The sequence below is a fragment of the Cornus florida genome, unplaced genomic scaffold, assembly GCF_030987335.1.
Source record: "Cornus florida cultivar Cherokee Brave unplaced genomic scaffold, ASM3098733v1 CherokeeBrave_3.0.0_Hap2_Chr02, whole genome shotgun sequence".
Taxonomy (NCBI): Eukaryota; Viridiplantae; Streptophyta; class Magnoliopsida; order Cornales; family Cornaceae; genus Cornus; species Cornus florida.
The window spans coordinates 27,067,849-27,189,744 of record NW_026775572.1 but is presented as its reverse complement, the minus strand read 5'-3'; the positions used below and the strand labels follow the sequence as shown (position 1 = coordinate 27,189,744).

General features: G+C 36.0%; 6 protein-coding genes and 1 long non-coding RNA gene across 10 annotated transcripts; 2 read left to right on the top strand and 5 right to left on the bottom strand.

The window, feature by feature from the left end:
- The first annotated feature begins 384 nt into the window (after nt 1–384).
- On the top strand, nt 385–5,853 carry LOC132294424 (stromal 70 kDa heat shock-related protein, chloroplastic). The gene is made up of 8 exons (XM_059792270.1): nt 385–1,172; nt 2,007–2,259; nt 3,339–3,418; nt 3,514–3,656; nt 3,774–3,872; nt 4,052–4,241; nt 4,458–4,856; nt 5,093–5,853. The coding sequence occupies exons 1-8, from the start codon at nt 615–617 to the stop codon at nt 5,489–5,491; spliced, it is 2,121 nt and encodes a 706-aa protein (XP_059648253.1). The 5' UTR covers nt 385–614; the 3' UTR covers nt 5,492–5,853.
- Nucleotides 5,854–22,561: 16,708 nt separating this feature from the next.
- Nucleotides 22,562–25,421, bottom strand: LOC132294422 (uncharacterized). 2 transcript variants are annotated; one of them, XM_059792268.1, is made up of 2 exons: nt 24,812–25,421; nt 22,562–23,581 (listed from the first exon to the last, which is right to left on the bottom strand). In XM_059792268.1, the coding sequence occupies exons 1-2, from the start codon at nt 24,996–24,998 to the stop codon at nt 22,785–22,787; spliced, it is 984 nt and encodes a 327-aa protein (XP_059648251.1). In that variant the 5' UTR covers nt 24,999–25,421; the 3' UTR covers nt 22,562–22,784. The 2 variants fall into 2 exon arrangements, with proteins under 2 accessions (XP_059648251.1, XP_059648252.1); XM_059792269.1 differs by having other exon boundaries at nt 23,669–24,951.
- A 1,057-nt stretch (nt 25,422–26,478) lies between these two features.
- Nucleotides 26,479–35,311, bottom strand: LOC132294421 (coatomer subunit delta-like). Of its 2 annotated transcripts, none has more exons than XM_059792266.1 (12): nt 35,074–35,311; nt 34,807–34,859; nt 34,596–34,635; nt 33,042–33,280; nt 32,389–32,631; nt 32,107–32,284; nt 29,875–30,179; nt 28,935–29,127; nt 28,686–28,839; nt 27,735–27,797; nt 27,533–27,629; nt 26,479–26,814 (listed from the first exon to the last, which is right to left on the bottom strand). In XM_059792266.1, the coding sequence occupies exons 2-12, from the start codon at nt 34,807–34,809 to the stop codon at nt 26,725–26,727; spliced, it is 1,605 nt and encodes a 534-aa protein (XP_059648249.1). In that variant the 5' UTR covers nt 34,810–34,859; nt 35,074–35,311; the 3' UTR covers nt 26,479–26,724. The 2 variants fall into 2 exon arrangements, with proteins under 2 accessions (XP_059648249.1, XP_059648250.1); XM_059792267.1 differs by having other exon boundaries at nt 33,057–33,280.
- A 4,256-nt stretch (nt 35,312–39,567) lies between these two features.
- Nucleotides 39,568–41,188, top strand: LOC132294420 (uncharacterized). The gene is made up of 2 exons (XR_009478065.1): nt 39,568–39,872; nt 39,967–41,188. It is a non-coding gene; the product is annotated as an uncharacterized LOC132294420 (long non-coding RNA).
- Nucleotides 41,189–47,532: 6,344 nt separating this feature from the next.
- On the bottom strand, nt 47,533–52,574 carry LOC132294419 (uncharacterized). 2 transcript variants are annotated; one of them, XM_059792265.1, is made up of 4 exons: nt 52,432–52,569; nt 50,800–50,885; nt 48,522–48,951; nt 47,533–47,769 (listed from the first exon to the last, which is right to left on the bottom strand). In XM_059792265.1, exons 3-4 carry the CDS (start codon nt 48,810–48,812, stop codon nt 47,626–47,628), a joined length of 435 nt encoding a protein of 144 aa, XP_059648248.1. In that variant the 5' UTR covers nt 48,813–48,951; nt 50,800–50,885; nt 52,432–52,569; the 3' UTR covers nt 47,533–47,625. The 2 variants fall into 2 exon arrangements, 1 of the variants encoding a protein (XP_059648248.1); XR_009478064.1 differs by lacking the exon at nt 47,533–47,769 and adding an exon at nt 51,721–51,855 and having other exon boundaries at nt 48,813–48,951; nt 52,432–52,574.
- A 1,515-nt stretch (nt 52,575–54,089) lies between these two features.
- LOC132294418 (large ribosomal subunit protein uL3y) lies at nt 54,090–59,487 on the bottom strand. The gene is made up of 6 exons (XM_059792264.1): nt 59,402–59,487; nt 57,801–57,910; nt 56,726–56,836; nt 55,682–55,986; nt 55,081–55,490; nt 54,090–54,622 (listed from the first exon to the last, which is right to left on the bottom strand). The coding sequence occupies exons 2-6, from the start codon at nt 57,883–57,885 to the stop codon at nt 54,364–54,366; spliced, it is 1,170 nt and encodes a 389-aa protein (XP_059648247.1). The 5' UTR covers nt 57,886–57,910; nt 59,402–59,487; the 3' UTR covers nt 54,090–54,363.
- An 8,066-nt stretch (nt 59,488–67,553) lies between these two features.
- LOC132294417 (protein DMP3-like) lies at nt 67,554–68,649 on the bottom strand. Its single transcript, XM_059792263.1, has one exon. It carries the CDS (start codon nt 68,363–68,365, stop codon nt 67,682–67,684), a length of 684 nt encoding a protein of 227 aa, XP_059648246.1. The 5' UTR covers nt 68,366–68,649; the 3' UTR covers nt 67,554–67,681.
- Nucleotides 68,650–121,896: the final 53,247 nt, after the last annotated feature.

Here is a 121,896-nt window from a genome sequence, read left to right as displayed (position 1 = left end):
GAGACAAAGCTAGGAGTAAACAAGTGAGGCGTCGTAAAGGATATTCGGTGTGTGCACCCCACAATCAGATTGTGCACGGACCACTCAGAAGTTAAGATTCAGAGGAGCAACTACTCCTAAAGAGGAGTTTAGCATATTAAAGTAAGATTCACCGAATTACATTGTCAAGCCCAATAGGCCCATAAGACAAACAAGTTTTTGACATATTTCTCAGCCTGTTTGGATCTATGAGGCCATTCTCTGGTCCTACTAAACCAATTCTCTTTACAAAATTGGCCCAATCTGCGTCCATCCAAAACTCCAGAACCTCCTCGAACTTCCCTCCAGGGCAGCCCGAGATTTCAATCTGACGGCCAAAAATGCTGCCCGTTTGACCTAAACCGGACAGAAAGAAATGCTCCTTTCTTCTAGTATGATCACCTAACTTCTCCTCTCTGTTCCAACCCCCTCTCTATCTTCTTCCCATCCTCGAAACAGCAGACCTCAAAATTCCACTACTCAACTATCAACTTTCTAGGTCTAGGACTAGGGTTTCATACTAAAAAAATTCTCTCTTTCTGAAATTAACTGATTCATTTTCTAGGGTTTGGGTTTGGAAATTTTGATAGAAGAAAATGGCCTCTTCAACGGCTCAGATTCACGTTCTCGGAGGCATTCCTTTTGCATCGTCTTCCAAGCGTTCGAATGGTAAATGTTCAAGAACAGTCTTCTTCGGACAGAGACTGAACAGTGCGACACCGTTTGGTCTACCCAAGTCATCGTTCTTGAGGCTGAACCAGAGTCATAGTGCAAGGAGAGTTGGGCCCCTCAGGGTAGTGGCGGAGAAGGTGGTGGGGATTGACCTGGGGACGACGAACTCGGCTGTGGCGGCGATGGAGGGAGGGAAGCCGACGATTGTGACCAACATCGAGGGGCAGCGGACGACGCCGTCGGTGGTGGCGTACACGAAGAACGGTGACCGGCTTGTAGGGCAGATAGCGAAACGGCAGGCGGTGGTAAATCCGGAGAACACCTTCTTTTCCGTGAAGAGATTTATTGGGAGGAAGATGTCCGAGGTGGATGAGGAGTCCAAGCAGGTCTCTTACCGGGTTGTTCGCGACGAGAACGGCAATGTCAAGCTCGACTGCCCCGCCATTGGCAAGCAGTTCGCTGCCGAAGAAATTTCGGCTCAGGTAATCAATTATTTCCTTCAATGGGTGTTGCTTTAATTGGCGTGCATGCATGTGTGTGTATCTCTATGTCTGTGTAGTGTGTATGTGTATTGTCATGTGAGAAAATTTGTATTCAATTGTGTTTTTGATGTAATTTCAGTTATACTGGTTAAAATGGTTCCAAATCTATTATATGATTTATAAGCATGTCTGTACTATTCTATGGTTAACTCACATTGAAAGAAGACACAGAATGTGAATTTAGTGTGGTTTAATGTTTAATATGTGGAGAGAAGGTTATGATATCATTGTGGATGCAAATGTCTCTTGTAGGATTTATGGGCAGTGTTTCAGGTGGTTCTGAATAACTTGGGGTTCTTTAAATTAACATGATTAGTTTGGATTTCATATGTCAATGAAAAAGTGAATGATAAGTGCCATTTAATGTTATTTCACCAAGCAATCTTTTTTCCTCAGCAGGCGTTTTATAACAAACCAAAAAATCAAGAAAAGGGAGGCAAAATCAAGCCTCACTAATACAACATAATTAAGAAAGCCCATTTCCAGAAGTTGGCATTCAAAAATAAGAAAGAAAAAAAAAAAAAAAAAAAACCTGTAAAATGATTAGCAGAACAAAATGATAACACAAAAAACTCCCCTGCAGGACAACTCCTCCTGCAACTATAGATATCACCAAACCAGAATTCAAATGATGAACAGTCCCATCAATTCCTGCAGCTGAATGCCCAAGAAAAGCTGTGGACGATGCATTAATTAGTAAATGTTGTGGTTTTCTAGGATTTGGTTCTCTTCTTCAAATGGTCTGTAAATAACATCTACTACTTTCTGATATAGGTTTTGAGAAAGCTTGTGGACGATGCTTCAAAATTTTTGAATGACAAAGTTACTAAGGCTGTGGTCACTGTGCCTGCTTACTTCAATGATTCTCAAAGGACAGCAACGAAGGATGCTGGCCGTATTGCTGGCCTAGAAGTTCTACGGATAATCAATGAACCCACTGCTGCTTCATTGGCATATGGTTTTGAAAAGAAGAACAACGAAACCATTCTGGTTTTTGACCTTGGAGGTGGTACTTTTGATGTTTCAGGTATGAGTGCAGGACATCTTTGTGATGTTTTGTTTCTTTCTACTGAAATGTCTTTGTAAATCCTGTAATTTTTTTGTCTGGTGTCATATTTGACAAATTTATCTCCATTAATCAAATTGGTATACCTCATTGAGGTTTGGGGTTTTTTCCTCTCCAAAGGGTTAGTTTTGGTTCACTTACCTGATTTATACAATTCTGTGTGTGTGATCTTTTTAATGTTCATTTTCTCAAAATTTGAAATTGATGCTATTCTTATCGCGTGCTTAATTTGGATTATGATAATGTTTTCAGTATGTATATTCTGGTTATTACTCTGTTTTTCTTTCTGTCATAGAATCATATGAATTAGAATGCATGGTCTGCTGAGCACAGTTTCAGCAACTTATGTTGCCTTGCTTGGTTATTAAAATAGTTTCTGGTCCTGCAGTTGGTAAAAGCAGTCAACACTTTCTATCATAGTTTATGTCCCACCGATAAATCTATCTTTTAATTGCTTCTTTGATAGGCAATTATCTTGTTTCCCCCCTTTCTAATTTTAGGAAAATAATTTTTTTATTTTTATTTATATTTATTTTTTATTAGAAGTTTCAACTCTTGGACCCCACAGAACCTTCCTCCACCCCCCAATTTTACTTTTAATTTTATTTTTCCTTAATTATATACATGTTCTCTTGCCCCATGTTATCTCTGACCTTGTTAGTGGCCTTATTCTTGCATTTGACAGATTTATCACTATCACATGAAGAGTTATAGGAATGATTGCTTTTTATGCATTGTCTCTATAGCAACTGAAAATTATCCTGCTGCAGTGTTGCTACTTTTAAGAGAGTGAGAAGCTAATTTATATTAACATAACCTTGTATTGTTTCTTATATGCTCGCTGTCGTATTGTACAATTAAATCCAAAGTAACAAAATTAGAGATCTATCTTGTTCTGAAGTTCAATTTTGTGTCATCGCAATTATATTTTAGTGTCTGATGTTGGTCCTTTCTTCTGATGTTGGTCCTTTCATTTTTGAAAGGAATTGCCTAGAAACTTTGCATTCACTATCTTTGTTTTGTTTTTTCCTTCATCGCAGTTCTTGAGGTCGGTGATGGAGTGTTCGAGGTACTTTCTACTTCTGGTGATACACATTTGGGTGGTGACGATTTTGATAAGGTTGGTATCTTTTGTCTCTCTCTCCCATGTTACTTCATTCTATGTGTGGTCTTTTAATGCTGAAGAGAATGTTATGTCTCATACTCTCCATGCAGAGAATTGTAGATTGGCTTGCTGCAGAGTTTAAGAGATATGAAGGCATAGATCTTTTGAAGGACAAACAAGCACTGCAGCGTCTCACCGAGACAGCAGAGAAAGCAAAAATGGACTTGTCATCTTTGACACAAACGAATATTAGGTATATGCATAGCTTAGTGCTTCAAGTTGGGGTGTTCCTTTGTGTGTGTGTAACGTGTGTTATGTATTTATCCTCCTAGTTTATTGATAAATAATTAGTAATTTTCTGTACATCCAGTTTGCCTTTCATTACAGCTACTGCAGATGGGCCCAAACACATAGAAACTTCCCTTACAAGGGCACAATTTGAGGAATTATGTTCTGATCTACTTGACAGGTACCTCATACTACTTTTATCAAGTTCTTTTAAGATTCACAAGTGCATATGATGTAACTGCATGATGCTAGAAAGTGCTTCTCAACATGTGCTCCCTCTGTTTTGTGTTGAGAACTTAGGTGGTTTTCTGAAGCTGGGTGAAGGCACTTGTATTCTAAATTTTATGTTATTTTTTCTAGGCTTAAAACCCCAGTTGAAAATGCCTTGAGGGATGGAAAACTCTCTTTCAAAGATCTAGATGAAGTCATCCTTGTTGGCGGATCAACACGTATTCCAGCTGTTCAGGAGCTTGTTAAGAAACTGACTGGAAAGGATCCCAATGTGACAGTCAATCCGGATGAAGTTGTTGCCCTTGGAGCTGCAGTTCAGGTGAATCTTTCTCCTGTTACTGCTGTATCATATTTTTTACATTATTTGTAAAATCCTTTAAGGGTGACAAAACCCTTTGATGGAAGACTATGGTAACTGGGTGTTCAAGAATCATTTATGGTTACTTTTTTGGTATATTTTCTTTGGTGTCAACTCTTATTCAAGCAGTTGGTGTTAAACTAGACATCTTATTTGCTGCTGTTCATTTTCTTTTAGGCTGGTGTTTTGTCTGGAGATGTCAGTGACATTGTCCTTTTGGATGTGTCACCTTTATCTCTGGGTCTAGAAACTCTTGGTGGTGTTATGACAAAAATTATACCAAGAAACACTACTTTGCCCACCTCAAAATCAGAGGTATTTTCAACTGCTGCTGATGGACAGACTAGTGTGGAGATTAATGTCCTTCAAGGCGAGAGAGAGTTTGTCAGGGACAACAAATCTCTTGGTAGCTTCCGTCTGGATGGAATCCCGCCTGCGCCTCGTGGAGTTCCTCAAATTGAAGTCAAATTTGACATTGATGCAAATGGCATTCTCTCAGTCTCTGCTGTTGATAAAGGCACCGGGAAGAAGCAAGATATCACCATTACTGGTGCTAGTACCTTGCCTAGTGATGAGGTATGTTCTCCTAAACAATACTTTATTAGACATATGATGCATGCAGCGCTACATTTGCAAGTAGTTTATGGGCTTTTGGCTCATAATGGGTTACTCTTGAGCTTTTGGTCTCTGTGATTGTTGAGGCATAACGTAAAAGCTTTCATAAAACTTCATATTTGCAATACTTCCAAACCATTTACTCCTATTTAATAGAATTTTGTTAGGAAGCAAACTAATAACTTGAATATATGCAGGTAGAGAAGATGGTTAAAGAAGCTGATAAGTTTGCAAAGGAAGACAAGGAAAAGAGAGATGCCATCGACACAAAGAACCAGGCAGATTCTGTTGTGTACCAGACGGAGAAGCAACTGAAGGAACTGGGAGACAAGGTACCAGGCCCAGTAAAAGAGAAGGTTGAGGCAAAACTCGAAGAGCTCAAGGAAGGAATCTCTAGGGGCTCGACGCAGGCCATAAAGGATGCCATGGCTGCCTTAAATCAGGAGGTTATGCAGCTTGGCCAATCCCTCTATAACCAGCCAGGTGCTGCACCTGGTGCTGGCCCTACACCTGGCAGTGGGGCTGGGCCTTCAGATTCGGCCGGCAAGGGACCTGAAGGAGACGTCATTGATGCAGATTTCACCGACAGCAAATGATGATACAAGAGCAGTAGATTAAGACAGTGTAAGCTGATTATTCCTCTTTTGGTTTTTTTATCTTTTCTTCTGGATGTGCATACAGGGACAATGATGTGAAGAGTTTGGCTTGATTTTAGGGGGTTGTTTTTTTGGTCAGGGAAAAAAGGTTGATTAGGTTTCTCGGAAGTGTGAATGTCTTGATGTAACCCATAATAGTGAATAACTTTTGTTCCAAGTTCCAATTGTATTTGTTAAGACGTTGGATGCACATAAATGAGTGGACAATTGAAAAAAGGGAATGTGTGGAAAAATTAATTATTAGTCAAAATTCAAAAAATGTGTAAATGAGACTAATAAAGAAATAAGATTATGGTATCAAACAGGGACTAAACGAGACCAATGGATGGATTAGGAAAAAAAAATAATAATGAGACAGTAATGCCCCTCTCAAGTACAAAAAAGTACAAGCAGCAAAATTCAAATAACTAGGAGTAAAAGGTAAATAATGTTGCACTGCTCATTGTTAATTTTGATTGTTACGTTGTCGGGATTATTTCCTCCCCCTTCCCCCTATCAGTTGAAGACATGGTGAGAACTAACTTTGAGTTCTCTCATCGCACCCTATATATATATATATATATAAATAAAAGTGTCAATTGAAGACGTAGTGATAAGCTCTCTACTTTGTTAAAGAGTCAGATAAATATATTCCCAATCATAATAACAATTGAGTAATACATTATAACAAGTACTTATCATAATTAAATTAATTTTTAATTTATTTGGTAACAATTTTTTTAAATACTTCTATTGGTGATTTTTTAATAATATTAAGGAATGGATGTAATTGTTTTTATAAAAAATAAAATATACAAAATTGTCTAAGAAAAAAGAGTTATCTAAAATATTCAATCTCTATTCAGAATGCATTTTTATAAGCTCAAAATTTTAGTTTTATTTAAATAATCTACTGAATTAAATTTGATAACTATTAAAAGCTCTTATAATGACTAACAAACACATCTAAACGTAATAAAATTTCTATAATTGTCTCACAAATCATTTTAAAACTTTGCTTATGGATGGACTCGTTTACTAACGTTTTCACTTTTACTTTCTCAAAAAGTAAAATCATGATTTTCATTTCTGAAGTTGAAATATAAAGTAGAATTATGTTTATTAATTTTGTATGCTTTCAATATTTTCAAAACAAGAAATTAAAAAGCAAGTTTAATAATTATAATTTTGATTTTGTTTTCTAAATTGATAATCACTGTTCTATACTCTCTGTATATAATATATATATATATGCAGCATTGATGATATATATATATATATATCATCAATGCTGCACTTCCGCTCTCCAATCTCGCCTCAACTTGCCCTCTCTCTCTCTCTCTCTCTGTGTGTATTACAAGAATCAGAAGCTCAAAATCCATACACGTGTGTTTTTAATAGATTCCAACCTCCCCGTATTGAGAAGCCTGCTTGCATCTCCTACGCTATTTCCTTTTGCTTTTTAGCATTACTGTGGAAGCACCCATTTTCACACTAATTTTAAAGATTTTGAGCTTTAAAAAGAACCCATCAAACATCAAACATCTATATATCTCTTTCTCTCTCTATATATATATACATACATTTGAATACAGGTGCCAAATTGGGTCTCCCTCTCTAAAAAAAATAAAAAAGGGTTTAATCTGGGTTTGACTACAGTGATTACACAGAGAGATGAAAGTGAGTTTTAGAGAGAGAAAACCCAACAAAAGACCCAGAAAACCCAAACTCAAACAAAGCCCCAACAAACTATTGCAAACACAATGGACTGCGATTCAAAGACTTACAGTGGTTGAGTGAAAGAGAAAGACTCCGAGTTATAGTGGTTTAGAGAAAGAGAAAAACTCCAATTTCGGTGGTGAAATTCGTCAGCATCGTATTGTCTTCGTCCAGATATAGAGAGAGAGAGAGCAGTACTGATAGAAAGTCCGGTAGGTGGTGTCTTCCGTTGTAGCCGGAGGGAGGTGTCTTCTGTTGTCGCCGGTGGGTGGTTTGAGAAGATGATGATAGAGAAGGAAGTGGATGATGGTCGGGTGAGACTGGGTGACACAAGGCGGCTGATGGGTCAATGAATGCTATTTTCCGTGCACAGTGTAGGAAGCTGAGAAAGTAACAAATTCTCACTTACGCGTTCTTTGTCAAATGTAAAAGTAGTTTCTAAAAGAATGAAAGTAAAATTATATTAATAAACATAATTTTTATTTTTTTTTTTTACATTTTAGGAATTGCTAGTGAAAAACAGGAATAATAATTTATAAACGAGACCTATCTATTCTATTCTCAGTTCTCTTGTTGTCCCATCTCCGCGAATTTAGATTTTTCCTCTAATCTTTTATTGAGAGGTAAAGGATTAAATCCTTTTAACAAATAAAGTTTTTGATTGCAATATGAATTAAACCAAAGGACCCCTTAACTATTAAGGGGTTAATAGAACGAATGACACTTTTACCACCAAACTATACCTGCTACAATCTGATTATTGTATACAAGTGGACTTTTTGTCTAACAAGGAAACAAAGAAATTTTGTTCTTCCCCACATCTCTTCCTTACAAAACATAAAGGGTTTTTTCGCAACAATTCTTTTTTAAAATTTTCAATTTGATGTGAAAAAAACCAATTATTTTTTTGTGGTGTGAATTGTTTCCAAACAAAAATATGTTGGATAAATTACACAAAGGGTAGGTCAAATATCACTTCTTTCTTCTTAAAAAAGTGAAATGTCATTTATGCCCTCACTTATTTAATATGTTCTAATAGAAAATATTAAATTTCTTAAAAGACAAGAGTGAAAGTGCCCCTAATTATTTCAACAAACATCTCTTACTTCTCTCTCCTTATTTTTGGACCAAAAAACCGTCATTACAACCTGCCACCTCATTAAATTATGGGTATTTATGTAATTTAGAAAAACCATCCTCTTCAAATATGATGATCAGGGCCGGCCATGGGCCCAGGCTGTTGCCTAGCGCCTACAAATTTGGCCCAACCTATATAGTTATGCAGCCCATATCAGAAATAAAAAGTTTGGGTTTATGGGCCCTTCGGCTGTAAAGCCACTAAATTTCTTAACCTATTTAAAGAAAAAATAAAAAGAAAAACGAATTGTGTTCTTGGTCTCCTGTCGCTCCTCGAAGGCTCGAAGTCGAAGGATAAGATTTGGGTTTGTGTTTGGCAGATTAGCTTCAGTTTCATCAGTAGCAGCGCCGAAAAGATTACAAGTAACTAACTCATCCAATAATTCCAATTTATGGTACTGGGCTCCTTTTTCGCCTTTTCCAATCTGAAATTGATCCCTTTTTTTTTTTTTTTTCCTTGATTCCGCGTGTTTATGGAATCTTTTATCTCCTTTTGATCAATTTGTATCTAATTTCATTGGTTTGATTATTGAATTTTGAAAATTTATGGCATGCTGGAAATAGAAGATTTACCCCTTCTTAGAACAAAAAAGGCAGGATAAATTGGATAATATAGCTGGCCACTTGTTACTCCACATAGTTTATTGCTTGAAATCATGCATGTTACAAGGCAATCATTCTGGCTTCATTTATATTAATTCTTTCTTTTCAAGGAATGTTGATTGAACCTTGCCTTGGACTTAAATGATTTTGCAGAGAAAACTGAGAAAGGGCTATTATATATATATATATATATTTAAACACTAATATATGAATCTATGAATGCTCACGCATCTTCCATGTTCTATCTCCAAAATCCCCGCTCCCGGATTTGGATATGCATATTTTGAATTTTAGAGGATAGGATTGAAAATTCCGTATATAAATATATCTACATATTTTATATATATATAAAGCAGCGCAGCCCTAATTACATTGGGGATTATCCTTTCTATGGTCTCTCGGCAGAAAGGACGAAACGATGGACGAAATGATGGAGGAGGATATCACTTTCCTGTCATTAGTAATCGAATCGTAGGAGGAGGATATCAGTTTCGAGACATCAGTACTTCTGGTAGTGATTTGCTGTGCGTTAACTGTGGTCCTAATGCTTTGGGAGATTGTATTCATTATAGAACTTGTACAAGCTTTCTTTAAAGACCCTCCTCGAAGCACAGGCTCTCTCACTGCCGGTTGTATTCTTGCATTTGTTTTAATTCTTATTGGTCTCCTAACTACCTACCCGTATTGCAAAGAATTTGTTGTGTTTGCACCAAAGTGCATCAGAAGGTTAAATGGTCTCCGTCATCACCACGAAGAGGACGCGACCACCAAAAAATTGCCCGAAGAAGAAGCTGACAAAGTATAAAAGTACGTGGGATAAATGTTTTTAATTATATGATCCTGTGTTGGCAATCAATCATTTTATCTCTATTAGGATTATTATTATTATTTTGTTTAAGTGACCTTTTATGGAACTTTTTCGGTTAGTTATTCTAACTTCACTTGAATTTCAATTTATATATGTATTTTTGTGACAAGTGGATAAATTAGTGTATTCCTTTTTTATTTTTTATTTATTTCAGGGGTTGCAAATAGCCCCCACAAACCTAATTAACCACATTTGTGTTTAAGCAGGCTTGTTGGTACATAGATCAAATATGTAAAGACGGCCTAGAGGACAGAAAAGTCACATATGAAACAAATAGAGCAGAGCAATCATCAATGGCACAAGCATAGGCTGTGATGTGTCCGACTCAGATTTTTTTATTTTTTAGCCATGTCCGTGCTTTCTAAATTACCATGGGCATGGGATAGTAAAGACTAAAGATTGAAGAAACAAGAAAGCCGAACTTGGCTGTTTTTGTTTGATTAGTTTGGAAGTATAGCTCAACATTGATTATAGTAAATTTGTTAAGAAATAGTCCTAAAAATTGTGGGTGGGTGTTTTCATGTTAATAAATTGTGGGGATGGCGACAGTTTATCTTTCCTTGGTTTTTATTTCACATTTAGAGCACATTTCTTAGGAGGAGATTTCTAGGGTTTCTTATCCTTGTGAGGTAGAGGGTGTGTTATGCCTTTAAGAGTTTAACCTATGGTTTCTTTGAGTTTTATGGGCATGTGGTGTGTTATGCATGTATAGTGTGAGTTTTGTGGTTTTAATACTATAGTGATGATAGTCATTGATAATGATGATTACATGATTTGTATTAATGAAATCCATGTTCACAATGTTCAATTGTATCATTAATATTAGTATATGTATTTGCCTTAGTGTCTATGCATGTGTATATTCAATTTTCACCTCTGTGAGTTTACTTTAATATTCCAAGTATATGTTCTATGTCTATTATTTGTGTTCCATGTATGAATATATCGTTAGAGGCATGCTTATGTGAAGCTATGTGAATTATTGCACCCTTTATGATTGATAACTTGCTCAGGTGAGTTAAATTGAGCATTCTTGATTATATAATGCAATAACTTATGTCGTGTCATAGATGAGCATGGCATCGTAGTGATTGAAAGTATAGGACATGATCTATATGGATATCATTTGCTTATGTGTGCTTGTGAATTGCTAAATGTGATTATTAAAGTATATGTGTGTAACGACTCACTCCACCATATGGTATGATATTATCCGCTTTGGGCCTGAGCCCCCACGGTTTTGCTCTTGGGCTTCACCCCAAAAGGCCTCATACCAATTAGAGATAACACATTTCCATATAAGCATTTCACCTTTCCTCTACCCAAGCGATGTGGGACTTTGCACCCGTAGCTCGCCAGTGTGGTAGCCTGACAGTGTCTCTTGCACCCGCCCACGGCACACCCGCTCACAGGGTCATCACAATCCACCTCCCCTTAGAGACCGACGTCCTCGTCGGCACACTTCTGGCTGGGTCAGGCTGTGATACCATTTGTAACGACCCATTCCACCACATGGTATGATATTGTCCGCTTTGGGCCTGAGCGCGCACGGTTTTGCTCTTCGACTTCACCCCAAAAGACCCCATACTAATTGGAGATGACACACTTACATATAAGCATTTCACCTTTCCTCTACCCAGGCGATGTGGGACTGTGCACCCGTAGCTCGCCAATGTGGTAGCCTGACAGTGTCTCTCGCACCCGCCCACAGGGTCATCACAATGTGCTACTTTGTGGATTGGATGTTGATTATAGGAGACATTCGATAATTTATTACTTTGATGCGAGGCCTCGACGCTCACGGGTGAAACATGGTTTTCCCATTTTACTTCTTTTATCGGTGCGGTGCCTTCAGTAGGGATGTCCGCGAGTGTGGGTGTGTTCTGAGTTATCCCATTTTATGATTTCGAGTATTTATTTACAAGTTAGCATCCATGTGTAGTTGCGACATGGGATTTGGTTTACATTTCATTTTCTTTGTATATGCTTGTTTGGAATGAAATGGGTATATTTATGGTTCTCTTGCTAGGTCTACGACATCCCTTTAGGACTTCCCTTGGACTAGACGTTAGGAATCATATCCCTCTCATCGCTTAGCCCACGTCATGTTTGTAGGATTCAAAGGAACATAGTTTATTTATATAACATATTTCTTATTGAGCACTATTTGCGCACCCCGTTTATATTAATCTTTTTAGGATCGGGTGTTGCCATGAAGGACTCTCCTCATCCATAATTGTGATGTAGCTTGGAAGGACTTTTGACATGCTATGTGTAGCATTTTTGTTAAGCTTGGACTATATGTATGAATAAGAAATATGCTATACAAATAAACGATGTTATGAATAAAAGGTTTTTTTTTTTTTTAATAAAATAAAAGCAATAAAAGTAAATAATCGAGGGTGTGTGAGTCTTTAATTTCTTCAAATTGGTTATATATATATATACACACTCAAGCTCGGCTCCTCACATAAAAGGGACATACATAAATCTATGAATGCTCACACATGCCACCCCCCCCCCCCCCCCCCCCCTTATGATTGATAAATTGCAAGTATATTCCAAGTATATGTTCTATGTCTATTATTTGTGTTCCATGTATGAATATATCCTTAGAGGCATGCTTATGTGAAGCTATGTGAATTATTGCACCCTTTATGATTGATAAATTGCTCACGTGAGTTAAATTGAGCATTCTTGATTATATAATGCAATAACTTATGTCATGTCATAGATGAGCATGGCATCGTAGTGATTGAAAGTATAGGACATGATCTATATGGATATCATTTGCTTATGTGCGCTTGTGAATTGCTAAATGTGATTATTAAAGTATATGTGTGTAACGACTGACTCCACCACATGGTATGATATTGTCCGCTTTGGGCCTGAGCCCCCACGGTTTTGCTCTTGGGCTTCACCCCAAAAGGCCTCATACCAATTAGAGATAACACATTTCCATATAAGCATTTCACCTTTCCTCTACCCAGGCGATGTGGGACTTTGCACCCGTAGCTCGCCAGTGTGGTAGCCTGACAGTGTCTCTTGCACCCGCCCACGGCACACCCGCTCACAGGGTCATCACAATCCACACCCCCTTGGAGACCGACGTCCTCATCGGCACACTTCTGGCTGGGTCAGGCTCTGATACTATTTGTAACGACCCACTCCACCACATGGTATGATATTGTCCGCTTTGGGCCTGAGCGCGCACGGTTTTGCTCTTCGACTTCACCCCAAAAGACCCCATACTAATTGGAGATGACACACTTACATATAAGCATTTCACCTTTCCTCTACCCAGGCGATGTGGGACTGTGCACCCGTAGCTCGCCAATGTAGTAGCCTGACAGTGTCTCTCGCACCCGCCCACAGGGTCATCACAATGTGCTATTTTGTGGATTGGATATTGATTTTAGGAGACATTCGATAATTTATTACTTTGATGCGAGGCCTCGACGCTCACGGGTGAAACATGGTTTTCCCATTTTACTTCTTTTACCGGTGCGGTGCCTTCAGTAGGGATGTCCGCGAGTGTGGGTGTGTTCTGAGTTATCCCATTTTATGATTTCGAGTATTTATTTACAAGTTAGCATCCATGTGTAGTTGCGACATGGGATTTGGTTTACATTTCATTTTATTTGTATATGCTTGTTTGGAATGAAATGGGTATATTTATGGTTCTCTTGCTAGGTCTACGATCATCCCTTTAGGACTTCCCTTGGACTAGACGTTAGGAATCATATCCCTCTCATCGCTTAGCCCACGTCATGTTTGTAGGATTCAAAGGAACATAGTTTATTTGTATAACATATTTCTTATTGAGCACTATTTGCGCACCCCGTTTATATTAATCTTTTTAGGATCGGGTGTTGCCATGAAGGACTCTCCTCATCCATAATTGTGATGTAGCTTGGAAGGACTTTTGACATGCTATGTGTAGCATTTTTGTTAAGCTTGGACTATATGTATGAATAAGAAATATGCTATACAAATAAACGATGTTATGAATAAAAGGTTTTTTTTTTTTTTTTTAATAAAATAAAAGCAATAAAAGTAAATAATCGAGGGTGTGTGAGTCTTTAATTTCTTGAAATTGGTTATATATATATATACACACTCAAGCTCGGCTCCTCACATAAAAGGGACATACATAAATCTATGAATGCTCACACATGCCCCCCCCCCCCCCCCTTTCCGGCGATTTTGATATACATATTTGAACACATCTAAATATAATTAGATTGGGGATTCTCCTTTCTAGGGTCTCTCGGTGGAGGAAGAGATAACGAGATGGAGGATTGGTCGGAAGCATTTCTTACAGCGATACAATGTGTGTGCTTTGTAGTATACTGTTTTTTATTCTACAAATTCTACGAAGTGACTTTAAAAGCACAGGCTCTCTCATTTGCAGTTGTATTACTGCAAACAATTTGTTGTGTTTGCACCAGAGTGCATTAAATGGTTAAAGGATCTGCATTATCACGTATGTGAGATAAATGTTTTTAATTATATGGTCCTGTGTTAGCTATCAATCATTTTATCTCTTAGGATGATTATTATTATTTTGTTTAAGTGACTTTGTATGAAACTTTTTGGGTGAGTTTATTACTTATTCTAACTTTACTTGAATTACAATTTATATATGTATTTTTGTGACAATTGGATGAAGAGAAATGATATAACTTCCAATTTGTCCTCCGAATCCATGTCTAACCAAGTCACATCCAAAAATGGCTTCCTCCCCCCCAAAAAAAAAGAAAAGAAAAGAAAAGCTCTCTAAAGAAGCCATTAACACATAGCTTTGATGACTTTTTCTTTTTATATTGAGCAGAGAATGGTGAAAAGGTCAGGAGTTAAGTAGGTGAAGAGGGCGCAAGTATAGAAAGCAGTGGAAGCTTTCTTTTGATCAAGCAGCCGGTGTCTGTCCTTCCTGCGGCGACGCGGCGGATTGCGGAGCAGTGGAAGCTTTCTTTTGATCAAGCAGCTGGTGTCTGTCCTTCTTGCGGCGACGCGGTTGATTGCGGAAGCGACGCTGAACATTAAGGAGGCAATGGAGGTCAAGCAGCCGGGGCTCTGTGGGTTTTGAGGAGGTGGACACAGGTGAGCTGCTTGGCGTTGTTGTTGCGGGATTTGTCGCGGTGGCAACCCGGCATCGAGTCGCCGTGGCCGTGGAGGAGGAAGTCGTCGTCGGCGGGGCCTTGGAGCTCGACCATGGACCAGTTGTTGGGGTTTTCCATCTTGACGATCATCGGCGTTCCTCGGTGTGGCTCTTTGGTCCACCAATCGAACGACGATGTCATTTTGGGTTTGTAATCCCAAAGACCCAGTTCGCGAAATTTAATGTCGGAGAAACTATAGGCTCGTTTTCTGAGTGACCAAGGAAGAAGAAGAGGAAGAGAGAGAAAGGCGACGGAGGAAGAGAGAGAAGAAATCCGCCAGAGAGAGAGATTGAATTAAGTTTTGCTTCCCAATTTTGACCTTTCGTGTGATGTTTTCAATTTTCGGCATTTTTCATTTTTTCGGGCCGGACGGTCTCGTGTGGAACCCGCTACCGGAGTTGTTGCATCCGGGGATTTTAGTTGGGTCCATTTGCATCATATTCATTTTATTTTATGTGTTTTAAGTGATTGTGAATTAAATGTGTATATGTATGTGGGTGGTGTAAAAAAAAAAAAAAGAAATAAAGATAAAACAAAAAGAAAGTTTAATTTTTAGTGGTAGGTCCCACCACCACCTTAAAGGGGCAAAGAGACCACAAATGGTCTCAAATCTCTCTTTCTCATGCAGCTCTCTCTCTCTCTCCTCTCATTTTCTTTTCATTTTTCTTTTTCTTGAGACTTCGATTTTCTCTTCCATTTTTCGGCTAATCGGTCGGGTTTCCGGTCTAGGTTCCTTGACAAAAAACATTCCTCTCATCGTTCTCAATCACATAGTCAAAGGGTTTATTTTTCAGAGGAGCGATGATTATTTTATGAATTTTTGAAATTTGTGGATCTAAGGCTTTGGATGGGGTTTTGGGCCGCTTAAAGTCGGATTCCGGAGCTCACCCTTTGGAACAGTAGAATCACCTCGTCGACGGCTACATTCCCACAGAACAGTTTTTCGTTCCACCGCCGTTGACCTGCGTTGACTTTTGTTGACAGGCGTTGACTTTTGTTGACTGGCATTGACCGCGTTGACCGGCGTTGAATTTTCTGGCCGGGGATGTATTTTGGCTACTTTTGAGGTAGGGGTCTCTAATCCATACAATCTTGCACCTTAGTGTGTTAATTTTACTTGAATTATGTTCTAACATGTTAAATAGTGTTGATTGTATTTTGAAATAACTTGATTTGTGTAGATGAAATATATGAACATGTGAAATAATCAAAACTGCATGAAAAACATGCTCTTTTTAAATTAATTGCTTTGAGAATGACATGATTGTTGTGTTAGAAAATCTATGCCTATGTGTGTTGATGATAGTATGAGAAGCATGTCTATATGTAATGAAATTTGTATTTTGTATGCTTAATTAACTTGAATTCTTGCAAGTTACTTATGTGTTGTATGTATGTTAAAGGGAAGCATGATTACCTATTTTAGAGATTTGAATTGCAAAGTACGTGTGAAAGTTGTATGGTTGAATTAACGAATTGAAGTATGATGCATTTATGCATCCATTGGGAAAGGAAAATGGGAAAAATGTTTTGAAAGCAAATGAAATGATTTTAGGTAAAGGTTTTGAAAAGTGTTTGTGAAAACCGCACGCCTAGGAGGCGCCTAGTGGTCCATAGTGTTAGTGTAGTCTAGAGGGGAGAATAGTTGAGCTAACTAGGCCGGATGCGACGCCTTGGAGGTGCCTTGTGGTCGTGGATAGTTAGTCAACCCTCTCCTCGTGACGCCATAGAGGTTCTATGGGTCGGATAACACTAACAGTTTGGATGTTGAAACGGAAATGTTTCGGAAAATAGGAAGTGACATGAGCATGGCATTGCACTTCATCGGCATACATGGCGTGATTGTGACTTGGATGGTATATGTGTTTATATTAGATGTTGTGGTTATGGTATACATTCCCGGTATAGTATGATTCCGTTCTCTTATTTTCTATTCTATATATGGATTCACGGGGTCATAAGAAGTGTGTCTTAGACACTTCCTACCGAGCTTATGCTCAACCCTTTATTATTAACATTTTTCAGGAAAAAAAAAGGAAGTGGCGGACAACGGTCCTCCACAGGGTTCGATGGGTCAGTGGACTGTTTTGACATATTTCGTAACTATGATCTCATTTTATTATTATTGTTATTGCTACTTTTTTAAAAAACCCTGTGACGACATGTATATTATATATATTGACCTAGGAAATGACGATAGTGTCCTTAGTTGACCTCGGGTTCGGATAAGGACCCGGTTAGCGATTCGGAACCTCGGGTTTGGGTCGTTACATTTCATGCTGGAAAAGAAAAAAGAAATATGAAAATCTGCGATTTTGTGATGTGGCTATGCCACGTTGGAATCCGAGGATAAGTCGGCAAAATTGATCGGAAGATCTATGATTACTCTTGGATTAATTAGTGTACTCTAATTAAGCACATTTGTTTTAAGTATGCTTGCTTGCCAACTTGACTGTTTTACATCCTCTGCAACCCTAATGGAAGTGTGCTATTGTGATAAAATTGAAAATTAAGTACTGAAAATTTGTATTAATCTATACCAATTATCTGAAAAAGGAATTGAGTTTGATATTAGTTTTTTATATTACCAACTTGTTTGAGCTTTTAGTGCAAATTTGAGCACTAGCAATAAGCCTAAGGTTCTTTTCTTTCAAGTGTGCATGTGCATAGGATCTATTCCATCTTCTTCACTTATGAAAATGAATTCTACTTCATTTAGAATGAAGAGAAAATGTAGTTGACTTCTTAAATCGGCTAAGCTCGATTCAAAAATTGGCAAAAAGAGAACATTCAACTTTCTTTAATGGGTTCAATTGAAAAGACTTTAAAGGGAAGAACAAATTGCAATGAAATTGAAATTTGAATTAAATGGAAAATGAGATTGAAATAAAACTCAAAATAGCTACTTGTAATGAATTAACGTTAATTGAATTTGCAAGAATTTGGAAAATATGGGAATTGATATTGCAAAAGGAATGCAAATAAAAGGGAATAACTAATAAAGGAAAGTTGAATTAAAATATAATAATTAACTAAAGGAAAGTCGAATTAAAATTAAACTAGGAAACATGATTGAAAGAAATTGTATTGATACGATTGTTTGACACCTTTTACAACGATGTTTCTACAATAATTTATAGACAATTATATAGTCCTAAAATGAAATAAATTACTCGATAGAGCTTCCTTGGTGAAAGTCTGATAAATATATTCCCAACCATAATAACGGTTTGGAAACACATTATAATAAGATTTTCCCCTTACCTTAGAGGCTTAGAACAAAAAGGCAGGATAAATTGGATAATCAAAGTGGAATTATTATTCAATTATAGCTGGCCACTTGTTATTCCACATAGTGTATTGCTTGAAATCATTCATGTTACCATGCAATCATTCTGGCTTCATTTTTATTAATTCTTTCTTTTCAAGGAATGTTGATTCAACCTTGCCTTGGACTTGAATGATTTTGCAGAGAAAACTGAGAAAGGGCTATTATATATATATATATATATATATATATATTCAAACACTAATATATGAATCTATGAATGCTCACGCATCTTCCATGTTCTATCTCCAAAATCCCCGCTTCCCGATTTGGATATGCATATTTTGAATTTTAGAGGATAGGATTGGAAATTCCATATATAAATATATCTACCTATATATATATATATATTTATTTATAAAGCAGTTTAATCCTAGGGGATTATCCTTTATAGGGTCTCTCGGCGACGATATATACAATGGACGAAACGATGGAGGAGGATATCAGAATCGTGTCATTAGTACTTGTTGTAGTGAGTTACTGTGTGGTCATTATGGTTTTAATTCTAGAACTTCTACCAGGTTTCTTTGAAGACCCTCTTGGAAGCACAGGCTCTCTCATTGGCTGTTGTATTCTTGCATTTCTTGTAATTCTTTATTGTCTCCTAATTACCTTCTCGCTTTGCAAAGTATTTGTCCTGTTGGCATCAGAGTGCATCAGAAGGTTAAATGGTCTCCGTCATCACCACGAAGAGGACGCGGCCACCAAAAAATTGCTCGAAGAAGAAGCCCACAAAGTATGAAAGTAGGTGGGATAAATGTTTTTAATTATATGGTCGTGTGTCGGCTATCAATCACTTTATCTCTATTAGGATATATTATTTTGTTTAAGTGACCTTATAATGAACTTTTTGGGTGAATTTATTAGTTATTCTAACTTCACTTGAATTACAACAATTTATATATGTATTTTTGTGACAATTGGATTAATTAGTGTATTCTTTTTTCTTTTTTTTTATATTTTATATTTTATTTATTTAAGGGGCTGCAAATAGCCCCCACAAAGTGCGTGGGTGTTGGCTTGATCCCGAGCTAATTGACCACATTTGTGTTTAAGCAGGCTTGTTGGTACAACTTGGCTGTTTTTGTTTGATTAGCTTAGAAGTATAACTCAACATTGATTATAGTAAATTTGTTAAGAAATAGTCCTAAAAATTGTGGGTAGGTGTTTTCATGTTAATAAATTGTGGGGATGGCGATGGTTTATTTTTCCTTAGTTTTTATTTCACAGTTGGAGCACATTTCTTAGGATGAGATTTCTAGGGTTTCTTATCCTAGTGAGGTAGAGGGTGTGTTATGCCTTCAAGAGTTTAACCTATGGTTTCTTTGAGTTTTATGGGCATGTGGTGTGTTATGCATGCATAGTGTGAGTTGTGTGCATGGTTTTAATACGTATAGTGATGATAGTCATTGATAATGATGATTACATGATTTGTATTAATGAAATCATGTTCACAATGTTCAATTGTATCATTAATATTAGTATATGTGATTGCCTTAATGTCTATGCATGTCTATGCATGTGTATATTCATTGTTCACCTCATGTGAGCTTACTTTAATTTTCCAAGTATATGTTCTATGTCTATTATTTGTGTTCTATATATGAATATATCCTTAGAGGCATGCTTATGTGAAGCTATGTGAGTCATTGCACTCTTTATGATTGATAAAATGCTCACGTGAGTTAAATTGAGCATTCTTGATTATATAATGCAATAACTTATGTCAATGCATAGATGAGCATGCCATCGTAGTGATTGAAGCTATAGGATATGATATATATGGATATCATTTGCTTATGTGCGCTTGTGAAGTGATAAACGTGATTATTAAAGTGTATGTGCTACTTTGTGTATTGGATGTTGATTTTGGGACACTCGAGAATTTGTTACTTTGATGCGAGGCCTCGATGCTCACGGGTGAAACATGGTTTTCCCATTTTACAAGGCCACTGTTTTGTTCCCGGCGGGTCAATAGTCCGAAAAAACTATTCTTTTACCCGTGCCTTCAGTAGGGATGTCCGCGGGTGTGGGTGTGTTCGGAGTTATCCCATTTGATGATTTCGAATATTTATTTACAAGTTAGCATCCATGTGTAGTTGCGACATGGGATTTGATTTATATTTCATTTTCTTTGTATATGCTTACTTGGAATGAAATGGGTTTATTTATGGTTCTCTTACTAGTTCATGATCATCCTTTTAGGACTTCCTTGGACTAGACGTTAGGGAGCATGTCCCTTGCATTGCTTAGCCCACGTCATGTTTGTAGGATTCAAAGGAACATAGTTTATTTGTATAACATAATTCTTATTGAGCACTATTTGCGCACCCCATTTATATTAATCTTTTTAGGACCGAGCGGTGCCATGAAGGACTCTCCTCATCCATAGTTGTGATGTAGCTTGGAAGGACTTTTGGCATGCTCTGTGTAGCATTTTTGTTAAACTTGGACTATATGTATGAATGATGTAATTTGAAGAAACTTGATGTATTATGTATATCAGTAAGTAGCCATGTTATGATATGTATGATTATGGTCAGTTTAATTTCATATTGCTGATGATTGCTAGCATATTAGTTATGGTATTGGCCTTGTTGACCTTTATTTTTTACCTGAAATGAGAGGGGTTGTACCCCATTATCTTCGTATTCATCATGTGTGTGGATTTATAGTCATTCTCATATTCATTTAGGCCTTCATCTTGGCATTTAAATTTGTTAAGGTTTAGAGTAGAGTTAGTCAACTAGGGCAACATGTTAGTCTTTGGGTTCATGTGGGGTTAGTCTACTGGTCCTTGAGTTAGTCAACTAGGGATGTTAGTCAATTGTGGCCTTGAGTTAGTATACTAAGAGGTGGTTTTCAGTAGCCATGATTATGGAATCCAGAGGTTAGTCGACTGGACGTTGAGTTAGTCAACTGGGGCACTGTTAACATGAAATTATTATGTATTCATTTATTTTGGGCATTCCTTAGGGGCCGTTTGGGGGATCTTCTCATAGTTATTTTAATCTTGTTTTAAAGTTCTAATGAGGGTTGTTTGTCTACCTATTTGGTGATATGTCACATCGGTCTTTTGTTTTAGCAAAAAAACATTATATTATGCGACAAAATTCCTGTTTTTAATCCAATCTTTCTGAAACGTTTATGAAAATTTTCCATGTTGTCACCATCTATGAAAATGATTTGTTTTGACATTTCAAGATTAAAAATCATATAATTATCGAGAGAGAGAGAGAGAGAGAAAAAAAAAAAAAAAAAAAAAAAAATGATGCATTCATGTGACGTCGTGGTTTCATTAACATCGTGAGGATTTGTATATCCATTATTTGAATGGGATTAGGGAGTTATTACTCGTGAGGTTAAGGACCTACATAGGTTGACGGGTCTGATTTTGCTTTCGCATTGTGGACTTGGGTATCGGGTCCGATTTACTTTCATTTCTCTCTTGCACTAGATCATCTAGATTTGGGGCGTGATATGAGCATTATCTGACTTGCATAATCACATGGAAATGAGTTCTACTTCATTTAGAATGAAGCTAAAAAGACACATAACTCAATGCTACAGATTGATTATGTAACGGAATGGAAAATAGGAATAAGAACCATTATTTGATGCCGGAATTTCTGGCCTGCAAAATGGTCCTTACTCATCAGTTATTCGATGAAACATCTTTTAAGGTTTTCATTTTGTTTTAGTAGCTACTTTGCTATTTTTTTACTTGGTGTTCGATATTGGTTCTTTATATTACCAGTTTGTTTGAGCTTCCTAGCAATAAGCTAAGGTTTCTTCATTTTATTTCTTTATACTCTACAGGATATATTGAAATTAAGTGAGGATCCTTCTTACTAGTGACTTCTGTTTCACGAAACGTGGGTCTACCCACTCAGTTACTTCAACTCTTGTTTTTGTTGTGACATGTGGTAGACAGATCTTAACTACAGCAAGCAAAAGAAAAGTTCAGAGTGGTGCAAAATAAGTGTCAGTTTCAGAGTTCAATGCCATTCAAGAGCTCTACTTCATTCTGTCAAGTTTTGCAGCTTTTATTATAAAGTTTTTGTTTTTCCTCGATAATGCAATATTTATATTAATATTTAAAACTGTTAAACTTATGCCTAGAGTTTTTTTTTTTTCAATTATTGATCACTTTAAATATCTTAACTATTTAGTTTATTTTGAACTGTATACATAATAAACCTTTGCCAAAGCACTTAAAAATAAATAAACAATCATTTGATCAGAAAAAAGAAAGAAAACGATTGGTGTTAGATTTACAAGTATAGTTTGTACATTTCAATAATCAAATTAAAACGAAAAATGTATTCTTTCCCACCCTACGCTTTCTTTCTTTGTCTTTTTTCAATGTTCCATAGTCAACAGTCTATATAATGCTTCTTCACAAGCAACAGGCAAATGAAAACTAATCCTTGCCTATTACTGAGGACTTGGTGAGAAACTCTCAGTTCTGTGTGAGAAACTGTCATTTCTGTCAAACCTTCTATCAGTATAACCACTACATTTGTCACAGGGTCCTCCACTTCCCCCACTGTGCCTAGGCGAGTGATGGTGGTAGATTGGGGCGGCGCCAAACATTTGGTACCTCCAAGACTCCGCCCTCTCCACTGACCTAACCGAGATTAACTTCTCGGTTGGCATGCCGCCTCCTCTGTGAGGTTGGTACCCATGGCAGGGTTGTAGGGATTGTCGGAGGTGGTTCGGGTAGTGACGGTGGTGGTGCTGGTGGATATGGTGGTGGTTGTTGTAGTGTTGTTGGCTGTTGGGACCGCACAAGCTAGGTGAGCTCTGGACTTTATGCATATGAAATTGCTGCCCATTCAATACTAACATGTTGTCAATGGCACAGCTTTCTTGGGATTTCGGGGATGAGCCCGTGGATGAAATGGTGTGGGGTGGAGGGTTTGGATTGGTACTGGAGGTATGTTTTGCATTATTAGCACGAATGATTCCATTAATGGCATCAATGTAACGCTGCTCAAGCGAATGTGTGTCCATGGGATGGGTTTGGTTGTCCATTACAATTGGGTTGGCTGGGAAGAGGAAGGCTCGAAGCCTTAAGGTCCCTGTACTTTCATGGCGGTCATATTCTTCAAGCATGTGGCGGACATCCTCATCGGATTTTACCGAAACGAGGGTATCAAGGTCCTCTGGAATTAATTGATACTTGAGGACCATTTCACCATCAAATAGATTGCTAAGTTTCGCCATTAGTTCTGTGACAAAGAAATGAAAACTCGTAAATTGATTTTGAACTCGAAAGACTGTCACCAAAAAAAAAATTTTTTTTTAATGGTACTTACACATTCATGTCTCCACTGATGCACAAACCTCTAATCTCTCTTTGACAAATAGGGATAAGGGTATGATACCGCTGAGACATTGGTCCGTTAGTAATTATACTAATCTTTAATCATTTTAGTTTATCACATGGATTATGGATTACAAGTAGGTTTATCAGATTAGTCTCTTGTCAGTTTCTTTATCACTTACATATATTAAAGTACATTCACGAATTTACTATTTTTATTTTTATGAGATCAAATGAAACTTGCAGTTGGTGGATCTAATAGGAGCAAAAAATTTCGGTTGGAGGCCAAAGTAGTAATTCTAATTATAAATACAGAAAATTATTATAACATATTGACTTGAAATATAAGTCCTTAAAGTAAGTCTATTACGAGCATACTCTCATTACATTCTTGTAATTGTTAGTTACAACGAATTAGGGATGTCAATGAACTGAGCTCTTGATTAATAACTCAGGCTCGTTCATTAAGTAAATGAGCTGATCCCGTACAATATTGGACTTGACTTGCGCAGGCTCGTAAATATAAATTCGTGTAGGCTCGTATGTGTTCGTGAACATAGACTAGTGCAGGACTTGTAAACATGTTCCATTAACGCAAGTCCGTGAACATGTTCATGAACATAGAGTTATGTAAGCCTGTATACATTCATGAACAAGCCAAATGATTTTGAATAGAGCTTAAATTGAGTTTGAGGGACATTTGTTATTAAACGAGCCGCACCCGAGTTCAGCTTTTTGAACTCATCACAATTCTTAGTTAAGCCCACAAACTAACGAGCCCAAACAGGCTCAAGCTCGGCTGGGCTCGACTTGATTCATTTGCACCCTAAAATGAATAACTTTTCTTGTTTATAATGTAACATAAATAATGAAAAATATATCACCTAAAAAATAGAAGAAAAAAAAAAACTTAAATAAATAAGAGGAAGAAACTAATACCTAAAAACGAAAATAGAAAGAAAAACAAGCTGTCAACCTATAAATGAAGTTGTTATGTAGCGCGAACATTCTTTTTTCTCTCTGTGGAATTTATATTCAGTAAAATTTTAAATAAGATCAATGGTACAATGCCTAGCATTATTCATGTGTGTGTGGTATATATAACAAGACAATATGATGATTGAAGTGTGCTTACCGGAGAATTTGACGTCTCTGGGGACAGAGACGACGCGGGTCTCGCCGCCGACGTACTTGAGGTAATCGTCGGCGGGCCTCGGCAGTATTTTGCCGCCATGACTACACAAGAACTTCACCTTATTTCTCGGCGACTCCGGCACTGGCACCACCATTATTTCGTCGGAACCGCCAACTTCCGCGTCCATCACCTAACCGGTCCGCCGCCGCAAACGATTCAAATGTAGTTTCGTAATAAATTGGAAAAAACGCAAATTGTAGAAATTGGAGTCTTCAAATAGCAGAACAGTTGCTCAGAACGCCCAAACCCTAAATTGCTTCCTCGAATTCTTAGTCAAAAAAGAAACCGCCACCGCCCATACCATACATATCAAACCAACAAAAAATCAAATGGTTTGAGAAATTGTAGTTCATGCGAGCTCAATTATGGTGAAATACGTATACATTTTGAGAGAGAGAATTGTAGATACAGAGAGAGAATGTGAATTGTGGAAGAATAAGATTCTCTCTCTCTCTCCTCTTCCGCTACTTGGATGCCGCTGTTGTATGCAAATTTCTATATTTCACCAACCTCTGGATAATATAAGTTTTCGTATACTATATAATTACACCTATTGTTTTATGGATATGACTAAAATAGGGTATTTGTTTCTAATTTTGGGTGTCCTTTTCAGATAATTCTGCATTGAGACTTGGTCTTAAGACGTCCACTTGGCAATATAGAACCAGAGAAATGAAAATTGAAAAAGGGTATTTGGGTAGTTACGCTAACTTTCGTTGACTTAGCACAAGTAGCTTAGTGAGTCTTCTGAATTGAATCGTAAATTCGGATGGGGTCTTTTGAAGTGTGTGCAAATTGTGGATTCGATTTTTATAAAATGCATAAACACTCGAGCTTAGGTTGATTCTTCGTCTTCCTAACTAAACTTGCTCTTATACGTTTCACCGTATATCTGTACGTAACGATTAACAATTACATTAGTATATCACTGTTTCATGACAAAACACTTCCAACTGAACCTGTTCTTATGTAACCGTGTCTTCTTATGTAACAATGACAAAACACCTCCAACTGAACCTGCTCCTGTACGCTTTCATCCTATAGCTGTTATGTAACAATTATTAACAATTATGTGTTCATTTTCTTCTTATGTAACAACTAAGCAATTACATCGTATCATTTTTTTTTTCCTCCTATATCTGACATGTGTCTTCTTATGTAACAACTAGCAATTACATTATATCATTGTTTTAACTGTTGCCACTAACAAACAGATTTCATGGTTTGGGCCTCTGTCTGCTGGATATTAGGATTAATGTTAAACAAAACCCCAAGATGCTACAGGTCCTTTGGCGCAAAGTAAAAAAATTCAATTACTATTAAAACATATTCATATTTTATATTAAAAGCACAAATGTCGCGCCTTTAACAACACCGATTAGGATGATCTCTTTGCTGAACTCCTCCAACAGGATTTAATAGTTCAGATTATATACGATGTATGATGACTACAAATAAAGTCATTATAAATAAACAACGGTGGAACAAGTGAGTGGTGCTTCTTATACCACCTGTAGATACATCTAGGTCGGTAACTGATAGATATTTAATCCAGAATTTGGTGATGGTAGTTTCATCATTTCAAGTTTACAAGTATAAACCAAAAGGGAACAACAAACCAAAAGTTCCTTTATCCCATATATAAACCAATAATTGAGAATTAAAGCCAGGTTCCATGCTAATGAATGAAACTAACAACAATTTTCAGCACACTTTTTCCCGAATTGAGTATCAAATGAAATGTGAAAAGAAACAAAAATGAAAACTGTGTCTTGCATCCAAAACTACTATATAACATCTCTGACATAGTAGAGACCTTCGCAACCTATTTGCTGGCACAGGGCAAACATCAGTCACACAACTTGGTAGTTCTCTGTAGATAGAAGTGTTCTCTGAGTAAACTTGGGAGAAGGTCCACCTTTTATTGGCAAGATAGTAAGGACCTGTGAACAAATATTAACATTCGATTATTATGCACGTGCACCGCAAGCCCTTCTCTGCTTATACTAAAAACATTTTTAAAAAACACTAAATAAATAAATACAGTTGAATATATTAACTTCCTTGAATATCTTCATAAACAACAATTAAGTTGGTTGAACTAAGAGGGCATTGCAGGAATCGGGAACATGTACAACCAGAAACCAAAAATCCTTGTCATGCATGCTTGGATCGGTAATATCACAACCATCAATTCGTGTATTAAAAAAAAGGGAGAACAATGACTCTTCACTTCCTTCCCCCAAACCAACTTTTCAATTACATTCGTCAGTTCTGATATTTACAACTTCAAAAAGGTTAAGTCAGCTTCAACAGAAGAAAGCACACCAGAGTTTTACTAAAGCAAAAATGTAGTCTCCAATTTCCTTTCCATTTCAATGACACTGTTCTACAATCTCAGCACCTAATATCCTAGATATCTTTTCTGGTAACTTATTAGTATAGTATATTAAAAATGTGCATAACTCTGTGAGAATGTGTGTGTGTGTGTGTGTGTGTGTGTGTGTTGTTAAGGACACGGTACATAATATGTGCTAGACATTATACATGCAAAAAAAATGTCAAACAAAATCTGGCACGGGAATGATACCTTACAGTGTTATTTGTTCAGAAAATAGCATGATACAGTTAAAAGAGGGGAAAGAAAAAAGAAAGGCAAACCTTTAAGTCACTGAATGTACTAGCAGCAGTAAAACGCACAGAAATGGGAAAAAATACTGATGTATCTGCCGGAGGAACAACAAACTCCATTGATCCACTGCCAAGTTATTCAGTACAAAATTAAAAACCAAACAAGCACCACTAATCCAGAATGCATAGAAAAAGCAAGTTCTATACAAAAAAAAAAAAATTCAATGCTGACCTGCGGTTGGAGTTGTCAATGAGAAGTATGGACCACTCCAAAATAGAATTTCTCGAGTCAAATCTGCAAGGAAGAACACATTGGTATTGTATACTCAGATTCATGAGACACCCAAAAAAAGGAACAGAAAGGAGAAAGAAAACAGTTTGAAACCAGTTTAACAATGACTTGATGACCGCATCATGTTAAACTATAACAAGACTTTGACAAAAAGTTCCCCCTCCTCTTTTTTCTTTTTCTTTTTCTTTTTCGTTGTACTGGTTGGTGCAATTGTAAAAGGTCAGGCTGCCATGCATCAGAATGCATGTTTGAGTCTGAGGGTAACCGATTTGTACAAAAAATGCCAAAATGTAGGTCCACTCCCAATCCATCCTCTCAGTACCCTCAATTATTGGGCACCGCATTAGGTAACGACCTATTGGTTGAAAGCTGAATAACCTGACATATAATGAAAATAACTGTTCCTGCTGACATACATGACCGTTCACTGTTTTGATATTATTATTCTATTATTTATAAAGGTACAAGACAAGCTGAATAAGCTAATACATCTTGTCTTTTTACCGAAAATGGTCATTTTCCAGTAATTCAACATGGTAAAGTAGGACAAAAATAGAGGTGCGGAATAATAATCAGAAAGGATCTACGCCTTTCCACTGAGTATTTACCCCCACCCCAACCCGGGGAAAAAAAAAAAAAAAAACCTTGCTTTTCATGTGACAGTAATCTTTCCCAGCTATAAAACATATAATATAAAACTGAAACTATGATGGAGCTTTTAGCAATGTTGTTGTTTCTAATAGTTACCGCTTTCCACCAAAAATTGAAATAAAAACAAATTTTAACCACAATCCATCACTGCAACGAATAATATCATCTCCAAAACGCTAATGATTTCATTTCATAACATTATACAACATAACAGTATGGCAATATAAGTTGATATTGCACCTCCATTCGCCATCTATCTGCCTTACACCGGGCGCCTCTCTGAGTGCTGGAAGAGGAACCGAAATCACAACATTCTGCAAATCAAACATTGATGAAGCTTCGTACTCGATGCTAACATAAGTATCTTTTCCAGAAACAGAGGGCCAGCAGTTGACTGAGACAAAAATAGAATTAAAATAAATTACAAAGGCATGAAGATAAAAGCAAACCAATAATTAAAAAGACAAGTGGCTTAAAATGCGAACCCACTTGTCAATGGCACAACCGACTCGTCTACTGTTTGCATTCTCCACTTTAAGAGACCAACACCATCACCAGCTTGACCAGTTGGAAATGGCCTGTTAGGGTCTTTAAGGCCTAATATATTCTCATTGGAAAACAACTCCTTGTTGATGTTCGGGTGTGTCTTGAAAAGGATGCCTGGATTACCCCCCGTCTCGATCTGAAAGTAAGGCACAGTATAGTAAACATGGCACTAGATAAAGAATGTGAACCTATATCTACACAGTTTAACATTAAAACCACCAAAGGAGTATACCTCAAAGGCCATTAAATGTGATGAATCTTTAACATCACATATATTGTGAAAGCCTTTGTTACATGAACTCTCCTATACCTCTCGACTTACATATGTCGAAATGACATGACATGAGAACTAATACGGGAATGCCCAACATATAAACCCAAATCGGACACCCTAATCCTCTATATGTAATGATGGGGGGGAAAAAAAATTGCTATTTCTGAAATAGACGAAACTCAATTTTTCACTACATCCCATTTGATTTAAATTCTAAGTACACACTTAAAGAACATGTATGCTACATCATTTTATAACATATAATGTGTTTAAATGTGCAAGGAGTCCAAGTAGTGTCCACATACTCATACTCAACTATTTGCACACATTTCAAGTCAAATTCCCATATTTTAAAGTTCAGGATCCAGGGAGTTCTAATCCTTAGACACCCAGGGGGGAAAAAGAAAAAAATTCTAATCCTTAAACGCATTTGCACCTAAGTCCATGTAACAAAATTGAAAGGTAAAAACGTAGTTTTCTATTTAAGCTGATTTAACCATGATGTGTCCCAACAACCTGCACACGCAACCGTGTGCACCCGCCCACCCACCCACACCCACCCGCGCACGCACATACAGAGAGAGAGAGAGAGAGAGAGAGAGAGAGAACCTGAACTTGGATAAGCCCATCATCCTGGTTGAGAATTTGAAGTGACAAGGTTCCCTGAACATCAAAGTTACTCACGCCACCATCTCGCTTTAATGTCACATTAAGCTTCTCTTCAGCAGTTAATGTGATGGGATCAGTGGGTAGTGGAGCAGCTGATCTGGACTGACTGGCACTTGGACGCACATCCTCAAGGATCACTTCACCTTCAGCTTTCAAAGATTCCAAAAACTGGTTTGTCTTTTGTGATTTACCAAGCTGCATACCAAGACCTTTTGGAGGAGCAGTAGCAGATGCAGATGGACGTCCTGATGATGCAAATTAAAATAATTAAATTTCTCTGTGTTAAAATCAATCAATAATCTCTTGCAGTTCTTTCTGAAGAAGGATCTTCAATTCATGAAGGGCAACCAACACCAACAATTAAAAGACAGGGAGGACAATATAATAATTGCAACATTAGCAACTGATCTCAGTAATCTAATTCTATGACCTAATCAAAATGGTATTTTCAAAAGAGGCATCTTTGAGATAAAAATCTCACTCAACAGAAGCAGATGCTATCCATGTGGATGCAAGTGGTTAGTCATTAGGGATCAGAACTAATGTGGGAAAGTTACAAGTGCTCTGAATCTCATATTCATGAACCAAAAGATGGAGGAGCCAAATTAAATGTCTTACACATAATAGAATGTTTTCCACTGAATATAATGACAGACACATTTTATCCTACTTTGCATAACAGGAGTCTGTCATGGAAAGAATAACGCTACATTAGTTATTGAGGAATTTAAAATTATTAGCTTTCGAGTTCAATTATTTAAGGAGTATATTCTTAGATCTAGATTTAATAGTTTAGATTTTGATATCAAGAAGATGTATAGATTGATTTGAGTGTCTTAAACAGGTGGAATTCAAATAGTAATGTGAAAGGTGTTATTTGAAATCGATGCCAACAAGGATTCTAGTTACACAATGTTCTTAACAAAATATATCTCCCCCGTCACTCTGCCATCCCCTTTAGTCACCCAATCTAACACCTATACCCAACCTACATTTAAAACCCAAATTCCTTCATTTGAAATCCACTGATGCATCCAAAGGTACCATAAAGTAACTAGATTTGAAGTTAACATCTAAACATCAACCCACACTTTTTTTAAACACATTGCCAAATTGAAAAGCATCACAGAAACCATAAAGCAGATATTTGCACTGAGATCCACAATAACAAATATGAATATACGAGACAGAATAATAACTTGGCCTCACTGATTAAATTTTCAGTTTACGCTTTTCTACCACATTTTTTCATCTCATTGCAAAGCATGCAATCAATTTCCCACATACTGTTTAAAAGTACATAGATCAAACAGTAGAGTCTACTTATAATTGAAATTGTAACCTTAAATCATAAAAAGTTTCTTTACCTCTCAGCTAGTATTCAGATAAGCTTCTTTGCATGTGTTTCATTAAGGTCCATTACAAATTCAGTTGGCAGTTCGAGAAATATGGATTTAATATCCCATAGTTATATAATAAGATATTAAGTCAATGAACAAAAGCAAAGTATGTTGATTATGTAAGATAAATTGGTGGAAAAAAAAATGTAAAATAAAGTCTGGGCATTACACCAACACTGATACATCATAGCAACCGAGAAGAAATAGAACCCATTGAGTGCAACTGCAAACAATTCCTTGGGGCTACGCCTTCGCAGTGATACTCCACGACTTACCCGGCCTAGGGTGCCGGAGGCGCCCTTCCTAGGTCCTTGGGGTTTAGTTAAAAACCCCAGGTTAATCTTAAAAAAATTTAAAAAAAACCTCCATTCTTATTCCTAGAAAGGGACCAAATGATTTTAGGGAAAACACAAAAAACAGTACTTGAGGAAACTTGTGTCAGATTTAGATCACATATGGAAATTATTCAGATATATATAAAAATAAAAATAAAATAAAAATATGCTACATCTAAAACTAAAACAACCAATAAAAATAGAACAAAACTAATACAAGTACTATATTCTCTTCTAAACTTAAGGGACGTGAAAGAATGACAAAGTTCAGTACAATAGTCCATAGTTTTTCATCTGATGAAAGTTTTATCTGTGACAAAAACATTTGACCAGCTCCTATATAGCTGTCACCAATTAATTATATAGTATGACCTCATATAAAACAAAGATCAGATTCAACGCGCATTTTTGAACTTGACAGATAAAAGGGCACAAACCTTTAGGCTTGGTAGAAAATGAATCGACATCAGTGCTTAATCCAAACCCAGAACCACTTCCAAAACCAGTTCCACTGCTAGATATGCTCATATCACTACTAAAACCGCTATCAATTCTACCAGAACCCATCGACTGCAGAGACATAAACCCTCCTTTGTCACCTCTGTTCTTTTCAATCTGCAAAGTATTTATGCACGATTTTTTAACATAATTTACAAAAACACAATAATAATGAGAAGAGGGAACCTAAGCATATTACTTTTAGGGCCCCAAGCAATTACCTTGCTTTTGTCAATTTCGCTAGCTTTGCGCTTCATGACATCCTTAGTTTCATTTATCTTGCTCTGCAGTACCAGCTTGTGCAATTTCTCCTCGTGACTCTCCATCTCACAGTACTGCTTAACCTGTGCAACAGTTACATTTTCCTTGTGCCCAAGGGAGATAACTTCATCAAAAGCAAAGATCAGCTCAAAAGCTGTTCTGCAAATGCCATCCTCCTCCAGAGAGAGAGAATATTCAGGAACCTATACACAGTTAAAGAAACAATCTTATCTCTATGTGCTATATCCTTAATAAATGAATATCTTGATAGGCATCACCCCTGAAAAAATCTTCTGTGCAATTATTTAGAACAGTGTGCAAAGCACCGGTAATACTTCATAAGAGAGAAGTAAGAGTGTACAACGACCACGAGGCACAACCTTTCTTCTTCGTCTTCTTCTTCTTTTTTCTCTTTTCCATTTATTTTGTTTTATTTCTTTATTTTTATTTTTTTGGGTGGGGCTGGAGGGGACTAATGACTGGTCAACAATAGAGATTCAAATTCAGAAAATGGACGCAGATGTCAAGACAACCTCAATTCTTTCTTATTTCAGTAAATTGTGATTCATACCTCGCATCAATAATTCAAATAAAAAAAGTAATTATCATATACCAACATAGAGGATACAAGTTTTGAGAGCAGCCTCAGTGTCTCCAAATCTTCAAGGATGTTGCTTTGTTTGTTTGTTACAAGCAGCAAATACAAGGACTCAATTGGCTGGTAAACATAGCGCACATTTTCAGTCTCAATATACGTATGTTGTTTTCCTGTTCCAACCAACTTGGGGAAAGCTGCAAGAAGCCCCTCAATTCTGATGCGAGACATATCAACGAATTGCCTCGAAACAAGGGCTGCGCAAAATTAAATCATAAACTGTAAGGTGCATCTAGATCAAAACGCACAACTCTAACAAATGCATGCACACACAGATGGTCAACAAAATAGAAGACTAAAAGAATAGGATATGCCCAAACAATACACCCAACAATATCAACTTTGGATAAATAAAATTCAACATGAAGTCAGTTCTCTAAAAATGTACAGTAACTTATCTAAGAATTAGAGATATAAATATATAAATCGATAAAAGCACGTCAGACAAAAAAAAAAAAAAAAAAAAGCACGCGCACACACAAATACAGCAAGAAAAAGGGACCCCCCATCAACAAATTGTTTAAGGAGCGCATCCAAATTAGAGACTATGTTTCATGTTCCACAACGAATAAGTACATTCTTTTCTAGCAAAGTCCTTGAGCACAAAAGTGGATCAGCCAATAGTCACCCCCTACCAGAAAAAGAGGCATTAAACTCTAAAATAACCTCAATTTAGAAAGCATCAAGGACAATAAACACTCCTTTAAATCCCACAGAATAAAGATGTCAACTTATTTTATATATTATCATAACACTTGATGCATGGGAGTATCCAAATACCAAATACCTTGCAAGTGTATTGGAATAAGTAGAACCAAAACAAAACATGAATCACGATTGATCATAATACCACCAAAATCATGGCAAATGATTGTTAAAATTGATATCCTAGTGTGAAAATTCTCAATGCTCCCAAATCAATTGTCCACAAAGGGGGAAAGATTACGTAGTATATCTCCCAAAGTTATGTAAATATGTGCTCCCGCATAATTATACGACTCCAAAATATGTAAAAAAAAAATAAGTGCCACTTAAAATGAGGTTCAGTATTTCATTTTCAGTTTTATCAAACACCACCTAAGCTTCTTTCTCGTTGAATGAAAAAACAGATAATACACAACACAAATTGAACAAACAAAATAGTATTCCTGCAGCAGTAAACCCTAAACAGTTGGGTTAGCTTCCTACATTTGAGTTAACTGTTATGAAACAAATACAAAAGCACTATTCATATAAGTACAACCAGATGCTGCCAAAGCTAATTCAAAAAAATCTAAAGAAGCAAAGCCAGAGTATCTGTGAAAGTATGTTTCTAGATGTAAATGAACAGGAAGGACTAAATTAAGCATACAAGGTTCATTATCTCACAAGCTGACCCAAATTAGAGGACAAGTAATTGAACTTTACAGATTTCGTTTCACTTCTTTGTTAGAGTGACGGATATAACATCAATAAGAAAAAAAATGCAAATTCCAAATTATTTCAAGAAAATGAAATAATTAGTGAATTCACCTTTGCCCGATTTACTTATAATAGAAGCTGCAAGTACAACCTACATCACAAACAAATAGAATAATTAGTTAGAAAAAAAATTAATTAATTAATTAATTTAAAAATGCAATAAAAAGACAACCATAAATACTGATAATCCAAGTTATATAAATTTTACAATATGTAGTTTCCACCCAAGAAGATCAAAGAATAGAGTCAACATAATGATTACCATCTTAACCAAATCAAAATCCGAAAATCACCGTTTAGAAAGCAGCAAGAAATCTGTATTCCAGAGAACAAGAGCAAATTAAAATTTGGCAAACATAAACTAAATGAGGCACAACCGATTCCACGAGAAGGAATCTATATAAACATAAGCATGCATACATGCACACACACACACACACACATATAATCCCGAATATATAGATCCAAGCAATGCAGATCATAACTGAGGCTGATTTCACAAATTAAAGAATAAAAGAGAAACCCTAACCGGAGATTTGGCCAATCTGCTGATCTTCGTCCCAATGCGATTTTGATTGGAAACTGAGAAAAAGAAAAGAAAAAGATTGAATCGAAAGCTCTAGATCTGAAACGGAGATGGAGAAAACTAACAAGAAATTGATCAGAGTGAGACTAGATCTATATAACGGCGAAAACTGAGTGATACTTTTAGAGAGAGAAACAGTAAGAGAGAATTTGAGAGAGCGCAAATTGGAGAGATTTACCTCAAATAAAAATTGAAGGAGTTGATACGATTTACTGTTGGTCGTTCCTTCCAAATCTTGCCATGTCATCGTCCAGGTCGTGTGAAAAAAAAAAATCGTCCAGTTCGTGAGTTGAGGGAAATTAATTCCATAACGTGATTGGACCTATTACAGACTACCACGTAATTAAAAATAAATAAATAAAATTAACATATTTAGTAACAGCGCAGTTTATAATTTGCTAGAGCATTTCTCCTCCAAAATGTTATATTTTCATGTTAAATTTATATTTTGAAAGGTGTTACATTGTTAAAATGTTATATTTTTAAAATTATGCTCCAATGGTGTATCTCTTCTAAAATGTTATTTTTTTTTACATAACAATCATTTTATATTTTGAGAGACATTGGAGTGCCTTATTTTCATTTTAGCAACTTTTTCCACTTTCTATATTTTTAGTTTAAGAGGTTAGAGTATCTCCAATGCTCTTCTATTTTGGGCTCTCAAACCTCTAACTTGAGAGATGGTGAAAAAAAGGGTCTCCAATGGCCTTTCATTTGGCCTCTCAAAATTTGAAAATCTCAAATTTTCTCTCAAAACAAAACAAGAATTACAGACCTTGATTTGTTGATTTGTTGATTTAGAAAAAAAATTAAAACAAAATACATACAATTTAGCAGTCGGAGAGAGAGAGAGATAGGAAAAAAATTAAAACAAAACAAAATACATACAATTTAGCAGTTGTAAAGAGAGAGAGAGAAAAAAAACAAATTAAACAAAATACATACAATTTAGCAGTTGCAGAGAGAGAGAGGCCAAGCTTAAGAGTTGAGAGAGCGGCTGAAGCTTGCGAACGGCGAACCCAAACTGGAACAGCAGGCAATGTAAACTGAAAGGTATGGGTTTTTGAACAATCTGAAATGATATGCCGATATGGGTTTTGATCTTTTGATTCTTGCAGACAGATAGATAAACTGAAATCTATGGGTTTTCAACTTCTGATTCTTATAGATTTTCTAGTTTGTAGTTGTAGAGAGAGAGATAGAGAGAGGGGGAGTTCTGAGTTGAGAACGATAATAAAGATGGAGGCAATTGGGGAGGCTGAAATGATTTGCCCTAAAAATATATATATATATTTAATAATAATATACTCAAATATATATAATATACATATATATATATATATATATATAATATGAATTTTCGAAAAAAAAAATCAAATATATAAATTTATACATATATATATATATATATATATATATATATATATATATATTGGTCCTTTTTTGACCAGATATTTCAAATTTTTGTTTCTTTTTAATTAGGCTTAATTTTAGTTTCATTCTAAAGTCTACAACTTGATTTGGAATGTGCCTAATATTAATATTACTGATGCAAATATGAATGGTGGGAATGGTAATTGAAAAAGAATAGTGATTGTGTTAAAAAATAGCATATTGTATGAAATGAACTATTGGAGCATAATTGCGAAAATGTAGCACTGTAGCACCTGTCAAAATATAGATTTGGCAGCTGAAAATAGCTTTTACCATTGGAGATGCTCTTATTTGAGAGCTGCTATATTTGAGAATCTCAAAATATGATAGGTCTTTTGAGAGTCCATTGGAGTGCCTTATTTTGAGAGCGCATTGAGTTTAAAAGGCCATCTAATATATACATATATATATACACACACTAGTATATTGCATTGCTAAATTAAATTATTCATTTTACTTAAAAAAAAAAAAAAAATTTACAATTGAGTTATTCATCAATATTATGAATATAGACATTTTTATTTGTTATGAATGTATATTAGGGGCAGAGTCGTGTGCGTAGGGGTGCAATTTGGGATGTGCAACCCGAACCTAACTCGAGTTCGTTCGATTTAGCATGAGCTTGGACAATTATTTTTACAAATAGGGTTGGGTATGAGTTAAAAAATCTCAACCCGAATTTAATTAGAATTAGACTTGGGTTGAGATATTAGCAATCCGAGTAAACCGAACCCGAATTCTAATATTATTTTTAAATACATTATATATAATATTTAAACTACGATTACTTTTCTTCTTTTCAACTTCATTTATTAAATTTTAACTTATTGTATGTTAACATTTAAGATAATTAATTTTCTAGTAATTTGTTTGTAATTTATTCAAAATTTATAAAATGTCTTTAAATTTTTTTTTTTTTTTAAAGAATAATTTAATCTAAAACTAATTCAAGATCATATTAAATTTTTGATGTGAAGATTATCTATATGAGTAACTCGAATTCACCCCAATTTTAAACATAGAATCTAAGCCCGAATTGTAAGCCCAAATTTAAAAGTAGAAGGATGAGTTAGGCTCGGGTTGAAAATAGGGTTGAATTGGGATTGGATTTAACATTTCATATAATGGGTTGGGTTCAAGTTATACCTCAAACCCGCCCAAATTGCAGCCTTACATGTGTGCCTTCCTCTAACCTGGCCCCGCCTAATATAATATATATGATTTTTATTTTATTTTTTATTATATGCATAAAAATTTGTATATTATGCCCCTAAAATTATTAGTTTTCAAAATTCTCTTAAACTTTTTAAATTTTTTTCTCTTTTACTCTTTAAATTTTTTTAATTACCTTTTAAAAAAGGTTAAATTTCGTTTATTCAATCGTGTTGTAATTTGTTTCCTTCAAATTTTATTTTTCTTTTCATTTTATTTTTCTTCTTATTGTTATTTTTTTATAAAAAAAAAAAAACGAAATCCATTATGCCCTGGAATTGAAATCCTACATATATATATGTATAGTATGTGCATATATTGCAAATCTTTTCGCCAATTTAATGGTTCATGGAGGAAATTTTTTTTTTTTTTTTCATTAAACAAGGACACTAATTTTATAGTGTCATAAATGGTGGTTGCTTTGCAAAGTTAAATAGGTCATAGATTTTATTTTATTTTATTATTTTGTAGTTAACGACGGTTTCTGCATTTTTTGGGGCTAAAATTTCAAATAAATAGGGAAAATCTTTGATAAAAAAATAATAATAAATGTGAAAAAAATCTTGATCCAGAATGGTTTAAGAATCAAGACCAAAAAATATATATCAAGAGACAATTTATACATATTTTTTTTAGAACGGGACAAGTATAGGAAACACCTCTAAAGTATATTTCGCGTAACACATTTACTCCCTATTTAAAAAAGTGTGTAAAAAGCACCTTTAATTTTTTCACATTGTACAAAAATACCTCTCTGACATAAATTAGTGTTGTAATACATGTTTTGGCCTTTTACTCTTCTAAAAATGCCCAAGGGTATATATATGTTATTAATCTCATAATATAAGGGTGTTATGTGTACATTACCTTTTCTCTATTTTTTTTTTTTTTTTTTAACTTTGAGAATTTTAAAACAAGGATTTAAATTTTTCGACATTTCAGTTTATTCTTTTCTACTAAATTTTTTTTCTTTATTTTATTTTATTTTTTCGTACCAACACTGTTAAAATAAAAATCCTAATATTAGTGTGCACTGGTTTTCGAAGTTTGGAAAATTTTTATTTTCTTTAATTTGTACTTTATTTTTGTTTTTTATTTTATATTTTTATCTTAACTTGTCCATTGCCGATGTCCTCCACTAGTGTCATTTTCAATCATTTTATAAAATTATTTATTTTTACATATTTTATAAAATATTTCCTTAAGGGTAATTTAGTCAACGTAGGGTTTATATTTGTCAGAGGAACCTATTTGTACCAGATTGAAACTTTAGGAGTGTTTTTTGTACGGAGGTACATCCTCCAATAGTGTCCTTTTTGGCCATTTTACAAAATTATTTATTTTTATATTTTTTATAAAATAGTTAAGTAAGTGTCATTTAGTTAATTTAGAGTTTAAATTTGTTAAGGACCTATTTGCACCAAATTGAAACTTTAGAGGTATTTTGTGCACGTGAGAGGTGTGAAATATATTTTAGTGATATTTTCTGCACTTGACCCTTTTAGAATTAGTACAATAAATTTGTCCGTAATTGAAATTCTTTTTTATTTTATTTTTTGTAATTAGTAGTACAATAATTTAATATATCCTTCCCCATTATTATTAGACTAACTATTGTGTCAATTATTAATTGATTTAAATTGTGCTAATATATATATATATATATATATATATATATATATATATATATTGATTTAAACACTTAAAGAGGATATAAGCTCCAATTTTATTTATTATTGACTAGGAATTTTTATTAAAAACTAATTAGAGTGACAATTGTAGCATTGACTAGTTAAGAATCAATAATCTATCATAGATTGATAATGAAGTGGACTGCAATATATTCTTTCATTTTAGGTTCCGAAAATACCATGATAACACAATTGAATGTATAATGAAAGGGATAACATATTCTTTCATTTTGGGTTCTTTGGTGTTTGTTCATTCCTCGTGACATCTGTTGCAACATTTCTGGGTTTCTTTGGTGTTGTGTCTTTCCAATGAACCAGCTTTGTACTCTGCTTGTGCTTTTGGGGTTCCTCTTTTATTAAGGGATTATCTGCTTGTCGGAGTGGTTTATTTTGGATTCCAACTTGGTCCGTTTTCTTTTTCCTTTCTTATCTTTCCTTGTCTCGGGTCTGTTTGTAAATCGTTTCTTTAGGTGTTTCCTTTGGATCGTTTCTGTCATAGGTCTTTTGATCCTGATGGTTTCCTTTATGATGCTCTCGGGTATTTATTTCTATCCTCGCCGGAAAGGAAAATGTGCACAGCGGGATGTAACGCAAAGGGTTTTACGTTTTGGACGAATTGCTGACCTATCAGTGCAAAATTTTCCTTTTGATCTGAGTTTCGCTATAAGTTGTTGTGTATTTATGTTAGTGTTAATTTTCTTTCTATGTGTTTTGCGTTTCAGATTTCTTGGTTTGCTGTCTTCCTTTTTCTGTTGACGATGAGGCGGTGGAGATTTCCTTCCAGTCGCCGCTCTCTTTTGGGTCAACGACCGTCTTTGATTTTCTGCTGCATCGGCTACGTGTCATCTTTTGGTCAGCACATGGTCTGCCAATGGGGTCCACGTTACATCACCTGTTTTCCTTGCGTGCAGGGAACGCAAAGGCTGAGATATTTTGTGCTCCGTTCCTACTAATGACCTTAGATGGGCCTATTTGTTATCTTCAGCCCAAACCCAATGTCTTGTACTCTTTGTGGTCGCTTCTTGGGCCTGTGCAGACCCATGCTGAGTGTTGTTTAATTGTTGGTCCGCTTGTGGTGGGTATTATAGTGTGTGGTCCATTTAATGAAAGCCCATAAGTGGTTATGGTTTTGAATGGTTTGGTGGATTACATCCTCTTTGGCCGTGATATCATTTTCGTTGCGCAGCAAGTGCATTCTTCTACAGACTCTCTTGGCCATCCGGCGGATTTGCGTTGGGTTCCTCCAGGTTTCTTACAGTTGCGGTGTGTCCAGACTGTCTTATCTTCAGCTACTTTGTATGTTGGAGGCGACGAAAATGTTTGTCAGGTTTACACAGGCTTTGTCATGCTGGTAGTTATGACCGATTTATCGACAGTGGTGTCTTGTTGCTTTGCGGTAACCTTATTTCATGTCTTGTTGGTTTTCCTCTTTCTTTCGATGATATCCGTAAGATACTACAGGTTATCCCCTCGGCTTGGGTTCCCTCTGTTTATAGACAGAGGCACGAGGTGGACTATGCTATTGTTCAGCTTTCCCGGAGTCCTGTTAATACGGAGTATGGGATCCAGTCACTTCTGGTGGATTTTTGTAATACCCCTAATTTTAAATGGATAGTCTCGGTATTTATTTATTTATTTTTTATTATATTTTTTTTAATTGTTTAATTGATTATTTGACTAATTGTTTATGTGTTTAATTGAATTAAGTGTTACTTGATTAATTGGTTACTTATCTATGTGTTATTTGTATTTTGTCCAGGTATTATTTGTATTATTTGTTTAATTAGATTGTGTGCTTAAATGATGTATTTGATTAATGTTAATTAATTGTAAATTAAATGTTTTCATTTCTTTTATTATTTTATTTTATTTTTCTTTTATGGTTATGGTTAGTGGTAATTGGCCAACCAATTGGATCCCATGGACTGCTTGGATAGGAGGTTGGATGGGTATGGATAATTATCCATGGATAGTTGTATATGTATATATATAGATATATATATGTATATACATATATATAAAAAGGAAAGTAATTTATTAATATTATAGTAACTTTAGTATTAATAAATAATCTGATATATATATTTTATATATTTATATAATAAGGATATACATATATTTTAAGTTACCTTTTTAATATTATGGTAACTTTAGTATAAATAAATAATCTGATGTATATATTTTATTTATTTAATGAGAATACAGATAGATTATATACTTAACATGTTTTAAGTTACCTTTTAATATTATGGTAACTTTAGTATTACTAAATAATCTAATATATATATTTTATTTAATTAATAAGGATATACATAGATTATATATGTAACATATTTTAAGTTACCTTTTTAATATTTTTATTTTTATTTTTTTTTATTAAGTTGACTTGGATTGGGAAAAGGAATAGGGTTATTATTTAGCCTATAAATACACAACTATAGGTTGAAAAAGGAGTGAAAATATATCACGTAATATATTCTAGAGAGAGAGTTAGAGAGAGAAGGAGAAAGAGGGAGGAAGGAGGAGAAAACCCTTTAGAGAGAAGATCAAGGAAGAAGAAGTTTAACTTTCAATCCGAAAGTTTAAAGCAAGTTCTTCTTCTATCTCTTTCCCTTTGATTCGTGTTTCTGTACATGCCTAGGAAATTCCAGGATATACTAAACACATAAAATTAAATAATTATGCATGTTTAATTGGATTAAAGTAAAGGTTTTTGTGAAATTGGGTCATATCTGTTCTTGTGTTATAAATTAAAAAATGCATGATTTTGATTTGATTTCTGGTGTGAATTTTTATATGTTTGAATTATGTATTTTTCATATATGTGGAATGATGGAACGTAGAAACATGCCTAGGATTCCTGAACATTAAATAGGGACTAGGTTTGGGTTTAAATAAATTTAAATACACTCAATCATAACGATGCTTGCTATTTAAATGTTTACACAAACGAATGGATTTAATCTTTTAAAATGCTTTAGCAATTGAGAATAAATGTGTAGGATGAATTGGATATGGAGAATGCTTATTTGACGATATAATAAAATATCATCATGTATAAGATTCAGTTTGTGTAGGACATATGATATATGAGCTTAAATAAATAATAAGTCATTCATATTCTGTGATAACTTGATATCATATTATCATAGTTATTTCTGGAATGTTTGATATATTTCTTTAATTATTACATCAATTGTTGGATTGTGTGGTTTAATACACCGGTATGGGACGGTGGCATTCTAGGGACGGATTAACTTATCAGTTAAGTCCTACCTATTTTATATAAGGGAATGGATTAACTAAAATGTTAAGTCCTACTTATATTCAAGTCAGGTCAGCTGAACAAGTTGAATGACTTATAGAGGATTAATTTATTATATAAGGGAATGGATTAACTAAAATATTAAGTCCTACTTATATTCAAGTCAGGTCAGCTGAACAAGTTGAATGACTTATGGAGGATTAATTTATACTGGATAGGATGGTCACTAGATTTTATATATATAAGTATGCTGCCATGATATGAGCTTGAGTCTCAGGATCAGTGGTTAGGGTGCGTATATCGCCAGGGATGTGTAGCTAGATATAGTGTAGTTGTGTACCCTGGTAGGTCTAGGTACTCATGCCCACTATATGTGCGTTTTGCATGTTGCCTACTATTCAGGTTGAGACAACCCTATAGTCTAGTGAGGTTCCTTTAGTGTGTGTATATATATATACGGACTACTAGTTACTGTTGGATTGACTAGGATGTATACGTGTATCGGATCTCTGCTTGGACTGTAGTAGAGTAGAACTTGTTTGTGGGCCTGACCCACCATTGTTTTTCAGGTGTTCGTCACGAGTAGAGGTTGTTCGTGCTGAGCGAGGATCAATCTACTTCATTCTTCCGATGCTACATAGGAGTTCCTTTATGATTCAGTTTCCCGTTTTAGAATACTGTCATTTGTTTAGTTTGGATTTTCTAGGGGTCCACACAGTATAGATTCCCGAGTTGTATTTTGGAGGATCAGTTTTATCAGAAGAGTTTATTAATTAATGGAAATATATTATGAGGTTTATTATTAGATTATCATTTTAGTTTCTTGTCAGCATTTTATTTATTCTTCTTTATTCTTTTGTACTCTGTGTTCGTTTATTATCAATTTGTTTTGATATCCTCGGGTATTCGGGCGTGGGCCTAGCCAACCCACATTCGGAAATTCGGGGGTATCACAATTTTGTTGTATGTGCTACCCATGCTATATCTTTAAGAGATGCAGGTGTTCAAGTTGATGATGTCGTGCTACATGTTGATGTCTATCTGCTGTAACCGGGTCTCATGTACCGACAAATAAGCTATATAGAAGCTATTGCTTCCGCTTCTCTTCTTCTGCTACTGCCTAAATGCAGAAGCAAAAGTTGTGTCAAACGGGCCTATGTCTTTTTCTGCAATTTGATGTAGAACTTTGAAGCCTTTATGGCTCGTTTGGATTTTTAGGAGGCAAATGGGCATGTTGCAAAATTCACTGTTTTGGTGTGATGTAACCGTTTTTCTGCAAATTTTCATCGTTTAAGGCCTCAAAACGGGTTTTCTATCCTATAAGAAGCTTGTCGGATATTTCGGAATTGTTTTTAGTAGTTTTATTTGATTAGATTCCTTCCTCTATTTTTATAGAATTTTTAAAGAAACTTTATTTTAAAGCTTATTTTCGAGTATTAGTATCCTTTCGGAATTAAATTTCAAATTCGTGTTGCGATTAGTTTTCTTATGAATTAGGGTTTTCTTCCGTTATAAATATATGTAATGCTGAGTTCATAATCATTCATTTAATTATTCAAGACAATATCAGATTTTTTTGAATTTATCTATTGTTTTGTGGATACAATGCACCTTATTTTATGAATTTAAAGTAACCCGAACAAATTTATCGTTTCAACTTATGTTATAATTTGTCATTAGTCATGGTGCTCGTTAGTGTACTTCTAAAATTTGAATGTCTAACGCTAATATTATGAAATTTGTTCCGAATAAATATGATTAACTTTGATAAATCATTCATATGTATTAACCCTGATCTTTTATTTTGAAATACAAGTCACTTAAGAGGGGCTGTTTGATTAAGTGTTGAATGTAGAACACAGTAAGTGATTTTTGAAATTAAGTTTGTTTGATAAACACCGCTTAACATGATAAGTACTATTTAAAAGAGGTTAATATTTTAAGTGGGGGAAGGTTATTTATCTGCTTATCGCAGAAGACGGTAAGTGGTTGGGTGTAAAAAATAATTTTTTGATGACTACTCTACTCTCATATAATCGGCGTTCTCTCTTTTAGAGTTTCTCTCCTCGATTTCTCTAGGGCCTCTCTACAATTTAATAAGGTGATAGAACAATTTTACCTATAATATTTTAAACATTGACATATAGCCTTTTTTGGTTACATTTAAATTGATTCATATATATTTGGTTGCTTGTTATTACTAATGAAAATGAATTACATGGAACAAATTCCAAAAAAATAAAAAACATAATTCTACCTAATATATTTTAAACACGGATATAGCTTTTTGGTTACCATTCATATTGATTAACTATAGAAAACAATTATTTATATAACATAATTCTATACAATTTCACCTACTTTGTTTAATATTTTTAACACCATTTTTATACCCTACATAAATATTATGTAATTATTTATATAATAGAATTCTATTCTCATAGAAGAATTGTCTTTCGCGTACTTTCTTGACACTCTTTTCAATACCCTGCCATGTAATCCAAAACTCATATATTTTAAATTTTACTTTATTTAATTTGTAACATTCTTTTTGATATCCAAAACCTATATATTTTAAATTTTTATTAATTATTTATATAATAAGATTATGTTCCTAGATAAGAATTCTTTTTCACTTTCCTTAATTTTTGTAACACCTTTTTCAATACCCTTATAAATATTATGTAATTCAAAACACATATTTTAAATTTTACTTTCTTTAATTTTGTAACTCCATACCTACATAAATATTATGTAATCCAAAACCCATAAATTTAAAATCTCCATTAATTATTTATATAACTAAATTTTATTCCTAAATAAGGTATTTTTCAAGTATTTTCTTTAATCTTTGTAACACTGTTTTCAATACCCTACCTAAATATTATTCAATCCAAAATTCTTATATTTTAAATTTTACTTGCTTTAATCTTTGTAACACCCTTTTCAATACCATACATAAATATTATGTAATACAAAATCCATATATTTTTAATTTTCATATTTATTTATTTCATTGAGTGGATGTGGTTGTTTTATTAATATTTTTGTATTATAAATATAAAATGTTATGAGTATCGGATGTTGAGGGTAAAAATGTAATATGTTCAACTTTCAGACTTCAGTTTTTGTATATAATAATTTTTTTTAATGAATTCAGCGTTTAAAATTAAAACGTTATCAAACAGATTTTCAAATTAATACATTCAGTATTTAAAATTCAGTACTTAATTTTTAATTTTATCAAATTGTCATTGGTGATCATTGATAAATTTTTCACTCAAAATGAATGTTGTGACCTCACCTTATTAGTTATCATAGAATATTCTGTTATAAAACAGATCCCTTTTAAGTCAAAATTTATTTTTCAATAGTAGTGTTGTCTAGTCCACTTGAATTTTGAATTCACACGCGGCCCTTGAGCTAAGCTGCCCTTCGAAGGGCAGGCTCGTGTGTGACGATAAAATTATAAAATTGCTACGCTATGATTTGAAAATCGTGAATTTCAAATAAAAAATAAACTGTTCACAGAATTATTGTTTGGCTCTTCCAAATTCTGTAGTGGCGGAAGTCCCGTTCGCTGAGCTGCCCTTTTTCCCTCTAGCTAAGCTCCATTAAAAAGATTGAATTTGGTTGCAGAGGGCCATTTTTAGATGAGGTTAAAGAAGTTTAAAAAGCCTCAACAGGTTCAGATGAAATGATGATGATGGTATTTTTAAAACATTGTTGGGTGTGGAATGGGAGAATATGTCATGTTGGCATTGAACTACTTCCATTAGTTTGGAGAGTTTGAGAAACCCCTCATGCCTCATTCATCAACTTTTATTCAAAGAATGAGGGAACAACAAAAGTTGAAGGATTTGAGAGTAAATTTTAGCCAAGACTGTGACAAACCATTAATTTGAAATAAATTACGGACCTTACTATTTTAGATTCTAAGAATGATTTTGTTGAGGGTAGTCAAAATTTGGATCCATCCTTGTGCCAATGAGTTCGTGGATTCAAGACTCACAAGTAATAATCCAATAGTATACACAAATTAGACATTGAGAAGGTTTATGATCATATCGAATTCGCATTTTAGGGAACTTATAGGTTATGGATGATGTAGAGGAATGGAGTATGAGAATCAATGGTGGAAAGTTTAGAAACTCACAGGATGGAAGAGACAGTATTTGTATCGTCTAGAATAGATAGGCTTACTCTTGTTAAGAGTACCTTCTCTAGCTTGCAAACTTGTTTCATGTCCATCCCGGTACCGGTAGCAATCAGAGATTGGAGAAGGAACAATGACTCGTTTGGGTAGCTAGAAAAATGGCTTTAAGAGAGATGCGTTGTAGAGGAAAATGGTGGAATGTGTGTAGGGTGTAGGCGTCCTTTAGGGAACTCTCAACCTCCTCCTATTCTGTTGGAGGGTAGTTTTCAGAGAGGTACTTGAGGGGAACTCTCAACCAACTTCCTATTTGAAGGAATGTTTTTATTTTTTTCGGTAACCAGTGTCCAGGGATTTGCCTCGACTAATCTACGGAACCCGTGCAAGGCGCTTCCCACACAACATTGGCAATAGAATCCATTAGACTCGGTTTTGTTATATCTTGGAGGTGAATTTGACTTATTTGTTCCAACAAAATGTTGAACTTATAAGTCCAATTTTATCATTTTTGTTGTCTATATGTGTGTGTGTGTCTATATATATATATATATATATATATATATATATATATATCTGTTTTCAGGTAACCACTCAACATCTTGCCCGGTAATACATTCTCTATAGAGGTTGATTAGGGATAAAAGTACTTAAAGAGAGAGGGGATATAATAGTGATACTACTAAATTCTTCTGTAAAAGTACAAGCAACAATAGTAGATGCTTAAATGCAAGTATCACAGCCTAAGGTGGGACAAGATTATGTTCATGGGGTGGCCAATAAACCCCTTCCCTTGGACAGGGGAGAGGAGCAGGTTGGGCAATGTAGGTTGGATAGCGCTGTCCCGGCATCAACACGGAGAAGTCTGATGAATAATGTGCTGAAACCTGTCACAAAGACCACAATATTATTACCAGTTTAAATAAAGTAAACAAAAAACAAAGAATGATTTAATTATTGTTTCTCCAATGGCACCTATCTCTTCAATTTGTTTTAATACTTGCTATATGTCTTTAACTTTGCTAAGATTCTCTTCACACAAGGGCTGCTTTTGAGCAAAAATGATACGTAAATCTTTTCGATAAAGCAAGTGTTCCACTCTAATTTAATTAATAGAACTATGGGAGAAAGAAGATACAATTTAGACATGAAAAAGAGGTAGAGAGGAAGCCAAAGAAAAAAGTGTAAAACTTTTGTTCAATCTATTCATTAAGACGGTTTGTAGAAAATGACAGAATATTTTTCAAAAAAATAAATAATAAATAAATAAAGTAAATTTATGGAAGAATAATTTTCTCCAAACATCTGATTTCAAATGTCATTTCTTTCCAATCAATGTCTCTTATGAGTCTGCAAAAGCAATAATTGGTCTTTAGGGCTAAGAAAAGAAGTGGGTGTTTTCTGAATCACTTGTAGGCTGTTTCAACATAATCAAGAAGTGTAATTTGGTTATCTTGGATCAAAGTAACTAGTACTTATCATATTCTAATAGTATGATTACAAATAAAGAGAAACTTAGATACAACAAGGGAATAATAAAAAGAGATGCATTTTGTTATTTAAATACTAAAGCATAGTGAGAAATTTTCAAATAAGAACTGAATTAAAATTTTGTAGAGTGATAAAGGTGGAGACTTACTGCTTGTGGATTTCCAAGTTTCTCCATTGATCTTGATTCCAGTGATCTGCGGTTTCCATCTTGTGGGGAAGAGAAAGAAGGACTTGGCTTAAACAAATGTTCAAAGATGGCCATGATAAGAAACATCGAAATTAAGATTGCCGTGGCAACAAAGCCAAAAGAGAGAGCATTCATCGACGTGCCAAAATTTTTCCATGGAGCTTCACGATCAACTCCTGTCTGAGATGGGCTTGGGTCTGAACTGGTATAGATGTTCCATGGCTTTGAATTTTCAGAATTAAGATCATTCATAGTTTGCTTCGAGGCAAAAGAGAATTAGCAATTGAATTGTTTGTGTTGATAATCAACTAAAGATTGGGAACTAATTCAAACATGGATGCAACTATTGGTTCTTCAAAGATTACGGATGTGCTCCTCTCTGTTGGTCACTCTGCGAGGAAAGAACCAGCAAGCAAAATAATCAAGACGGTAATACATTGAAAACTTCAATATGCCATGATTACAGTAGATGTGCTTAAAAGTTGAGGGGAAAAAAAAAGAAAAAAAGAAAAGAAAATAGAAGCATTATTTAAGAGCTGTGTGGGCATCCCATAAAATTAAATTTTCCATTTTGTTATTGATCATTTCCAAATCAATCTTCAAAATGCAGCTGTTACAAAAAAAAATTTGGATGCAATGCAAAGAATTTCACTCTCCACAAAAGACGATCTAAATGATGACATCTCTTGAATCCCTAAAAAGGATCCAACAACTTGTCTCAAATTCTGTGGATGACGGAAAAATTTATTTATATGCTCTTTGAAAACACATCATGATTTGCATTCTGCAGATGGAACTTTAAATTGCAGTTAATGGAAAATATCAACTATCTTATCCATTTTGACACATATCCCATAAAATTTATCTTCATCTCCGAAGTGTTTCTTCAAGTTACATTTCCCATATTATTCTTGCGACACACTTCCCAATTTTGATTACAAATTGTCACCCATCCCAACTTCCCCAATCTTCAACTTATGTCTGTCTAAAACCAAGTGAAAACAAGTAAAACTCAAGATTGAATAGAAATGTAGAACCAGAAGTTTACATTACCCCTAAATGCTGTCAGAACCCGGCTAAAAGGCACTTCAAATCTCAAAAAGGGGAGAAATGAGAGCTGCTTAGGATCTGAGAATCGGAAATAATATAAGACTGCTTCAATTACTCTTCGGCTAGTGGACCTGAAAATGTAAGACTGTTTGGTCCACTAGCCGAAGAGTATTTGGATGTTAAAGTGTGTGACTGAAACCTGTCTCTAGTTTGGACATTGGATCTCAAATAGTGCCACTATGATGGGACGTTAGCGACACATTTGCCTGAAATCTGGCTGAAGTTTTGCAATAAAAATGGGCTTTGATGATGAAATTGCCTGAGTGGTTGAAACACTTAATATGTTCAGTGGCAACCTAAAAAATATGAAAATTAAATCTTCCCAATTCATTATCTGTGGCATTGAAAAGCACAACTAATCTTTTGGGATAGTCACTGCCAAAAGAAAAGCAAACATAAGGGGAAAAAAATGCAGTATTCATAGCCTATAAAAGAAAAGCAGTATTCATAAAAATCCTAATTTACAGTACCATACATAAGATCAAAGAGGCAAATTCAAATATTCCAAATCTTCTGTTTAGATTCAAGTTTAGTGTAATATATACAAATAGGATGAATTTTTTCCCTATTTTGAGTGGGTTCTCCAATCATTCCTTAGGGAAAATGAAAAATTAAATGAAAAGCAAACGAAAATGAGCATCCACAGTTGCTACAGGTTAAGAAAGCTGACAAAATTAGCTACATTTACTGATATAAGATGACCGGCTAACTGGATTAAATTGGTTCTCCTTTTAACATTGATCGATTATGTGTTTCACCTAGAACTCACCATTTCTCTTAAACAGATGCTCATAGTCGGAAAATCTCCTCTCACCGAGTTTGAATTCAATCCAGTCTCTACAGCCCGGTACTTATACGTGATTTCCAGTCATGAGAAGCTCATGAACGAGAAAGAAAATTGACAAATGACTCGTGTAAATTCAAAAGCAGAATGTGAGTGTGGATGCCTTGTAATCTTTAGTTTTTCAAAAGCAGGAAGTGGAAAAGCACAAAAGCAACACACACAAAATGCCAGTCACTTCTAAAAAGGATTCAAAACAACAAACTCGCAAGGCTCTTGCAAAAGTTCAAATGGCATTTGTTGAAGTAATAGAAATGACTAATTATGATAAAAGCAATATAAACAAACCTGTTCTTAGGATTATCTGTAAGGCCTTCGGTTTTTATCACGGGAAGCAGGAGGACTCGTTATCTTCTTCCTATTCTACAGAGTACCTGTCATGGAAGAACAATGCACACCCACATTACACAAAGCATTGTTTAAAGGATGAAGCCAGCCTAGCAAAGCTTTATACCCAATAATAAAATGTAAAGACAAAGTTATATATGATAATCCCAGTAGACACCTTTTTTAATGTCTTGGTGTTCATGATCTTGATGCCTAACTTAATAAATACTATACCTTGTCTGGAGAAGCAAACTCAAAGAAATCTAAAGTATGGGCCTTCCTGTCTGGAGGCAAAACCAAGACTGTCCTATTAATACTTCTAAAAGCATTCACTTTTAAACTATAACATTAAATTGAGTTGGCAACTTCTGAACCAACCTACTAATCAGAATGAACACATTGAATTTGAACCCCAATTGGGAGTGACCTAAACTTATGATTTCCTAATCTCTTATAATGAAACGAGTTTGCATAATTATATAGCAATCAATATTAACTTTTATAGATCAATATATGTATTAGGCACAAAGCTGATTTCCTCAAAGAATGCTTATGGTTAAGAGCATGCATTATGTGAACAAATTAGGTCAATTAGCATTACTGTCCGACCCGGAGAAACCCGGCAAGACCATTAAGAGCAATTCATTGAACAGGTGGAGTGCATTACATTATCTCCTACTCAGTTGAATATAGAAAAGAAAAGGAAAGCTGCCATATGAACTTAAAAAACCAAAGCCTGCTTCAAAGTACTAATCTATATGTTTCAAACTTCTTTATTGCAGTGGAAATCAATAGGTGTGTGATCTAATTTCACATAGAAAATACATAAAACAAGAGAGAGATAGAGGGAGAGAGAGAGAGAATCAATGTTGGATATCTTACAGCTATGCAATACCAGAAGAGCCATGATTCAAGTGAAGAAAGAAATGGGTGTGCTACAAAAAGAAGCAAGAGCTAGAAAAAGGAGGTGATGTAGACCACAACCATGTTTATTCCTCAATTTTCCCCTTAAAAGATCTGTTGATAAGAACCCACAAAACTTTTGTCAGAGACACTAAAGCAAATACCTGAATTAATTGCTAAGTCTGTGTCTTAACAATAAAGATTATACGTTACTAACTGAATTACATACAAAAAGAACAACCATTAAGCCAGTTTTCTTTCAAATATTCTAGAAAAGAAATGAAAAGTAATAATTGATAATAAATTATTAAAAAGCAATGAGAGAGAGAGAGAGAACTTTTTCTTTCCCTCCAATGCATTGAGTGAGGACCCTTTGTCAACAAGACAATCACCATGTCTGAGAAAGATGTGAAAGCCTATCCAAACCTATTTCAAACACATCATTTCATTTTTTACAAACAGCTCATGTGTATATTTTGTTACCCAGAGAATTTCTGAGTTAAAAAAAAAAAAAAAGAGAACGAAAGGCTAACATGGACAAACAAGATTTTCCAAATAGAATGCATTTAGCCTAGATCTTAACCCCAAAACATAAATTAAATGAAAAAATGAAATGATTTAAAAATTTATGGCATTCACCTTCTAATTACCATCTCTCCCAACACACACACGCACAACATAGACACATACCCACTTCATGATTTCTCACATAAGGATATCATTAGTTGGTGACCCTTTTCTTTGTTTTTTCTTTCTTCTTTTGCTTATTCATTCTTGACTTAACAAGCTCAATTTATGGCTTCATGCATTGGGGTCACCTCAACAAAAGAATGCAAGTTTTCTATATATCCATATAAGACATTCTCCTAAAGAGAAGGGACCCATGACAAGAAAGGACATTAAAGCAAGTGTTGAAAAAATAGATGGAATCATTTTATTTTATTTTTTTCCTTTTCCTTTTCCTTTTCCTTTTCCTTTCCTTTCTCAACACAAGTATCTCCAACTGAAGCAACCTTTCACTTTCCCAACATTTTACCAACAATTCTCTAGAGCCCACGGGACCAGTCTGATCAGCCTCTGTTAGTGCCTAAGAGAAATTTTTTTTTTTTTTTTTGTTAAATTGCATAAGAGTTCCTACAGGAAAATGGGAGAAATATAATACTATTGCAAGACAAGATAAGGAAAGTAAATAATTACTTATATAAAATTTGTTTTTTTTTTTTTAAATAATAATTACTTGTATAACTAACACGATTGTGAGATGGAGGGAGTACATTGAAAGCTTTGCTTCTTTTTATATATGTGTTTTTTTTAGGCTTTTAGAAGATTAATACCTCAAAGAATCAAAATCCTCTCCAAGAAATTATTATTATTATTATTTCAGTTTCATGCTGTGTGAAATTCACAGGATGGTGAATTTCACCTCGATCACCTATTTTTACTCACCTATAGAAATAGTAAGAATAGTAAAATCCATCATGTAAAATTGCAGAAGTGGTGAAGCACTAAAACTTATGGTGTTAAAAATCCATGATGGTGAAGTTTATGGTACGACGTGTTAAAAAAAAAAAAAAAAAAAAAGTTTATGGTACGAGATTCATATTTGAAAATGGTGTGAAATTTTACCGTAAAATTTTGAGTACAAAGTTTTACCAGGTGCCAGGAGCAATTGAGTTGAACATTTAACTCTTAGGCGCTCTCACGCTCCACTTGGAGACTCTGAAGTCTTTAGACTTTTAGACATCGCTCCATGTGATTAAAATATATCTTAAAGAACTATTTGACTTAGATTTGTTTAAAAGAACTCTTAGGTTGATTTTAGGCATCTCGCTAGTATTTTTAGGATAGCTCTATGCCTTAGATTTATCTAAAAGAACTCTCGGGCTGATTTTAGGCATCTCATTCTCACGGACTTCCATTTCTCAGGCTGAATTTAGGCATCTCATTCTCACGGACCTGAATTTCTCAGGCTGATTTTAGGCATCTCATCCTCACGGACTTAAATCTCACCCGCTTTGACTTAAGATGTAACTCACATGGGTTCCAAAACCCGATATAACAGAAATTACGTGAGCTACATAACATTTTACATCAGAAAAGGCAAAAGTTGCCCTAGGCTGTGACCCACCACCACTAGGTATTGACCCACCACTTTAGCCTTCCTGTTGTACGGTGCATATGTACTTCGGAATGATGAGTCTGCCTGCGAAAGGGAAGTGGAATGTTGGCATACTTTTATCTCCAAGAAGAGGCAAATAACAAATCCAGGTTTTTGGGGGTAGAGTTGAATACTAAGCCCAGTAATCAAACATTAATAGCTTAAAAACACACATTATCAAAACTCAAACTCAGCATAAAAAAACAAACCAGAACTTTAATATAATTAAAGGTTCAGCAACAATACTAGATCAGTATTATAGAAATAAAAGTTTTACCAAAAACAAAGGGCAAATAGACGATCAAAAAGGGTCATGGGTAGCAACTGGTAAAGCAAAAGCGTAAATTGAAGAATAATGGTATCTAAAACACAAAAGAGAGCTCTCGACTTCATTGACAAAAATGGCGGCCATAAACTGGGAACAAAATGCAGTAGAGATAACATGGATGATGATCTCTGGTCCTTTAGGCTTTGAGTCGTCCATAGACCTTGGCCTTTTCCTGTGTTGTCTGAAAGCGCCCATGGCCGAACTTGGATGATGTATCAATGAATTTGAGTTTAATCTCCTCCAAAGCAACCCTCGATGTCTGTGTCAACAGAGACTGCCTCAAGGTGACAACACGCTTCTTCGGACCCACGCAGCAGCCCTTTATCATCAGATAATCATCTTTCACCACACCATAATGGGGGAATCCTCCCATTGGTGTGATATCCTTCTCAGTCCTGAAGGATGAAAGTAAAAAAGAGAGTTAAAAACATCTTCAAATGGCATCGGCAATATGCTTCTCAACTCTTAAACTAGAATTTTCAGGCAAATAATTTTTAAAACTATGGAGTTGGGAATCGAGTATCTAATAACTAATATTCAAGTCACATGCTACCGAAAGAGCAGAAAATAATCCTATCCCATTTCTGATCTTCCCACGAAATCAAAAAGGCTAAAGAATGATCCCAAGTTTCTACTTAAGGATATATCAGGAGCACATTTCATAAAAGTTAGGGTCACAAACTCTCAAAACAGGAAACACAACTTGTCGAGGAAGAATGGTAGCTTCCACTACCCAGATATGATTTTTAACCGGTCGATGCAATTTTAGAGTTTCCAGGCCAAAACGAAAATGTAAATGTAACACACATAAAACCAAAATAACAATAACCATGACGAGCAGAAGAAGCCTAACCTATCAAACTCAGTTATGGCAGAATGAGACTCCTGAGCAGACTTTCCAAGCTTGTAAATCTTCTTGTTCAACTCAGTTCGATGATGGTAACCATTTTGTCCAGCCCGGGCAACGGTAAATGAAACCCTAGCTGGATGCCAGGCACCAATACAAGCAACCTTCCGAAGCCCACGGTGGGTCTTGCGGGGTAGCCGGGTCACACCCCATCGGGTCACCACGCCCTCATAGCCCTTGCCCTTTGTCACCCCAATGATGTCAATCATCTCATCTTTCTGGAACACAGCATCAACAGGAATCGGCTTCTCAAAAAGGCTGTAACCATAATCAACCTTCTTAGCAACATCTCCACCATTCACCTGAATCTCCATCAGGTGGGATTTCTTCTGCTTAAGGCCTTTCATTTTTCGAATCTACAAAAGAGAGAATCAAACGAGAAATTCTAATGCTAAACATATAAAATGGCCATTACCAAAACACATGCAACTGTAAGCACAGTTGTAATTCCATGCCACCATAAGCCTATCTATCCAAGAAAAAGGTAACAGTTTCCTTTAAACTGCAAGGGAAAAGATTTTCTAGAAGAAATGGAAGTGGAAAATACCTGGGTATGAGCCAAAACACGAACCACAGAGCAGTACTTCTTTATTTTCTCCAACTGTGCCTGAATGTCCTTTTTCCCTTCTTCAGTTTCATACTTCTTTGAATACTTGGTGAAAGCCTTCTTTTTGGACTTGCACCAATTCTTGTAAAATCTCCTCTTTATCTCCTCACTAAGATGCTGGGCCCATACAGTACTCAGGCAGCGAAGGCCACGTGGCGTTTTGACATAACCAACCACTCCCACTATAATCATTGGCGGTGTTTCGATAACAGTTACTGCCTCGCATGTTTCCTTTTTGTGGAGCTCTGGAGAGAATTAGTAAGTAACCAACGAAAATAGATCTACTGACAGAACATCACTAACAAAACCCTTGCATATAAGATTCATTGCAAGACAGTATATTATTTCAATTTAACAAGTAAACAATGGAAATATATCATGTTTCCTTTTTGTGGAGCTCTGGTGAGAGAATTAGTAACCAATGAAAATAGATCAACTGACAGAACATCACTAACAAAACCATTGCGTATAAGATTCATTGCAGTACAATATATTTCATATATACAAACACATCACCACCAACAAAACACCCGTGTATAAATTCATTGCAGTACATTATATTTCAGTAGGTTTGAGAATGATATCTCTAGTATTTCACACACCACTTCTGATCCCCTTTTTAAGTTCAACAGGCTTTAAGTGGCAATAAAACAAGTGTTACAGGGAGCAGGACCATAAAAACAATGTGTAAAAGTTCCAGGAACAGATTAGATTATAAAAAGAAACAAACTTATGGTTACCATTGATGTTGTACCATTTTATCCTTCAAGAGAAAATGGAATTTCTAAACATGTCCATGAATAAGAATTTGGGAACAGAAACAGATAATGTCTTCAGTGCAATGTTTTACAGATTCAGAAATGTTCTCATTTTTTATTTATTTTATTTCTCCAACTTTGTCCATTCGTGATCATCCATCATCTTAGGCAAAGCGTGAACACACCCCAAAAGGTAATAATAATGCATGACGGGGGAGAAACTCACTTGATCCTGGTTTTTCAACTTCTCTAACAATATGGGTCATCCCAGCTTTGTACCCCAGGAAAGAAGTTAGCCTGCATGGTTTTGCTGGATCATCTTTAGGAAAGGCCTTAACTGCACAACACCAAAAAATGAAATAAAGTCGGTAACTACAGGGCTCAAAGAGTTAGAAGAGCTACCCAATTACATGTTTTTGGTACAAATCTGACAATTTCTTATTAACTATAAACAAACTACTCAAAGCAACCAAATTTTAAGCTGTACATAAACATAAAATCAATATCAAAACATATATATACTACAATATAAATATAACAATCCATTTACTAGTTTTTTTTTTTTTTCTCTTTTTTTTGGGAATAAAAAAAACAGAAGTATGAAACCGTTCTCTGATTTTTAAGGGGAAAAAAAAATAATAATAAGATCAGCACAAAGAAATTCATAATTTAATAAAACTATAAGTAAACTAGAATTTAGATGCCAGGGAAAGCTTGTAAGCATATTTGCATATTTTTTCTTGATTAAACCTTCCTGGAAATGACTACACTCAAAAGAAATAGGACCTCAAGATCATATAAGTAATACTTGACACTAAATGAAATCCCCACAAACATTCAGTTGGGCGTGGAGAACCAATAATTGCCCAAGTTGAATCAAGCAAGACAGTAAATCATTGTTGAATCCGATATCAAAGTAGAGAGCTAGATTCTCTCAATCAACTCGCTGTCTAAAGGAAGCTGGAGTCCACTCTTATTTCAATAAGCAATTTGAAGTTGGAGTGATCCCATTAGCACCACTTGGACATAGATGGGACATCTAACAATATTAATGGCATCCAACAGGTAAGAGCTTATGATATTAACAAGACAAACTGCATTACATGATGGCAATGAAAAAAAAGGAATTATGCCAGGATAATCGAAATAAAAGCCTTGCAAGTTCATCAATAATATCAAACAATGAATGATCTTTTAGGAAAACAATATAAATAAATATTTAATAACAACAAAAAAAAAAAAAAAACTAGTAATACAGCAGGAGCAACAGAGAGAACTAGGAATATAGGCGAATCAGAAACCTTTCCCACGGTGACGAGCAGCTCTTTTCCTTGGAAGAAATCCCAATGAGCCATGTCTTGGGTGCTCAAACTTGCGATGAGACATGCTTCCTACCTTGTATTTAGTTTCTCTGCAAAACTCACAGATCTTATTTCTATTTTCCCCACTAGTAAGAAAATGTTCAAAGCCCCATTTGACATGATGTACATATGTAGTGAACTTAGAAGGCTCCAATAACAAAAATATAATTCAACATAGCTCATATATGTATATGGATAACGCAACTATGTACTAAAGGAATGCGGGCAACCAAAGAAATTTAGGGTAAATGAGGGCACAAGCCAGAACAGAACAAAACACCAAAAAAGAAAATAAGAGGTATTGAACAATACCAAAGTAATAAATGAAAATATCTTAGGTGAATAAAATACAACAATGTGGTTTATTCATCGTTACATCAATGCATACCCAAGATGTAAAACCACAAGAATACAACTCCAAAACAATTTATCATCTAAAACAAAAACATACATATATAATCAAAATCACATAAAATAAAGAGAAGAAACCCTTGACCACAAGACATATGACATTTCCACCAGTTCAAGCAAAAGATATGAAATGTTCCCTTACCAAAGGCCTATGGCACAAAATTATGCCAATTCTCGGGCTCATTTGGTGTTTCTTCCCAAATACCCTATATAAGGGTTTTGGCAAAAAGAGCCCTTATGAGACTCCAGCCTTGATTACATCTGTGTTGTTTCAGGGAGGTCATTTCAACCATTGCAAGAAAAGGGGCAACATCACACATCTATCAAAGCAAGGGCACCTAATTTGATTTTAAATTACTATAAGCAAAAATAGATATATTAAATATATATTACTAAATGTATATCAATTCCTCGAAAAATATTTTGTTTAATTCAATCAAAAGAGGACGAACTATCAACAAAGCGATCCCACTAAAACACTACATCAAACATACAATAAGATGTGTATACCATCGAAAATATATTAAATAAGACGTACTCATAGTTGAAATTGAGTGTTTATAAAACTAAATTACTAAAATTGTTGGCTTTCATAGTTGATATTGAGTGATTAAAAAAAACTAAATTACTGTAATTGTTGAAAGTTACATCATGGCTAACTTCTAATTTGATTACACGTAGATATGGAGATAAATATAGAAATTTGCAGATAAACATCAATATATATTCAAATTCTTAATTTAAAGCACGTGCAGCGTAGCCATATCACTCAGAAGCCCTGATTTGTTCTATGGCCATCTGAATTTCCACATGGAAGATCTACAGGGATTTAAGCATCAGGTCTATAATATTCGTAACTATATCTAACTACTATGTTTGGTTGCTGAGAAAAATGCACTAAAACGAAAGCAATCAACGAGTTATACCTTTTTCACCGTTCGATACAAAAAGAAAACAATCGTATCTAATCGACTGCAGCTCATAGAACAATTAGACAGTTTAGAATTGACATTGAAAACCAATAAACATATTAAAACTGTACATACAACAATTCACCACTTTCTCGGCAGCCAAACAGAATATAATCATCTAAAAACAACGCATTATTCGAAAAAAATGAACGATATTACCTTGACTTCGCTCAGAGAGAGAGAGAGACGGGAAAATGAGGCGCAGCTTACTTTAGTTCTGAAACCCTAGGAAGCTTTGCTTCCGCTTTAATAAGTTTTTATAGACAATTGAACGGATAGGATTTTAATTCAGGGGTGATATCAGCCGTTAGATTAGATCTTTTTAAACTAGGGTTATAGGAGAAATCCATTCCCTATTAAGAGCCCTTTGCATTGCTGCCATTAGAACGATGAAAACAGAGTTATTACAAAATTGTTGACTATCGTAACAAATTTTGAGAAATCCATTCCTATTAAGAGCCGAATTTGAAATTGCTTTTAGAACGATGAAAACACTTTTAATAATAGAGGGTGCGTTTTGTAACGTTTTCGTTTTCTATTTTTGCACTCGCAAAAAAATCAAAAAAATCAAAAAATAATTTTATTTTTTGAAATAAAAACAGAAAGCAAAAATAACATTTAGTAACATTTGTTGTTGCCACAATTTTAATAACAAAAAACAAAAAGCAGTGTTTAGTAAAACATTTGTTACAAATTTCTTTTTTTTTTTTTGAAAATTTTTTTTAATTTATTTTTTCATCCATCTATCAAAATCTAACTTTCAATCACAATAAAAGACATAATCTAAAAAGGAAAAAAAATATATATATATATATACAGGGCAAGATAAACGTACAATTGTATAATGTATATATATAGAATATAAAAATAGATTTTATATATACATATATATTAACAAAAAATCTGAAAACAAACCACAACCAATACATGTATGACAATCAGAAAAGAAAGAAAAAAAAATAAAATACAGGGCATACAGTTGTATAATGTATATATATAGAATATAAAAATAGATTTTGTGTAATGTATATATATAGAATATAAAAGTATTAATGGAGTAATGTCAGTGGTTGTGTATTAATGGAAGAGTAATGTCAGTTGTTGCGTACAAAAGGGAAACAGTGGTGAAAACGTTTACTCTGCTATAGTGAAAAAACACAGGAAACTTCATTTAGATATTTTCTCTTTCTTTCATAAAAATGAGAAATGTTTTTGTTGATGCGGAAATCCACACGACTCGGAACGACGGCGTTTACCTGCAAAACAAAGAGACGTCACCTTGAATGGCACTGGTGGGGTGCCGGCCGAGGACCCTCCGACAATCAAGTTAGTACTTGTAATCGTATCACATAATAATTATGTATATTCTGTTTAGGGATTTTTTCTCGTACTTTCTTTAACAGCTTGGTACCCTATTTATGGCTGTCGATTGGAATCCAATTGGTTTTGCCGATGTCCATGGTTGATCTTATCTTCCGCTTGTGCGAGATCATAAGAGATTTGTTGCCAGATTTGTCGGGGATATAATAATCCTTTTGACCTCCTCCAATTATGATAGGATTATTCTTACTCTCTTGAACCACGTCAGATTTCATTATCCTTGATAATGAAATCTAATTAATCTTATCGAGGGTAGGGTAGGTTTATATTTTTCCCTATTAGTTGCCCCCTATTCCCAAACTTGCATGTATAGCTTTGGAAATGTAAATTTATTTATTTTTATTATTATTATTTTTTCATCAACCCCTGTGAACAGTACCCGCGAGGTACTATTCATGTGAATAGTAACTCAGGATTTTTTTTTTTTTTTTTTTTTTTCAACCCCTGTGAACAGTAGAAGTTTTTTTTTTTTTGGCCTTGGGAACTCTTCCCTCGGGTACTATTTTTAGTACCTTTGGGTAATCTCCTCGCGGGTACTATTTTTAGTACCTTTGAGTATTCTGTTCGGGGTACTCTTTTTGGTACCATTGGGTACTCTTCCCTTGGTAAGGGAATAAATTGGACGAACTTTACTCAGGTCATCACTCATTTAATAAAGGAATTAAATTGTATTAGCTTTACTCAACTCGTCCCTTTTAATAAGGAATTTTTATTTACTATCCCTTATAATACGGGGATATTAATTATGGGATTCATTCAGCCCCGGTCCTTGCAGTACATGACATTTATTTACTATTCCTTATAGTACGAGGAATATTGATTACGGGATTCATTCAGCCCAGGTCCTTGTAGTACATGACACTTATTTACTATCCCTTATAGTACGAGGATATTGATTACGGGATTCATTCAGCCCGGGTCCTTATAGTACAGGACACTTATTTACTATCCCTTATAGTACCGGGATATTTGATTACGGGAATCATTCAACCCGTCCCTTTAGCAAGGGAATAAACTTTACGAGCTTTACTCAGCTTGTCCCTTTAGTAAGGGAATTAATTACCACATAAGTATAACACGTGAGGGGGATGATCGTTTTTTCACCTGACCTTTGTAGGTTAAGTCCTGATCTTAGGCCCTTGTCTTGGTCTCTGATGACCAAACTTGGGGTAACCGAGCACTGATCTTGGATGACCGAGCCTTTGTAGACTTTGGACAATCAATTCTTAGTCTTGGTTGACTAGGCCTTGGTTTTGGATAACCAAGCCTTGATTTATAATAACCAAGGGTTGTACCCTTCCTGTCGTGTAGAGACTAGAAACCCGACTAGCTCGATGTACACTAGAAACCCGACTAGCTCGATGTACCAAGGTACGATCAATCTTTTAAACCTTGTCAGCATATGTAGATCGGCGATTGATATCATATGATCACTATTTTGCCCCCGATGTTAGGATCTTAGGTGATGACCCATTCTATAGACGTTTATGCAACGGACGGGGTGTCTGGTGCTGCAACAATTTACAGTTGTCTAAAAATATTGGATTGGGTAATTACTAAAAATTAACCTGTAATGGATTATCAATCCAAAATTCTGCATAATCTGAAGTCAATAGGCCATTCCTGCAAGGGAAGAGAGGTGACGACTGTCATCTGGTAGGTGGAGGTTTAGTGTTCAGCGACTGGCTTGATGCCTGGTGGATAGAGGCGTGGTACCCAACGGCTGACAGATGATGGTCTGGTGGTCAGTACCTCGTTGGGTCCAATGATCGCCCTTAACTTAGGAACCTGTTTGGGAATACAGACCTCATTGGACATGGGATCTTAAGGGACATTGGACCTCCTTGGACCTGAAGGTCTTGATACATTCTTGGGTGTTAAAGGCCACCCTGATTGTATGAATGGACGGAGTAATGAGACTTCGTTGCTAGAGACATCCTCAATAGTAGAAGCTTTACTAGTAGGTAGAGACCCCCTTGTTGGTGGTGATCTTCTTGATGGGTGGAGACCTACCCATTTATGTAGGTGCAGAAGGATCAGGTCTTAGTTTTCAACGATCAGGCCTTGGTTATTGGCTGCTACCCGATATGAGATGGAGTCTGGTCTTAAACGACCAAACCTCAGTAGTGAAGGGACCAAGCATCACTAGATGGAAAACACCATATTGAACTGCCTGGGTCGACGTGCCAAATTTTGAAGGGTGGTATCATGTAACCCACTGTTTTGCCCCCAGTATGATAGACGGGTAATCAAGATGTAGAGTCCCGTCCTTATATAAGAACATGGAAACCCGTTGTCAACTGATGACTTTAGGAAGGTTTCCATGATCAGAAACTTTCGTTTTGCCGTCCGAGCCAAGTCGCGTCGGGATTATTATTTCTTCAGAGAACTAATCGTTCCCACAGACGGCGCCAGCTGTTGATGCGAAAATCCACACGACTCGGAACGACGACGTTTACCTGCAAAACAAAGGGACGTCACCTCGAATGGCACCGGTGGGGTGCCGGCCGAAGAACCTCCGACGATCAAGTTAGTACTTGTAATCGTATCACATAATAATTATGTATATTCTGTTTAGGGATTTTTTCTCATACCTTCTTTAACGGCTTGGTGCCCTATTTATGGCTGTTGATTGGAATCCAATTGGTTTTGCCGATGTCGATGGTTGATCTTATCTTCTACTTGTGCGAGATCATAGGAGATTTGTTGCCAGATTTGTCGGGGATTTGAATAATCCTTTTGACCTCCTCCAATTATGATAGGATTATTCTTACCCTGTTGAACCACGTCAGATTTCATTATCCTTGATAATGAAATCTAATCAATCTTATCGAGGATATGGTAGGTTTATATTTTTCCCTATCAGTTTTCATTAAGAGGAAACAAAAATAAATTACTAAACATGTTTTTTGTGTTTATTTCCCCTTTTTAATGATTGACAACAGAAAACAAAAAATGTTTTGGATTGCTAAACACACCCGAAGCTATTACAAAATTATTGTCTGTACTATTATAAAGCACTTTTATACTTAAAGTACATGTATATTTATGATTATGAGTTATAAAATTAATTTAAATACACGTTGCAATCAAAAATTAATTAAAAAGTAATTAATTAATTAAAATATATGCATTAAATATTAAAACTGTATATACTTAAGTTAAAATAAAACCACTCAAACTTGTAGAATTCAATAATGTTCTTTGTATTAATTTTTGAAAATAACTCAAATTTTATATTCTTTAAGGTAAAGTGCAAAAAAAAAAAAAAAAACCTTGAACTATTGCCCTTTTATAAAAATCCTCATCAACTATTGATTTGTTATAATTAAGAAAAAATTCATTACAAAAGACTATTTTACTTGTTCTCATTAAATTTGTCTTCTTATTAAACTATTTTTATTATATTTTCACTTATTTAAATATTAATTATATTATTTACCTTAATTTTATTATTAATATCAATTTATTGTAAAAAATGAAAAAAAAAGTAACTACTATTTTCTAAAAAGATTAACTTATTGTTAAAATTTTATTATTTATAATATTACTTATTATAACCAGTTTAAACTTTTTTACCCTAGAAAAATACTCAATACCTTCTTTTTCTTACAATATATCTATGAAGCACGGACACTCCTCCCAGGGGTTCCGTACTAATGTCGGACACTTTTCAAACACTGACACCCGTGTCTAAGGCTCAGACATGTGTCCGACACTTTTGTAAAATGTCTAGAAATTATTTTTTATTGGACACGGCTCGAACACGCAGAGGACACGTGGTGGACAAGGCTTGGACACGCAGGGGACACGGCGGGGTATATTTTGTAATTTTTTTTTTAAAAGATAAATGGGATACCTAATGTAATTTATTAATTTTAAAAGTAAAATTTTGAAAAAATAAAAAAACAACTACAGATAACAGAGTATTACACAGAAAATTTATTTTCTCTCACTTCCTTTCTCAGTCTCTCCTCTTCTTCAATTACCTCTCTACATGAACACGACATTTTTTTATTTTTTTTTAAAATTACATGAATAAGACTTTGTGAAATACTGAAAGTATATATGTTTATTCATGTACATATTTAGCTCATTATAGCTATGTCTTTTCTGCACATCTTCGTTTGAAATTTGGATCAACTTTATTTTTCATTTATTTTCTATTTTGTTTTGTCTATGTTTTTCTTATAATAGAGATGAAATTATTGAAATTGGTCCTATTATTTGTTGTTATTTTATTTGCAATTAATTATTTATATATACCTGTTTGTTAAAATGAATGTGCAAGGTTCTAGTAATTATATTTTGAATATATAATTATATATATATATATATATATATATATATATAATTTTATAGGCATATCTCAGCCGTGTCCGTGTCCTATTTTTTTGAAATTTGCCGTGTCACCGTATCCGCATCGCATCGTACCCGTGTCCGTGTCCATGCTTCATAGCAATATATTGATGAAAAATTAATAAATTACTTTTTAAAAAAAAAACCTTCTTTTTTATGTAATATATTCATGAAAAATTAAGAAATTAATTAAATTGTTTAAAAATTTTCTACATATGATTTTTATTTAAACAATTAATTTCAAAATTTTAAGGTAACTTTATTATAATTTAATGGACAATATACCATCAAATTAGTATGAATTTTTTTTTATAATTTATTCCAATAAGAAAAATAGATTAAACGTCATTTAGTAAGAAATGATACTATGAACCTTTAATGAAATATGGTCTAGGTATTGGGGCAAAATGTGATAATTCATCAAGTATTATGTACAAAATATAATGAAATATAATTTAATGGACAGTAGACCATCAAATTAGTATGAATTTTTTTTATAATTTATTTCAATAAAAAAAATAGATTAAACGTCATTCAGTGAGAAATGATACTATGAACCTTTAATGAAATATGGTCTAGGTATTGGGGCAAAATGTGATAATTCATAGAGTATTTTGTACAAAATATAATTTAGTGAGAATTTATTTGCAAATCCAAACGTAACTGAGGAGAAATTTTTTCGCTTTACCCTATTATTTGTTACAGATTAAGTGAAGGTTGTGACAACTATATTGAGTATAGATGGCTGCTTCAAAGCGGAAACAAAAACATCGAATTTTTAAGCAAATTTAATTGATCAATAGATAAGAAACACTCTCTTACCTTTACCGAAACACTCATTGATGTTTTACCTTGGTGGGAATTGATATATTTTAACTTATAACTTAATTATTTTTTAGTAATATTTAAATTACGTTACCCAATATAATTAAATAAATTTAAAATTAAGTGGTTATAGAAGAGTGTTTGGTTACAACCTGCCCACAAACTTTGCTTCAAAAAAACATTTTGATTTTGCTGTTGCAGCAACGGTCGTTTAGTGCTGCTTGGGTTGGGCTTGTCTTTTGGGCTGCCCTTTCGGCTTGTTCAGCCGTTGCGCCTTTTCCATGGGCTTGCCCATCCTCTCATATATAATTCTCACCTTTTATTTAGACCTTTTGGGATTACATCCAAATTTGTAACACTTTGATAGCGGGTTAGCCCATTGGGTTCAAAATTACCATATTTTTTTAGTTTTCATACCAAGACTCCCTCGCAATACACCATGTTTTGTTTGGATGCACATAATCGATACTTTAAATTTGAACCAAATAATTTATCCTCAAATTAATAAAGTTGAGAGGAAATCTATGGTAACACAATAAATTACTATTGTCGTCTTGTCCAGAGTTTTCATGATAATTTGGTTTAGCTTTAAAAGATAATTGTATATATTTTGTTGAAATTCAATAATAAACTGGAAACTCTGTTCCTCTTCCAAAACCTTGATTTTTGAAAATAATAATAACAAAAATTATCTATAAGAAATTTTGACACCACAAATTGCAAGTCTTTTATCTTTGAATAAAGCTAATTGTCGAGTAAAGCTGATTAAGATTTCCCATCAATAGAGGACATTGACTTAAGACATGGCCACGCGCAACAAGCAGGAGTGTGGGACCCACGTGTGGATAAAATAGCAATACTCTTATCATAAACATAAGCATATCGTTGAATCTTCAAAACTTGTTTAATGGGACACTCCTTCAATGTATTTATTTTAGAATTCGAGTCTGTTAGGAGTAAAGGAGATTCGATGGAGCTCCACAGTCTCTTGGTGTTTGTATATGTTTCACAAATTTGTATTTGTAGGACAAGTGATGGGTTTTTAATTTAAAAAGTCTATAATTAATTTTAATGCTATATAAATAAATAAATAAAGGCATAATTTGTTTCTGTATCCGTTGTGAGACAATACTATATCCCTCCTCCGTGATATTTTTACTGGATTGACATAATTTCTACTGCATTGACATAAAACGAAAACAAAATTTGTATTGGTGGTTGTGCAATAAAATGATACAAAATCCTCTCGTTCAGAAAGAGTTCTTTTAAAGTGGATAGTAAAGATTCGAATCTCCCAAATTCAAAAAAGCAAAGTGAGTGTATGAATAATTTTATATGAATTTCTTATCAATGACAAAAAAAAAAAAAAAAAAACCCACTTAAATAAACACACACACACATATATATATATAACCATTTCATGAAGTTGTCTAGCTGTTGCAAGGAACATGCCAGTTTGGACTTGTTTCTTAAACGCTTATTAATTTCTTTTCCGCAAAGGTGGGTAGAAAACCGCGCAACCTTAAAGAAAGTCACCAAATTCATGAAGGCAATAATTCACCTATTTTATCAATTAATTAATTAATGGAGTTGGTTTCATCATTTCCCAATTCGCAGAACCTTCCAACTACTTAACCCAATTATTTAACATATTTATTCGTTAATTACAAACTTAAAGCAATAACGACGATGGTGACAATACATTTAATTCAATATTATACAAAAATATATTTAATTCAATATCATATAAAAAAATTGTTAATAATATTATTTTGTAATTACAGAATGCTTAAACTGCATTTCTTACATTTTTCATCAAATGAAATGAAAAAAAAAAAAATAATAATAATAAAAAAAAAAATAGAGATTGACAATTTATTTGCCAGGTGTAACAGGGTAACCAATCCCATGCCTTCTGGTGGGGAAGACCACAAACAACAAGCTGCAAATGAGGCCAATACCGACAGGAGCAATGTTCAAAACTTCCTGAACCTCATGAGCAGGAATTGGGTAAAAACAAGCCACCACATTCTTATCTCTCAAAACCACTGCAACAAACACAAACACAGACAACACTGCGTGAACCCAATCAATGGAACTCAGCCTGTACTTGCTCAAGTCAGGAAGCTGCCCCGAGCCGGAGGCCGTTGCAGCCGGATAATCGAACAGCCACATCCCCTTGAACGTGGCCAATCCGTAGTAAACTTGCCCGTTTGGAGACTTGAAGCTGTCCGTGAAGGAGGCGAGGAAGCAGGAGACGGAGAGGACGAGGAGGAGGACGAGTGTCATGGGGCGCGTGGCGGAGTCACACGAGCCGTTGTTGGTGAAGATTGGCGTGAGGAGCTGGAAGGCCAAGAGGGTGCCTGTGGGGAGGAGGTTGGCTAGGTTGGCTGTGCCTGTTAGGGTTTGGGAGATTGCGCGCTGCGAGAGGGACGAAGATCGCGCCGGTGCTGGTGTTTTCGAGGTGTCCAGCTCATTATCATCGGTGTCGGATGAAGAGGAGGGTGCTGTAACCATCTCCGACTGTTTGGAAGTGATTGATCTAGCTCTTAGAGACATTTCTGGGATTCTAAAACACAAAGTTTGGCACAACTAATACAAGATATTGTGGTGGTGGACCTGGTGGTTGTGGGCGGCGATGAAGGAAATTATATCAGATTTGTGGTGGTGATATTGGGTGGAATAGAAACCTTATAAGGGAGGGAGGTGTATATATATAATAAAGATTAGTGATAGTCGTTTCTTGTCTTGGAAGGTAGTTACTTCCGTGGTGTTTCTTAATACCCATCAGTTTGGGCATTTTGACATATTCAAATATTATGTGCTGGGCTCATATATCTGTTGACATAGTTTTAAACATGCGTTACGTTATAGGTAATTTTTAATCGAAACGTGTTAATATGGTTTGAATAAGTAAAATTGACTTTATGTAGTTTTGTTTTGTCACGTCAAACCTAGACCTAACCTTTGATTCTTTGTTTTTTTGATGAGTCTAACCTTTGATATTTTTTATGCATTCCAATTCAAAGTATTCCTCCATAATGCCACACCTTTTTTTCCACCGTAGCATATTAAAAATTTGTTAGGAAAAGAAAAAAAATGAAGGGAAAAGGGCAAAAGGGAAAAGGGAAATTTTTATGTAAACATGAAGAAACCCAATTTTCCTATGGGTCTGAAAATGAAATTATAGTTGCTATTCATAAGTGGAGCTTAAATTAGGCTGAAATTACAATTATTCTTCGGGGACAAAGAATTCACAACATAATCAAAATTGCAAATTGGGATGAACATACCTAAGGTACACGAGGATTCCATCTTCAACCCATCTTTCCAAATAAATTTGGTAATAACAAACTTAACCCATCTTTCCAAATAAATTTGGTAAACCTATTGAAGGTTTATATATTAAAGTAACACCTTTTGTAATAGCCTAAACTTAGATGGTTATTAATATGGTTTCAGAGTCAAAGGTCTCGAGTTCAATATCACCATCACCCTGTAAATTAAAATTAAAAACACATGTTGAACCAAAAAAGAACGCTACACATCACTAATAAAACACTTATAACGAAATTTTAATTAGAAGCCCTAGTTCGTCCTATTGGCCACAATGGCTTTGAGAATACTTCAACAAATAATTTGCTAATCTTTCAAGAATTCCAGCCGCTCATAATTGGATTTTCCATCCTCTCAAAGTTTGGAAGCTGCATTTTTTAGGTTCTATTTAGTTCCACCGATTAGTACGCGGAATTCAAAAACAATTTCACCAACCAATAAAATTTGGATTCATTTCTAGAGGGGGAAAAGCAATAAAACTTTTCCCTACTAGAGTTCCTTTCTTTCCTCTTATTTTCCTTTACCCTTTCCCTTCCTTTTCCTCCCCTCAAAGTCTTGACTTTTGAGTACCAAACCAAGTCTAACATATCTAATATGCAGAAATTTCAACATAATTATAAAACCAAAGGGAACAGACTTTTTCCATCTCTAAATTAAACAAGTCAAGTCCTTGGACAGAGATTCCAATAAAAGATCCAGCAAGTCAACAAGGTTCTGTTCTCAGGGAGGACATAGACAAACACTAACAAATACTTAACGTGTATAACAAAAGACAGATACAGACACCATGTTCATGCAGTACTGAGTACTGAGTTTTTCGATTCATGCATACAGATGACCGATAATACCTCATGGTTCTTGGTTTGGCTCCTTCAACATGAAAGCATTAGTGAGAGCAGATGTGGATACCAACGCAGCATCCCATAGACGCAAAGCCTGTAGCAAAATTGCGTGTATGAATTTACTTATCAACAAGTATAAATCAAATTAAACATACCCGTAATTTAAACATAATTTAAATAGTTATAAAAAGGGATCAGAGCAATATATAAAAGGAATTGGCATCTTTGGTAACATAATGACTATTCAATTTATGGCACCCGCCATGATGATGGTGCAAGTCAGTAAATAGATAGACGTGAGGCTTATGTTATCTTCTTAGAATGCTTAAGGCTTTATTAGATATATAGAAGCTAGTTAATTATTTACCAATGGTCACATCCTGTTAGATAAAGGTATATTGGTAAAATTAAGCAGGCTAGAAAGGGAGAAAAGGGTGCGAAAATGGAATAGGGTTTAGTACATCATTTTGGTTATGGACCGGATCCATCATTTTGGTGATGGACCGTGATAAGTGCTTAAATGTTGCACATTTCAGCACTTAAATTAGGGTATTTTAGTCTTTGCATATATTTTAACTTTATGTTTTAGTCTTAATTTATGTTTATGTGTATCTCATGGCAATAAAGTTAAAATGAGCTAAGAACGGTCCATTAAAGCTTTTTTGGAGTCAAGCAAAGATATTCAGAAAAAGTTCAGAAAATGACAAAAAGAGGTCGTAGCCCATTGCTTGTATAGTGTGTTTATTCTTCGAAAGCGGTCAATCTCGGGCCTTTGATGATATTCCCAAAGATGAAGAAGCAAACCAATTAGTCCGGAGCCAAAATGGAGCTAAATAAGGCTTAAAGGAAATTTCCAACTCTGGGGGAATCGATCCCCCAGGACTTGGCAATATTACAGATTTTTTTTATTGTTTGGGCTTATTTTGTGAACTATTGAGCTTTAATAGGGTTGTTATTTAAGGCCCAGTGAGCCATTAGATTAGGGTTAGTATTTATTTTATTTAGGTGAATAATAAAAAAGTTTATTAAGTTTTAATATTCTGTATCGATATTTTTATTCTCTCTAGAAAACACGAAGAGGAAAAAGTTAGGGTTCTTGAGAAAAGCTCAGAGAAGAAGAAGAGGAGCCAGATGAATCAAAGGATAGGGCTTGTTGACATCTTGCATCTATCAACCATGAGTGGCTGATTCTTCAACTTATGGTTGGATAAACCTTAAGCATGTAACCTAATTCTTAACTCTTGACTTTTGGGGATCAATTTGTGTAATTTATGTTATAGCCTTGATATATATATATATTAATTCTTTCATTCGATTGTCTATGTCAATTTCATATTGTCTTTCATGTTTTTGAATGATAATCAATTTCTACACTTGATTTCTTTGTGACTTGAATCTTGTGATGACTATACATTGTATTAATTAGATGTAATTGTGTTTTGATTTGATAGAAATTGCTTTTATTAGATGGGTTGTACTACAAAATTAGGTTAATGTCTTGTCTAAATAGTTTAATTTCAGGCTTAGTTAGTTTAATTTAAAGTTAATTAATTTAATTGCAATTTAATTCCTAGGTAAGTAGACAATCCAGACTAGTGCTTGAAATCCATACTTATTGTCACAATTTCATTACCCTCTAGATTAATGTGTGTTGAAATTGTAACTTAAATTGATGAATCATGCTTTGAATTGGTGAATTACACTACACTTAGTTTAATTGTCATTAGGTAGTTGATTCATGCTTGAAATTGATGGTTTATACTTTTTATTGTAATTATTAGCCACATTCTAGATTATACATTTTTATTCCCCAATTAGTTAAAAGTTAATGAGTTAGGGAATATACTTAGTGGTGAATCCTACACCCTAAGTCTCTTTCCAATCTTTTATACTAAACTCTTTATTTGCATTATTAAGTTTAAAATTAGTCTAATCACAAAACCAAACCTTTTTAGTAATCACATAAATACTAAAGTAGAATTCAATTCTGGAAAATCTATAATTGTTTAGATCTCTTGGGACGATCCCTTCTCACTTCATACTCCATTGTATAAGTATTTAGTGGTTTTATAAATTTTAAAATATGGTGCCCACTTGACATTATTTCTAAATCTAAAATGTTGTGCATTATTTTGTGCACACGTTCGGTCGCACCAGACTGAATCCAATATAATAATATATTCGAGTCTCCAAAAAATAATAATTGCAATATATGCAAAAAAAAATTATGATCGGACGACTTCACATATATCTCAACATATTATACTGCATTACTGTACATCTTCAAAGTAATTATTTTGTATGACTATTTAAATCTATAATTCATGAGTGTTGTGTTCATACTTTTCAGTTTTAAACTTTCAATTTAGTAAAATATATAGAATAATCTAAAAATAGCCCAAAAATGATGATTCTTTAATTTAATTAATTGGTGATAATACATAGGCAAAACAATATGGCACCACCATAGTATTGCAAATTTTCCTTGCCACAGTACATCTAATCAGGTTACATCGTTCGTTACAATTTTTATTGATATTTAATTAATTATGTAAAAGTGAATGGAACATTACTTGAACACGCACATAATTAACTTCAATATCCTTGGAGGGGAAAAAAAAAATAATCATATTAATGACAAAAATCATGAAATCTTCTATTCAGCTGTCTAAAGACACATTTTTAAACACTGCATAAAGATAGTTTTAGAAATATGTGAAAATTAAAAAAATCTGTTAATAAATCTCTCAATTCATCAATCACTAATAAGAGCTCGCAGACGCTTGTCATTGTCATGATAGCTTCTCTTTTAGTTTACATTATTTATCCAACATTAAATGTATATTCTTAGAACACAATCCATTCACCAAAACAATATATATACATATATAGAATTATAGATTCTGGAAATACACCGCCGCCAAACACAAACCACGCCATGAACCACCATCGGCATGATATGATACCTTGACAGTGAAGTCCCTTCATTTTTTTTTCCTCTTTTCTGGAAGGTCCACAAGAGCTAATAATATTAATCCCACAATATATATATCAGAAAGTCCAAGAAAGCTCATGACCAAAAACTAGCAGTAGCAAAAGACGTAGGATTTTTATCCTTCGCTGAGTTTTTATCCCACGGGGAACTGTTGTACTCAAGCTGCAAGAAACAATTAAATAGAAAACAAAATATCATATCAAAGCTCAAAAGTCACTAGCTCGAAAAGCATACGGGTGCGACGACACCATAATAATTATTAGGGATAATTTCACTGACGCTCCCTGAGGTTTGGCCAAATATCAGTTTAAAACATCTTTCGAAAATAACTATCACTTAGGTCCATTTTCGCTTTTCCGTCACAGTCTCCGTTAAAAATATGCGAAAAGACAACTTTGCCCTTATTTTTTTAATAACAGTTATTTCAAAATATCAGATTAGCTAAAAGACAATTATACCCTTGACAATTACCCTTCTCATCCTTTTAGCTTCGCCATTGTTGATCCCTCTGTGCGTTGCGTTAAGAAGCTCAAATACCTCCACTTCTACATCCAGTTCGTACATCCAAAGCAATGTGACGAGTTCGTTACTGGCGGCGTCAGAGGAGGAGAGCAACAAGGACACGGTGAGGTGTTAGCAGCTATTGACTTTTGGGTACTGTTTGTATCGTTTCTTTGTGGAGTGCGACCAGGTATGACCGTGACAAATAATTTGGGACAGATGGTGGTGGCGTTTGGATACACGGATGATTCTATCTTTGTTTCTCTTTTTAGCATTGGAGGATTTTTTGGACGAATCAGTTCCGGTTGGGTTTCTAAGTTCTTCATCAAGTAAGCTATGCTCACACTCACACAAGTACTGCAATAGGTAAAAAGTACAGAATGCTCCTATTTTTCTCTTTGTTGTTGGGTACAGAATGCTTCAGGCGACAGATTGCGGCGGTCGGATTGGCCGCTGAGAAGGGTTTTGGAGAGACGGTTGGTGAGGTCGGAGAGGGTGGTTTGGTGCTCAGCCACCACAATTCGGCTGTCGCTGCCGCTGTCTCTTGTGCCGACATTCTCGCCGGTGTCGGTGGTGGTGTAAATCAAACCCAAACTCGGCAACTATGGCTGCCACCGAGACCCGCAAGACCCAACAAACCCCACCGGAGACGAATCCGAACCGGAATCGGACTCAAACCATGGCAAAGACAAGCTCAGCACCCCGTCGCTGGAATTGCGCCACAATAATGGATAACCTAAAGACTAAAATAAATAAAATAATGGGATTACTGTAGATGGGGACATTGCATGTGAGGCTTGGAGATAGAATGCAGTTCAGAGTTGAGGACGAGAATAGAGATAGAAGCGATTGGGGGAGGCTGAAATGATTTGCCCTAAAAATATTTTTTATCCCTAGTGGCACATCATCCGTGGGCCTATAAATTTTGAGGCCTCATAAATTTTGAGGCCCTAGGCGACCGCCTTTGTCACCTTGGGTCAGGGCCGGATCTGGGCTTATTTGGCTTAGGCCTTTTTTTCAGTATGGTGGCTGAGTTAACTAGGGCTTGATTGGGTAGGCTAATTTTGGGGTGGGCTAACACTATTAATATTTTTTTTTTCTTTGGCAGGGCTAAAATTAGTATAGTAAAAAAAAAATTCTTTGGGTGGGCGTCCTTCCGAACATAAAACGTACACACGTCAAACTCAAAAAAAAAATAGGACATAGACACAACTAATATAAATATAAATTTTCATTTATATATTTATTGAATAAGACAATTATATCAAATGAATTAATTTATTATTCCTATACTAAAGTTACATAAGTTTGAAATTGAAGCTATTCAAATATAAAAAAGAATATATTATATATGATATTACTATAATATATTTATGTTTTTTCTTTTCCCTTTCATTACATACTTTGACGCGTTTAATATCATTTTTTTTAAGAGAAATGAGTTTAAACACTTAGATGTATGTGCATAATGTTGTTTCTAAGAATTGTCATGTGTTTGCTTTATAAAGACCAAGTGCGGGATGTGTTGGTCAACTGTCCGAAACGCATTCACCAAGTGTCAGCAATGCGTTGGCCAAGTGTGCAAGATGAGTCGTTCAAGTGTTAAATATAATAAAAATTATTCTCAAATTGTGAACACAGCCCTGAAGTGTCACAGATGTGTCCAAAAGCATCTATGAAGTGTTGGTGTCAGATAGAGTGTCAAACACAGACACATCGCTAGAAGTGTCCGTGCTTCTTAAATTGGTACATCCAGAATAAAGAAATATCGAGAATAAAATCCAGTTTTTTAGAACACCCACTTCAGTTGATACATCCAGAACAGAGAAACATTACACAAAAAATATGTATGTACCAAACATTGAATTTATACAATTTATTTGCGTTTGTGCAATTTCATCCTTTAAAAAATCTACAAAACATTCGACGTCCCCGTGCATCTCTTATCACGAGATAGGTTCCTTCCGTAATTATAATATGAGAAAGAAGATCATAATATACTCCAAATTCAAAACAAGCAAAATTGCTACGTGAACTACTTTTTTAAAAGGAAAATTGAACCATTAACCCTAGGGAGAGGATGAATTTAGAAAACCTCTTTATGTCCAAGTGTCCCACACTGGGTGTCTATTATCTGATCTGTACCGATTGATCAAAGGGTTAATAAATGTGTGTGAAGCCACAAGTGACCAGTCTTTTTGAATATGGAACCGAACAAATTCTTAAGAAACCCTCTCTATAGAACACACTAAAAAAACTAGGGTTTAGACAATGTTTGCTAGGCAATCTGTGCTCCTGTTGGAGCCGGCAAAGGATCAGATCGCAGTCAAGTACGAAACTCCAATTATCCATAGAATAAATTAGCTACTCATAATCTCCGACGAGAATGAGACAAAATGCCTGAGTATGTGAGTGTGGCCAACGTCACGGCCTCTGCCGCCTCTCGAGTTCTTCTTTCAGAGTGGACGACAGCATCGACCCGCAATGGGTGGCACAAAGGCACGGTGTTGGAAATACACGAGAATTCGACATAGTCGGTGGTCGATGGTGGAAATGAGCGGAGTGGCGTTTGCGGTTCCATCGTGACATGGACGATGGAACTGCAAGCTCGACTGTTGAACCTCAACTAGCACATTTCCACCATCGAAAGCCACCGACTATTTCTAATTCTCGTGTATTGCTAACAAAGTGTGCGGTGGTGCGCTGTCGTCGACTTTGAAGTACCGGAGGAAGAGGCAGAGGCCTGCGTTGGCCGCGCTCACATACTCTCTCTCAGACATTTCGTCTCACTCTCGTCGGAGATTAGAGTTTCGCACTCGAGAAAGATCTGATCCTTCTACTTCGCCAGCACAGACAGGAGCACAATTGCTGAGAACCAGAATCCGTTGTACACGAATAATGCTTAGGCTGCAAATGGAAATGAACCGGGCTGGCCGGGCTCGGATCGGCTAAGTTACATACAGATTCAGAGATGACCTCAAATTCTCAATTGTAAACAGAAAAAGAAAGGAAAAAAAGAAAAACAAACAAATTTTGTAGATAAAATCAGACCTTAAACAGATATGTTCCACTGTAACTTCACCATCAGATCCGTAGCTTCGCCATCAGATCCGTTTAAGAAGAGAGAGAGGGAGATAGCGTGTGGCTTTTTGAGGGCTGCACAGTGGATTATGCAGTTGAGTTGATCCGTTTAAGAGAAGAAAGCAAGTTGTGTTGCTCGTGGAGGTCTGCCAAGCAAATTGTGTTGCTCGTGGAGGTCTGCCGGCGTGACTATGGATCTGAAGACGATATGCAATGAACCTGAAGAGGATCTGCGGTAGACTGTAGTTTTATTCTTTAGGGTTTTATTCTTATCTCTTAAAAGTATCAAAACCAATGGCTGAGATGGATTTTAATCCAGTGGGTGGGTGGGATGGTGAATCCTATTTGGATGGGCTAAGGGATTATAATTATTTGCGCCTTATTAACTAAAAATGTAAGTTGAGGGAAACTTTGTAGTACCTCCCTTCCTTGTTAGTTGTCCGTTACTTGATTTTATAACTTTTTAATAAATAATGTAAGTTGATCGAATTAAGGCCAGATCAAGCATAATTCGATCCAAATTCGATAAGTATTTTACTTTATCTGATCCTATGCAATATTTCAATGTATATTTTGTAAATCCGTCTCAATCCAATTTGTTAATAAACGGATATTCAATTCGATAATTTATTTATAATTAATTAATGTTAAAAGGGAATAATAAAAAAAAAACAATGATTAGAAGAAAAAAAATATAAAACAAAAGATAAGTAAAGTATTAAAAGAAAAAAAATAAATTATTTATTCTTTGTTATTGAATAAAGAGTATGATATTATCAGTATACATATTACGAAATTTATTAGTATATAGATGAGAACACCACACTATTATACATATAATATTATGATTATTTTTTATTTTTTATTTTTGATTATATCTAATACAAATTTGATAGGAGTATATATATAATTTTGTTTTGATAGGATCGAATTATTATCAAATCACATCAGCATAATACATATTTGGCTCCCCTTTAGCGTGGCTTTCTGGAGCTCCAAAATGAGCTTCTAACCCCATAAAGTGATTTTCACTCAAAAAAAAAAAAAAAAAAAAAAAAAAAAAGAAAGTGAGTGTTTGGCAAATATTTTTTAACGGACTTCTTTAAAACGCCCAGACTTTAAAAGCATGTTCAAGGAAAGCCACAAAAATAGGCTTTTGAAAGCTAGCCAACGAGGCAGTTAAGTGATAAATATTGTGATGACAATTTTAACCCTACAAATTTTAATATATTTTCAAATTAAACTTTCTTCTCCACCCTGTGATCTGCAAATAAGGATGGTGACGACCTAGATGGGAAAGAGTCTTTCGCTTGACCCTACTGTTCCTTCTAGTTGCGGGAGTTTCGCTGCAGAAGATAGTTACTCAACCCACAATTGCGAGGGCAAATTTACAAGTGGAATCTCAGATTGCGATCTCTGTGTGGGATGATGAAGTATTTCAAGCCTACTATTCTTTTTCGCCGGAGTTCCGCTAACAGATAGTTACTCAGCTCTCTAATGGTTGGATTTCTATTTGAGAAAATTAGGAGTTTAGAATTTTAAGATCGATCGTATTTATTTTTGAAATTGGGGGAGAAGTATACAAAGAATTCGTACTTTCCACCAATTTCATATATTAATATGGAATGTAAGCTAATTCAATATGACAGTCAACTAGATACATCGTCCCTTAGTCTGTTTATGTATTAATTTGGATTGTTTTTACAGTTTTCATTTATATAATTTGGACAATTATTGTTTATTTGAAATTAGTATTTAAAATCTTGGGAATGTTTATGTGATACTCCCGAATTTTCGGATGCAGGTTGACCAAGCCCACGCCCGATTACCCGAGGATATAAAAACAATTAGCAATAATCGAACACAGAATAATTATATCAAAAGAGATAAATAAAATTTGCTGAAATGAAAACTAAAAGAGTAATTCAATATTTGAAAAACTCAGAAAAATAACTCCATTGATAAATTAGATATTTCAGATACAACTGATTCACCACTAACACATATCGTTCTCCAATACAACTCGGGAATCCATCTAGTGGACCCCTAAAATAACCCACTGAACTCAAAAGACAGGAAACAAAATCCAAGTCTACACACAAAATATACTCCTATGTCATCGGTGGAGTGAACAACTGTATCTGCTCAGCACGATCAAGCTCTGCAGCCTGGAACTAACGAACACCTGTAAAGAATAATAGAAGAGTGGGTCAGGCCCACGAGTAAGTTCTAATCTAACTGCAATCCATACAGTGGCCCGATACGCAGATACACCGTAGATACCTCACAATATCTATCTAGTCCATACATATATATATCCACACTATGGGACATTTACTAAACTACAATAGGGGTCTCAACCTGAATAGAAGGTAACATGCGAAAACGCACCCAAAGGTGGGCATGAATACCTAGACCTAGCAGGGTACACCTCAACTTACTATAGCTAGCTACGCATCCACTGCATATACGCGTCCTAACCAACGAGTCTGAGACTCAAGCTCTTCTGGTGGTACCATAACCATATATTTAAAGTCCATTCAAATCCATCCATAGGAATTCCAATAAATCGTTCAGCTTATTCAGCTGCACAAACTTATATAAGGAATCCAATAAGTCATTCAGTTTATTCAACTGCACAGACTTAAATATAAGGAGAATTATGTTTTTATAATTCGTGCCCTTCTTCCCAAAATAGGTAGGACTGAGTATTCTGAATCAGTCTGTCCCCAATATGCCACCGTCCCATACCGGTGCATATAATCCACAAAATCCATATAACTGATAGAATATGTAAAACTGTTCACCAATTTAAAATCCATAAGGCAGGAATTAGCATTTTAAGCTAAACCATACCTAGTATGCCACCGTCCCATACCGGTGCATACAATCCTCCATATCCAGGTAAATTACAAGGCATAAATAATAAGCGCGTAATTTATAGTCCAAAACCAACCATCCACATCGTTGCAGAATAGTATTTAGTATTTCAACAACTTAAAACCAAAATCATGTAAATTACAGACTATGAATGATAGTACAGCAATTTAAAATCCAAAACCAATATCCAATTAATTACAGAAGATTTTTAAATGTTTCAGCAATTTAAATCCAAACAATTAACCATATAGTTGCAGGAGATGATTTAATAAATCAACAACTAACATCCAGAACCTGCATAGATCACATCTAACACATCAATGACCCTATAATATATTTAAGACCATTTTATAAATATATTACATCCCATTGGAATGCCTAAAAATAAGTTTAAGCATTTAAAACTTCATCCATCCACCAACCATATACAATTGTACATAAGTGTTATACAGTTTGATCCGTTAATTTAGAATTAACCTTAAATCAATTTAGAATCTTAATAACACCCAAAATTAACTATTTAATCCCCCCGTGAAGTCTTATTAAATTTCTAAAATTTAATCAAGCCATTTAGTTCCTTTCTCTGTTAGTAGCATACACCGTTGTATATTTAGACTTAAACCATGCAACAATAAGTTTAATAACACTTAAAATTAACTACTTAGATCCTCTGTTAAGTCCCTACAGTTCATTAGAATCACTCAAAAACTCAAACAGTGCTCAAAACACCAAACAGAGCCCTAGAAAACACTTTCTGGACGTAAAACAAATTGGAGCCGGCTCTTGGAATGGAAGAGCCGGCTCTTCCCCTATTGGAGCCGGCTCCAATTCCCTAGGAGCCGGCTCTTGCTGAAGGGGAGCCGGCTCTTGACTTTCTAGAGCCGGCTCTCTCCCTCTTGAGAGCCTCCAGTTCATCTCTGCTCCATTTTTACCTATCTGCTCGTTCTCTGGTCAGTCCTTACCCTTCTGTTTATTTCTTAAACTGATCTTAAGGGTTTATTATCACTCTATTAACATCTCCAAGGTTTGATTACAGTAATTTAAATCAATTACAAAGCTTAAGGTTGCTATTGAACTTACCAAGCTTTTAGTATCAAAACTGAAACTATATGCAGAAATAGAAACGGAACAGATTGCACACGTATTTAAAACAGAATAATAACATCCCTATGAGTTTTGTATAACCCCAGTAGAGTTCCTATATTGTGTCTACAAGAGTTGCAATCAAATACAGAAACTAAGGCTACGATAGAAACCATATGCTTAAAGTACAGAAAACTGAAACAACACTTACATACACTGTAACAGATATTGATTTCAACACATACAGACCAACAATATAACACATAATAAACATATCAATTCCAGTTTCTGCTTGATTAAACCCTAGAGATTATCTAGGTGCACAGAACACGGCCCAAAGGGAAAGAGGAAGATAGAACTTGCCTGAATAGGTTTGCAAACAAACCCTTGTTGCCGTTGGTCTCAGTTTTTCTGACATCCACTGAAACTTGTCTAACCTCCTAGAACCTCTGCTCCTTCCTTCTCCTTGGTTAAACCTTGGAACCCCAGTCGAAATTTTCACAAACTGCTCTGTTCTCACCAAAACTCCCTCTGTAACTCTCTCTATTTGGCAGACTTTTCCGTGTAAAAGCTACGACAATATGTAACCCTAGGTTTAACATATACTGAGGTATTTATAATTGCTAGATTAAAACCCTAATCCACAGAGCCCTAACTTCGTCGGCCCACAAAGTAACCCAGTTTAGTTACATATCAGATGCTTATGAGACGGCTCCAAAAACCCTAACTAAAACGTATCTAAAACTCCAGTTAATGGGAATTACATAATTACCCTGTTCAAAAATTAAATACTTAATAAATAATTAATTTAATAAAACCCATTAATTAAATCAAATAAGCAAGCAACGAATCACTTAAAACACATAAAATAAATAAAACAATTAATTAAAATAAACAAATAAATAAAGAATTACACCCTTAATTAAAATAAACAAACAATTAAAAAAAATAACACAATGAATTAAAATAAACAAACAATTGGACACATAAGCATATAGATACAAAATCAATTTAAAATGCACAAAAATAAAATTTAAATTCCATTTTTATCCCTTTTGAAATTAGGGGTATTACAGTTTACACTATATTTCATTTAGAATTTATTATCAAAATAATAATTAAAATTTTTAGTGGTAGAAGTATTCTACCTAATTGTTCATTAAAGTGTGGCAAAATTTTTTTTGGACAAAAAAACGGTTGTTAATATGATTCAGTATTGTGTCACACCTACGGTAAATATTATAAGAGTATTTCTGTAAATTTGTAGTTATTTAATAGCCGAAAGACTTTATAACCAAACACATTTTTATGCGAGTAAAATGACTTTTGGGGATAAAAGGACTTTTCAAAACGTAAGGCAGCCAAACGCCTTTTTTATTTCCAAATTCCTTCCTACAAAGTGATTATTGTAAGCCCATTATAATGAAAGGACTTTTCATCTTAAGAAACTCCCCCAAACAGAGCCCATTTGTTAGGCTAATGGATTATCGGATACGGATCGTAATCGGGTTATCAAATTTTTTGTTTAATTCATATCCGATTAATCAGATCAAATTCGTATCAAATCCGAATCCGGATCCGCTCCATTGATAGGTCTATTGACACGTAGTGATATGACCCAGTTTTACACATATGATATGATACAGTTGGTTGATAGTAATAATAACGAATTATTAAAAATGTAAGAAAGTCTTTATATATATTAATTAATAATAATAGCATTAACTTAGTAAAAAGATAATTATAAAGTGTTCGAAATTGACTAGAGCCAACATTTCTTCCATGCCATTCAGCTATTTCCCAGGAAATGAAAATAGGGGGCTCATGCTTTTGAGCAGTTGGCTATTTCATTTAGAAATTGCCACCTGATTTTGGATTTTCGAAATAAATGTGTTCAACTTTTATGATAGTTATATTTTTTATGTTGGGGATTAAACTTTATATTTAAATATGATGGTTATATTTTTTATGCTGTGGACTAAATTTTCTACTTAAAATATGTAAAATAGCCCCAAATGATGATTCTTTTGATAATGTTCACACTTACCATTCATGCACGTGACATACAAATAGAATGATTTCACTATAATGTAATCAGATGGACCTATATCATTTAATTATTTGGTGATATTTTAGAAGACTGATAATGTTCACACTTATATCATTCATTTCACATGCACATGGGATGATTATTTGGTAATTTTCTAGAAAACTGATAATTTTCACTTATAATTCATACGACATACAAACACAGCGGAGGGCGAAGGTGGACTTCAGCCCACCTTAAAGAAATACCATACTACTTTAAACCCAGCCCAAAAAAACACAAAAAACTCCTATTGATAACCCACCCCAAAATTAACCCAATCCAAAAATTAGTGCATCCCGTTCTGGTGGATCTGTCCCTGCATACATACAAATGGAATGATTTAATAATAATGTATTCATATGGCCGTATATGATTTAATTATTTGGTGATATTCCAGAAGCTACAACCCGTAAAACTCAAAGTTTGAAAAAGAATAACAATACGAAGAAATTCATTTTTAATTAATACGAAGGAACTGTTATAGCCAAAATTTTAATTGAACCCAAAAACAACTAGAGAGATATCAAGGAGATCTCACAGGAGCTCAAAGCCACGGTCAGAACAAGATGGAGAGAGATAGAACAGAGAGATAAATGGGTACAGACACGTTTCAAAGATCGGGTTCTCCTATGCCACCTCTAGATTGTTCTATCTGAAATGTCATGTAGATGAAACTTGAGAGTGAGGGTGATCTATTCGAAATCGGTTGATGGAGATATGTATAACGAAAGAGAGAAAAGATGAAAAACAGAAAAAGGGATGGAGAGCATAGAGTGAAGAACGGCCAGAGAGTGATTGAAACCGTATCTTCTGTCACAAAAATAATGAGCATTTGTATCTGATGAACCAACTTTAGTGGGTCAAAAAGTTATCTGAAAAAGTTGATAAAAAAAGTGTTTTACTGAAAAGTTCAGAAGTGTTGCAGAGAGTCACATGGCTCACTGCATAGTTTGACCAGTTTTAGCTCTAGTTTTATTTTTATTTTTATTTTTGATGGAAAATATCACTTTACTTCGAGAGAGCTTAGTGTCACGGGCCTAGAGATTTGGCGCAGCGGCACGGCCCGTGCGGCACCAAGGCGTTGCTTCAGCTCGCGCAAGCGCCCTGGTCAGCCACCACGACCTGCCCTCCCAAGGATACATGCTGACTGGTTTCGGCCTGCCATGGCCTCGTCAGGGGAACGGCTCCAGCTCCCGACCAGTTTGTGCAGGGATGGCCAACTCCCTTCTTCATAGTCAAGTCCACGACCAGCGACAAGCACCTCGCACTGAACCGAGTCGACCTGCCTGAACTCTGAAGAGGTACCATCCTGTGCTCCTGCACGCCCCTTCCCTGGAACCATTCCCAGTCAAACTCTGCTCTTTGCCAACCAGCATGCGTGTCTTCCATCCTCCAAGCGTCTTAGGAATCACTTCGTGACATTCTCCCCCACCCAAATCCTGCGACGTCCTCGTCGCAGTGCGGCGCTTCACTACTGCGTCCACTCCCTTCCAAAGTCTGCCTCCATGCGGTATGCTCGCCTTCCCACCATCGCTTCCTTGTGCAGCTCCCTGCACTGCACTCGCCCAATGATAGGCCTCGGACCAAGGGGACGTCCACTCCTCAAGGACGTGACTCTTCTCCGTCATGCCGCCTCCGCGACATCCCGAGCAAGCAATGGCCTTCTGCCGACTTGATGCTCGCCCTTCACCATGGTTTGCATCACCCAAGGACTAAGCACGAACTTTGGTGCGCGCGGCCCTCCGGCCCTTCAATGCGCAACTTCAACGGACGCCTCTTCCTGGGGAGATGGAGGCTCTCCCCCCCAACTGCATTGATTCCTCCACATCGACGCAACTTCAATGCACCGTCTTCATTCTCTGACCCCTCCCGGACCGACAAGGGGGCACCCCACCGTGCTTTACCCCAAGTCCTGCTCTGATACCATTTGTCACGGGCCTAGAGATTTGGCGCAGCGGCACGGCCCGTGCGGCACCAAGGCGTTGCTTCAGCTCGCGCAAGCGCCCTGGTCAGCCACCACGACCTGCCCTCCCAAGGATACATGCTGACTGGTTTCGGCCTGCCATGGCCTCGTCAGGGGAACGGCTCCAGCTCCCGACCAGTTTATGCAGGGATGGCCAACTCCCTTCTTCATAGTCAAGTCCACGACCAGCGACAAGCACCTCGAACTGAACCGAGTCGACCTGCCTGAACTCTGAAGAGGTACCATCCTGTGCTCCTGCACGCCCCTTCCCTGGAACCATTCCCAGTCAAACTCTGCTCTTTGCCAACCAGCATGCGTGTCTTCCATCCTCCAAGCGTCTTAGGAATCACTTCGTGACATTAGGCCTAACGTCCTTTCAATGTAATTGATGCGGTAGAAATTCAAATTAAATGATTAAAATATTATTAAATTAATTTTATTGATTTAAAAACCCTTTGACAAAGTACCATTCCACCCCTATTTGCAAAAATGGTGAGATTAAAAAAAAAAAAAAAAAAAAAATAGAAGCACAAATTTTCATTTTTCCCACTCGGCGGAATAGTAATGGCTAACGTCTGGTCCAATTGAAATTTAAAAAAATTAGTATTATCATTCTTATAAGCCTATATATTACTCGTCTCCTCCTTCTCCTCCTCCTCCTATACCCAATTCATAATATATCTATAAATAAAAAAAAAAATTATAAAAGGGGTAAAACAACAAACATGTGATTTAGTGATTATACACCTTAAAACAACAAATGAAGAAAAAAATAAGATAACAAATAATGGTGAAATTAACTACCTAGGACTGTGGAGGCACATCCAACCCTTTGATTTAGGAACTGTTAGAGCCAAAATTTTAATTGAACCCAGAAACAACTAGAGAGATATCAAGGAGTTCTCAGAGGACCTCAAAGCCACTGTCAGAACAAGATGGAGAGAGAGATCAGAGAGATAAATGGGTACGGACACGTTTCAAAGATGGGGTTCTCAATGAGGCAGGTACTTGAGGCAGTATAAGAAGGTGTAATTTGAAGGAAAGGTGGCTTCTTTCCATTCCTTCTGGAGCCCAATTTCTTGATGAGCTGGGTAAGGTTTAGGGACTAGACGCACAGCCGTGATATCATATATTAGAACTCGTTAATTGCTGCTTCTGCATCACCATCCAACTTAGAGTATCTCCAATGCCCTTTTAAATGACCTCTCAAACTCAAAATATATCAAGTGGATAAAAATAATGTACTCTAATGGTGTCACCTCTCAAATTTTGAGATTGTCAAAATTATTGCCAAATATAGCAGCTCTTAAATGGTCTCTCAAACTCAAAATATAACAAGTGGATGAAAATAGGCACTTTAATGAATTCTGTCAACAGATTTCTTATATTTTGAGATTGTCAAAAGTTGTCTAAAATAAAAATAAGGCACTCCAATAAACTGTCAAAATATGGAATAATTTTTGTGTCAAAAAATAATATTTTAGATAAAATGTAATATTAAAACATAATTGTAAAAATATAATATTTTAACATTATAATTTCTCTTAAAATATAAATTTTCAATGAAAATAGAACATTTTAAGTTGAAAATGCACTTGCGAGCCCAAAAAAACTTTCTCTATCTCTTTCGAAAGTAGCCTCTAACCCTAAATGGTCGACCAACCAAAGTGAAAAATAGATAGATTATACTTATATTATATTGGTTGATGAACCAACTTTATAGTGGCCCTAGTGGGTCAAAAAAGTTACTGAAAAGTGTTGCAGAAAATCACATGGGTTCACTGCATAGTTTGACCAGTTTTAATTTTAGTTTTATTTTTCTTCAAAAATGATGACGAAAAATGTCTTTTACCTATTTGATTGAGAGAGATGAGAGAGATGAGGCCTAATTTCACAGGTATTTCTTTCTTTTCCAAATTAAACTGACGTCCTTTCAATGTGGTTGATGCAAAACCGTAGAAATTCAAATTAAATGATTAAAATATCTTTTATTACTAGTATTAAATTAATTTTATTGATTGAATTTTTTTTGACAAAGTATCCATTTTATTTGCAAAAATGGTGAAAAAAAAATATATATATATACATCTCAGAGAACAAATTTTCATTTTTCACACATCTGATTCGTTAATTAAATGATTACCAATGGACTAACGTTGACTATACCCACAATTCACCGGTATAGTGCCGCCACTACGCCATCGTATACGGCAGTTCTTTGATTGTATTCACTGGGCATTACTCTACTCTTCTTGAAAGTTTCATTTCACTATAAAGGAAAATGTTAAATATCATAAATTATTATATCATAAAAATAACTTGAATTATATAGTAAATTTTTTATTATTATTATTTTTTCTTCATGCAGGTATATCGATTTCATAACACACGTATCATTAAAGTTAGAAGTGTAATTCGAAAAAAAGATCTGAATAACTTACTTCCCAGATATCTACCAATGCCACTATGCCTCGGGGAAAAAATTGTATTATAGATGATATGGCAACATAATTTTATATATTTTAGAAGTCATTTTATCCAGATAATACATTGAAAGATTGAGAGAAAAAAATTAAAATATTATTTATGGTAAAATTTGTACCCCAACATGATCCTTCGACATATGTTTTTTCTAACTTTTTCTCTTCAATGAAAATCATAATTTTCTCAATCAAAATTTATGTGTGAGTAATTAGATAAATACATAATTCACTTCAAACTTCTTAAAATTAAATTTTGTGTCTTTCTCTTTAAAAAAACCTTATATTTCCTCAACGATCCAGTGTGTGAATATTTAATAAATAAGTAATCAACTTCATATTATTACAATTATAAAGTCAATAGGATAGAAGAGAATATATATATATATATATATATATATATATATATATATATATATATATTTAAAAATAAAAGTAGAGAAAAAGAAATTAGAAATAAAAACCTAATTTAATGTTATTCTTACTGAAGATGCAAGAAATTCATACTCTCTTTCTCTCTCTAGAATTCTTACATTTCAACAAAAAGATCTCCCTCTCTTCTTTCCATTCCTTCTCCTATTTATAGATTTTTACAAATATTGACGGATTGCTGGATCTGGGCCTGTTCCTCCATAAGTCCTGGTCACCTTTGATGGGCTTATTCGCGTTCGGCCCATATGGCAGTGTCTTTTTATGGGCCGACCCAGCTATACGGACCGGATGTCGTGTTTGCAAGTCATATCCGGCCCATGTCATCCTGTGCCTCCTCAACTGCCCCCATAATTGCCCCTTATTTAATAAGGGGGTAATTATTGATGGCGTCTCATCATGACGTTGACGGCTCGAGAAAACCATGTGGGGGAACGGACGGTCAGATCCAGAATCAATGTTCCGGGGCTCGATGAGTTTCTCGCCTTCCTGACGCTTCGGCCCTCGGGTCCCCCTCGCCTTTATAAGGCACTAGAATACCACTTCACGCCTTTTTACCGTCTCCATCATCAGTCAAATCTCTCTCTTTTTAGAACAGTGCTAAGCTTTTTCTGGTGAAATCCTTCAAGAGTCATTCTTCCAGCGATCTTGCAGTGCTCTTTATTGTTCTCTACCTCAGAGGTTAGTTTTGTTCCTTTTTACTTTCGGCAGGCTTCTTTTGTACCCCTTTTAGATCCTTCAAACACTTCCACCATGGTTGTAGATTTAGATGTTCTTCGTATGAGACTTAGACTCCCTGACGACATCGAAGTTAGGGTTTGCCCTAAGGATGTTAATATTATGACCGGTGCCGGCCTCCTGCCCGGCGAAGTTTTATTTACGAACCTTCAACTGAATGTCGTTAGGTTCCCTCTGCACCCCTTCTTTAGTTATGTCTTAATAGACTGGGGATATCCCCCCTGCAGGTAAACCCCAATTTCTTTAGAATCATATCTGTTATGCTTCTGTTGATTCGTGACAGAAGTCTGGACCTTGACCTCATAGATCTTCTTCTGTGTTATAAGGTCAGTAAGATCCGAACTAATGAGCCCTTCTACCACCTCTACCCGTTCGAGAAGATGTCCATATGTACGGACACAATAAAATCTGAAAAGGGTTGGAGGGATAACATCGTAGGCATTAGTGGGGCTTGGTCTTCGCTGGCTGCAGAGGGTTACCCAATCCCGAGCGCCTTTGGCGTCTGTTTTGTTTCCTCATATAAGAAATTCAAATCTCACAAACATGATTGCCCCTGCGAAACATGTGTTCCCCGCTTTTGTACTTTCTTATGCCGCTCCTTAGGAATACCTTGTGATGACTTGAGCTACAGTGTTTGCAGGGATAGGAGTAATTACTTGAAGAAATACGTTCTGAAAGATATTCCCTCCTGCTCAGACCTCCTCACTTCAGACAACCTCCTAGCGCTCTCATCACTCGGCTACAACATGAGCAGGCTTCAGATTCCTTCTTTTGGCAGGAAGAAAAATACTCCCCCAGCCACTCCTACTGCTGGGGCAACCTCCTCTCCTGCATCAGCCTCTTCCTCAGCCACCATCTCTGACACTATCCCGAGCACGGTGGCTACTGACTCTGTTGTCAGCACCCCTGCTGCCAACCCGAGCGCCTCTCCCCAAATTACCACAGCCCCTGCTGCCGCGGGGGGCGCTCGGGACAAAGAACGAGGCAAAAGGCCTCATCCTGACAGTGGAGTCGACCCTGAGGAGGAACCTCTCATAAGAAGGACCCGGGTCTTCGGGCCGGGTGCTCTCTTGCATCGCCCGGTCAGGGCTCCTGCCCCCTCCGGGCCTATTGCAGCTGGTGCCTCTGCTTCTGTTTCAGGCTCCCCTTCTCTGCCCACTTTACCACCATGGGCCCCTCGGTACACCCGAACGGATGGGACGTTCGTGAAACCAAACGAGACCATGCTGAAGGATGGCCAGACCGCCATGGCGTACTATAGGAGCATGTGGACTCCGAAAGACCTTGAGGCGGCGAAAGGCCTATCCCAGAAGGATGTGTTCAGCCGCTTTCCCCAATCTGCCATGGAGGTGACTTTTATTTTCTAACTTATGAATTCTCTCATATTATTTGGTCTTGCCTTCGCCCGACCCGACTATTGGCTTAACCGTTATTAATGTACATCTATGCAGACTTTGTTCGGAATGATGGCTATGCAGAAGTAGGTAGAGATGGGGAATGCCAGGGCTCGTAAGTTTTCTGATAGCCTGGAGGTGGCCAATAAAGAAAACGACCTTCTCGCCAGCAAGAATACCGAGGTACTAGCTCGGCTTGAAAAAACTGAACAAGAAAGAGATGTCCTGAAGAAGGAGAACGACTCTCTTCAGGATGAGAATGATGCCCTCCAGCTGGAAAAGAGCGTCTGGCAGACTGAGCGTGACTCAATCAGAGACGAAAAGGCAGAGCTCCAGCGCCTTCTGGCTGATGAACAGTCTGCTCGGATGGCTTTTGAGAAGAGAGCTCTGGATGAGCATACCGCTCTGATTGATACAATCAGCAAAGTGAAAGGTGGGATGCTGGCTCTTCATGCTCGGTTCTCAAGGGTCGGCGCTCTTAGATATGCTCAAGGATTCCGAGAAGGTTTCTCCGACCGAATTCCGGATGAGGGACAGACCAGCTCCATTCCAGATGAGGTCGACAAGGATCTAGGGATCGACCCTCTGGGGGTCTATGTTGACCCAGAACCCACCGAAGCGGAGCGCATATTTGATGAGTGCCAGGACATTGCTTCCTCAAGGATCATTACAGCTCCTCCTACCGCTCTGTCTCTAACCGCTCCTCAATCGTCAACTGTGGTACCTCCCATAGCCACTGCTGATGTTGAACCCCAGCAGAATGATTCTGTTATTCATCTTGATTCCCCACCTCGTGAGGGTGAGACGGCTGATGGGACCGAGGAGGCGGGTCGGCATAACCAGGATGCTGTCGGTACTGAGGCAGCTAGCTAGGACTCCTCCGGACTCTTCGATTCCATACTTTTTGTAACAATGTGACTTAAATATCTCATTTTTTGTAAACTCAATGCTTATTATGAATGAAATGACAGAACTCTTTTTCCCTTTTCCCTTTGTGTTGTGCTCTGTTCAACCTATTTTCAATACATATATACCTTTTCTCTCTTTTCTTTTATATTAACTCTGTCGTGTGCTTGTTTATGGCAAGTGCTTAGCGCTCGGTTATAATGCCACTTGCCACTTGGCTTTAAATTTTTAGCAAGTGTCTGGCGTTCGGCTTGTGGTGCCAGCTGCCACTTATCTTGCTTAAGTGCCTGGCGCTCGGCTAGAATGTCACTTGCCACTTGGCTTTAAATTTTTAGCAAGTGTCTGGCGTTCGGCTTGTGGTGCCAGCTGCCACTTATCTTGCTTAAGTGCCTGGCGCTCGGCTAGAATGCCACTTGCCACTTGGCTTTAAATTTTTAGCAAGTGTCTGGCGTTCGGCTTGTGGTGCCAACTGCCACTTATCTTGCTTAAGTGCCTGGCGCTCGGCTAGAATGCCACTTGCCACTTGGCTTTAAATTTTTAGCAAGTGTCTGGCGTTCGGCTTGTGGTGCCAGCTGCCACTTATCTTGCTTAAGTGCCTGGCGCTCGGCTAGAATGCCACTTGCCACTTGGCTTTAAATTTTTAGCAAGTGTCTGGCGTTCGGCTTGTGGTGCCAGCTGCCACTTATCTTGCTTAAGTGCCTGGCGCTCGGCTAGAATTCCACTTGCCACTTGGCTTTAAATTTTTAGCAAGTGTCTGGCGTTCAGCTTGTGGTGTCAGCTGCCACTTATCTTGCTTAAGTGCCTGGCGCTCGGCTAGAATGCCACTTGCCACTTGGCTTTAAATTTTTAGCAAATGTCTGGCGTTCGGCTTGTGGTGCCAGCTGCCACTTATCTTGCTTAAGTGCCTGGCGCTCGGCTAGAATGCCACTTGTCACTTGGCTTTAAATTTTTAGCAAGTGTCTGGCGCTCGGCTTGTGGTGCCAGCTGCCACTTATCTTGCTTAAGTGCCTGGCGCTCGGCTAGAATGCCACTTGCCACTGAATATATATATATATATATATATATATATATATATATATATAGATATATTTTTAGCAACCCATTGAAGAAGAAAGTTATTTTTGTAAACTTCAGTAATTTGCACATTCATACGTACTTGATTGACAACAAACAACATCCAATTAAAGCCGAAACTTAGCTTTTATTGGTAGTACCTCTTCAGAGACGTGGCGTTCCAGGGCTTGCTGACCAACCTTCCCGCCATGGTTTCAATGTATATGCTCCCTTGCCTATGACTTCTGCGATTCTGTATGGGCCTTCCCAGGGTGGCATCATTTTTTTGACTATCCCCACCTTTCTTTTCAGAACTAGATCGCCAGGGGCAAAATCTCTGTGTTTCACTCTTTTGTTGTGACTATTCGCCAATACTTGCTGATACGATGCTAACCTTATGGCTGCAGCGTCCCTCCTTTCGTCTATCATATCGAGGTTCAATCTTAACATCTTGTCGTTCTGATCTCGACTCCATGCTAAGCTTCTGATAGTGGGGACCAAGTGCTCAACCGGTATAACTGCCTCGGTACCATATGCCATTGCAAACGGGCTCTCCCCAGTCGGCCGCCTTGGGGTGGTTCTGTAAGCCCATAGAACGTTCGGGAGCTCATCCAACCACTTCCCTTTATGGTCTTCCAGCTTCTTCTTAATGCAGGCGAAAATGGTTCCGTTTGTGATTTCTGCTTGTCCGTTGGCCTGAGGATGACTTACTGCAGCCAACTTCTGGTTGATTCCATACTCCTCCAACAGCTCTCTTACTTGCCTGCTGTCGAGGTTTGTGCCATTGTCCATGACTATTGATCTTGGGACGCCGAAACGGCAGATAATATTGTTCCAAATAAATCGTCTCACATGAGTCTGAGTCACGCTAGGATATGGTTCTGCTTCCACCCACTTAGTGAAGTAATCCGTGGCCAGTAACACATACTTGTTCTGAGCTCTTGCAGTTGGCAGAGGACCGACCACATCCATCCCCCATTGCGCGAAAGGCCATGGCGAGGCCATTACGTGCAATTCCTCAGGTGGTTGGTGGATCAATGGTCCATATCGTTGGCATTTATCGCACCTTCGAGAGAACTCCTCCGCATCTCTTGACATGTTTGGCCAGAAATACCCTTGTGTCATTGCTTTATGCGCTAACGATCTTCCCCCAGAATGATTGCCATACACACCCTCATGAATAGCTCGCAATACCTGCTGCGACTCCGCGGGGGTGACACACTTCAAGTATGGGCCAGAGTAGGACCTTCTGTACAGCTGGTTACGCACGATGGCGTACTTTGCAGCATTCTTTTTGAGTCTCCTAGCTTCATCCCTTTGCATAGGCAAAACGCCATCTCGAATATAAGTAATGATGGGGTCAATCCAACTCGGTTCATACGGTATGACGTTGACTTGCCAAGGGTCAGAGTCCAAGGGTTCTTCGAAAATAGATGGCTGGGTCAATATTCCTACTGGAATCACCCTCGCCAATGTTTCACCGGAACTCGAAGCACTACATGCTAACCGGTCCGCATCTGCATTCTGTTCTCTCGGTAACTGTATGAATTCAATCTTTGCAAAGTCCTTGGCTTTATGCAGAACGGCAGAACGATATGCCCCCATCATGTCATCCTTGGTCGCGTACTCACCATTTACCTGCCGAACAATCAACTGCGAGTCACTATACACAGTCAAACTTTTGACCTGTAGCTCTCTGGCAAACTTTAACCCATTTAGCAACGCCTCGTATTCCGCTTCATTATTGGTGGCTCGGAACTCAAGTCTGAGTGCTTGACTTAAAGAAGTACCCTCTGGGGTTTGCAGTTTGACCCCAATTCCAGCCCCCATCTGGTTAGAGGAGCCATCCACAAAAAGTTTCCAAGAGCCGCATCTAAGGTCTTCTTCCGTATCCTCGGAATCACATTCTAGCAGGAAATCGGCTACCGCTTGCCCTTTGACAACTGTTCTCGGCTCATACGTTATGTCAAATGAACTCAACTCTATGGCCCACTTTGTCATTTTGCCCGAGAGCTCTGGCTTGTGCATAAGCGTTCTGATTGGAAAAGTTGTTAGAACAGCTATAGGGTGGGATTCGAAATAATGCCTCAACTTTCTTTTTGCATTTACAAGTGCAAGTATCACCCGTTCGGCCTTTGAGTATCTTTGTTCTGCCTCTGTCATTGTTTTGCTTACATAAAATACCGGGTATTGCACCCCGTCCTTGCAACGAATCAGAACGGCACTTGTCGCGACACCAGATACTCCAAGATATAGAAATAACTTTTCTTCTGGATCCGGGGCTGACAGGACTGGTGGATTCTGCATATATTCCTTCAAATGAGTCAATGCTTGTCGTTGCTCATCCCCCCAGACCTGCCTTCCATGGCTCTGAATCGTGTCAAAGAACGGCTTGCAGTGATCTGACAATTTTGAAATGAATCAACTTAATGTAGCTATTCGTCCTGTGAGGGCTTGCACCTCTCTGATCGTCTTTGGCTCGGCATTCTTAATCAAAGCCTCTGCTTGTGCGGGGCTAACTTCGATGCCTCTGCGGTTGACCACGTGTCCCAAAAACTGACCGGAACTCACACCGAACGAGCACTTGGTTGGATTGAGCCTCATCCCATATCGCTTCAGTACATCAAATACATCTTGCAGATGCTTCAGATGATCATCCTTCTTCCTACTCTTTACCACCATATCATCAATATAAGCTTCCACAATCTTTCCTATTTGATTCTTAAAAATTTTGCTAACAAGTCTTTGATAAGTTGCTCCCGCATTCTTTAGTCCGAAAGGCATTACTTTGTAGTAGTATGTTCCTCGCTCGGTTACAAAAGAAGTTTTTTCTTCATCTGCGGGGTCCATAGGGATCTGATTATAACCTGAATAAGCGTTCAGAAAGGTTAAACGCTCATACCCGGTGGTGGCATCCACCATTTGATCAATCTTAGGCAGCGGGAAGCTGTCCTTCGGACAGGCTTTGTTCAGATTGGTGAAATCAATGCATACTCGCCATCTCCCATTCTTCTTCTGCACGACAACGACGTTGGACAACCAATCAGGGTAGTGCACTTCTCTGATAAATCCCGCATCAAGCAGCCTATCGACTTCTTCCGCTATGATTTGATTACGTTCTGGAGCAAATCTTCGCTGCTTCTGTTTCACTGGTTTGAAATTGGGATTGACATTCAGGGAATGACAGGATACGGAGGGATTAATTCCAGGCATGTCTAGGTGACTCCATGCAAATACGTTGGCATTGTGGGACAAGAAATCCACTAGCTCTTGCTGCTCTTCTCTGGTCAGTCTTATACCTACTCTGGTAGTTCGTTCTGGCCTGGACTGATCGATCTGCACATCCAGAAGGGGCTCTTCGGTCAAGTCAACTGACTCCTCCACCCTGTTCTGCTCGGGCGGAGGTTCCTGTAATTGCTATCTGGGGCTTGCCGATCGGACGGACGCCTTCCCTTTCCCAGCATACTTTAGTGTGACGGAATAACACTCTTTGGCTGCAACCTGATCCCCTCGAATGTCTATCACTTTATCTCCATCGGGTCCGAGGCACCTCATGACCTGATGCAGAGTTGAGGGTACACCTTAGACTCTGTGAATCCATCCTCTTCCCATCAGGAGATTATACGAGGGGTGAATTTCTACAACCACAAAAGTTTCCATAAGAGCTCGTTCTGCAGCTTGAACTTCTACTTCCACCATCCCGACGGGCTCCACCCTCTTGCCATCAAACCCTAACAGGGGATTTCCAGTGGGCTTGAGCCTCTCTGGTTTAATCTCGAGCCGATCAAATGTGTCCCTCGGCATGACATTCGCACTGCTCCCGGGATCGATCAGAACTCTGCGCACCAAGCAGTCCGCCACTGTTAAACTGACTACCAACGGGTCTTCATGGGGGACTTGAACACGCTGCAGGTCTGTCCTGTCGAACTTTATCTGCATCGACGTGATCTGCTGGTGGAGAGTATTCACACTGCTGACCCTTTTCTTCATCTGCGCCTGCCGTAGGCGCGCTCGGAGTAGCTCATCTGACTCTTCGCTAGGCTCGGGTCGACCGTGGATAGCATTGATTATACGAACTGGTTGTGAATTGTGGGAGCTTTGTTTGTGACTCCTTTTTATTTGTTCCGCCGGTCGATTCTGCTCTATCGCCGAGCCTTGAACATAACTCGCGAACTCCCCTCTAGCTATCAACATCTCCACTTGCCTTCTCAAATTCCTGCACTCGTTAGTCTGATGACCGAAATCGGAATGGAAAGCACAATGTTTAGTCTGATCCCTCTGTTCGAGGGGTTGCCTAATTGGCAGTGGTGGATGAAACTTATCTTTGTTCTCCTGATATAGCCTCGCCAGAGTGACCTTCAGCGGAGTAATCAGCTCTTCCTCTCTGAACCTCTTTTCTGCCTTCCAGGAGGTCTGACGCTGCGGCTGAGTTTGCTTCTGCCTGATCTTTGCCTTGGACTTCTCCTCGGTCGACACGAGCGACGCTGTCCGAGCATTGGCTGCCTCCTCTTCTTCTAGGCGCACAAAGCCGTCGGCTCTTTCATTAAGTTCATCCATAGTCGTCGGCGTGTTCACTACCAGACTGGTATGGAACGGAGTGCCACGTGTCATGGCCAACTTGAAGGCTTGAACCGCTGTAGAAGGGTGGCATTCGATCACCATACTCTTAGTGAGATTAAACCTGGTGAGAAAAGCCTGGAGACGTTCATCTTTGTGCTGTCTCATTGTGAATAGGCTTGAGATGTCCTTTGGCGGGCGCTTGTTCCCATAGTACTGACTTATGAACCGATCACACAGATCTCGGAAGCTACCAATGGAACTCTTAGGCAAGTTCTTGAACCAGCTGAGCGCCGGTCCAGCTAGGCTTGTAGGGAAACATTTGCACATTAAAGCATCGTTTTCCGTATTCAGGGCCATCTTCAACTGGATATGGTACACATGATCGATCGGATCGGTTGTTCCGTCAAACAGAATAAACACTGGCATAGCGAACTTCCTTGGATGAGGGGCATTCAGGATCTCGTCAGTGAATGGTGAATCAACCGTTCGAGCTGCGGATCGGAGCGCTTCATTCTCTCTTTGGCGCCCAGTGGTAGCTCTGTGGGCTACGGTTCTGCTCTCCGAACCGCGATGAGTGATTGTAGCCATGGAAGGCCGGTAGGACGGATCGAACGACCGTTCCTCTATGAGCTCTCTTTGCCAAGGCGACGCAACTCGGCGGCGATCAACCTCTGTCACCTCCTCTCGGTTGAACCTTTCCTGATGTGGATCTAAGGTCATGGCTTTATTCTGTCTGATCTGCTCATGTCGCGGATCAACGTGAGTCGATCCTTCGTGATCCTCAACTCGACGAACATTTGGCGGCAAATTGTCCATCATCCTTTCATCACGGTGATGAGCTGACTGATTGTTCTCGCCCTGCTCGCCCTGATGCGCGATATTAGATTGAACACCTCCTTCACCGACCGGAAGTGGATGCGAAATCGCAGGTATTTGCTGATGTTGCATTCCAGCTTTCAATTCTGCATTCTCTTTTTTGAGAGCTTCGATCAAGTTCATCAACTCCTCAAGCTTCGTTTGCTGGATAGCCTCCATCGGATTGGAGCTTTCACCTATCATTATTCCTGAATGGAGTAAAGGCATTAATCTCAGATTCGCGAGTAGATCTGAGCTTCGTGAGTGCGAATTTTTCAGATCTGGTTTCGAATTCTTCGAATTATGCTTACGGTTGACGAGATCTGAATTGTCCGAATTCTAAATCTGTCAGATCTTGCCACAATCGAGCAACTCGTTGTTGCGTTGTTCCGAAGCCACTTCCGCCAAAGCAGCAGGAACTAAGATTCTTCCAGAGTAGGTCACAATCGTTCAGATCTGGATTCAACTCCCAAAGGTTGAGTTTCGTTTTCACGAATTGGTCTGAATCCACACGATATTGATCAGTTGATCAATCAATCTTCAACGTTTCCCACAGACGGCGCCAATTGAAGATGCAAGAAATTCATACTCTCTTTCTCTCTCTAGAATTCTTACATTTCAACAAAAAGATCTCCCTCTCTTCTTTCCATTCCTTCTCCTATTTATAGATTTTTACAAATATTGACGGATTGCTGGATCTGGGCCTGTTCCTCCATAAGTCCTGGTCACCTTTGATGGGCTTATTCGCGTTCGGCCCATATGACAGTGTCTTTTTATGGGCCGACCCAGCTATACGGACCGGATGTCGTGTTTGCAAGTCATATCCGGCCCATGTCATCCTGGGCCTCCTCACTTACTTTTCGGTAATTCACACAAATGTAATACAAATGTAATATCCATTAAAATTAAAGACATATTCATCTTTTAATTAACTAATTAAGGGGATATCATATTCGAGCTATATACCTTGAATTTTTCTGGAGACATATAGCATTGCATGAATTAAGCAGATTTATGCTCATATTTCTCTTTAACCCTTTTTAACATAAAAATTGTTATTCATTCAATTAGCGAACCACTCCTCATTCAACGGTAAGCTTCAACATTACCCTTCACATACATAAACCCTAATCTCATCCCTTTCAATTCATTTTCAGTCACAATCATAAGAGACTCAGAGAGAGAAGAAACTAAGAAGATGGTGGCAAAGGACGGTGGTGATAACAATATCAAGGGTCCGTAGAGCCCATAGAAAGATACTACTCTAAGTTGGTAGGGGTAACACGGCCGTGATATCGTATATAATTATTAAAAAACGGACGAATGTGAGCGAATTGATGATTCTTAACTCATTTTGTCACTCCTAGATTTAGGGACTAGACGCTGCTGCGGACTAATACTACAGCACAGCCGTGATATCATATATTATAACTCGTTAACTGCTGCTTCTGCATCACCATCCAACTTACAGAGCCCAAAAAACTTTCTATATCTATTTCGAAAGTAGCCTCTAACCCTAACTGGTCGACCAACCAAAGTGAAAAATAGATAGATTATATTTATATTATATTGATTGATGAACCAACTTTTTAGTTGTCCTAGTGGGTCAAAAAGTTACAGAAAAGCTATCTGAAAAAGTTGATTAAAAAAAAGTGTTTTACTGAGAAGTGTTGCAGAAAATCACATGGGGTCACTGCATAGTTTGACCAGTTTTAATTTTAGTTTTATTTTTCTTCAAAAATGATGACGAAAAATATCTCTTACCTCTTTGAGAGAGACGGGGCCTAATTTCACAGGTATTCCTTTCGTTTTTAAAATTATACTGACGTCCTTTCAATGTGGTTGATGCATAACAGTAGAAATTCAAATTAAATGATTAAAATATCTTTTATTACTAATATTAAATTAATTTTATTGATTGAAAAATCTTTTGACAAAGTATCCATTTTACCCCTATTTGCAAAAATGGTGAAAAATATATATATATATATATATATATATATAGAACAAATTTTCATTTTTCACACATCTGATTCATTAATTAAATGATTAGCCTGAGGTGGAATTAGTAATGGACTAACGTTGACTATACCCACAATTCACTGGTATAGTGCCGCCACTACCCCTTCGCATATGGCAGTTCTTTGATTGTATTCATTGGGCGTTCCTTTACTCTTCTTGAAAGTTTCATTTCATTATAAAGGGTAAAGTTAACTATTATAAATTATTATATTACAAAAATAACTTGAATTATATAGTAAATTTTTTATTATTACTATTTTTTCTTAATGTAGGTATATTGATTTCATAACACGCATCATTCAAGTTAGAAGTGTAATTCAAAAGAAAAACCTGAATAACTTACTTTCCGGATATCTACCAATGTCACTCTGCCTTGGGGAAAAAATTGCATAATAAATGATATGGCAACATAATTTTATATATTTTAGAAGTCATTTTATCCGGATAATACATTGGAAGATTGAGAGAAAAAAATTAAAAAATTATTTATGATAAAATTTGTACCCCAACATCATCCTTTGACATATGTATTTTCTAACTTTTTCTCTTCAATGAAAATCATAATTTTCTCAATCAAAATTTATGTGTGAGTAATTAGATAAATACATAATTCACTTCAAACTTATTAAAATTATATTTTGTGTCTTTCTCTTTAAAAAAACCTTATATTTCCTCAACGATCTAGTGTGTGAATATTTAATAAATAAATAATCAACTTCATATTATTACAATTATAAAGTCAATAGGATAGAAGAGAATATAATATATATATATATATATATATATATATATATATATATATATATATATATAAAAGTAGAAAAAAAGAAATTAGAAATAAAAACCTAATTTAATGTTATTCTTACTTTTCGGTAATTCACACAAATAATATCCATTAAAATTAAAGACATATTCATCTTTTAATTAACTAATTAAGGGGACATCATATTCGAGCTATATACCTTGAATTTTTCTTGAGACATATAACGTTGTATGAATTAAGCAAACTGATTTAAGATCTATGCTCATATTTCTCTCTATCTTTCTTTAACATAAAAGTTGTTATTCATTCAATCAACGAACCACTCCTCATTCAACGGTAAGTTTCAACATTACCCTTCACATACATAAACCCTAATCACACCATTTTCATCTCTTTCAATTCATTTTCAGTCACAATCATAGGAGACTCAGAGAGAAAAGAAACCAAGAAGATGATGGCAACGGACGGTGGTGATAACAATATCAAGGGTTCGTGGAGCCCACAGGAAGATACTACACTAAGTTGGTAGGGGCAACACGGCCAGGGTGTATATATAAATATAGGGATAATTTCACTGACACCCCCTCAGATATAGCCAAATATCACCCTCAAACATTTTTTGAAAATAATTATCACTTAGGTTCATTTTCGTTTTTCCATCACTGCCAACTTTAAAACATGGGAAAAAACATCTTTGCCCCCGATTTGGTCAAACACAATTTTTGCTGATATAAAAAAAAAATTTAATTATATTGCCCAAATTTCTCTCAATAGTCATGTTTGGCTACCAATATTATATACCACCTGTTTTATTACAAAGACTATGTACCACGGTTAGGACACACATGTCATCAGCCTATGCTGCTGTCTTTTTTTTTTTTGTTTTGTTTATCTTCTCATTGGATCCGCCCTCTACAATCTGTAACCTTGCTCAAACCTAATTTTAGGGCAACTAGAGAGACCCATTTCATTGTCTGAGAGATCATTCATTCGGTCCTTGGGTTTAGATTATTTGATCACTCTGTTCTTAGATATTTGTAGAGAAGTTTGGATTAATTGATGATAAACCTATTCTATCATGGACCTTTTCAAAACAAATCCAAGAGAAAATAAATGAGAAAAAAAAAACTTGTTAGAGAGAAAAAGTAAAGAGAGAACATAATGGAGCTCCTCAACAGTAGCAGCAGTAGAGGCTGAGCGGTGGCTCTCATCGGTAGCAAGACATTCATGATCGCCACTCAATACCGCCAACTTGTACTCCTCTTGAACCTGGAACAAGCTCGTTTTCGCCGACGAAGCCTTCTAGCTCGTCTCCAGTGCCTGGTTGTTGAACCGACTCTCGGCGGTAAGGAGTTCGTCGACGACGGCGAGGATCCAGTCGGCATATTCGGGGCCTGGTTATATTGGGTGTCCAAATTCAGTGAAGAATTAGGGACGAATCGCCGGTGACCATTACAGCTCGGTCCACTATAGTGAAACCAACATTTTTAACCAATTAAGATCTCTATAATATTCTGTTTCCCCGAATTCGTCTGTCACTCCGGTTTCCATATAAATTAGTTTCTGCAACAGATGAAGAATAAATAATTATTGTTCTCAAAAACAATGTTTCAAGTGGATTGTCGAAATCGCCAAAACGTAAATAAAATCTAAGAGAAAAAAAATATCCCCTGGTGAGCATCTCACTACCATGTATTCTTCAATGAATAATAAAAATAGGAAATGAATAAAAGAGTGAAGGGTAAACATGAGGGTAAACATGTCATCCCAAGTATCACATCATAAGTGTGCATGTTCAGGACCAATAGATTGGCTAGAAATCTAAGTCTACCAATATCTAGTGTCACAGGCCCATCACTCTCATGTAAAATGGCTGTATTGCCTAAAGGTGTAGAAATACCCTGAGATCTACTGCAAACCCGCGTCGTCATCTCAGAAAAATCAACAAAAGATCTAGATACAAATAAGTGTGTAGCACCTATATCAAATAAAACATACCCTAGATAACCTTGAATAGGAAACATACCCTTAATAGCCTGAGGTGCCTGAATATCCTGTGGTATGAGGTTGAAAACCCTGCCATAATGCAACTGTTGTGGTGCCTGTCCCTGAATCCGTGGTGGTGCCGGTAATGCCGGATATGCCTGTCCCTGAATCCGTGGAACCTGTAGAGCGGGTAAAGGTGCCGGTGCCCTCTGTCCCTACTGCACATGCTGTCCCTGTCCCTCTTTAGGACATTGCTTGGAAGTATGACCATACTCTCCACAAGTGTAACAACTACCCTGGAAAGTGTCAAATGGCCTCCTCTGTCGGTTAGCCTGTGGCTGACCCTGTCCTGCTTGTGGTCCCTCATTCTACCGCTTCTGAATAGATGCCCCATCCTTATGAGCATCTGAACCACCCTTGTGCATCTTTCAAGACTACTGTCCCTGGAATTTGCCCTTGTCATTTTGTTGGTGTCCATTGCCATTTCCTTTCTCAGCTGACTGATTAGCAGAGTCTCTGTCACCCCACTTTTCCCCCTTAGCTTGTCTGAAGTGCACGATCAACTGATACTGCTATAGAGCGGCGTCTACCACCTGAGCATAAGTAGTATAGGCTGGACTACCTGTAATAGTTCGCTTGATAGACCACATAAGTCCCTTAATGAAATTATTTTGTTTCCTCTCCTCTATATCCACCTCTTCTGATGCAAAAAGAGATAAGCGTGTGAACTGCTACTCATACTCTACCACTGTCATGTTCCCCTGCTGCAGGTTAAGGAACTCAATCTTCATAGCTGTCCTAACTGTATAAGGAAAGTACTTCTCATTGACACGAGCACTGAACTGATCATATGTCAATGAAGTCTTCTCCTCTGTGGTGGTAACTAACTCCCACCACTATAGTGCATCCCCAACTAGCTTAGCAAGCATCCGCTCCTGAACCTCTGTACACTGAATCATTCGAAGATGTCGCTCAAAATTCTTCTTCCATTGATGAGCTGTTTTCGCATTGGTGGAACCTGTGAATTCAGGTGGGCTCCCATTTGTAAAAGAACTCCTGGCCTTTTCCCAAGGATCAGTCGGAACAACCGGTGCTAGTATAGGTGCCTGTTGAACATGGGGTTGATTCTGAAGTGCAGCTGTTACCCCTGCTTCTATAGCCCGAGCAATGAGGTCATTAATATGAGGAGGATACTTTGGATCTCCTTGATCCCGAGTCTACTGAACTTTCTCCTGTTCTTCGTAGAACTGACCATTATCATCCTAAAACCCAGGCATTTGTTGCTCTTCCTCCATTTACTGATGCGGTAGGAGGTCTTGCTGCCTACGTGCCGTTTCTATTCGCCGCTGATTATTCCGTCTGGTTCTAGCGTTAACCATACTGTTAATATAAAAAGGCATACATCAGTACGATTTAAACCGAACCGTAAAGGAATACTACGAATCCTAAACTTAAGCTCTAAACAATATAATACGCTACGCGGAAGTCTTATACAATAGAATCCTAGAGACACTGAACCTAGAATGCTCTGATACCAACTGTGATACCCCTCGATTCTAAAGCCATGGGTGATTAAGTCCGAGCACAGATCCGAGGGATACCAAACAATTAATATGTAAATAAGTACGGAGTACAAAAATGAAATAAGAATAAAATAATAAAGGTGAAAGAATCCTAAATTAAAAATCCTCGAAATAATATATAATTTAAAATATAATAATCCAAAACCTCCATTTATTTAAACAACTCGGGAATCCATCTAGTAGACCCTATCAAAATCTCAAACTGAAAAGGAAGCAACTGAAACAAAATCCAAAGCTAAACATGGAAAGCAGTCCTATGTAGTCGAAGGAATGAGTGACTGTATCTGCTCGGCACAATTAAGCTTTAACCCTGGAACTGACGAACACTTGTAAAAATAAGAGAGTGGGTCAGGCCCACATACAAGTTCTATCCTACTACAATCCATACAGAAACCCGATACGCAGATACATCCTAGATAGCTCAGCAATAACTAAAGTAGTCCATATATCTATAAATACACACTATAGGACGCTCACTAGCCCAATAGGTCTGTCTCAGCCTGAGTAGAGATAGCATGCAAATCGCATATAACATGGTCATGTGTACCTAGACCTACCAGGGAACAACAACTATGTCCAGTTATCCATTCTAGGCGACATACGCACCCTAACCATGATCTTGAGACTCGAGCTCATATCACGGCACCGTAATCATAAATATATAAAGTCCATATAAGCCTAATACAAAATATCATCCATATGATATAGTGGCTTAACATATGTATAACAATCCATCCAGAAACCAAAGTATGTCATTCAATTAATTATTGACCCGACACCAATATGAGTAAAACTTAACCTTTATTATTAATCCATACCTCAATTCAGAATAGGTAGGACTTAGTGTTTGAACTAATCCATCCCTAGTATGCCACCGTCCCATACCGGTGCATGCAATCCTCCAAATAGCATAATTGATAAAACCATAATAAATACTCATCAACCATACTCCAAGATATGCATAAATAAAGTTTAATACATATATGATCATATTAGGCATCATTATAAGACCTAAAAATCATGTTCCAATTCTTTAAACTACTAAAATAAAGTTAAGCATTTAAATTCTCCAAACAGTCCATAAATTGATGCAGTTTACAACAAATTAAATATCAAGTTAATCCAATCAAAGCATAGTTAATTGCAGATAATTCACTATACTTATAACATTGTTGAAATATGATTAAACATTATTAAATCACATACAAAAGATTTGCTAAGTTACAGTAAGTAAATTAATTAACAAAACAATATGCAACATGTACGTTTTTCCTTAAATTCATGCTGCTCCATTCCTTAATCCATTAATGAAATAATGCTTCCCAATATTTTTATAGGTCCATAGCAGTTATTTACAACATTTAGTGCAATTTAAACGGCTTAAGAATACCCTGTACAGCCCAAACAAAGCGTTAAAAATAGTTACTGCGCGTTTTGGGGCGAGAGCAGTCTCTCACAAGTTAAGAGCCTGCTCCAAGCACATGGGAACCGCCTCCCCACCCTTGGGAGTCGGCTCTAAGGAGCTAGGAGCCGGCTCCCTCCATGTGGGAGCTGGCTCTTGCCTTGAGGGAGTTGGCTCCCTCCTTTTGGGAGTCGACTCTCTCTCCCTTAAGAGCCGTAGTCCGATTTTCCTTCGTCTTCTTCGCATTCGGCGATGTTTAGAGCCTCTGTAATGTTTTTATTACTTGTTCTAGGGTTCAATCAATGTCCCAAATTAATTATAAGACATTGTTATGCATCAACGACATAAATTAAACAAAGCTCAAAACCAACGACAACAAGATTCAATTAGAAATTTTAATCCACCCCAAACCAGTTTAATTCAAAGCATTCAAATCCAGTTCAGACGTGCATAAAAGATATGTTTTGACATTAATTTAAACCCCAGAGTCTACCTAGGCATGCACAGAACACATGTTTAAGGAAAGGAGTTATAATAGGGACTTGCCTTCAGTTTCAGTTTTGAAATTCTAAACCACCGTCTTTGAGTTTTCCGATAACATCCTAGACTGTCGTTTTACACCTCCGTTGCTCTTAGTTCAACCCAGAAGCAATTCGTTTCGTCCTCCTTGAACCTCTCTGCCTCTCAATACGTGAATAAGGTTTTTCCTTTACCCTAGTAGATGTATAATGTATTTATAGGTTTAGGAACATATAACCCTAATTCTAATTATGAACCGAGAAGGAACAGAGAATCAACTAAATTTACCATCTAAGTCGGCTACCCAAGACGTGACTACCTACAAGAATATAAAACCCTAATTATACTTTAATACTTAATAAACAATTTAACCAATTAAAGCAATTAATCTATTTAAATACAATACTTAATACAGATTAACCATTTAAACAATTGACACAATTAATTTAATTAAATAAAATTTTAATTAAATAAATAAAATAATTAATTTAATTAAAGAATAATCAAGTGCAAATAATTTAATAATCAAAGAAATGCAATAAACAAAGAATTCAATTAAATAACCAATTAATCAAATCAAAATGCAATTAAAACAATTAATTAAATACCAGGACTATCCTTTTAAAATTAGGGGTATTACAGCGGCTGGTTCGGCCGTGGATGACTTGGCCTTGAATGGCTCCGGTTGACTGTGATTTGACTGGCAGTGGCGATGGTAGGGAGCTGGGCATGGTGATGGCTGTCGTGACTGGGTTGGATGAAGGTCAATTTTAAAGATGTGTTTCAGTTCCGCAGCTTGGAGTACCACTCCACAGGGTTTAACATTGCTGATTTTGGTGGTGAATGCAACGCAATCAGCGACGAGGACGGCTTACAACCATCCGGTATATGGAGTTGCCAGTAGTTGGAGATGGATATGAGTGCCATCAAGAAGAGGCAGAGCCGTCGCCTTCCGGCGCAGATTTACGTCTAGAGAGAAACCTCCGATCAACTACAGGCAACCAAAGTGATGCTAAACAAACCGATAATGATTGAACTGACGTTGAGTATGTTGAAAGCAGCGCTGTTTGGTATAGGAGGTACAGTTGCAGGTTTTTCAGATAAAGGCCCGTTGATTGACGAAGGACTTCCCGTAGCTGGAGACGACTCAAGAGGTGGTCGTTTTGTGCTTTGGTGACTTAAATGTTACCAAGGGTATTTTAGTAATTGGTAAAATACTTATGTTGTCTTTTTAAATATATTTGGTATATCAGAAGGGTAGTTTCATCTTTTTATCAAAGACATGGTACAATGTGATCAATTTTTATAGTGTTGGGAGTTTTCTAAAGTAGGTTGGGGATATTTGATAAAAAAAAAATGATAATATTAGGGGTTTCGTGAAATTTGCCCTTAACTAATTAAGGGGACTTCATATTCAAGCTATATACCTTGAATTTTTCTGGAGACACGTAGCATTGTATGAATCAAGCAAACTGATTTTAGATCTATGCTCATATTTCTCTCTATCTTTCTTTAATATGAAAGTTCTTATTCATTCAACAGCGAACCACTCCTCATTTAACGTTAAGCTTCAACATTACCCTTCACATACATAAACCCTAATCACACCATTTTCATCATTTCAATTCATTTTCAGTCACAATCATAAAGACTCAGGTAGGGGCAACACGGCCAGGGTGTATATATAAATATAGGGATAATTTCACTGACACCCCCTTAGGTTTGGCTAAATATCACCCTCAAACATCTTTCGAAATAACTACCACTTAGGTCCATTTTCGCTTTTTTGTCACCTCCATTAAAAACATTGGAAAAGACATCTTTGCCCCTAATTTGGTCAAACACAGTTTTTGCTGATATCAACAAAAAATTAAATTATATTGCTCAAATTGCCCTCAATAGTCATGTTTGGCTACCAATATTATATCCCACCTGTTTGATTACAAAGACTATATACCATGGTTAGGACACACGTGTCATCAGCCTATGCTGCTGACTTTTTTTTTTTTTTTTTTTGTTTAACTTCTCACTGGATCCACCCTCTACACTCTGTAACCTTTGACAAACCTATTCCATCATGGACCTTTTCAATACAAATTCAAAAGAAAATAAATGAGAAAAAAAACTTGTTAGAGAGAAAAAGTACAGAGAGAACAAAATGGAGCTCCTCAATAGTAGCAGCAGTAGAGGCCGAGCGGTGGCTTTCATCGCCGATAAGCTCCTCACCAACCGCGACCTCATCAACAACAAGACATTCATGATCGCCACTCAGTACCGCTGACTCGCACTCTAACAGGAACAAGCTCGTCTTTGCCGACGAAGCCTTCTAGCTTGTCTCCGATGCCTGGTTGTTGAACCAACTCTCGGCGGTGAGGAGTGCATCGACGACGGCGAGGATCCGGTCTGCGTATTCGGGGCCTGGCTATATTGGGTGTCCAAATTCAGTGAAGAATTGGGGAAGACTCGCCGGTGACCATTACAGCTCGGTCCACTACAGTAAGACCAACAATTTTACCCAATTAAGTGTTGGGATTTATATGCCCTAGCATAGCAAATTCCTATATGGATTATAGTGACATATGTTCCTAACGTTTCTAAAATATTTATGTTTTATACAATTGGTGAATTTAATGTATTATGTTTCGATTTATTATAGAATTGATAGTGTCCACTTGATTACAAGATATATTTATATATGTATGTGATGGAGATCAATACATGAATATAAATAGTAATCATAAATTGTTCATAGTCGATAATTATGGATGGACTCATAATTAATTAAGACTTAAACTGGATCCGCGTTAGGTTGAGATATATTGCAAGAGCCATCGTATGCAATTGCTCCCTATCACCGTCATGACATTTGACTCTTAAGTATGAGAAAAATATAAACTCTTTTATTAATTAATAATTACTTTGATTTGTTCGGCGGATTCTTCGAGATCCTTAGACCGACACTTTGGGTAGTTATGTAATTACTAGTTAGAGGGTTATATTTTCAATATTTGCATCATTGCTACTTGTATTTACTTTATATTGATTATGGTTGATCACAAAGTAAATTTGAAGGCCTTCGTGTGTTTTTAGACAAAATGATTTATTATATATTTATTTATTTAAATTATTATTTTTGTCAAACAAATGTTTTATTATGATTGAGCAAGAAATAATCAATGTTACCAAAATAAATATATTAATTAAGTAGTCGGATTGATAGCTTTATTTATCCGATAACTAATTATGCATAGAGGGGTCAAAGTGCAATATTGACTTAGAGGTTATTTATTATTTAATTGGAGTTCGATTAATTTCTTTTAGTGGATTAGAAATTAATTTATGAATTAATTGAATTGGGTCCATAGACCGGACCAATTATTAATTCATTGTAGCCAATAAAATAATAAGCCCAATGGATTCTCACTCATAGCCCAACTTGATATTGGAATTATATTAGATTTGAGACATGTGAATTAGAGATTGAGAAGGATTTGTTGTTTCCTTTTCTTTATCTTTATGTTGCCTATAAATATACATGATCTATGTATATTTTTGGTGTGATTTTTAGAAGAAGGAAAAATAAATTTATTTTTTCTCTCTAGAAAATTAGGGTTTATGCTCTCATATAATGGAGGCTCCCACAAGCCTAGTTTTCCAAGGTCATTCATGGAGGCTTATGAGTGATTCCTAAAGGCAAAACAATTACCAAGAAGATGGAGATCCAAGGAGAAGGCATCTTGCTAAGGGATCTACAATAAGTGAGAACATTCACTTTAGAGGAAAGATTTAAAGGTTTACTCAGACCTTTGATGTAAATATTCAATCCATTAATTGAATGATACATCATATTTTATTTTTGCATAAAACTTGTCTCTATGTGATGAATCAAGATCTATGAATGAAAATCTCTCGAAAAGTTTTTAAAACTAGCACGTTTCCCAATAGTGGTATCAGAGCATGGTTTGATCATTACTAAATATCATGTTTTTATCAAAATCATCATCATGGATCCAAATTATATATATATTGATGTATGTTGATGTATGATTTAATATATTAATACATGATGATATATGTATAATTGTGAATGGATGATGATGTGTGTTTGGGCAATGGATGAAGCTTATAGGTTTATTGAATGTAATTTTATATTTGGATGAATGTAATTAAGGCTTTAATTTAGCCGTTTAAAAGTTCAATGATGTAATTTAATTTTTTCCATTGTATTTCAAATTGTAAATATTTTTAAAGCCATGTAATCTTCGTCAAATGATGCTATGAAGCTTCAAGAAGGTCCAAGAGTGTTAAATTAGGCTTCAGGAATTTTCTGGAATTTTTCCGGAATTTTTCAGAATTTTTCTGGAATTTTTTGGGCTTAAATTTAATTTCTGGAAATTTTTATTAATTTTTTTGGATTTTTCGGCATTTTTCCGGTGGCCGGAGTATCATCGGCGACGAAAAGAAGTACTGAAGGAGTCTGAGATCTGGTGCAGTGCACCAATGATGCATCTGGCGTGTGTGGAACACGCGCCAGAATTGGCAGTAGGAAAGTTCATGCTGGCGCGTGTATCTCACGCGCCAGACAAGTCAACAATTCCGGTGCGTGAGGAACACGGGCCAGACAAAGGCCACCACTTCCAGATGCGCGTGCAGGCGCGTGCCATGCGTCTGCTGACCTCCCAGCGCGTGCGAGCACGTGGGGCCTCCTTGTTCACTCACTTAGCGCATGCCAGCGCATGGGGATGTGTTGCTCACTCTCTAGGTGCGTGGGACGCGCGTGGGGGTGCGTGGGACATGCTGGGACTTTGTTTTGGCTTCTCCAGGCGGGTAATTGTTGCTTTCAGGTGTGAACAAGCCTTTGGTAGACGCTCGTACAACAAGAATAGTATTTAAATGTTAAAAGCTGATTCAATTGGCCATTTAATTTGCTTTTGTCTGTTGTTTATGATGTATGTGATGCATGGGATAGATAATTGTTGATTAATTATTATTCATGCATTGGATCCATGATATTTAATTAAATGACTTGATTTATATTAGTTAAATTATGAAAATTAATTGGATTTGATTACTAATTAATTAGAAGGCACTTATTGGGAAACGAAAAATTATTTTTGTAAATTATTTTTGAAGTGTGCCTCAAATTAAATATTAGTGAATCATTTAAGTTCAAATATTTTCTAAATTTAATTGGAATTAAATCAAGACGTTTTGCATGCATTATATCATGTAAATGAATAAATTCAAAACCCTAATTATAAATGATTAAAAATTGAGTCGGAGCGGGGATTTTTATACATTACCCCATGATCTTCGTTATTAAAACCATTGTAATTAGATCTTCAGAAATAAGGCCCCACACATGATTTGAAGAGTCTTAATATTACAAGAATGGTTGTCTCATGAAAATAATAATATTAAATGTTCATTGTAATTAGATCTTTAAAAAAAAAGCCCTACGCATGATTTAAAGAGTCTAGATTATAATGACAAGATTTTTAATATTTTATTTTTCATTAGAGTATTAATAACGTTATATACTCAATCTAAAATCAATAGTGTTAGCTCCCCAACGGAGTGGTCTACACTAGGTGATTTTAGAAAGGCTAAACATAATCGGAAATCATTTCATATAGATAGACATGGCATTGTCTTAAGAGATATGGAAATGATGGGATTAGCCCGTCAATAGCAATAATGAACTTCGCCAACCGAATAAGTTATTGGCGTATTGTTATCCTATTTTTCATGCAGTGGTTAAGGGACCCACATATTATTATTTTAATGGAAGTGCTCACCTAATAGCAAATGAATCTCAATAATAGTAATAATGAACTCCTCCAACAGGATAAATTATTGACGTATTGATTGTGTGATTTATTGTGCTATGAAGTTGAGGGACCCGCATTAATTAAAAGGTATTGTTCACTAATAATGATAATGATCTCTTATTCTATTTAAGATTTATTATATTGTGTGGTTAACAAAATCATTTTAATTTTAAATATGCATGATAGTGTTAATAATTCACATTGCATATTGTATGAATGCATTTATATTCAAATATTATGTCTAATCCATTTTATCTGCTTGCTTACATATTCTATGATATTGGACCTCATTTATAATGACTTGAAAATGAACTTAGATATTTTATTCACAACGTAAGGGTACAAAATGTATTTAATACTCCTATACCTAATTCATTTACTTTAAGATTCTTAATGAGATATTTTAGTGAGATTAGATAGAGCGTATGTCTACGTACTATGTCAGATTTGAACATCATCAAGATAGCCTAAGGAACTCCAGTATGAAATTGTATTTTGAAAATGATTGTTTATTATTTAAAAATTAGCTGGAGATCAATAGGGTTGACTTGGGTGGTAAGTTTCAAGTTGACATGATTATTGACTTGTTACCAAACTGGTTCGGTTCTTTCAGAGTAAACTAAATAAGGAATCAGTTTGAGTTCATACTCGCTGACATTCTTATAGAATTGGTAACAGATGAAGGGATAATCAAAAGTATAGGCGTTCCTATCAATGTAACCTAGTCTATACCATCTTCTTCTAGGCCCAAGTTGAAGGGCAAAACAAAGAAGAAGGATGATAATAGGACTAGGCTAGCATAAAACATAAGTATCCAAGAGGTTAAAGGGAATAAGGCAGTGTATGTTGAGGGCAAAGGAAATTGCTTCTTTTACCGCTAACTAAGACACTCAAGGACGAACTGTCTAAGAATGACGTGGCATAGGAAAGTATATATTTAATCATTGAGCCATGTTATGTGGTTGTATCTATTAATTCCTGATGGATAGATTCTGGAGCTACTAAACATGTTTGTAATTCGTTGCAAGGATTTCAAGAATCTAGAAGCCTCGATGATATGGAATATATTCGTATTTGACCTGATGTCAAGGTTGTAGTTAAGTCAGTGGGAGTATTACATCTGAAATTAGAGAGTATGAGGATATTAGTATTAGAGAACTATCTTTATGCACAGAAGTTAGATGCTATCTAATTCTTGTTTCACTTGTGGTTTATAAAAATTGGATTGTTATTTTGTAAAATTGGTTTTATAAAATTGAATAGATATGCGATTGCTTCTGGTGCATTGAAAGATTGTTAATATACTATAATCACAAACTCTTAAGATTTGCAGGATGTAAAAACTAATGTTGCATCTTCTAGATTGAATGTTAAGAGAAAAATTGTTATTCCTGACTCATTGTATTTTTAGTGTCTATTTTTGGGTTATAATCAGTCAAAATGAGATTCAAAGATTGATCAAAGAAGGTTTATTACCTAGTAAGGCAGAGGAGTCTAAACCAACTTGTGAATCCTGTATTGAATGATAGATAACCCTAAGGGCTTTAATCAGCTAAATGAAATAGATATAAAGAACAATTGGAGTCGGTACACATAGACACGTGTGGTCTTATGAACATCCAAGCAAGATTACTCACGTTTTGGATAAATTTATCTGATGCGACACAAGTCTTAAATTTTTGGTATATTCCGAAAGTGTTAAGACTGACGTGGAGCACAGATTAGGTAAACTTATCAAAACACTTCGATCTGATCGTGGATATGAGTATTTCTTGGGATAGTGCAAAGACTATATAGTCAATGAGGGTATTGTGTAGCAGTTTTCCGCAATTGACGCTCAATGGATTGAGGTGTCAAATAGGAATAACAGAATTTCTGCTTAACATGGTTAGATCTATGAACAGTTATGCTACATTATCTCTTTCATTTAAGAGTTTTGCGTTAATGATATCGATGCGCATTATGAACTGTATTCCATCTTAGTCTGTCTCAAGGATTCCGTTTGAGCTGTGTTTTTGACTAAATATTAGTTTAAATCATATGCACATATGGGGTAGTCTTGCACATGTGCGCTTGATATGGACAAGTAAGTTGGAAGCAGATCATAGGCATGCTAGATTTGATAGCTACTCTAAAGTCACTAGGATGGATTATTTTATAATCTCAAAGATAAAAGTTGATTGTTTACACTCACTGTTTATTTATAGGAGAATCATATTATGAATCACATACCTAGTAGCATAATGTTAGAGAATATGGCATGAGTACCAGATGTACCACATGTGAACACACTTATTATAGAGATTGAGAATAATATATGAATTCCCTATTGATGCGTCAGCATCATCTAGTACATAGATTCCTTCATCGGTACATTGATGTAGTGGGAGGATAATTATCCAATCCCACAGAATCATGTTTTTAGGTGAAACCGTTATGGACATCCCTGTTAAACATGAGTTGAACCCAGTAAGCTACACGGAAGCGTGAACCGATATGGATACAGATCGTTTTGGCGAGTTACTATGAAATTAGAGTTGGAATCTATGTATTCTAATAAATTTTGGGATCTTGTAGAACTTTCTAGTAGGGTGATACCTATGGAAGGCAAGTTAATCTACAAAAAGATACCAGAAGATTTCTTAGTGAATAAATCATGAGTGTACAAGGGAATGTCATTATTTTTCTGATTCTATATATATTGATGACATCCTACTCATTTAAAATGATGTGGAAGTTTTGTCATTAATAAAGAGGTAGTTGTTCAATTACTTTTAAATGAAGGATTTTCAAAATGTAAGCTATATTCCTAGGATCAAGCTTTTGCAAGATCAGGTTAAAAGAAAAATAGGCTTATCTTAATAATCCTACATTGATAAAGTGTTGACCAAGTTTGGTATGCATAACTCAAAAAAAAAAAAAAAAAAATGAGTTCTTACTTTATTGATATGGATTGCTCTCTCTAGTAAGTAGTTTTCCAAAACTAGTAGAGGAGATTGAGCAAATGAGACTAGAACTATATGCTTTGGTATATGGAAGTCTCATATATGCTATGGTCTATACCAAATAGGACATCCGCTACAAAGTATGGATAGTCAGAAGATATCAATCCAATCATGGACTTGATAACTGGTCTGTTGTGAAAAATATCATTAAGTACCTAAGGAGGACCAAGGATATCATACTCATTTATGGATGTGATATTATGGTCCTAGTCAAGTATGCTAGTTCTGATTTTCAATCAGAAGTAGATACTATGAGGTTCATGACTTAGTATATGTTCACTCAATGGAGGGGAAATCAGTTAGTAAATTGTTAAGCAGATTTCAACTATTGACTCAAACCTGCAGGTGGAGTACATTGCAGCCTTAATGGCGGCGAAGGAAGCCTTTTGGTTTGATCTCACTGATTTTAGAGGTTGTGGAGTATACTAGCTTGCCTATTGAGCTATGTTGCGACAATAGTGCAGAAGTAGTCTAAACCAATGACCCAAGGTTCCATAGAGGAACAAGATACACTGAGAGGAAGAATCATGTTCTACATGATATTGTCTGGCAAGAAAATGTACTTGTAGCTAGACTATTGCATTGGAACACAACTTTGTTGATCCATTAACAAAAGTGTCATTGATCAATAATTTTGATCATCGTCTGGATAACATTGGAGTTAGATGTAATTTGAATTGGCTATGAGGGCAAGTGGGAGCTGTTGGGATTTATATGCCCTGGCATAGCAAATTCCTACATGGATTATTGTGACATATGTTCCTGACGTTTCTGAAATATTTTTGTTTTATACAATTGGTGAATTTAATGTATTATGTTTCGATTCATTATAGAATTGATAGTGTCCACTTGATTACAAGAGATATTTATATATGTATATGATGGAGATCAATACATGAATATAAATAGTAATCATAAATTGTTCATAGTCGGTAATTATGGATGGACTCATAATTAATTAAGACTTAAACTGAATCCACGTTAGGTTGAGATATATTGTAAGAACCGTCGTATGCAATTGCTCCCTATCACCGTCATGACATTTGAATCTTAAGCATGAGAAAAGTATATACTCTTTTATTAATTAATAATTACTTTGATTTGTTCGGCGGATTTTTCGAGATCCTTAAACCGACACTTTGGGTAGTTATGTACTAGTTAGAGGGTTATATTTTCAATATTTGCATCATTGCTACTTGTATTTACTTTGTATTGATTATGGTTGATCACAAAGTAAATTTAAAGGCCTTCGTGTGTTTTTAGACAAACTGATTTATTATATATTTATTTATTTAAATTATTATTTTTGTCAAACAAATGTTTTATTGTGATCGAGCCAAAAATAATCAATAGTACCAAAATAAATATATTAATTAAGTAGTCGGATTGATAGCTTTATTTATCCGATAACTAATTATGCATAGAGGGGTCAAAGTGCAATATTGACTTAAAGGTTATTTATTATTTAATTGGAGTTCGATTAATTTCTTTTAGTGGAGTAGAAATTAATTTATGAATTAATTGAATTGGGTCCATGGACCGGGCCAATTATTAATTCATTGTAGCCAATAAAATAATAGGCCCAATGGATTCTCACTCATAGCCCAACTTGATATTAGAATCATATTAGATTTGAGACATGTGAATTAGAGATTGAGAAGGATTTGTTGTTTCTTTTTCTTTATCTTTATATTGCCTATAAATATACATGATCTATGTATATTTTTGGTGTGATTTTTAGAAGAATGAAAAAGAAATTTATTTTCTCTCTCTAGAAAATTAGGGTTTATGTTCTCATCTAATGGAGGCTCCCACAAGCCTAGTTTTCCAAGGTCATTCATGGAGGCTTATGAGTGATTCCTAAAGGCAAAACAATTACCAAGAAGATGAAGATCCAAGGAGAAGGCATCTTGCTAAGGGATCTACAATAAGTGAGAACATTCACTTTAGAGGAAAGATTTAAAGGTTTACTCAGACCTTTGATGTAAATATTCAATCCATTAATTGAATGATACATCATATTTTATTTTTGCATAAAACTTGTCTCTATGTAATGAATCAAAATCTATGAATGAAAATCTCTCGAAAAGTTTTTAAAACTAGCACGTTTCCCAACATTAAGATCTTTGTAATATTATGTTTCCCCGAATTTGTTTGTCACTCCGGTTCCCTTATAAATTAGTTTCTACAACAGATGAAGAATAAATAATTATTGTTCTCAAAAACAATGTTTCAAGTGACTGCCGAAATCACCAAAACGTAAATAAAATGTAAGAGGAAAAAAAAAATCCCCTGGTGAGCATCTCATTACCATGTATTCTTCAATGAACAATAAAAATAGGATATGAACCAGATCAAAAAGTGTGTTAGAGAAAGGCTTGCTTTGATCAAGCTTGGAAGTGCAAGTGACTTGAGGAAAATTGACAAAATTGAAGACTTGTAGAAGCTGTTTATTAAAGGTTGCTGCTTTGCTAATGCTCAATCTCTTGCCTCGATTTAGGGGTTGAGGTTGCTGAACTTATCACAATCCAAGTGACTATCCAGTGTGCTTGTGTGATGTACTTCTAATTACTTTAGCTGATTTTGTTTTAGGCTTCTGTATTAAGCGGTGTTCAGCCTTTTGGCTTGTTCCTGCCTTTGGCAATTTGCTATTGTGCCACTGGGCCTCTTGTACATTCTTTTACCTTTTAATACAAAAACTTACCCTTTAACTAAAAACGTAAAAATAAAAATAAAATAAAAATAGGAAATGAATAAAAGAGAAAAGGGTAAACATGTCATTTGAATACTTAAAGAAATAATATAGTTAGTCAAACTAATGTCAAATGAGGGTAAATATGTCATTTGAATCGCTGAAGAAACAATTTAGTGGGTCAAACCAAAGTTAAAGGATAAGAATATCTTTTTATATGTAACAAGTGGTCTGACACATCTGTCAACTAAATTTTGGGGTGTGAGTGAAAAACGGAGTAAACGTTTGTAATGTGAGTGATAGTTATTTTCGAAAAATGTTTGAGGGTAATATTTGGCTAAACCCAAGGAGAATGTAAGTGAAATTATCTCATTTTTTCATGGTGAAGAACAAAGTGTTCTACGCTGTTCACAGAGACTCTGTGAACAACGTGGAACACTTTGTTCTTCACCATGAAAAATTTGTTGCTATGCCATGTGGCTTACTTAAGCAATAGCGTAGATGGTTTCTCGTTTGATTCATAAGACATTTTATAACTATTAACTATTAATTAATGAATTTTCTACCTATCGAATATAATAAGGTATTTTACCTGATCGGACCTCCATTTATAAATAGAAATTATTTTAATTACAAATAACAAAATTGATTTTGTGAGATTTAATCTCAAAATTTTATTTGTTATTAAGTAGTATCTCTTTTACATATTAAAGTGGATGGTGATGACTCAAGTTTTCAAATAAGCAGAGTGAGTGCATAAACAGTTTGTGTAAATTTTTGCCAATAAAAAATAACAAATATTCTTAAAGAATCCTTAGAATCTAGAGCACTTAATTTATTGATTCAATTGGTAATTAGGAGATCTCCATGAACAACAACAAAAAAATAGGCTAATAATAGACTGCACTAATCCATTTTTACTATTTGGTTGCGCAGGTAAATTTAAATTTTTTGTCTTTGATTACTTATCATAAATTTTTATTATTATTTCTTTGATTAAGCTCTGCTTTTTTTTTTAGTTCTTCTTGTCCTCCCTCATGGTAAAAACAAGGGATAATTTTTTATTTGATAATTCTAAAAAAATGGTGTCTTGGAGGTTAAAGGACACTAAGATGAAATCAAACTTAAGTTTTCCAAATTAATGGAGTTTTGTCAAATGCTGATATGAATATGAAAATTTTCTATAAATTATCTCTTGATTCCCAAATTGCCCATCATATGTTGTTGCAAAATGACTCAACTACCCATTTAACTTTTTTTTCTTTTTCGGACGGTTCAGGGGTTGAAAAAAAATGTTTCATCTCCACTGATCTACAACTCCATTAGATTTGTGAAGTCCTGAAAAGTTACACTAAAACAGTTTTGGCTTTCACCGACGCTCAAAAGCACTGGTAAAAGTCTTAAAAAACGCTTTTGAAAAAGCGCTAGTTAAGCCAACATCGATAGGCCTTTACCAGTGTTTTTTCAGAAGCGCTGGCATAAGGTATTTCCAGCGTTTTCTGGAAAAGCACTGGCGATGACCCTTTACACCGGGGGAAGGGGGGTTAATATAAAATGACCCTTTACCGGCGCTTCTCGGGGGGAATGTCATTTTATATATATATATATATATATATACAAAAACAATAAAGGGGGAAATATATATATATATATATTTCCCCCTTTATTGTTTTTGGAAAAAATTATCTTTACCGCTACTAAATGTTATCCAATATAACACAAGTCAATATAAAAATACTATCCAAATTGTTTTTACATAATACAACCACAAGTTAACCTGCTGCCAATATGAAAAATACTATCAAAATTGGCTATTAATAGATAAAACTGGTAAATGTCAACCAAAAAGCCAAAATGTATATAATACAACCACAAGTTAACCTGCCAATATGAAAATACCATCCAAATTGTCTAGATAAAGTTACTAAATGTCACACAAAAAGAATTAAGAATTTTTGACAAATGTAGTATAAGTTTTTCAAAAAGAACCCATCCAAAGGCGAAAGAAATTCAGAATGCACAGCCACGACCCCATCTTTAGCTTCAACTTCAACTTCAACAACTCTTCTTACCCATTTGATTTGAAATACCCTACATTTTTTATAAATTCATTATATGCACATTATAATAAATGGAAATTTAACATATAAGAGAAATTGAAAGTTCATAACCTTAACTGAATTGGCATCACGACTAGAAAATGAATTTGGGGATACTTTAGGAGGAGCATTTAAAGAATCAGAACCCTTCAAAATAATAAAACAAAATACATGAAATCTTAGCATAAGTAAACATATATTTAGTAAAGACTAAAACTAATAATAAATTTACCTGTCCACTACAATTTTGTTGTTGCATCTGCATTAACATAGCCACCTGTTGTTGTAAATTTTCCAACTTGTCGTTATAATTGGCTCGTAAATTTTCCATCTTCTTGTCATAATCGGTTTGCATTTTTGAAATGGTCTCCTGCAACTCTACACATGCAGCACGTGCCTCTTTATCAGATTTTTTGGCATTATTAATCAGTTCAGCTTTACTAAGAGAGGGCCCCAAACATCGCTTGGTGGAGGCCCGAAGCCAAGCATCCGCACACGACTAGTTCTCTCTTCTCCCCTCACAACGGAGAACAAATCATTGGAACTGACAATAGGCGAGTCAGAGTAAGTTTTTTTAAGTTCTTTTATGTTGTCCTGCATAAAAAATAAATTAAAAAAAGAAGAAGAAGAAGAAGAAGAAGAAGAAGAGAATAATGGATGCATAGAAAATAAATTAAATAGAATGCTTCGTGTCCAACATTTGGGTGGTATATCTGACTTTTAGAATGGAAGGAGATTCTGGAGTAATGTGAAAGAGCAGCGGTGAAAATGGACTCAATTTTTTAAATTTCTAGTCCAAATGCAAGAAATTGAAAATTTTCAGCTATATAAAAGGTTAAAGTCCAAAATTAATTACTCTATTTTTACAAGACTAAGGATTTGGGAAACAGAAATCTAGCTACTCGTCCAACCGTAAACATCATGAACAGTCAAAAAGAGTCCAAGTTCTATCATTTTTATGAAATTGAGACATGAAAGAGAATTTCCATAGCCAAATTCTCAATTAAATTTGAACACTAAGTTTAAATGAGAAAAGAAAATATGCTCAAATACTAATTAGCACAATAAACACCCCATAAAAGAAAAGGAAAATGAAAAACAGTTGCAGCGACGAGTATCAAAAGGTGACATAAACATAAACATAAAAATTCTAGGAGATAATTTCAAGCAGTGGTGATGTAATGAATTACACGAAAAGGTAATCAGCCAGGAATCCTAGCAACATCAAGCAGACAAGATGAAATGAACTTCAAGCACTCAAGCAGAGCTAATAACCATGTAAAAAACACTAATCCAAATTCTTTTCAAAAGAGAGAAGAAAAATAAAAGTGAGGTCAATGAAGAGAGTCAGAGTATCATTACAAACGAAGGCTCACAAAATAATCAATATAAAATTTCCATTACAAGGTAAACCCAGAAAATTAAACCTAATAAGCAGCTAGTTTCAACAATTAGATATTTCTTCGTCAATTTTTTTTTTTTTTTTTTTTGAAAGAGTTGAAAATATTATAATAGAAAACATATTTAAAAATGACGGCAATGAAAGAAGAAAAAGAAAACCTCCAGACATAAACTAGGCTTACAGAACACACAATAAAAGAGGAAGTGCTAATTCAAATATACTAATGGACATTTCCAATTCAACACCATTAGAAACTAGGCTAATGTTGCCCATTTTCTTGACTGGTGCCTAGTGCTCTTAGGAGTATTGGAGAAGAAAACTTTGGCTGGATAATTGTTACTACAAGGTACTGCATAATATGAGCAAATGATATAATTCAATGACGACTCCCACAGGAATTGAGGAATGAATTTTAGTAGCTCTTCTAGCTAAATGCATTTGTTGGGAATTTCTGTAACAAGGTACATACAAACATGCTAAAAGGGATAGTTTTGAGTGTATGCATACCATTGGAGATAATTTTGAGTTTCCTGTTTTCCTACAGGTGCACCTGTATTTATGATTAGAGGCAATATATTTATTCTGTGATGTTAGCTCTAATGGTCTTAAATAATATTCATCTTTTTCCTTCTCGGAATTTTTATGAAGTTTTCTCATTTATAGGTTTTTACTTACCTTTTGATGTGAATTTGTCTATAAGTTAAATCTCTCTTTAATTTTTGTTTACTACAGCAAGTCCAAGTTTTGTATGGTGGGCATCTAGAAGACTAGTAACATTTATGAGAAATTTTCTGAGGACTTTGGGAAGATCAATGAACTTCATTAGTTTAGAGACATTGTCCCTTACAATATATAAACATTGCACTATGTCATAGGAAATGAAGAACGAACTGGTGTCACTATAATAATTATCAATGAACTTCCCGCTAAAACCCTCATACTTCTCTCATTTCTCACCTACGGGAAACATCTCCCCCCCTCTTTCTCTCACACACACAAACACGATTGAAGCTACGAGAGCAATCAGAGCAATTTTTAGATTTAATAATATCTCACTTCATATTTTAAAGTAAAATGTAAAAAATATTCTTCAATTATGTCCAAATTTATAATTAGCCCACTTAACATATATTTTGTGTACAATATTCAAAGAATTGTCACATTTTATTATAAAATACCCTATGCTTTGGCTCTTGAATTGTACAGAAAGTATATACGAAAGTGTACCGCACGAGATCAAGCTCGTTACTTGTCCATTTTCACGTCCTTTTCTCCCTCTCAGTCCCCAGCTAAAACCCTCACACTTTCTCACCTCCGGGAAACATCTCCTCCATCTCTCTCTCGTATACACGATTGAACCTACTAGAGCAATCAGAGCAATTTCAGATTTAATGATATCTCACTTTATGTTTTAAGGTAAAATGTAAAAAATATTCTTGAATTATGTCAGAATTTATAATTAGCCCATTTAACATATATTTTGTGTACAATATCCACAGAATTGTCAATTTTATCATAAAATGCCCCATGTTTTGGCTCTGGAATTGCATGGAAAATATATATGAAAGTGCACCGCACGGGATCAAACTCGTCACTTGTCC

Coding starts and splice junctions, on each gene's coding strand:
- LOC132294421 (XM_059792266.1), bottom strand. Junction 32,632..33,041: donor AACTTGTATCCTCTATGTTG/GTATATGATAAT, acceptor AACTGTGTATAG/GTTCCTGAATATTCTCTCTC. Junction 27,630..27,734: donor ATTGACAACTCCAACCGCAG/GTCAGCATTGAA, acceptor ATAACTTGGCAG/TGGATCAATGGAGTTTGTTG.
- LOC132294419 (XM_059792265.1), bottom strand. CDS start 48,812: ATGAATGATCTTAATTCTGAAAATTCAAAGCCATGGAACATCTATACC. Junction 47,770..48,521: donor AACTTGGAAATCCACAAGCA/GTAAGTCTCCAC, acceptor TCTTTGTGACAG/GTTTCAGCACATTATTCATC.
- LOC132294424 (XM_059792270.1), top strand. CDS start 615: ATGGCCTCTTCAACGGCTCAGATTCACGTTCTCGGAGGCATTCCTTTT. Junction 2,260..3,338: donor TGGTACTTTTGATGTTTCAG/GTATGAGTGCAG, acceptor CCTTCATCGCAG/TTCTTGAGGTCGGTGATGGA. Junction 4,242..4,457: donor CCCTTGGAGCTGCAGTTCAG/GTGAATCTTTCT, acceptor ATTTTCTTTTAG/GCTGGTGTTTTGTCTGGAGA.
- LOC132294417 (XM_059792263.1), bottom strand. CDS start 68,365: ATGTCTCTAAGAGCTAGATCAATCACTTCCAAACAGTCGGAGATGGTT.
- LOC132294422 (XM_059792268.1), bottom strand. CDS start 24,998: ATGGACGCGGAAGTTGGCGGTTCCGACGAAATAATGGTGGTGCCAGTG. Junction 23,582..24,811: donor CAGAGACGTCAAATTCTCCG/GTAAGCACACTT, acceptor TCTTTGTCACAG/AACTAATGGCGAAACTTAGC.
- LOC132294418 (XM_059792264.1), bottom strand. CDS start 57,885: ATGTCTCATCGCAAGTTTGAGCACCCAAGACATGGCTCATTGGGATTT. Junction 55,491..55,681: donor GTGTTTTGGCTCATACCCAG/GTATTTTCCACT, acceptor TCTCTTTTGTAG/ATTCGAAAAATGAAAGGCCT. Junction 54,623..55,080: donor GCCATAACTGAGTTTGATAG/GTTAGGCTTCTT, acceptor TTCATCCTTCAG/GACTGAGAAGGATATCACAC.